At 32.4% G+C, this 121,053-nt stretch overlaps 9 protein-coding genes and 1 long non-coding RNA gene across 18 annotated transcripts; 1 reads left to right on the plus strand and 9 right to left on the minus strand.

Annotated features, from left to right (window-relative positions):
- Window positions 1-1,139: 1,139 nt before the first annotated feature.
- On the minus strand, window positions 1,140-4,558 carry LOC133692059 (probable xyloglucan glycosyltransferase 12). The gene is made up of 5 exons (XM_062112734.1): window positions 3,420-4,558; window positions 3,006-3,314; window positions 2,548-2,838; window positions 2,304-2,417; window positions 1,140-2,196 (listed from the first exon to the last, which is right to left on the minus strand). Exons 1-5 carry the CDS (start codon window positions 4,182-4,184, stop codon window positions 1,570-1,572), a joined length of 2,106 nt encoding a protein of 701 aa, XP_061968718.1. The 5' UTR covers window positions 4,185-4,558; the 3' UTR covers window positions 1,140-1,569.
- Window positions 4,559-15,537: 10,979 nt separating this feature from the next.
- Window positions 15,538-19,413, minus strand: LOC133691289 (amino acid transporter AVT6A-like). 2 transcript variants are annotated; one of them, XM_062111723.1, is made up of 6 exons: window positions 19,030-19,413; window positions 18,832-18,912; window positions 18,419-18,571; window positions 17,562-17,765; window positions 16,645-17,110; window positions 15,538-15,897 (listed from the first exon to the last, which is right to left on the minus strand). In XM_062111723.1, exons 1-6 carry the CDS (start codon window positions 19,235-19,237, stop codon window positions 15,759-15,761), a joined length of 1,251 nt encoding a protein of 416 aa, XP_061967707.1. In that variant the 5' UTR covers window positions 19,238-19,413; the 3' UTR covers window positions 15,538-15,758. The 2 variants fall into 2 exon arrangements, with proteins under 2 accessions (XP_061967707.1, XP_061967706.1); XM_062111722.1 differs by having other exon boundaries at window positions 18,832-19,412.
- Window positions 19,414-22,415: 3,002 nt separating this feature from the next.
- Window positions 22,416-25,467, minus strand: LOC133691238 (uncharacterized). 4 transcript variants are annotated; one of them, XM_062111659.1, is made up of 5 exons: window positions 25,094-25,465; window positions 24,824-25,019; window positions 24,656-24,742; window positions 22,826-23,011; window positions 22,416-22,715 (listed from the first exon to the last, which is right to left on the minus strand). In XM_062111659.1, the coding sequence occupies exons 1-4, from the start codon at window positions 25,309-25,311 to the stop codon at window positions 22,856-22,858; spliced, it is 657 nt and encodes a 218-aa protein (XP_061967643.1). In that variant the 5' UTR covers window positions 25,312-25,465; the 3' UTR covers window positions 22,416-22,715; window positions 22,826-22,855. The 4 variants fall into 4 exon arrangements, with proteins under 4 accessions (XP_061967643.1, XP_061967646.1, XP_061967645.1 ...); XM_062111661.1 differs by lacking the exon at window positions 22,416-22,715 and adding an exon at window positions 24,494-24,561 and having other exon boundaries at window positions 22,872-23,011; window positions 25,094-25,467; XM_062111662.1 differs by lacking the exon at window positions 22,416-22,715 and having other exon boundaries at window positions 22,869-23,073; window positions 25,094-25,466.
- A 14,634-nt stretch (window positions 25,468-40,101) lies between these two features.
- Window positions 40,102-44,338, plus strand: LOC133690526 (squalene monooxygenase SE1-like). Its single transcript, XM_062110753.1, has 8 exons — window positions 40,102-40,471; window positions 41,712-41,823; window positions 41,963-42,137; window positions 42,462-42,630; window positions 42,781-42,999; window positions 43,107-43,382; window positions 43,591-43,869; window positions 44,002-44,338. Exons 1-8 carry the CDS (start codon window positions 40,226-40,228, stop codon window positions 44,104-44,106), a joined length of 1,581 nt encoding a protein of 526 aa, XP_061966737.1. The 5' UTR covers window positions 40,102-40,225; the 3' UTR covers window positions 44,107-44,338.
- Window positions 44,339-51,371: 7,033 nt separating this feature from the next.
- Window positions 51,372-55,214, minus strand: LOC133691029 (uncharacterized). 2 transcript variants are annotated; one of them, XM_062111337.1, is made up of 7 exons: window positions 54,751-55,214; window positions 54,486-54,527; window positions 54,027-54,161; window positions 52,793-53,028; window positions 52,534-52,570; window positions 51,867-51,924; window positions 51,372-51,771 (listed from the first exon to the last, which is right to left on the minus strand). In XM_062111337.1, exons 1-7 carry the CDS (start codon window positions 54,895-54,897, stop codon window positions 51,692-51,694), a joined length of 735 nt encoding a protein of 244 aa, XP_061967321.1. In that variant the 5' UTR covers window positions 54,898-55,214; the 3' UTR covers window positions 51,372-51,691. The 2 variants fall into 2 exon arrangements, with proteins under 2 accessions (XP_061967321.1, XP_061967322.1); XM_062111338.1 differs by lacking the exon at window positions 54,486-54,527 and having other exon boundaries at window positions 54,751-55,212.
- A 6,487-nt stretch (window positions 55,215-61,701) lies between these two features.
- On the minus strand, window positions 61,702-65,348 carry LOC133692543 (transcription factor bHLH74-like). Of its 2 annotated transcripts, none has more exons than XM_062113580.1 (8): window positions 63,716-65,348; window positions 63,371-63,604; window positions 63,225-63,290; window positions 63,071-63,139; window positions 62,538-62,609; window positions 62,308-62,448; window positions 62,143-62,224; window positions 61,702-62,060 (listed from the first exon to the last, which is right to left on the minus strand). In XM_062113580.1, exons 1-8 carry the CDS (start codon window positions 64,223-64,225, stop codon window positions 62,038-62,040), a joined length of 1,197 nt encoding a protein of 398 aa, XP_061969564.1. In that variant the 5' UTR covers window positions 64,226-65,348; the 3' UTR covers window positions 61,702-62,037. The 2 variants fall into 2 exon arrangements, with proteins under 2 accessions (XP_061969564.1, XP_061969563.1); XM_062113579.1 differs by having other exon boundaries at window positions 61,702-62,063.
- A 14,034-nt stretch (window positions 65,349-79,382) lies between these two features.
- On the minus strand, window positions 79,383-83,705 carry LOC133691215 (AP2-like ethylene-responsive transcription factor ANT). Its single transcript, XM_062111621.1, has 9 exons — window positions 82,570-83,705; window positions 81,801-82,470; window positions 81,477-81,559; window positions 81,310-81,318; window positions 81,126-81,214; window positions 80,974-81,047; window positions 80,849-80,899; window positions 80,664-80,740; window positions 79,383-80,253 (listed from the first exon to the last, which is right to left on the minus strand). The coding sequence occupies exons 1-9, from the start codon at window positions 82,889-82,891 to the stop codon at window positions 79,637-79,639; spliced, it is 1,992 nt and encodes a 663-aa protein (XP_061967605.1). The 5' UTR covers window positions 82,892-83,705; the 3' UTR covers window positions 79,383-79,636.
- Window positions 83,706-93,993: 10,288 nt separating this feature from the next.
- Window positions 93,994-97,540, minus strand: LOC133691999 (uncharacterized). Its single transcript, XR_009841778.1, has 2 exons — window positions 94,513-97,540; window positions 93,994-94,377 (listed from the first exon to the last, which is right to left on the minus strand). It is a non-coding gene; the product is annotated as an uncharacterized LOC133691999 (long non-coding RNA).
- Window positions 97,541-98,262: 722 nt separating this feature from the next.
- LOC133692923 (uncharacterized) lies at window positions 98,263-104,108 on the minus strand. 3 transcript variants are annotated; one of them, XR_009842026.1, is made up of 6 exons: window positions 103,735-104,106; window positions 103,529-103,656; window positions 103,302-103,414; window positions 100,043-100,228; window positions 99,138-99,293; window positions 98,263-98,508 (listed from the first exon to the last, which is right to left on the minus strand). XR_009842026.1 is itself a non-coding variant. In XM_062114099.1 (5 exons), the coding sequence occupies exons 1-5, from the start codon at window positions 104,064-104,066 to the stop codon at window positions 99,264-99,266; spliced, it is 789 nt and encodes a 262-aa protein (XP_061970083.1). In that variant the 5' UTR covers window positions 104,067-104,106; the 3' UTR covers window positions 99,060-99,263. The 3 variants fall into 3 exon arrangements, 1 of the variants encoding a protein (XP_061970083.1); XR_009842027.1 differs by lacking the exon at window positions 98,263-98,508 and adding an exon at window positions 99,755-99,915 and having other exon boundaries at window positions 99,060-99,293; window positions 103,735-104,108; XM_062114099.1 differs by lacking the exon at window positions 98,263-98,508 and having other exon boundaries at window positions 99,060-99,293.
- A 6,491-nt stretch (window positions 104,109-110,599) lies between these two features.
- On the minus strand, window positions 110,600-112,443 carry LOC133691458 (RNA-binding protein 1-like). The gene is made up of 2 exons (XM_062111972.1): window positions 112,025-112,443; window positions 110,600-111,754 (listed from the first exon to the last, which is right to left on the minus strand). The coding sequence occupies exons 1-2, from the start codon at window positions 112,244-112,246 to the stop codon at window positions 110,975-110,977; spliced, it is 1,002 nt and encodes a 333-aa protein (XP_061967956.1). The 5' UTR covers window positions 112,247-112,443; the 3' UTR covers window positions 110,600-110,974.
- Between the last annotated feature and the right edge of the window lie 8,610 nt (window positions 112,444-121,053).

Here is a 121,053-nt window from a genome sequence, read left to right on the forward strand (position 1 = left end):
GCAGTTCGGGTGAGAGATGGGTGAGCTGGATTTATTACACAAAGTGTACTTAAGGGTGACATATGTAAGAGCCTCTAGCACACTTGCATGCCGTATTGAAGAAAAAACCCCACAGAAAACAGATGCCACATGCCCGTCAAATTCAAAGATGTGCCGCCCCTTCTTGTTGAATGCCGCTCGTCTGCGTGGACCCCAACTCAATAGTCAATGTTCATCTTTTTTGGCCTGGACTATGAACTGTAAAAAAAATTGAAGATTTTTGTTTCAAATTTCCTGTGATCTAGCCTTGCCATTTGGACGATCAGCACTCCTCATGGACCTATGGATCTCTCCCACATACCCTCTCTCACACATACCTAAACCTTTTTTGTCCTACTGGGTGTGGAAGTATTCATCCCACAAAAAACAAAGAAGAGAGAGCTGGGCTGGGAAGGCTGAGGAGAACGGAAAGGAAAGTTTTCTGCAGGAAGACTTTTGAATGCGCGTCCAAGGAGAGTAGATTTCAAGGAGTCCATGTCATGGCGTGGTCCAGCTGCTTCCTAATCATAAATACGGTTAAGACACCTTCGAGATGGGCCAGGCGGAGAAACCAGACAAAACAACACTCCCATGTGCAACCCAGATACCAGATCGATTTTGTTTTTGTGCTCGAAAAACAACCTCGTCTAATTATCATCAATTCTAGCTTAACACGCTTTTTGCACTTACTCGGCATCTAAGTGTCTATGATCTTCGAATCTACACTGCCAAGCCATAAATTCGTAGATGATTTCGGAGGAAAGTAGTTGAAGACTAGCTCTAGCCTTTCAATCAAATCATAATAATAATACTCAAGCCAGATATCACAATACCTGGAACAGTTACAAGAGCCATCAGGAAATGTGGCACATTCTTGAAAATGTTTCTAAGCACAGATTCAAGTTATTTTGAAATCCGAATTATTAGTAGATTCTCACTAATTTACATAACCACGAAGTGATTTGTCAAGTGTCCTGAGAAGTGAAATGGCTGCTAGTCTTAGCTGAGCGACTCCAGACCAGACGAGCAAGACTTGCTTTCACTACCGTCAAAGCTGGCCATTAGTAGAAATTAACCACAAACAGATGTAATGGCATGAATATAGTAATACAAAAAAGGGGTGATGAACCTTGAAGCTGTAATTAGAATTCTTCTTTGATGTTTGAACCGACAATTTCTCTTACAAAAGAATTGAACCAAAAACGAAAGAATAAAAAAAACAAAAAACAAAACAAGAGGCAGAAAAGGAGAAAATAAAAAAATAAAAAGAACCTTACATGTAATGAGAAGCATAAACACTATCTACTGTATCTTTCTTGCCCAACCGCAGTCATTCTTCTGTCCATATAACACAATATCTGTACCTCATATTGGGTGCGCAATGTATTGGGGTTCTGAAGGGTTGGGGGCAATCAAGAAAAGAAGCACTCCCAGCCCAGTACAACTTCCCCGTGTAAATTTTATTTTCAGTGATAATCATATACTTGTTGTCCACCCAAGTCGCCTATGTTTATATCGGCAATATAACTCACAAAATCTGTCATGCTTCCTTCACTGAACCTGCTCTCCTATCAAATCTAGACCGACAAGCAGGAATGATATCCCTTGAAATAGCAAGAAGTAGAAATGGATCCCCTGAGCAGACAGAAGGCTCCTTGCTGAAGCTGTTAAAAGAAGGAAAGCTAGAGCCAACTCTTTCATATATATTCTATTATGCTTCCTTTTCTTCTTAGCCTTTTGATCTTGTTGCATAATTTCTTCCTTCAATTCATCAAGATTTGGCTCAGAAGAACCCCTTTGATGCTTCGTTTCTTTCTGAACCAAGGAAACAAGATCACCCTCAGAAGATCGGCCAGACTTCTTAGTAACAACCCATTCATAGGCACTTCCAAGCTGGAAAAGCCCGGAGATCATAGCATTGAACTTGGTCACTGACATGGTGTTTTCAAACAGAAGATAGGGGACAATGAATGGGAAGGATTTGGGAGCTGGGAGAATGTTGAGAAATGACATGGTAGCTGGAATGTAGCACACAACCCATGCTGGGAGCTCAGCCTCTGGTATAAACATCGTCATGGGGAGAATTATGCAGAAGAGTGTGAAAGAATAAAATGGTAGGATCAGCTTTCTGAGCAGAAAGAAAAGAAAAATCATGTTGAATTTCTTCCATATGCTAATCTGCAAAAGACCAATACACATTACATAACGAAAGCAGCAAAATAAAACCAGCACAAAAATAGGGAAAAATTGTAATTACAGCAGAAGGTATTCGAAAAAGTATATACCTTGGATCGAATAATATCAGGTAAGCAGAGTCTAAATAGCTGCATGGGTCCAGAATGCCATCTGTGTTGTTGCTTTCTATATGCTTCATATGATTCAGGCAATTCACACTGACACTGAACATAAAAGGAACAAAAACTATTAAACCTTATACAAACCATTAACTGCCACTAGATTTAGTGAGATGCTCACTGAAATCAATGACAAAACACTCGGTGATATAAACTAAAAACAAAATTGTAATACCTCAACATCATTGAGGAAAATGAACTTCCAGCCATGAAGATGGGCACGAACAGCAATGTCCATGTCCTCGACAGTAGTCCTCTCCAACCAGCCACCGGACTCCTCCAAAGCTTTTATCCTCCACACACCAGCAGTTCCATTGAATCCAAAAAAGTTAATGAAAGTTCCATTCACTTGCTGTTCTACTTCAAAATGAAACGCTAAATTAATGTTCTGCAACCTAGTCAACAAGTTCTCATCCTTGTTCACAAAAGACCATCTTGCCTGAACAAGCCCGATCTCCTCATTATCCTGTAATGCCACAATCAATTTCAGCACTGTCTTTAGATGATAGAAAGTTTAAATTAACTACCTATCCAATTTTGCCACTGAGTTTCATATAAATTTAACTCCCTTACTTGAAATTAGATGACAATAAATTAAAAAGAAGATAACAATAAGGAGTCGAAGTTAAGTACCTTAAAGTGAGGAACTGTTCTTTTGAGGAAGTCAGGGGTTGGCTGAAAGTCGGCATCGAAAATAGCAACATACTCATAGTCTTTGACATAGCTACAATTCATAGCAGACTTAAGATTGCCAGCTTTATACCCATCTCTAATTACACGATGCCTATACAAAATGCGGGCACCCTCTTGCTGCCATTTATGAACTTCCTCTTTGATCAACAATTGCGTAGTTGGATCATCAGAATCATCTAAAATTTGTATTAAAAACTTCGATTTTGGCCAGTCTAAATTACACACAGCAGCTATTGATTGTTGATAAACCTTGGGGGGGAAAAAACCAAATTTAAATTAAAAAAAAAAAAAAACACATACGCACACAAATAACCGACTAAAAGTAAGAGCTAAAATTTTGAAATTTGAAGGTACCTCTTTCTCATTGCACATGGGAATCTGGACAAGAACCATAGGAAAGAAGCCATTTTCACCAGATTCAAGATCAGCAACAGCGTCTTGTTTGGGGATTGGTTTAATATTCTTAAACCGGATCCAGAAACAACCCAAACAAAGGACAAGCCTATCAATACTCTGGATAAGGAAGAGCACAATACACGCATTGGCTAGAAATTGCAATGGAGGAGCGAGATACTCCACACGAAATAAGACCCACCGTGAATACAAGGAATCAAAGATATCTTTAAACCCAAACGGTGTCGCTAATAAGTACTGCAATTGGAGATGTGGAGCTCCAAAATGCCAACCTTTAAAATAAGCAGCAATTTCAAAACCTAATAGCAAAACTGACATCCACAGAAAAATCTTGATGGAAGTATAGAATCTTGTTTTCACAGTCGGGTTCTCATTCTCCCGGTCGATGTCTGTGGTTTCGGTGTCGGTGCGGCCTGAGTGGATGCGGCGCTTGATGGCGGAGCCGAGAGAGACCATTGTGGTGGCAATGGAGGTCAAGCAACCGGCAGCTTTGTGGGCTTTTAAGAGAAGAACCCATGTGAGTTGTTTAGCGTTTTTGTTACGTGATTTGTCTCGGCCGAGTCGACTCGGTGAGTCAGTGATCAAGAAATCTTCCTCTGACGGACCTTCCAGCTCCACCATTGACCAGTTTGGGTTCTCCATTTTGACTACCACCGGTGTTCCTTTATGGCTGTCCTTTGCCCACCAGTCAAACGAGGGTGCCATTGTCGCTTAAAGCCTTTCTCTTTTGAGTTTCTGATCTATAAAACAAAAGGATTCGGACTCGCAACGTAAAGGAACAGATGCGTTAGAAACCCGATCTTTTTCTTTGTTTTGAGGCTAAAAAAAGGCTAAAATTTTGATAACATGGTGTGAGAGAGAATGTGTGAAAAGAGAGACGCGTGGAGGAGAAAGGGGTAAGGAACTAAAGCGAGAAGTCTCTAAATTATGGTGACATGAAGAGACAATTTATACGACAACTATTTGTTAAGATGGAGAAAGGGAAAGAAAAAAAAGAGAGGGTCGTTTTCGAGATAGAGAGAGCGAGAGAAGGAAAGAGACAATGAACTTGGGATATGAGTCCAGAAAAGCTCTCACTCAATTACAGCTTGCAGTGAGATTATATACAAGGAGGAGGATAAATTATAGAGAGAGAGAGAGAGAGAGAGAGAGTGATGTACAGAGGAGGAATTTAGAAAAGAGAAGGTAAACAGCTCACCACGTCTTTTTTCTAGAGTTTTTCTTCTTTAAAAATAATTAAATAATTAATTTTTTATTTTTTATTTTTTATTTTTTATTTTTTATGAAATGGAAGTAGGTGAGGGCACACTGTAGACAGACGCAGATGAATTGTAATGCAACATAAATAGACACACACAGCATCTGTCATGTCAGTACAAGGAGATGGTTTTATTTTTAAAAATAAAATAAAAAAAAATTTTATCTTTTATATAAATTTAACTTATTCATTAATTAAACACCTCGAGTGTTATTTTTGATATGGAAGGAAACCAGCCTTGAGATATCCACACCTTTAATTGGGTATTAAATGGGATTGTTTTTTTTTTTGAGATTTTTTTAATAATATTTCAACAACTGGAATGGAATCATGAGTTTCTTAAGAAATAATAATAATAAATAAATAAATAAATATAGCAGATTTACGAGATCAGTCCATGTTCTTTTTCTTTCTCTAAGTACACTCGAAACAATCCATAGATTAGCATTACTTTTATCAACACATATTCCTTTCTTTTGCTTTTCTTGAAAAAATCCAAGACATAATTTGGAAAAAAAAAATGGTAATTTAACTTTTTTTCATTTCAACCATCAAAATATTACACGGAGACAAGAGACAAAAGCTATCACAAGGCTGACGTGAAAGTAGGAGTCCATATGTGTTCTTAACTTCGCCTTTAATTTAATATACTTTGACCGAGTAAGGTCGAGAAGTTCAAAAGCAAGGGAATGTGTGACGAACTATCTAACAAGCAAGCGCGTGCGGATGAGGCCAGAGGTCATAAAGTGAGACATTGGTGTTCCTCCTCCTTTCTTTTTTTTATTATTGTTTTTTTTTTGGATTTCCGTATTTAATTTATCATCTAATTCTGTTAGGTTTTATGTGATATCGTAATTATACTGGATTAAAAGGGAAGGTTGTTTCCTGGGGATTCGTGGCCGTCCCATTCGAGCACTGGAGGCGTTCTATCAAAGCCCAGTTGCCGGTGGCGTTCTTTTACTTTCTTTTTTATTAGGATTTAAAGTATACATCATTCACGCGCCTCTCACTGCTGAGCTTGCACTTGCACAATTTTATTGCCTGCCAGAGTTCATATCTGTAACTTCATCCCAAAAATAATTCTCTCTGCCAACTCACCGTATCGGATTGCTTACATGGAGGCTTTTGTAAATATAGTCCATGCAAAGAAATATTTATAAAATACTTTATTCGTATATTAACTATTATATTACTTTAAAAATTATTTTTTTAAGTTTAAAAAATATTTTTTCTACAACGCTAACATTGAAAAAAAAAACTCGAAAGAAGCATCAAGTTTTCAGTTGATTTTATTGAATGCAGGTAGATCAAGCCACGCGCCATAGATGCAGCTGCGTATGTAAAGCGCATGGGTTTTAGGCGAGGACAATTAAGGTAACAATTAAATGTCTAAATTATCCTAATGCCACCGACAATTTCAGTCAGAAACAGGTCATTTGAATATGGATAATAGTGGAATATACTACGCGGGCAGATACGGTAACAGTAATGATGGGTTCCACGGTGTTACCGTGGGAAACCTGCTAAATCAAGGGTCCCATTTAAGTGGTATTGCAACGTGGACTGTTTTCTATTTTTAATATCGGTAATTATTAAAAAATATTAGTTTGATATTTTTTTAAATAAATATATTTTAAAAAAATATATAAAAACACAAGTTATCACCATCCCAGAATATGCATAATAAAGACTTCACTTTTATATATATATATGTAGAATTAAGACTTTCACTTTGAAAACCAATCCACACGCTGCTTGCTCCCAGCTAGGCAGTTGCCTTTCCGCAATTGATCTGCGGCTGTGATCTGTTCTTCCAATGATGTAACGCTAAGATACTGTCATCATTAATCCAATTCACGTGAGAACTCGTTTCAAATTCAAAAAATTCACGAAAAGAGACACACGCAAGAGTGGGCCATAAGGACACGGATAGTGGGGTAAATTTGCTAATTTGAGAGCCGTAGATCTTTCGAACAAGTTTGTTGAGGAAGGGGTTTCTTGTAAATATACATGCGCACGAGTTGGAGAAGGTGATGGGAGATGATGACACGTGGAGTGGCGGTGGTGCATGGTCATTGGTCAGAGGCAGACACCATAATAATAGTATAATAATGGTCTTAATCTGAAACAGCCTGGCCACCACAGCCGGCAAGACCCTGTCGAGCCCTCAGGTTTACTAGCGCAATTTACGCTCTTCTCCTGCGTCATCTCCTACCCCGAATCACGTTTTCCTTTAATTTTCTTCTGTTTTGTTTTTATTTTTCTTTTGAAGTGAATTTGTCGCCCTCATCCACTGACCTCGTACCGAGTTGACATGCGTTTACTTCTTAAAAACACAAAAAGGAAAAAAAAAATAGTTATCGCTAGTAAATCACTAAATTGTAACTTAATCAGTTATTTTATTGTTCTAAGAAAAAAAACAATAAAAATAAAGAAGAGAAAGATAAAAAAATGAAATTAAGATAAAATTATGTTTAGTAGAAAAAAAAACTATTTATATATTTTGTTTGATTATAGTGGATAAGATAAAATAATTTTATTATTATTATTATTTATTTTACCCGTATTGTTATAAAAATTACATGTTTAAAAAAAAATAATTCAATATTTTACTTTTTTACCTTTTTATTTCAAAAGTTGAAGATAATAATTTTTATAATAATTTGAGTTATAAAATCAAGATTGATTTGACGGTCTGGTTCATGGGCATGAATTTGTCTGAGTTTAAGAATAAATAAAGAAAGGATTCATTCGAAATGACTCGTTTAAAAAGCCAGGTCAACTCGGGATAAAACATGGGACAAAAACTCATTGACTTTTTAGAATAAAAAACATAAAGATTTTGGGTTAGCCGAGTTGACCCTTCCGACTCCTGACATCAATATGTTAAAACTATAATAATAACAATTTATATTTATATGTTAACCTGAGTCAACCTTTGATGACCCTTCCGACTTGTAACCTAGGCCTTGTCCCGGCTAATCCCAAGTCAAGTTTTAAAATCACGATAATAACAATTTTTATTTTTACATTGACCTAAATTAACTCAAGTTAACCCTCTTAATCAGTGAATTAAGCCTTGTCCCTGTTTGACCCCTGAATCAAATTTTAAAATTATAATAATAACCATTTTTATTTAATATTGATCAGGGTTAACTCATGTTGATCCTCCTAAATACATGACCTACTCCTTCATTTGGTCGACCCTCGAGTCGGCTTTTAAACTATAATAATAATCATTTTTGCTCCTATATTAACCTTGGTCAATGGTCAACCTCACTCGTGACCCGAGCTTTGTACCAAATCAACTTCCGAATTGAGTTTTAAAATTACAATAATAACCATTTTTACTTTTATGTTGAACTGGATCAACCCGACTTATGACCCGGGCTTTGCCCCGAATCATCTCTCGAGTTAGGTTTTGAAACTATGATAATAATTATTTTTATTTTTACATGTCTTAGTTGGACAATTTTGAAATTGAAAATTTTTTACAATGATATTTTATGAATGAAAGATAATAAATATTATCTCTAGAGATATGTCCTTTATGTACCTTCTATTTTAAAAGTACAGAAATTCACTTCAAAAATATCTCAAAGATAGATTTATTTTTATTTCTATGTCTCTATCTCTTTCTGTCTCTTCAACCAAATATATTTTTATTTTTACTGTATTTGTTCGTTTTGTCCCGGGACAGTAACCAAATGCCACCTTTGAGATTATATCAATTTTTTTAATATAAAAAATACTATTAAAGGTGCGAGATATTTTTTTAACACTGTTGTTAAACTTAACCAAGCGATTCAATCTTAAAACTTTTATATTCGACTACTTCTCTATCTTGAGTTTTCAATTAAACTGTGTGGAAGTTTCTAATGTGAATTGATTGACTTCACATGTTCAAAGATAATCTAGATAACTGGTAAAAACATGGATTGCCTTTAAAAAAAAACATCAAGATTATAATTTAAAAAAAATATTGAGAAGATATCAAATTGGATCGACCCTGATCACCTCGCAACCTCGTTCATAAACTTCATTGGGCTTAATAAAAAATAATTATAAACTATTTTTATTTTATTATGTGATAAAAAAAATGCTCACACAATCAAGCATTAACCTTAAAATAAATATTTATTTGAAATTATAATAACTTTATAAAAAATAATAATAATAAATCATGAAATATGTGACACACACATGGATGATAAAAAGGTTTGAGATGATCATACCATTGTGTATAAGTATATAACAAGGCATAATCTCAATCTCAAGGTTAATAAATTTTTTTTATCCCATGTTGTATGCTAAATCCTTACCAAAATTTTGACATAATTTTAAATATATTTTGAACATATTAAGTGTTAACATCAAATTAATCACGCATCTATGATATATTTTATGATGACCAATTACTATTTATGATTTCATTGATAATTTTTTTATGATAAAATCAGTGTTCAAATATTGACAAAATGCAATATTTTGGTTGTGGTTGACTCGTCCTCGATCCTGTCCAAATGTAAAGAAACTAACTTGGATTTGGCCCGGTTTGTCTCAGTTAACCCGGCGAATCAACTCACCACCCGGTCAAAACTTAATTTAATATTTTTTTTAAAAAAATTAAAATAATATTATTTTAATTTTTTTTATTAATCAAGGTGAAATTAAATTAATCAATCCATTCCGTTCCTCCAACTGTACACCGAGTGAAGTCTAGATCAAGTTGAATATCTATGCATCTCGGCGCTTCAAGCAATGTGGCTTGGTCAGTGGAACGGTCTAGCAATTGTACTGTGGAGGTTCATGGATGACAGCTCTCCAAATGATTGCTCTCGACTATCAATTATAATAAAGAAATAATACTATTATTTTTCACTAAAATACATGGTATTATTATAGCAACTTAGCAGTTTCTTGTGCCGTTGTGTATGATAAAGCAGGAAAAATGACAAAAAAGACATGTGGACCCCGTAACATGTATTTTATATAACCACCGAAGGTTAGGTGTGAATGAAAAAAAAATCTTAGTGCTTGAACAACTGGACGGGTTAATTGAAATTTAAAAATAAAAATTTGAGTAATGGATTAACTCAACTTGATAATTTTTTTTAGTTTAATGTGGGTGTCCGGGTCAGCTTACGCACACCTCGACTAATCTCACGGGTCATGAAGTTAACGACCATATAAGTCTCCAGTGGCCATTATATAAGCAACCACAAGACTTGAATCTGAAATCACAAAGGAAACAAACTTTTTAATTTCAAGTTCTTATCCCTAGACCACCACCTAGAAGATTACATGACAATTTTGTTAGACGCTAAGGATGGGAGTGGGACAGCAATGACAAATAAAAGAAGTGATGGTGTGATTTTATGTGCGTATGCGGTCACCACTGTGACTATTACCGACACCACAATTTTCGAATCATATGTGTAAGCTATGGATAGATCCCATCAGGCATCATTTTTTTCACTAAAGGGATGGTTGATTTTTTTTATATTAAACATAACTCTTAAAAATCTGAGTTTTTCACCGTGAAAGGTTTTATTTTTCATTGGGAGATTCTGGCGATATAAAAAAAAAATCACTGTTATCAATTTTTTAATACACTTAAAAAATCTGCATATATAATATTTTTTTCAAAAATTAAAATACCGATCTTACCCACCCCAGTACTGCTGCAGAGCACGAGTTGCTTGCATAATTAGTTATTAAACTATGTGGTGCTGTTTCCTTCAATCATGAGAATGGAAAACAAACAATTTATTGAATTAAATGAGGTTTGATTATGAGTTAACAAAAGCTTTTGAAAAGAAGAAGACCCACTTACAAAAATAAAGGAGCAAAGGAAGAGATAGAAAAGTTCATGTACAATGATGCAACGAGAAGACGTGTTCTGATTTTCCAAAAGAATTCAACATCCCTTTGATTGTTCCTTGTTCTCTCTTTATGACCCAATGATACACAAAAAACGTGCAAACCCTAAGCCAGCGGTATGCATAATGCCATGCATGTCCCCTCCCTCCCCTCCCCATTGCGCTGCTCAATTTCTCTTCCTTATGACTTTGGAGAGTGTCCACATTCATTCCTGGTGAAGGTATAGGCTGCTTAATAATTTGTACTAAAAAAATGATCAATACGTCTCCATATTCTGTTGTACGTACGTTCAATCGACGATATTGCCACACTAAAAAGACTTCTGCATTGAAATATAAATTATTTTAGCGAGCGAGGATTCATGAAAGCGTTGCTTGTTGTTGTTGTTGTTGGTGGTGGTGGTTTGCGACTGTTTCTCCAAGTTCACAGCTCAAGAGTCGTATGGTCCAAATGTCAATGTTGAGCTCCCCCCTATGCACGCCTTGATTTGTTGTCATTTAGGCTTGTTATGACAAGCTCACCAGCTTGATTGTCGCAGTTCAAAACGTAGGACATAAACTAACATCACAATATGATATTTACAAGTAATTTATCTGTTCTAATGTTTTATTTAATTACAAATAACATCGTAGGATAGAATGTTCACATTTGGTTTTCAGTTCAATTTTACACTATGCATCCGCGTCGTGTTCGTATGATAATAAAAGGAATCAATATCAGAGCTCATGGAATTGTACAGTGATATAATCCAGCCATTCATGATGGTCATACCACCATCGACAAAAAGTCATTATCTTCACGAATTTATTGGAACCAAAATTCCACCAAAATATTTTTGGAATTAAATAATATTTGAATTTGAAGTTCATTTTGAAACTTTCAAATTACATTTTTTCCCGTTGATTTGTTTATAATTATGGGTCTAGAATTTATATAGCATTTGATATTATATTAGTGATTTTTTAAAAGTATTTTTAAATAGAAAATACATGGAAACAATATATTTTTTATTTTTTAAAATTTATTTTTTTTATAAATATAAATATAAATATAATATATTTTAAAATCAATATTTTATAAAACACAGTTTTTATAAATAAACAAATAGAAAAAATTATGAATTCTGATACCCGATAAATCCAATATTAGAGAATGAAATTAAAGAAAAAATTTGAAATAAATAAAAATAAAAAAAGTCCTTAAAAACTTAACAATTTATTTTGCATCTTATTTTTCATGCGTGACCAAACGTTGAATAATATTTTTTAATTTAATTTTTATGATATTATCAAATATCAGAAAATAATTCACTTTTTAGAAAATCATTTCTTATAAAAATAAATTTTTTTAAAAAAGTATTATTTCCATCCGATCTGTTTCATTGAAATAAGCTACTAGATACACAATAATTAAATGTCTGCTTGTGTCTTTGGTGCCTTTTCTAGCAGATCTATTTTTCTAATCAAAAGAATTAGGAGAAACCTTAACTCACAGATATTAAACTAAAGAAAGCGAACAAATTTGACAAAAAAAGAAATAATAATAATAATAATCAAGAAGTTAAAGGAGATTTATTTACAGTTCAAGTATTTCAAACTTGATTTAAACCAAAATGCTAGAAATTCTTTTATTTGATATAATTTATAAGAAATAGTAAAAAATGACTCGTTTTAAATTGGATGAAAACAAATTCGACAACTAAAACTATAACAGATAAATTTGAAAAGATGGGGATATTATTTTTTTGTCTATTTCTCACGAGTGGAACTTTGGAATATACAGGACAAAAACATATAAACATAATAAAACTTTATGTTAAAACTATCCTCATAAACTTTACAAAATTCCAAGTCATGTCCCTCGCTTATTGATCTTAACCATTGATTTCACATGGTTTATTTTTTACCATTAGATTTGTCCAATAAAAAAAAACAAGAAATGGAGAAAAATGAGAAATTGTACAGTGATATAATCCAGCCATTCATGATGGTCATACCACCATCGACAAAAAGTCATTATCTTCACGAATTTATTGGAACCAAAATTCCACCAAAATATTTTTGGAATTAAATAATATTTGAATTTGAAGTTCATTTTGAAACTTTCAAATTACATTTTTTCCCGTTGATTTGTTTATAATTATGGGTCTAGAATTTATATAGCATTTGATATTATATTAGTGATTTTTTAAAAGTATTTTTAAATAGCAAATACATGGAAACAATATATTTTTTATTTTTTAAAATTTATTTTTTTATAAATATATATATATATATATATTAAAATCAATATTTTATAAAACACAGTTTTTATAAATAAAAAAAACACGTCGAAATGCTTAAAAGTGTTTTTGAGTAAAAAAAATATATAAAAAAAACTGGAGATCATATGTCACTGTCGAGATTCGTCAGCGTGAGTAGTCGGAATTCAACTTCCACAATGTTGGAAGACGTGTCATCTAAAAACAAATATGAAGCATCGTCTGAATTTCTTTCTCCAAACTTCTAGACCTGGATGTAAGCCCAAACATGCTTGGGCTTCTTATTTTATGTTTACTGCCCTCATACGTCATAAATTTTATATTTGTATGTGAATAAAAGTTATTATGATTAAATGGAAGAAATATTACATTTAAAAACACTGAAAGGGAATAATGGTAAAAAAAAATGCGTAAATCACGTTCCAAAACATAACATGCATGATGTCAAGTACAAAGGATGGGTTCCTTTATTTATTTACAAAAGTGAAAAACACGTGCGGGATTTTCTTTCACTTGAGGGTCGATGATTTGCTGGAGACGCTCTGCTCAGCTCGGACCATGGGCAAATGGATCATCTTTTGCCCGCTTAAACTGCAAGCAACATGTCAAGAGTTGACCATCTGGACTGGTCAACCTGGTCCAGAGTGAACAATCTCGAACCTTTCTAGCAGGTAAGTGCAGAGTATCAAACCCAAAAGCCTATATGTTCCCACCGTCCAAATTCTCATTTTGAATTTGAATCAAGCCTGACCGAGCAATTTTTGCTTACAAGCTCCTAGTAAAAATTAACAACTAAAAAATAATAAATTTGTGGCGCATCTCTACTTTGATTCCTGTCTATTAATTTTATTCTCGGTCAACAAATTTAATTTCATTACCCTTGAATTTGGCCTAAAAAAATACAATCACATAAAAAAAAACATGAAGAACTAAATTAAAAAAAAAACAATTATGAAAATTATATACACAATAAAATGTGAGAGGATCCATGATGTCAACTGCTATAATGAAAAACTCAAGCATTTAAGTTTTTTACTTAATTAGCCATGGAGCACGCGTTGCATTTATTTCTTTTTCATTGAAAAAGAGAACATTCAAGTCATGAAAAAACAATTTGGCGGCCAATGGGTTAGCACCGAAATCTCCATACTCTTTTCCTTTTTTATTTTCAATTAAATCAAATAAAATATTATGAAGAATCTTATACTTATAATTAATTAATTAAATTAAAAAATAAAATATTTTTTTTAAATCTAAATCTAACAAAAAACGATAAATAAAAAAACTCAAAACAACCCATATCATTTTTAAAATTAATGAAAAATCCTATAGGAAGCAAAAAAAAATAATAACGGAGCCCAGTCTTCAATTAAATAAATATTTAAAGATGAAACTAAAAAAACATTAGCTAACAAAATATCATGAAGTAAGTATTTCATGTTTATATTTAATGAATTAATATAATTTAATAAAAAAAAATATATCTTTTAAAAAAGCTAAATTTAACAAAGAGTAAAAAATAACAAAACTCGGGATAACCTGAGTTATTTTTAAAATCAAGCAAAAAATCCTATAGGAAGCCAATAAAAAAAATTAATCTCCAATTAAATTGATTTTAAATGATGAAACTAAAGAAATATGAGCTAACAAAATATCCTGAAGTGAGCATACCATCCTTATAATTAATTAATTATTTTAATTAAGAAACATAATATCTGTTTAAAAAGTTAAATTTAACAAAGAATGACAAATAAAAAGATCTAAGACAATCCGAGTCATTTTCAAAATTAGTGAAAAAATTTGTAGGAAGCAAATAAAAAAAATTAACGGATCACAATCTTCAATTAAATAAATGATCGTGGACGAAACTAGAAAAAAAAAGCTTAAAAAATAAAATAAAATAAAAAAAACAAACTCGAGCAAACCTCTTAAACCTAGATTAATCTTCAAACCTCACAACTCGTGAAATCCTAGAATCGGGGCTTAATCTAAAAGCTCAATTTCCAAATAATTTAATATTGCAATATGAAATTGAAAAAAAAAATCAATTTTAAAAAATTACAAAAGTGAAAAAAATAACAATAAAAAAAATAGTGATCAAATTTGATAGGAAAAAAACTTATGGAGGATGAAATTGCAAAAAAAAAAATCAATTTTAAATATTATTTCAAATAAAACAAATAGTATTTTAAAAATAGAAACATAATTTAAAGGATGAAAAAATTAAAGGGAGATAAAATTGAAAAAGAATTCTAAATCTATAAATTATTCCAAATAAGAAAAAAAAATTGAATAACTATTTTAAAATCTTGAAGGATCGGATGCAGAAGTTAAGGAAAAGAGAAGAAATAAAGAGAAAAAGAAAAAGTTATCGGCACCTCTAAAGCCCAGATTTGATCGAGCTTCTTGCCATACTCCTTTGTCTTTTCTTGCAAATATTGAATCTGCTCATCCACCTTCCTACCATGCTCCTCTAAAACCTTGATTTTACTGTTATCTACCATTGTTTTTTGATTCTTTGAACAAAAGGAATTCTCCTTTCCCTAGGACGAGCGGCTATGAAACCATTTGTTAAAGATTTTCCTTGACAAACAAGACTTTAGATGAAAAATAAGGGAGAAGTAGAAGAAATTAGAGAGAAGGGAGAGATAATGCAATTCTGCATAAAAAAATTAATTTCTTATTGCTTGACCACAAGTTCTTGGTTAACTGGTTTATATACAAGATCTTGGTTAGCTCGTAACAGAAGAATCAGATATTGCACATTTCATCAAAAGCATCACGGCCAGAAAATATAACCACACGGTTTAAGGTTGACAACTTTAATCTACATGAGTGGCGCGCATTCACCTGGATTCAGTTGAACTGCTGGTCATCATCAGCTTTTAATTCCACTGTCACTTGTGAAAATGCTGTAAATATCACTACAGATGGCTGCTGTACTTGATGAGACAGCCAATAATATCAGTACCCACGATGCTCGTCTGTCATTCTTTGTGGCAATTCCATGCATGTCCCTGAAGACAAACAGGGAGTAGGCAATACTTAATGCCTAAGAACTAAGAATGCAGTTTACTTTGTGAATGTGTGCAGTGTGCAGTGTGAGTGTGTCAAGTTCAGCCCTCTATGAAAATATTTGAACCGAGGACAAGTTGCCGTAAGGTTTCATATCAAAATAAACCAAATTTATGAATTGAATTATTCAATTTGTAGACTGTATTTTTAATGCCAAAAAATCATAATTGTCTTAGGTGGATGTATTGAAATGTACAAGCTATGACAGATTAAAGTTCTTAACGAAAAACTACATTGCGCGTGCTTTACCAATCGTATACTATACTATTTCATTATGATATCTGCTACTTCAGTGTAAAATATCAAAATCCAAATATCAATAAACTATTGATAGCATTTCATCCGATACAGTCCTGCTATAGACAGCAACTCTCGAAACTCCAACATCAAACAGATGGCACTCAACATTGACAACCCCAGTAAATTTAAGCTAGATCATTACTAGCATTACAATGATTATTATTCCAGGATAGAAACTGACTACTTTGGATTTAAGCTAGGTCCAGTGCTGAACCACCCCCTCTACCTACCAGATGGCCTAAAATTCAGGTTACAACTATGTATGAGAGAGAAAAATAAACTTTGTTAATCAAACCAACAGACATGTTCGCTTCAGGTTCTCGGAAATTTAATTAATAATCCTAATATTGATAGAGCGTTGTGATGCATAATTAATAGCAGATGCTTACCTAAGAGCAATGGCAGCTGGGAAAATAAAACCAACAGCAATGGCAGCTGTCGCACCAGTGAACTGGAAGGCATCCCAGATGTTAGGCACAAAATTGGCTCCCAGAAAGATAAATCCCATGAGAGCTAAAGTTATTAAGAAGAATCTCCGATTGTCATATGCAATGGGGGTGGCAAACGGGAACAGAAGCTCATCCAGGTTGAGGCGAAGGGAGAAGAACACAATAGGGAAGACAAGCATCAGGTGGACACCATAGCTGACCCTGACCACATCATCAAGCAGTGAGCTATATGGAACACCAAGATCACCATCAAAATTGGCAAGGACATCATCCAGTGTTTTATCACCAAAAAGAAGAACTCCAAAGAAACTGGTAGCAATATAGACCGACGAGCATAATGTCAGGGATGTCCGAACTATTGACTTCATGTGGGTGTGGTCTTTTAGTTCATTCTCTATGGGGTGAACTGCAAAACACATTGTGCAAGCAAACATCTAAAAGGTTACAAATATAATGAGAGCTATCCATAATATGGATTTCATATGGTAGATAGCTATATGACATGCACCTAAATAACACATCGATGTCCATCCATCAAGGCATTCAGGTAGCTTAAACCATAGCAAACAATTAACTTTGGAACTTGGATATGCTGATTCACTAGATAAGGTAATCACTAAGCAAAACTGAAGCACTCAAGGCAACTCAGGGAACCTGATACACCAGAAGAAATTCCAAATCACAAGAAACCACACAATGATATTGGTTGCATGAGTGTTATTTCAAAATGAAAATAAAAAATTAATAAGAGCGTCAAGTTTAGTTGAAGCTGAAAAACAAGATGCAATTCAAACATCTGATAACTGATCAGAATGCTGTTCCAACTAACATCAAATATATCGAGATTCATAACTCACCATTGTGGTGGCAGATATAAGCTGTGACTATAATAGGTACCGTAGTGAAAAGTTTCCAAAATGATGTCTGATCAACTACTTCAGGCATCAAACGTGGCATTCCAATGGTTCCTTCAATTAGTTTAACAACTGTCACTCCTGCAGTGATGGCAACAAATACAACGGCCAAACCCACTGACAACGCTGATGTGTATCTTAATGAATCTAGTATCACCACACCAAGAAGAAAAGGGAACAAAAATTAGTCTTCATTTCCCATAGTTGTTAAGCTGATATAATTACAAAAAATAAAAGGTGATGCCCCATGCGCATCAAAGCATATCACCAATCCTATATAAGATGTACTAGCATGATTAGCATGGGCATTCTTAGAATATAAAGAAAAGTAGAAAATTGTTCTTTAGAAGCAAGAAGGTAGCTTTGTTACTCAATATCAAGACTCCTAATGCTTTACAGTTGAATGGAACATGCTGAGGAAAACAATTGCTCCGACAGCAATGTATACATACCATATTTCTATATTATTTTCTTCAGCTAATAAAACAAACAGGCCAACTATCCTGTAATGCTTTAGTGGCAAAAACAGAAATCTGCTGTGCCAAAGAATTGGCAAGATAACCTTGAATTTACTAAAATAACACGGTTGACTCTTTTTTAGTTATTAAATAAAAAATAATAATCAAGTCAAATTGCTGAACTCGGTCCATTGCAACGACAGCCTTCTACAGCAATAACTAAGAACTACAATCAACTGTCTCAGTATCCACTAAACCTGTAAAGTCCTCTGGGGCTCAAGCATATTTACATAATTCAAGGTTCCATAGCCAATGTCGTATTATTACAGTGAGTATGCTTACCAACACGCTTGAATGAGATGAGAGGAGCAAAAACAAAGACCGTGGTGAACAGCAACAAGGAGCAACGTGTAGTCCACCAATGTTCATCAAACCATTCTTCCATAACACCAGAATGCCGCACCCCATCTGACCACGTCCCGGATAGCACATCTCCTGCAGCACAAGAAAAAAACAAATCCCAAAACAACAATGCCATGTTGATCACCAACTATGCCAGTATCAAACAATAGAGATACAAATTCAAATGCGTATTACTGCGTCTAATCTCTTATTAAGAAAATCAAACATTTTGTCTAAAACCCCGGGCTAGAAAAATATGAATAACACTTAAATTTTTTTTCTGATTTTATCATTGATTACAGTATCAAATTCTCTCAATTAAAACACTAAATTTGCAAGGAGAAAGTTCATACCAATAATAATCATGTACACAATAAGCATGCCCAGATTATTAATAACAATGCAGATCTGAAGGAGAGTCCGCCAAAAACCACCTAACGAATCGGCAACAACGCCAGAGTACGTGGCGGTTTTAGAAGCTCGGCCGAATCTCAATATCATATCAATTGAAGTTTCTGTTAACGCAGCTCCCATTAGAATCATAATAATACCTGGAATTAGCCCCAATTGCTTGACCGTGGACGGCAAAGCCATGATTCCGGCACCGACAATCGTTGTTGACAGGTTAAAAACGGCGCCGGAGAAGGATGCTCCATTGAAGCCGACCTCGAGAAGCTCGTAATCGTCGTGTTTTTGTGGGAGGTGTGATGTGCGTGGACTCCTCCGGTATTTTATGTCGTTTGAGGACATAACCGTCATTTAGGCAGAATTTTTTGCCGTCGTTGTATTGTATCTTGAGGCCTGAGGGAGAGATGGAATGAAGAAGAGGGATTCTTTTTATGCAATGCAGGGGCGTTTCTTTGTTAACGCGGGAAACGACGTGGACGCAATGGTTATTACAAGGTCAAGGCCATAGTATTGCCAAGTGGGAAGCGTTGGATTTTCGTCCAGTAGAGAGGGTTGACCTTTTTCGAGTAACGGAGTGGCTGAAAGTTCGAGAAAAGCACACATTTTTTAAAAACATATATTAAAATATTTTTTTATATATATTTTTTTAATATAAAATATCAAAATTATTAAAAAACATCATCTTAATAATTTTTTTAAAAAATAACACTTTTAAAAAAAATAACCTCACTCCACCAACACTAAGGCATAGTTTATTTGTACGGTGTAAAAATATTTTTAAAAAAAATAATTTTTTTTAATTTTTTTTTTTAAATTTTTAAATTATTTTAATATGCCGATATTAAAATTTTTAAAAAATATATTATTTAGGCTCAACCCTGGACAGGCAGTGGAAACTGCCAAGCTAGAGTACAGTAGGGGCAAAGAGAATTTCCGGTACACAAAGAAAGTTCATAGCAGTACATAACCTAAGATTATATCTATCCACTTGCTTGGAGGTTGGCTTCCTGCCTCTCAATTCCTTAATTATAATTCATTTTCTAACCTTATTAGTCAATGAATTCGTGGGACTCTAAGATTCGTCAGAAAAAGACATGTTAACTACTTTTTTCTGCTTAACAGGATTACTAATTACTTGTTGGATTTATTCGGGACATTTACCAATAAGTGATTTATACGAATCATTAATATTTCTTTCATGGATTTTCTCTATTATTCATATGGTACCATATTTTAAAAAACATAAAAATTATTTAAGCACAATAACCGTACCAAGTACTTTCTTTACCCAAGGCTTTGCTACTTGGGGTCTTTTAACCGACATGCATCAATCTAAAATTTTAGTGCCTGCTCTCCAATCCCAGTGGTTAATAATGCACGTAAGTATGATGGTATCGGGCTATGCAGCTCTTTTATGTGGATCATTACTGTCAGCAGCACTTCTAGTAATTACATTTCAAAAAGTCATAAGAATTGTTGGTAAAAACAATAATTTATTAAATGATTCATTTCCCGTTAATGAGATCCAATACATGATGGAAAAAAAAAAGTATTTTTAGGATCTCTTGAAAGTGCTTTTCCTTTCCTTTTAACTAAGACAACTTCCCCTAACTCCCAACTCCTAGCTGCCTGGCTCCTTAGCTGCCACTGTTGCTGACTGACTTTGGCTTCCTTCTTGAACTAGCGAATATGCCGATAAAAGCAAAGCTGATCTGGGATCTTTATAACAAATAAGCATCTCTTCCTTTTAATAAGACTCGAAGATGCAAGTCTAGATTCACTCTCTTTTCTTAAAGCATTGCTTCCGTCGGTGAATGCTTTCTTGCCAACATGCCCTCCTTTTAGACATAGATCTATCATTACCGACTAAGGAAGGGCAAACGTGGAAGATTTCCAATCATTTTGACAATGTCGTACCTTCCTTCTCGTTTGATCCCTGGTACTTTCTATTTACTATTCCTCTCAATATTTTCTTCATTAATTACTCCAGATTCTTTCATTTCCATGTAAAAATCGTTTCCTTCACGAGTACGTTCACCTACTCCGCCAAATACGGATACACCCCCATAAGCTTTCGCAATGTTGTTGATTAATTCCATAATTAGTACTGTTTTACCTACTCCAACCCCCCAAATAGTCCGATTTTTCCTCCACGACGATAAGGGGCTAAAAGATCTACGACTTTAATTCCTATTTCAAAAATAGATAATTTTGTATCTAACTATATAAAGGCAGGCGCAGATCTATGAATAGGGGATGTTGTCCGAGTGTCTACAGGACCTAAATCATCAACAGGTTCTCCAAGCACGTTGAGCGCGCCCCTGATAATTGCGTCGTTGTGCCTGGGCTATGAGGGCTCTCAGCTACATGAATAGTTTAATATGCTCATCAGCGCCTAACCCTGAGAACGGGACCTATCACAAGAATATTTTTTTTAGCGGGGCGATAACTCTGAAAAGAGAGATTACCTATCTTTATATTTTCAAATAAAAAACACTTATAAAAACAATATCACTCGAGTAAAAAAAATATTTTTTAATTAGAAGCATTGCTTTTTAAAATAAAAATATATCATGATCTTAAAAGTAAGTTTTTATTTTAAAAAATAAAATAATACCTTGATATTTTTTATGTGATCAAAAGAGAAAAATTAACGTGATAAAATCATTAATTTTAGGCTCACAGGCTTAGCCTAATAGAAAGAAGGCTGGGTATGCGGGTTTGAGTTTTTTTCTTTATTTTTTTAAAAGTAGACTACACGTTGTCTGACTTATTATTTTTTTTTTAAAAAAATAAATGAACAATGCATTATCTATATTGACAAACATGGACCAGGTTGTGAATTGGGTCAACCAGGGAGTTACACCATCCTTGCCAGGTTTAATGAAAACATGGACCACATGATGTGCCCAAACCCAAAAGGATGTGATATGCGTTTAGGTCTCGGATGCTCGGAGAAGTGCATGACCCATTAAAGGATCGGGCTTAGGTGTCTCGTAGACTTTGTCTCGCATTCTGGGTCATGAGCTAGGTGATCAGCCCCTCTCTATCCAATTCAGATTTTAGAATCATCAACATCATGCGACTAAGGACAGCCAAAATGAATGAAAGCATGCCATCGCATTCGCACAAACTTCACCGAACATTTCGAAATACGGCAGGTAAGCACTGGTTTATGCTTAAGCGTATAAGAATATTTGGGTCTGCATACAGCTAGTCCAAAACTGGCCTTCAATGTATCATAAATGTAACTAGTCTAAATCTGACTTGAAACATAGCATAGCTTGAAGATGTCTAATATGACTTGTGAAGGGGACGAGGTCCCTGATTTACTATATAATAAACAACACCGCTCCACTTCTCGAATGTGAATCTGTTGAAGTTAGCTGCAAAACTTCTAGGCTTGATGGAATCATCCCTCTCCATCGCGGGGGAGGTCCCAGGTGAGAGAGAAAAAATGTGGTTGGGAGTAAGGTCAGAACTACTGTCTTTAAGAAAAGAGAAGAGGAGTAAGTAGCTGCTGCAAAGCTAGCAAACAGATTAGGGACCCTTTTTTGATGGCATTGGAGAAATAATAATACACAACACAAGGTCCCATAAGATTAGCGAGTGCTTCAACTTTCCCTCATAAATGAAAGAGCTAACTGCCTCGCCTAAGATCGAATCTCCCAACCTAATATTACATGCATTGACCATATTAAGTGTACCAGTGAAGTGATTTGAGGACAAAATGCTGTCCTGTAAGTTCTGACCTTGCAACTCTTTAACCAACACAGAGAGTTGAAAATTAGTGATGTGAGATTAGCAGGCACTGATCGATCATTAGCACCTGCAGCGTGAAAGCCAAATAAACAGGTAAATAAAAATTGAAGAGGATTTGCTGTTCATGAGTAGGTAAGTATGCATAAAGAATGTTTTATAAATTAGCAAAGAGCTTACAAGCATTGGTGCAAGTGGCACGTCCCTAGATCAACGTTTTCTCTTTCTCTTGATGTCTCTGGCCGTGTTAGCCTTCTTGGAGTCTGGATCTGATTGCAAAGCTAGCAACTTGGCCCCTACAGCAGAGCTCCACAGGGCCCTTTCTATGTCTGATGGTGTAAAAATGTCCCTCACTGAACTTAATTCCTTAAATATTTTCAACAGATAAAACACCAGCAAGTCAAGGAGAACTTGTATTACTTCAATTCCTTCAACAAACAACATTTGCACATGCAGAAAGAAGGATAATGAATCTTCGGCCTTTAAGCTAACATACAGGATATCATGTTAAATTGAAATCACATGATGGTTCAGTATACCAAATTCGTAAAGTGAAGAGGAAGTTTCAGAATATTAAATTTTCTAGAATGTGTTTTAAAACATTCCCATTTCCACTACTTGAGCAATCCTGCCATAAACTAATTTATCTAATTTCTCTAATGTGTAAGGTGTGGCCAAAGCTTTTGCTGAACTTTTTAACCACTGTTCAGTTAACCATCATCAAAGAAAACTCTAATTAAATAATTATAGCTACAATATCCCAAGTTTTGATCACATGATTAGACATGTAAATTACTTTGCATAACATTGCTGCCCACCAACCCCTTTACCAGCTCCCACATAAAGCTTCCTAAATTACACACTTTTTTTTTTTGTGAATTTGAGCCCCCCTTTTAACTGGTCCGAAGCAACCAGCAAATTTAGTATGATGAGAGGACATTGCGTGCTTCTTACAGAAACAAGGCAATGATACAAAACTAGCAAGACTTGAAACTCCATTTACATCACTACATATTTCCCATCTTTTAAATTTCATATTCGCTGTCTTTGATAACTCATCAATCTCCTACATTTTACAAGAATCTCTTCCATTCTGAGCACCCAATTATAAATACGAAAACGAAAACGATACTAATCAAAGACCAAGATTGACATGATCGAGAGAACAAAAACTTTTATTCACTAATTCCTCTCAAACAATTTTATGGTTCACTTCTGATGCTTCAGAATAGAGCCATAATGTCCTTTATTGCTCAAAAACAATAAACAATATGCTTTGGAGTGATGCAGAACTTGAATTTGATTTATTAATAGTGTTCCTAGTTTATAAGCTCATAATTGTACACGCAAAAGCAACAGAGTTGTCTCTACTACTAAGTTGATGTTTAGGTCCATGTTGCCTTAACTAGGGATTCCATCCAGAAAAAAGCCACAAACAGATAAATACAAATACACAGAAGCGCCAGAAATATCATCAACTACTTGTTATTGGAACAAAACATACTGTAGGAAAGCATCTGTGAAGCATAAATTAGTAGATTGGAACAAAACATACATGTACAATAAATCTGCTTTCAGATGACAGCAGACAATATTGTAAGATCCAGAATCATGAGACATCAGCCTAAATCCAATTATTCAACAATATTGGTCCCCCCCCTCCTCCTTCCAATTAAACCACCATTATGTGACAGCTGCGAAAGCCCCATTTTCCAGGGACCATCGTATAATTTCCCAAGAAAAAATAGCCGAGAAAGCACAGTCCATCTTAAATTAAGAACATGTTTACAAGCCAATACAATCAGTCACAATACTATGCAAAGCAATAACCAACCCAAAACAAGATACGAATGTCAATGTCCTAACTCCTGAGTCAGATTGAAACTTCCATCCATACAGATGACAAGAAGCAGTGACTGAAAAACAATTAAAATATCCAGAATCAAGACAATGAGAAGTGAAAAGAACACCACTCTTTAATCGTACTAACAAAAAAAAAATGAAACTGACCTTGGATTTTGTCTGCAATTTATCAACAAACAATAGATACTGCTTCAGTGTGTAATCTTTAGAGTTACCAAGAACTGCCTCCATGGCCTATCACCATCATCACAACAAACCAAATAATGAACACCCAAACATAAAAAAAAAATCAAAACAATTTCCCATGAAAATTACCTCATCAGACATGAAAGGTGCTACATCAGGCGCATAAGCAGCCAAAACGGCAGAGGCGGTTGCCGGACCAACACCTTTTAAAACCGTAAGCGCAGACACAGCTTTGGATACATCAGGAAGCGATTCGAATGCCTTTTGAGAAGCCGATTTCACGTGCGATTCGTCCAAGGACGCCACAAAATCCAGCAAACGCGGTCTGAAATGAACATTAAATAAGCCAAGTAATAACTACTCGTGCTATAAAGAAGTTAAGTAAATAAATCTTAGCACCTCCATTTGCCACGGGAGAGTTTCCATTGCATGAGCTTGGAGAGCTCGGGAGTGGTGATGTGTGGGTCAGGGTTTCGTTGGTGAATGAGAGAAGGGAGTTCGATTCTGTAAAAATCGTCAAGAGAAACGAGATTTGGTTTGTTGAGAGATTGAATTCGGGCTGGGTATGCAGAGAGGGAGTTTTTCCATAAGCTAACGTCGGAGCTCCCAAAATCCATCGTTTCCGTTACAGTGGTTAACCGGAGGCGCTTTTTTAAAAAAAAGAAGAAGAAGAAGTAAAAATTATGCCTCCTGTGTATATGGACTCTATAGCAAACTGATTCATGGGCCTTTAACTCTAGGGGCGGCCTTGTTTTCCTTCCACCACTTCAAATAATACGCCCTTTTGGTGAGGTCACGACTCACGATCATGAGAAAATCTATAGTGATAATAAGTTTGCTGTCACTGAGATTAAAAAAAAGATTTAATAATAAAAAAGAAAGAATGTTTAGGCTGTGAATTTTTTTTATTGTCATTTAATCTATAGTGATAATAAATTCAAAATAATTTTTTTAAAAAATATATTAAAATGATGATTTATTAGATTAATTCAAATTTTATGATTTAATATATCAAACCCGTGACTTGAATTATGAATTCTACTAGATTTAATAATTTTTTATTTAATTTTTGAGCTGAAAGAAACCACTACTGTACTCGTAAATAATCTCTAAATTAGATTAGTATGAAGGTGCGTGACATATATTTTGATTTTTTGAATCGTTTTGATATGTTGATATTAAAAATAAATTTTTAAAAATAAAAAATAATTTTTTTAAAAAATATATTTTAAAATACCATTCTTCATGAGGTCGTGATGAACCTCTACGGGAAAATTTGTTCCCTCGAAAACCCGAAATGGACTCGAGTTGTGGAAGGGTGGGAACTCACGGATTGCAGAAGGATACAAAACAAAGAAAATCTTTTAAAACAATGCAAAACCTTTGGATGTTTAAGTTAAATAAAGACAGAGGAGAAAAGAAAGTTTTAAAAGACTGTATGATTTTGTAAAGAATAGCTTGAGGAAGAAGAAGAAGATGATGGAGATGTCCTCTTATTTTAGGGCTCGAGGCATTTTGTATAGCCTTGAACTAACCAAATCTCGAATCAGAGAGGTCACGTGAGTGTGTTGCAGGCAGGCGATTAGTTTAGGACTAGTGGATCGTTTAGTTACTGTAAAAGCTGATTCCGGTAGAGAGAGCTTTGTGTGCTGTATAAAATAACCTCTGAACCAGTCTGAGATCGCCACCTCTTATTCGCTAAAAAGCAACCATTCGTTCAGAGTCGAATATGAATAAGATCGCAGAGACCAAAAATCTGAATGGACAGAGAGCCTATGTTTTATTTATTCTCTTGAACTTAATAGGAAATTCAAGAAAGTGGTTTGACCGGAGGATTTACCCCTCGGTGACGAGGAACACGGGTTCCTTCACTAGGGTCTGGATGACCTCCGAGCGGGGTGTATTTTGTCCCCAGCCGGATGAGAGATGCCAAGTCATTGCGTGTTCATACTGTCAAGTTTTTTTCTTGTCCAATTTTAGTAAAACCAAGTCAGTTTATGTTTGTATTTAATTTTGTCTTAATCACACCAGTAAATACCTGATCTAAATAAATCGAAAAACATTAGATGCTCAGATGGCCGAGTGAAATTACAGGGATAGATCAACAGAATAAAATTAAAAATTAATCTTTTTTTTTCCATTAGGAAAGTGGGAATGGAGGGTTTTAATTTTAAATCGGTGGTCTCTTTAGGATGGAGTAAAGGTATTCACCACTGAATTCCTCTTGTTTAATATTGATCACTCTTGAGATCCATCATGATTATCACACGTGCATGATCATCCCTGGATTAACTTTGAGAAAAGTGTCGTTGTCTAACAACAAAAAACAGCTTTCTAGTATGATATTGTCTTCGATTTAACTTTGAATGGGTGCCCTCGGTCCTAGAGAATTTTAGGCATCATTATGCCTCTTCCGCTCTACCTTTAAATAATCGATGATTTAATTTTGAAGGGTGTAGCTCAACTGATTTTATTTTAAATTTATTTTTTAAAAATTATTAATTTGAATTTTATAAATTTTAAAGCTATTAAAAATTTAAATTTATTAAAATAAAATTAAAAAACAAATAAAATCATGAACCAATTCGGGTTTTTCACGTAGTTATGCCCAGAACATCCTTGCCAATACCATTGTCATTTCTCTTGATCATAGATTATCCCCAGATCATCCTTGCCAGTTGCTCATATGATTCACGGCCTGGGCTTCAATGGGTGGTCGGTCATTCTAATGGGCAAGGTCCGGTTTTCACAAAGTTAAACCAAGTAAATCATTCCTTTACTATTTTTGTAACACAAACACCTCAATTTCTTTAACAAAAATACCTCAAATCGGCCAAATTTCAAGTTGACACGTTAGTCCGTCGGTGTTTTATAACACTGCTCTCTTTACACATTGATTGATGTTCATGTGATGAAGGCTGTACACATTGAGGGACAGGGGCCCATGGATCCGAGTACATCATTTCTTATTTTCATTTATTTAGGCGATAGAATTTAGGATCCACCTCAAACAAATAAAAATGCATCCTGACAACCTCATTTCCTCACCAGTTTCCTTGTCCATTTATATCATACTTCTCTCTCTGTATAATGCTATTATGATTTATTAAAGGCTGTTTGGAAATTATTTTTTAAAATATTTTTTATTTAAAAATATATAAAAATAATATTTTTTATTTTTGATATCAGCGTATCAAAACCGTCTAAAAATACAAAAAAAATTAACTTGAATTAAAAAATATAATTTTTTAGATGCAAAAACAAATAATTTATTAGGATATCATTCTGAGTCTAATTAGTTCAAACCTACTTACAATATGAAAATGATAAAAGTACCAAAATCGGTACAGACCATGGAAATTCTAGTTCCAAAGAATTTCCCAGAAAAACATATGAAAAATCCGATATTAGTTGACCGATACAAAGATCCCCATCCACTGATTTTTAAAATGAAAAAAAAAATCTTCCTCGATTGTAAACTATATTCCAAACAAGGTCATTTAGTTGATTAGCAAGATTTTTAAAATCACGGACTGGTTTATTTATTTAATAAGCATATAGGCTGGGAACTATGCAATAATCAATTGTTTTCTAAACATATAATATTTACTAAGTTCACGTGCATGTACATGCAATCTTGTCATTGAATAAAATAAAATATGTAAAGTATCAATTAAAGTTAAAACGCTCTCTCTATTTTAAGCTGTGTTGTTGTCTTTGCAGACTGCACATGATAAAATATTACTACTACAACAACAACTAGTTTTGAAGACAAATTTGATATTATATACTTATTTGTCAATCAATAAAATAAAATGTTATATTTGGTTTTGTTTTTTATTTTTTATTTTTTATAAAAAAAAGCAATGATGAAGCAGATAATCTTCCATAATCTACATATATAGTCATTAGCAAGAAAGATTTTATTTATCTCATTTAGTGGTTATTTGGTATTGTGACCGCGGGTTAAGTTCACCTGTAATTAATATTATTATTTAAATAAGTAAAAAACATAATTTTATTTTGATAGAACCTGCCATAAATTATGGTTGTGCTATAGGTTTACCAAAAGCACAAGAAAGCAGTCATTTCCTGCTTCTTGGTAGAGAAATCACATAAACAGTATGCCATATTCTACTGTTCACACTCTTAATATGTAGTCGTACAACACACGATTTAATTAACTAAATTAATAGCACTTGAGCTAATTTGATGGGTAGAGAATAAGTGAGTGGCGAATAGAAAATCGTATGGTGTTTATAAAATAATTATGAGTAGTTATTTATTAAATTTACTTTGAAGAAAAATATAAATAAACGATGAAAGCGAAAATCGAATTTAAAATCTATATGAATATTCTCAATCATATTTAATGTTTTTTCAATCTTATCTCTCTTGTTGGTGTTTATCTCTTATGAGTAATTATTCTTTAAATATGTTACAATGCTATTCTTATTTATTTAAGGATGGTTATTTTCGGTTCGGTTTGATTTTTATCAACAAAAATAATCAAATTAGTTTTTTTTTAAACAAACCGAAACCGGTTCGAACTAACCGGTTTCGGTTTGATTCGGTTGTTTTAGAACAAAACTAAGTTTTTTCTGTTTGGTTCGGTTTTTTCAGTTTGACTCGATTTTTTTTGTTTGGTTTTTTCGATTTCAGGCATACAAAACCAAAACCAAAACCAAACCAAACCAATTGGTTTTTTAAAAATTATAATTAGTTTAATCATTTTTTTTATAGTTTGGTTTTTTTTATTATTTATTTTTTAATTTTTCAATTTAATTAATTTTTTGATTTTTTTGCTTATACTTGTTTCTGGATTCAATGGGATAAAGAGGGAACGGATCTTTTCAGAATCTTAAATTGCTAGTTAGCCTGGTTTGGTAGAAGGGTATAATCACATCAACATTAATAGGCTGATGCTAAAGTAGCTATAAACACGCAGCCTCTCTTGCCGAATTTAAAACTATTCTTAGCTTGACAAAAGATTTTACTATGTGGTTGTTACTACACTGTTATTTATGTCTTACGTGGCACTGACAATATTATTGGAAAAAAAATATTATTCTTTTGAGGTCAATCTGATGCGATATGCACGCCATGATCAGGATTATAATCAACGCTGGCGGGTCCATCGCATTAATTCATCAAACGAGGTGTTTATATCACCTTTTTAAATGTATATACCTCTTCAATGGACATTTATATGGAAAAAAATCTAACTATATATCACCCAGCCAAGTCAGCCTTTGAACCTCTCCTTGATGGAATGATTGCTGGGCAAGAAGCGTCAAAAACACAACAATAATCAAACATTATTTACCCTAATATTACACAATCAAACAAACAATCACAATAAATTAATACCAAAATTTTTATATAAAAAATCTTGATGTAAAAAAATAATAAAACTATAATCTACCAAAAAACCTCTACTAGTAATCACAATAATAGATAAATAAATATTATTCCTTAATTAAAGCTAAAAGTTGTAACATAAATAATCATGAACAACATATTTTTATAATATATCAACAAAAATAAATAGAAAAGTCTTACAAAACTGACAATCATGTTTATGTGAAGAACAAATCAATTTAAACACTTTAATATTCAATTTAATTGTACTGAATGAAGAGTTATGTATCCCGAACCTGTTGTCAAGACTTTAGCTTGATCCAATGGTAAATTAATTGTCTATAAAAACTTGAACTAAGATTATTCAAGCTACCCTCTTTTGTTTTTTCTCTTTTGTATATGTTGGCTCACCCACTTGAAAATAAGCCAAAAGGCTTTAGGTTTTTGTCCCTTCTTTTTGGTAGTTTATATAGGTTATGACCTAAGAAATTAGGGACTAAACCCAACAATTCTTCCCCTCATGCCTCCTTATTTGGGGGCTAGACCAAGCCCGCTTGCTTTGGTTGTCATATTCAATACATTATCATTGACATAAATCTTTTTAACAACAAAAGATTTTATTTTCATAGCATCTATAATCTATTGGTATCTAATCTGAATGTGCTTTGATCGAGAATGAAAAGTAGAATAGTTACTAAGATGGATTGCATTCTGACTGTGGTAGTGCAACACAAAGTTCTCTTGCACTAAACTAAGAGCGTGTTTGGTAGTGTGATATTAGTTGCTTTTCAAATAGCTTTTCGTGTCGAAATACATGCCAATGATGTTTTTTCATTTTTTAAAAATTATTTTTGACATCAGCACATCAAAACGATCCAAAATGTACAAACCACACTCAATTTTAGCAAAAAAAAAATTTTAAATTTGGTCAAACGCAGGTTCAACTGCAGAGCCAAATAAGCTCTAAGTTCATGTAAGAACTTTGTCATTCATAACACCTCATTGCCCCCATTTAGTAAGAGCAATGTATTTATCATTTGTAATTGATAATGCAATATATTTTCGCAACCTTGATTGTCATGAAACTGTTCCCCTTACAAATGTTTTTAAGTATCCCGATGTAGACTTTCTATAATCAACATTGTCATAATTCATCTTTTACCCTTGATTTTTTTTATGTATTTTAAAAAATATAAAATATCAAAAATATATTTTTTTATGTGATTTTGTCCATTTATAGTCATTTCATGATTTAGGTTTATAATGAATATACTTACAAGTTTTACATCCATTATTTATTAAACTATTGATAACAACATTTTTTCTAGATTAAAAAAGATCATCATCCTAATATAACTGACCAAACACATTTGGGAGGTGAAATGGAAAATCGTCATGTAAAGTGAAATTTGGAATTAATAACTTACAAATACTAAAAGATAATAAAACATACTAATAACAAATCGATTATCAGCAAGAAAACATGGTAATTACCCGGCGATTCCAAATTCCAATCCCTTCCCTTGTTATGTAACAGCACATGTAAAAGTGACAGGAATCGGCCACTGCTTGAACGATTCAACAAATTAAAAAGTGCTCTTTTCAATTCTTGGCAAGCTACTTTACGAGTCTGAACCAATTCAGGTTGTGGGATCAAAACTTCATCTCTAGCGGGGGGGAGTTACTGTACCTGTATCTAGTGGAATTAGACAGTCCTTCCACGCTCATGAGCACACCAGTAAATAGCTCGGTGGGTTCGCACCACTTGCGCGGTGACTGATTTGCAGTCAATATTCCACGATGGAAGGCGCCTGAATCATCCTTCTATTGACCAGATAAACAGAAAATAAACATGATCGTTTTTTGTAGAATAAAAAAAGATGGACGTGACTTGACTCCTCTTAAAAAGTTCGAGTTCGTGTATTGCTTGACTTAATCTCAAACACATGACGGGTACTATTGGTTGCTGGCGGAAGGATCAACAAATTAGCAAGGCATTTTTATTTTGTTGTGCAAGGGAATACAAACGCGTGTTTGACTATAGGAGATGAACGCGGCTGACTTTTTCAATAGCAAAAACATTTGTTTTTTTTCCCCATCCATTTAGACTGTGTTTTAAAAAAATCTTGATTTTTTTTGTTTTAAAATATATTTTTTATATTTTAAAATTATTTTGATCTATCGATATTAAAAATAATTTTAAAAAAATAAAAAAATTCATGTATTTACAAGCAAAAAACACTTTAAAAAACAATTTAACATTTGACTAAAAAAACAAGAAAGAACAAGTGTGTGCGGCTCACTCACTAGCGAGTGGTAGGTGTCCATACTTTTTAGATGACGTCTCCTAACATCCAAAAATATCATTATATCATGTCATTGGATGTATCATCTTGTCCTTTTACTTGTGGAGTAGCGCGTGTCAGCATTGGTAGTGTAATTTGTTTCGGTAGACCTTTTTTTTTCCCCCTTCTTTTCTCTTTCCTTCTCAAAAAATTACAGCTTAGCTCTTTTAGTTGTTGGTATTTCAACTTCATTCCTCATTATTTTGATTTTTAGCTTTAGTTTTTGATCATTTTATAAAAGTTTTATTTGTTTTTAATTTCGTCCTTCCATCCTAATTAGATATATATTATTTTTTTTCAATTTAGTCATCATTCTTTTGATTTCTAATTGTTTTTCTTGTCCATCTTGTAAAAGTTTATGGGTTTTTAATTTCATTCTTCAATCCAAAAGGATCATGATTTTGAGAAGTTAACACAAGTTTTTTTTTTTTAAAAAAAAAGGTTTATAATTCTTTTTATTTTTTTATCAAGTTATTTCAATTTCATGATCTAAGTCGCAAATTTGACGGAATATCCCGAGTTGGCTCGGCTCTAATTACCGAGATTACAAGTTTATCATGCTAAATTAGATTAACCAAAATCTTTTTTATGACATTTTTATTCTATTTTGTTCTTTTTTATTTAATGAGTTGTAAATTGAAATATTTTGTTTTTTTCGTTTTAAAAAAATATTTTTTCTCAAACCTTCATAATCACTTTTCTTTGTAAACTTGATCTGTTTGCTGTTTTTTTTATATATAATTAACTAAAATCAATTTATTCAACTGAGTCAAATTTATAAATTGAATCGTGTATGTTTCTTAAAAAAAAATATACTTACGAAACTTGAAAATTATTTTTTAATCAGTCCAGTGCCACGGTGAAGTACGAGCAAAAGCTAGTACGTGACTATTACCTGCTCGTATGTGTTTAGCATGGAATAGTCTCCAAGAAATTTGTAAGTTTTTAATTTGTATTGGTACTTAATAGTAACATTATCTTGAAGCCATGCTGTCATCTCTGGACAGGGTGACTTGAGTTACTGGGACGGGGAACAAAGGTTTGATGCCATTTGTAATTTGTATTGTGCTGGCCTAGTAAAGTATATGAAGTGTCCACCTTTCAAAAGGTCCTTATTCAATTCTGAGAGAGAGAGAGTCAAGTTGGAGAAATGGAGAAGGAAAAAGAAAGTGATCAAAACACCAATTTCCAGCATATTATAATGCCGTTATAAAATTCATTTGATAAAACTTAATCTCCCGAGTCAATTGGACATATTTAGGAGTTTAAAGTAGTCGGAAAAAAATGTAGATCTTGAGTTTCATTGTATAAATAGGTTTTGAAAATTAATTGGATAATTTATTGGTTAAAAGAGTGTTAAAATGGAGTTGAGGTTGAAAAAATTTGAGGCATTTTATGTTAAAATGTCTTAATAAAGCACTTTTAATAGAGAAAATCCAGCTATCATGACTTTTCAGAAATTAACAAGATAAAATGGATGATTCATTGTCCACTTATAATTATAAATAACATGTTATTTATTTGTATTTATTTAAAGTGTGATTACTAAAAACCATCTTAACTTAAAAGCTTAGGTTATTAGATTTATATAATTTTCTAACATATCTCTTCAAATGAAAGTCTTTTGAGCTTAAAACTTATACGGACTCACACCAACTTGCGCTTAATTTCTATAAAATAAAATGAGGGTGGTGAGATTCAAACTCATGACTGCTTGGTCAACAAGGCTCTGATACCATGTTAAAGAATTATCTCAACTTAATATCCTAAGCTATTGAGTGAGGCATCGAGATATAATTTATATTATTTTCTAATGCACCCCCTTAAGTGAAATGTTTTGGGCTTGAAACTTGCACACGCCCATATTCTTTTTTTTTTAATTTTTATTAAATAAAATAATGAGATATTGAGATTCGAACTCGTGATCATTTAATCAACAAGACTTTGATATCATGTTAAAGAATCATCTCAACTTAAAAGTTTAATTAAACTATTAGGCTAAAGCCGTAAGATATTTCTTTACAGACTCATATTATTTTGAATTTAATTTCTATAAAATAGAATGAAGGTGGTAAGGTTTGAACTCATTATTATTTAGTCAACAACACTCTAATATTATATTAAAAATCATTTCAATTTGAAATTTAAATTATTAGACAAACAAAATATGAATTATATACCTCTCCTTTTACTATAGAGTGGGCATGCGTGGCCTTGATGGAAATGGCCAATGATCTAGTTGTTTCCTATTTAAATACTATTACTTAATCTTAAGATTACCAAACTAACCTTGTTTCTTTTTTTTAAGATAGAAAAACTAACCTCGTTCTCGATTCTTTGTTTTTTAATTCAGATATGGCCTCCAATGAAGCAATCCTAGGGGGTCGCGAATAATATTTTTTTTCCTATGTTTTCCTATAATTAATATTTATTTATTGTTATTTCCTCTTTTATTTCGTAAAGATAGAACCCTACTTAATATTATACTTCTATAGTATCATGTGTTACCACATATCATCTTATATTTATTTTTTTCATTTTAAAAAATAGCAAAATCATTTAATCGGCTATGCCTATGCTTATCAGAAACCTAACGAGTAAGGCCACCTTAAATTCAGTGGTAAACCGTCTTCAATTCCTGGGTTTAACGACACCACGTACCTAATGGCTACACCCCATAATTGCAAAGGTTGAACACAAGAATGTCCACGTCGAACCTGATAGAAGGTGTTGGGCGAACAATAAAGGTTTCGCAGTCAAGAAAATTCAGTCGATATTGCACTGCTCCTTTAGTTAAGTTGAGGAATTTAGATTTGACCTGTGAAGTGGCTCGGTTTTTTTATCACCGCCCTGATATGCTTGTGGTTGTCAACTATTGACTTTTACTTTTACTTTTTCTTTGGATAAACGACAATTATGTTATATTTTCAATTATAATATACATGTTTGGTTTAACATTAATTGGTTGATTTCGTAATTCTATTTGCTACTACTTTTATTTTAACATTAACTATTGAATACTATTCACGTTTACCGATATATGTGGCTTTCATTTCCAGGGATTTCAGGCCATTTTTATGTGTTTTTTAAAAGTATTTTTGGTTTAAAAAGTCATTAGATTAATATTTTTTAATGTTTTTTTATGGTTTTGATGTGCTGATATTAAAAATAAAAAAATTTAAAAACAATTATTTTGATACATTTTCAAACAAAAAGTTATTTAAAAAGCAATACACCACAATCTCGAACACTCTCTTCGACTATAAACTTTATTTATACATTCAAAAATCTTAAATCAATTGAAATTGAAAGTAATGACTTTGATAATTTACGAAATGAAAGATTGAAAATTAAACATGTATTACAATTGAAGTTCACAACAAGAAAATTAGAAAACGCCAACAAAATATTTCTTTGACAAGTAAACACTATTATATTGACCATTTACATTGCCAATGAAGTTACCGATGAAAATACATCGCCAACAAAAGTTTTGTTAAGGATATGCTATTTGGCAGCGTTTCTATTGGCGTTACAAATTATCAACGAAGAGACCGATGAAATACTGGCGCCAAAGAAATAACATGCACCGACTAGGTTTTGTCATCCATTCCATTGGTAAATAAATTAACAATGAAATATTATGTCGTCTGTTTCATTGACACAATCTAAATATTGTTGACAAAATTGGCGACAAAATATCGGTCAACAGTCCTAAAACTTCTTAACTATTCTGTAACTTTTTGATGAAATAATGCCTGTATTTCTAATGGAATCACGAACATATTTTTTTTATCCATAAAAAAATTAGTAATTTTATTGAACAACAAAATTTAAAAAAAAATAGTAATTTTTTTAGTTATATAGTTTTTAAATTAAAAAACAACAAAATCACAATAAAACCAAACACTATCAATTTTATTGAACATCAAAATTTTATTAATTTCAACATTAATTTTATAACAATAAATACATCATTAAACATATGAAGTGGGGGTGGAGGGGGGAATCTTGAGCCAAAAAGACTAGAATGAGGAGCAAGATAATGTGAAGCCATATATTCTATCATTTTCTTTTAATCCCGCCTATTTTCTTTGTCTAATATGGCTTTCATTTCTTCTTTTAAGTTGACTACTTGCTCCTCGATTTGTTTTAGACCCCTCAATTTAAATTCTGACATCAATTGGTTTGGGCCGAACTTTTGTGTGCCTAGAGTTAAAGCAATATATCATTTCTCTAGTCAATGTTATAGGCATCCCACAAACCTGATTCCTACGGGGTCTATGAGTTGCTCCAACCTCTAACCATAAATGAGGATCTTGAGGAAGATAAGTGGAAATGTCTTAAATGACAAGTTTACATTTTAAATTAAAAAAAACTTAAATTGTGTGTCCAAAGGCCTTTTGGTCTTTTCATTTTAGTTTTCTCGTTATTACTAGGTTCACCAAGGGTAATTTGATTGTTTTATATCGATTTAATATTATTTGAATGGAAAAAGTGGCTAATGCGTGTGGTGCACAAGTCAACACATGGAAGGCATTTGCGCACTTCAAGCGGCACCTCTTAGTGGAAAAAAAATGCTTTTCCACCGTGTTGTTGGATGTGTCATAATGTTTTTTTTCCTATTGGTGCGGCACATGTTGATAGTGGTGAGACAGTTTATCATCAATGGGGCTTCTTTTTTTTTCTTTTTTCTCTCCTCCCTTGAAAATTACAAGTTGGTCCTATTTGTTATTGATATTTCAACTTCAGTCTTTGTTCTTTTAATTTATGATTGTTGTTTTTGGTCCTTTTATGAATGTTTCATTTGTTTTAAATTTCATCATTCAATTCCAATTTGTCATATGCTATATATGTTTTTCAATTTAACCCTTATTGTTTTGATTTTTGATTTTTTTCCTTTGATCCTTCTGTAAAAATTTTATTGATTTTTAATTTCATCCTTCAATTCAAACTTACAGTATATTATATTTTTCAATTTGATCCTCATTCTTTTGATTTTTTTATCCTTTTGTTCAAGTTTCTTTTCTTTTCAGTTTCACCCTTCGATCAGAAATTTGTAGTTTTTCTATGATTTATTTTTTATTTTGATTTTTATCCTTATTCTTTTAATCGTTATTTTTTTAATCTTTTTTTTTAATTTAGATCATTTGTATGATTGTTTTTTTTATTTCATCCTTTAACACTTGATTTGTTACGAATTGAGTTTCCTGATTTTTTCATATATGGTGCATCCGGTTTAATGACTCGAGTCACAGGTTTGAATAAGGGTTGCAATGGGTACCCATGGGTCAGGTTTCTTGATATTCATACTTCATATCCTATCCATTACCTATCGGGTAATAAATTTAGATATTCAGACACTATCAATTAGGTTTTAGAATATCTATTATCTGACTATTATTTATGATTCAATAAAAGATAAAATAGTTAGTGTGTGTGTGTTTTATGTCAGTATTGAAATATGTATGTATCATATTATATTTTCAAAAAATTTAAATGTTCTACAAATATATCAATATATATATATATTTCAGGTTAGGTTCGAGCGGATTTTGAGTTAAGTTTGACAATATTCATATCTTACTCATCACTCATCGAGTAAGATAAATATCCAAAAAACACCTATTAATTTAGGTCAGGTTGGGTCGGTATCCATCATATTCGAATTAAATTGTCATCCCTAATTATGAAAAGTTAATAAGGGTTAATATTTTTTTTGCTTATTTTCTTTTTTAATTTTATCATTCAACATTAATTTTTTAGGAGAATTTGACTTTGTTGTTTTCTTTGATTTCTATTCTATCGGGTTGTCTCGACTTCATGACCTGAGAGGCTGAGATACAGGTTTGACGGGTTAACTTGGACCGGCTCACTCCTTATTGCCTAAGTCACATGGTAATCATGCTAACTTAGGTTGACTAACATGCTCATTATAGTTTTTGTCTAGAATTCATTATATTATTTTTTTTTGTCAAAATATCACAGTAATTTGATTTTTTATAAAACAAATCATAATCTTTTTGCTAAGAATAATTTAATTACACAGAACCTATCGTGTGGTGTAGATCCACCATCTAGTGAACAACTAGATTATTTACTCAGATTTTGTCATGGGTTGAGTCACTTTTTTAACATAAAAAAATATTTAGGCGTTGCCAATGTTTTTTTTTCTAATAGAAAAAATTAAACTATGTAGGAATTGATCTAACATGACTTGATTATCTTGGCGGGTCAAAAGACAACCTGGATGACATGTAAGAATATAATTTGACTCAAAAAAATATTTAAGATGAGATTTGGTTTAATACACATTGAGATGACAATATATTGGATCAATCCAGTTTAACTTGCCAATCTATATACCAAGTTATGAGATCATGATAACTCAGATGACAACCCGAATAACAGGTGAAAACATAGCTTGATTCAAAAAATATTTAAGATGAGAATTGTTTTAATAAACATTGAGATGATAATATATTGGATCAACCCAGTTTAACCTGCCAATCTGCATGCCAAGTTATGAAATCATGATAACCCTCATAAAAAGAGAATCAAAACTAATTATGAAATTTAATTTTCAATAAACTTAATGGTGAAGGATGAAATTAAAAAAATTTAATAAAAAAAACCCAAGAAAATGATCCAAGTCAACTTAAGTTAATCTGTTAAACCCGTGACTCGAGTTATGAGATCTGAATAACCTAATAAAAAGAATTAAAACAAATTATGAAATCCAATTCTCAATCAACCCAAATTTAAAAGATGAAATTGAAAAAAAATGATTACATAAAAGACACAAAAAACAACTCGAGTCAATCAGGATTGACTCATCAAACTTGTGACTTGAGTTATGAGATAAAGATAATTTCATAGAAAATATACTGAAACAAATTATAAAGCTTAATTATCAATTAACCCAATATTAAATGATGAAATTAACTAAAAAAAGTCAATTAGAAAAATAAAAAAATCGAGTCAGTCGGGTTAATCTATCATATTCGTGATCCAGGTAATATGTATGAGATAGCCTTATGAAAAATAAATTAAAAAATATAAAGTAAAATCTCTGTTAAATATAATATTAAGAAATAAAATTATAATTAAAAAAATATAAATTTAAAAATATTATTCCAATAAAAAAATATAATACGAGGAAGAGTACAATAAAAACCCATCCTTCTTAAGGCTTTTCATTAATGATAATATCTTAAAAATAAAATTTCATTTTCTTTTCTACCTCGCCTAATTAATCAGAAAAGGAAGTCGGCAAAATATTGGACGCAAAAATACACTGTAACTCCTAAATTCACAACAAATTTTGATTTTCTAAACTTCCATCTTTTTACGGCATCCGTTTTGAATAAAATAAATAACAAAATTCTAAGGACATTAAATAAATTTTGAACCATTCAGATCTTTATGACAAATAATAAAAATATTAAATAAATAAAAATTGCAAAACACATTCTAATTCATAGATTCAAAACTACGGTCATCACCCAATTTGTCTTGTATTGAAGAGAGGGAGAGGTTTTTATTTTTTCTATAAAAAAATATGATGATAAAAATAATAAAAGCTAATAAACGGTCAAAGGTACATCTTAACCGATTCACCCATGCGGCGCATGCTAGCAACATTACATGTACACGTTAAAGCTCTGATGCTGGCTGTTGGAGCCTATAAAAAGGTACATCCGTTGTGAAGCACTTGCCTTGCTTGAAAGTTGAAACCATTCAGAAACAACAAACAGTTAGGCATAGCCAGCGAAGCCTTTGTTTTTTTCCTGCCCGAGCGAGAGAAAAGAAACATTGAAAAAAAATGGCGGATCAGTGCATGCTAGGATGGATTTTAGCTACTTTGTTTGTTCTCTTCGCTATCTATTGTTTGGTAATTAAGAAGAAGGAACGGGGTACTAAAAAGGATTTGCTAGAATCGAGAAGTGAGTCCGTTAATTGCACAGCCACCGCCAATGAAGAATGCAGATCCGGTAACGTTTCCGATGCCGACGTTATCATTGTCGGCGCCGGTGTTGCTGGCGCCGCTCTTGCTCATACTCTTGGCAAGGTATTTTCTTTTCCTGCATATTCTCGGCAATTAAACGGAGAGAAACAAACTTTCATTTATTTTCCGTTGGTTAAGCGATTATTCGAAAACCTGAAAACCTTCTTTTTTTTCTAATTTGGCTAATTGTATAAAGAGACGCACCTCAAATCATTAATTTAATTTTCTAATGGAATAGGAAGCCTTTTAGTTGCCGCGCGTGCTTGAAAAACTTTGAGGATTGATTGGAAGAGTTTGTTAATTTTTGGAATTATACGACACCGAATGGCGCGTTCAGGATTTGATGATTCTTATGTGTTTATTTTGAATTTATACAGTCCTTTTGTTCTTGTGATCTTACACACTTCTTTTATTCTATGGAGGCCACCCTTTGATATTTCCATCAAACACATATTAAAGTATTTGCAGACCTATAACAGTAAGGAATCTTTTGTCAAACACGTGCTTTACCAACATGAAGTAGCCGTCCAGGGATTTTTTCTGAAATTTTTTTTGTTAAACGTTCAAGATTTTGATGAACGCAGCCAGCTGTCGTTAATTTTTTTTTTTTTAAAAAAAAAAACTCTTCCATCTCTTTCATGGAGTTGGTTGAGAATTGATAATAAGATGAATTAAAGCGGGGATCAATCTGTAGAGATGACCTGGCTTTTATGATTTATCTTATGGAACACGCATGAATATGTTTTTTTTTTTAAATAATAATTATGCGATAACTGGCACTGAACATGTTCTTATAATGAGAGGATCTGTCATCTTTCAATTAATTAGTTGTCAACTTGTATCTGTTGTAGCTGCTATGCTTTTGTTTCTTTCTAATTATCATTGTCAGCTAGCGGAATAAGAAATCGACTGCACCAATGAAATCCATCTTTCTACTACCCAAAATCGTGATTCCCAAATTGAAAATCTATCTTTCTATATTTTAATCAAAACAGTATTTATTTGTAAGGGTTCACTCTTGTTCATGATCCTAATAGATGGCTACTGGTAATATTCTCCAATCACTAAAGAAATCTTGTCATGCAGTTATTTAAATTTAGGACCTACCGTATTTCGGTTTCGTCTTGGAAAAAATGTTCTCATTCAAGCTTTGCCTCTTGTTTTATTCTGATTAGTTTGCACCGTGATCTAATATAGACTTTCTTCTTGAATCGACATGAGATCATATCTTTTAGAATGAACACATATATATCCTAACTGCGAGTTATTCCAATAGCCAATTCACTGCATGTATTAAACGCAGGATGGACGTCGAGTGCGCGTCATTGAAAGAGACCTGACTGAACCCGATAGGATTGTTGGTGAATTGCTACAGCCAGGGGGTTACCTAAAGTTAATTGAGTTGGGACTTGAAGGTGCGTGTGATGAATTTCACAATTACCTGCAAAGTTTTGTAATTCTACAAGTTTGTATTAATTGATACCATTTGCTGACACTCAATCATGGGAGAGCTTAGTTGCTAAATATATAGCTAAACTTTTTTTCTCAATGCAGATTGTGTAGAGAAAATTGATGCTCAGAAGGTGTTTGGTTATGCTCTTTTCAAGGATGGAATGCACACTCAACTCTCTTATCCCTTGGAAAAGTTTCACTCAGATGTAGCCGGAAGGAGCTTTCACAATGGGCGTTTCATACAGAGGATGCGGGAAAAAGCTGTGTCCCTCCCCAAGTATGTCTTTTCTTCCATTGTAGATCTATGCATGTGCCAATTCCCTTTTGAAAATTTAAATGGTTCTTAAAATTATTCATAAAATTGCTTCTAAGTGTTTGTGCATCATTCTTTTCATTGTACCTGGACCCAATTAATATGGTTGACATCTTCAGGTATGCGGTGAGTGTCCAAGGTCATCTGATTGTCTGCTGTGTGCATGTTTTAATTTTTAGACGCTGATCTTGAGAATATATTTTATACCAGTTTAATATACCAACATAATATCTAGAAGCCTTTCTTTTTGTTTGCTGTCAGTTATATTTTCATTTTCAATTTTACTAGTGTACATTTGGAGCAAGGAACTGTCACTTCTCTGCTCGAAGAGAAAGGGACAATTAGAGGTGTGCAGTACAAAACAAAAGATGGGCAAGAGCTGACGGCATTTGCTCCTCTGACTATTGTTTGTGATGGATGTTTCTCAAACCTGCGCCGCTCCCTTTGCGACCCTAAGGTGAGAACCCTTGATATTGTTGGATGGGAGCACTTGTAGTATCAAGCCTAAGACAACCAATTCAACAGAAATTTTTTCTCGCTACTTGCCTGTATTACAAAATGAAGTACTTCCTAGAAATTAAAATGCACCTCTAATTATCTTGCGCAGGTGGATGTGCCCTCATGTTTTGTTGGTATGATCCTGGAGAATTGCCAACTTCCATGTGCAAATCATGGGCATGTTATATTAGGGGATCCATCTCCAATTTTGATGTATCCTATTAGCAGCACGGAGACTCGCTGTCTGGTTGATATTCCTGGTCAGAAGGTTCCTTCCATTTCAAGTGGTGAAATGGCAAAATATTTGAAGACTCTGGTGGCACCTCAGGTATGTTGTAATCTTCAACGCATTTTCAGCTCCTTGTTTGGCCTTTTTCATCTCTATCTATGTTTAATGATGTCTTCAGCTGACATTCTGACATTTCTGTTTTGCAGCTTCCCCCGGAAGTTTATGATGCCTTTCTAGCTGCAGTTGATAAAGGAAACATTAGGACAATGCCAAACAGAAGCATGCCAGCTGCTCCTTATCCTACTCCCGGTGCCTTGTTGATGGGCGATGCATTCAACATGCGGCATCCTCTAACTGGGGGAGGGATGACTGTTGCATTGTCCGACATTGTTGTGCTAAGGAATCTTCTCAGGCCTTTGCGTGACCTTAATGATTCCCCTACCCTCTGCAAATACCTCGAATCTTTCTACACCTTGCGTAAGGTAAGTTGTATCTCTTGTGTTATGCTTGTCTGTTCTTGCTGTTCACTTGCTCGGTTGCACAGATTTTGGAAAATCTTTGGGGAAGAAAAAGGTTCTCTGCTTCTGAACAATAACAGGATTCAGAGCCAACTCTTAGTAGCGTTTTCTTCATGAAGAAGATGCCTTCATAGTACTGCTGCTAAACTCAGATTATCCCATGTTTTCGCAGCCTGTAGCATCCACAATCAATACACTGGCAGGTGCACTTTACAAGGTCTTTTGTGCTTCACCTGATGAAGCAAGGAAGGAAATGCGTCAGGCATGCTTTGATTATTTAAGTCTTGGAGGTGTATTTTCAGAAGGACCAGTGTCTTTGCTCTCAGGTTTGAACCCCCGTCCGTTGAGCTTGGTTGCCCACTTCTTTGCAGTTGCTATATATGGTGTTGGTCGTTTGTTACTGCCATTCCCTTCACCTAAACGCATCTGGATTGGAGCTAGATTGATTTCAGTGCGTATCTACCCCTCTCTGTACTCTTTCTGCTGCCATTTCAATTTATTATTGCTGTTGTTATCACAATTTCGTGCAATTTTATTTTTTTTCCCTTCCCGAACACTGAAGGATCAAATTACTGTTCTGCAGGGTGCATCGGGAATTATCTTCCCCATCATTAGGTCAGAAGGAGTTAGACAAATGTTCTTCCCTGCAACTGTTCCTGCATATTACAGATCTCCTCCAGTCATGTGAGACTGATTTGACAAGACGCCAGGAGATAGCAAATTTTTCTTATGCCGGTCAAATTGAGCCACTTGTGTCCCAACTCCTCCTTCCCCTTGTTCAAAGTCGACTGGGTGAGGTTGAATGCTTCAACGAATCACTGTGCATTATTATACTTTTTTTTTTTGTTCCTAGGATCTTTATACATCTTCAACTCTTGATATCAATATATAATATCCACTTTCAAGCCGTCAGGTTTTAATCCCTGCAACTCACGTCATTATTTATGTTCCTATATCTATTTTCAATACCCCTCTCCTGGACAAAATCAACTCTGCAACTTCATCCTCCGCGCGTCCCCTCTAATCATCAATACGATAATCCTATTAGAAGAATAAGACGTTTGAATTGGGAAATGGGTGCCACGTTAGGAAAGTATTATATTGGAAAGAAAAAGGAAAGGGAAAAGGGAAGGGAAAGAAAAGAAAAGAAAATAATCGGTTCCAAGATCTGGTCTTCGAAGCTAGCTTTTGTAGACTTCGTTGGCTGCTGAATCTCAAAATATCACCAAAGGCCTTATTCCTAATAAACTCCAAGGTCCGTGGTGAGTAACAATATTATTAATTCATACATTTGAAAGCCATTTGGATCTTCATCTTAATTTACAGCCTTTAGGACAAAAGGCAAGGCAAGCATGATGCTCTGTTTTTATTCAGGACATTTCATCGACCTGCACTGCTGGTAAGGCTCACTGTAAAAAACGAAGACATGGAAAGACGGGGAGAAAATAAAAGAGCACGCAGGAAGCCCCCCTGACGGCTTTGTCCCGCTCTTGACACGAATCTGCGACTCGTAAAATGACAAAACACACTTTGATCCCTTAGTTATAAAATTGTATGGTTGAATTCTTATTTGATCAAATTGGAAAAACAAGTAGCTAAAAAAACAAAAACAACAACAATAAAGTCGTGTTAGGCAGTAATGCATATAGTATCCCTTGTATATCATCTAGATTTAAACTTATAAGCCGAGTTTTGGTTACTATATCGGGACAAAAAGATGGTAACAATAATGAAAAAGAAGACAATACAAGAAAATAAAAATAAAATTGTGTTTAGTAGTAATGTACAAGAAAAAACGATTGCCTCTATATCCTTTTTGTTTATGATGAACATGATATAACAAAATAAAAAAATATATTTTACTCTTAATATATATTGTTATCAAACTTTAATGCATATTAAGTATTAAAATTAATAATATTATAATAATCCTATTTACAAAACCAAGATTGACATGGCGGGTTGATCCGGGACCTGAAATGGTTTGAATTTAAAAAAAATGAGAAAAAAATGACTCAACCCGGCCCGGTAAAAACTCCAAGTCAACCCAGGATAAAACACTGGTTAAAAACCCATTGACTTTTTTAAAAAGAATTCTGGTCAAAACAAGGTTGTTTTGATTGTTTTAAAAAATGGGTGAACCAGGTTGACCATCCCGATCCATGACTTAAACCTTGTCTTAGGTCGACTTTCAAGTCGGGTTTTAAAACTATGATAAAAATTATTTTTATCCATATATTGATCTGGATTAACTTGTGTTGATCATCCCAACCTGTGACCTGGGCCTTATCTCAGTCGACCTCTGATGAATAAAAAAAATAGGGAAACAGAAAGTTGGTTTTCCTCTAAAAAATTAAAGGATAGACAAAAATACAAACATTTTACCTTGGCTTTTCTTTTCATTTTATATATTTTTCTTGTATTTATCTCTAAGATTCAATATGGTAATTAAGTACATATGATTCGCATTCTTATAAATGTATAATACAAATAAAAACTCATCTATTTAAAATTTGATTGAAAAAGAAATAATGATAAATTTCAATATCTCCTTGAGGTATTATAAAATTATAAAAACTCTCTAAAAGACTAATTACTATGTAAATAATAGTTAAAATAAGTGATTTAAAAATAAGAAAAGATATTAATTATAAATTAAATTCAAAAAACAAAACAAATTAAAATTAAAAAAAAATAGATGTTATTGAGCTTGGAAAGCCAAAGCCACAAGCTTGGCCTAAAAGAAAAAAAAGACTAGCCTCGTGTTCCTAGTTTTCTTTTATTTTTAGAAAAAATGTCTTTAACCAATTTATTTTAAAAAAGAGTTTATTTGAAATAATAATAAACTTACAAATATCAAATTAAAACAAATTACATAGCCCAATTCAAAACAAATAAAATGTTAAAATATAAAATTAAAAAAATAAGCAAGAAAAATAAATTGAAATGGAAAAACAAATAATAATAATAATTCAAATGAAAATGATAATTGAGCATCTATCTTTTAGAGGTAAAAAAACTCATTTGACCTATTTTTTCATCAAAAAACACCTAAGGAACATCATAAAGACTTTAAAAAACTTGTTCTTGGTATAAAATCACCATTTAATCAGTTAAAAAAGAAAAGGATCAACTTGATTCATAAACAAATTCCGAAGCCTAATCTGATTTTTAGGCAAGATAAATGCAAAAAAAAACCCTAAATGAAACTCCTTTTATTAAATAAACTCCTTGCATCAAGAAAAATGAGTCTCGTCATCAAAAAGTATCATTTTTTAAACTTTCTCTCTCTCATCATAATACAACTACTCTCTTAAGTTTAGAGATCAAAACATGAAGAAAATAAAATTTTGAATGAGATTGTAATAAACTTATAAAAGTGAAATTAAAATCAAAATAAAATTGAAAAAAAAACTCCAGGGTCCAAGAATGCTAAAACCATGTCTTAGCTACGATAACAAAAAAAAACAACATGGGATTTTAATCAATTCTCCAACTTGATCATTGGTTTTTTAATTATGCATAATTTTAATATCGGGCACTTCTCTAAACACCACAAAAAACTGTGAAAAGTTAATCGGGACAAATTACCAACACAAACATTAAAAAAAGAAACAAAATTGGAAGGATCTAATAAAAAAAAACTTAAGTGACAAAAGAAACAAAGGATGAAAAGAAACTCATGATACAATTATAATCCACTGAGTGGACAGGAAACTCTTAAAAGTTTCAGTCTTCTTTGTAATTGTAATTTTTAATCGCGATATAGTGTAAAGAAGATGTTCTGTCAGTCGTTGAGAATTCTTCCAATATTGGAATTTGGAGTATTTTCCAGATATTTAACTTATTTAGTAAAACGGCAACAAACACCATTTTAGTTGTTTGCTAAAAAATGCCTCATTGACTTCCTCATGCCTTCCGCAGAGCAGAGCAGAGCAGGCCTCTAAGAAAGACGTACCTTATGCCAATGCCAAAGAAGCAAGATGGCATTTCATTCCAGAGAGCCAGCCCTGTCATGAAACGAAGCGAGGCGAATCTGTTGAACTGGGCATTTCTATGAAAAATAAAGCTGATGAATTAATTTGCATTATTTACCATTATATAATTTGTTTTGTACTCCTACCATGTATATTCATATTAAAACTTTTCATTTTTTTATTCTCAATTTTCATATATAGGGCTCCTCACCAGCTAAACAACTCCAAAAAAGAATCTATAGTTGGAGTTTGATTTTTTCTTCTGTTTTTTTTTTTATTATTATTGATCGAATCTATGGTCTCTCTAGACAATAAAAAATGAATGTGTTTTCAAAGTTTCAAAAAAGAACAGTTTTCCTGATTTAAAGATGCTCAGCACTGAAAATTGCTGAGACGTCAGCTTAAAGCTCAGCGGTAACACACAAGTAATTACAAAACCATAATAATTTAGATTATAATTTCATGAATACTATCAAGGAAAGGTGTTAAAGAATTCATGAGCCCTAATAAAGGCTTTAGGGCTAGTCGGCTAGAGTTAGAATATCATATTCATATGACAAGGAAATTGTGAATATCTTTCTATACGGTGATGGGTTGTTTACGACAAGAAAGTAATCCCCTAGTACATAACATTGTCGTCCGAGCCATTTAATATTAAGCATTGTCGTCGGGGCCATCTAATAAAATTACTAAATCACCATTTAACTAGTGTAAAAGGGTTTTGGTAATTTAATAAACATGCGTGATCATTGAATGCATCAGCGGGCGGCTGTCTCTGAAATGAATGTTTGAAATTGTGATAGTAGTAAAATTTAAAATATTTTTTATTTAGTAATATATTAAAATAATTTTTTTTATTTTTTAAAATTATTTTTGATATCAGCATATCAAAATGATTTAAAAATATATATATATAAAATTTATTTTAAATAAAAAAAATTCAAAAATTTTGGAAACGGGGTTTGCACTGCGTTCCCAAACACTCTACAATAACCCGTGTTGTTTTTGAATTTTTGTTTTGACGTTGATATTTTTTTTAATTTTCTCTTATCTTTTTAATTTACGCGTTAAGCCATTCAATTTCCCAAAAAAGTCATTCAATTTATTTTTCTTTATATTTGATATTTATTTTTTTTATTTGAAGTAATTTATAAAATTATTATTTTTTAATTTCATTATTCTTTAATTTTTTCAACTATTATATTTGTTCTCTATTCTTTTAAATGCTAGTTTTTTTATCATTTTCTTGATTTATATTATTTTTTAATTTTATCCCTTATTGTTTTTATTTAATTTTATTTTTATACCATATTTGATTCTTATTATTTTGATTGCTATTTTTTTGTTTTATTTTCTTTATTTATTTTATTTTTCACTTTCATCTTTCATGTTTTATTTCATTTAATTTTTATACCAGATTTAGTCCTTTTTGTTTTAATGTTATTTTTTTTATTTGAGATGATCGACAATTTTTCTTCATGGTATTTTTGGGTTTACCTTCTATATGGAGACTCAATCTCATAATTCGGATCACATGTTTTGATGATTAGTCTGATTTGACTCTTTTTTTGAATTATTTTTTAAAATTATTTTTTTTAATTTCATCCTTCAATAGTTATTGAGCCTTCAACTTCGTGAATTTTTTTTATTTATATGAAATTATCTTAATCTCATGATGTGAGTTAATCGAATTAACTCAGGTTGACTTGGGGTATTTTCATGATTTTTCTTAATTGTTTTTTTTTCAATTTATTCTTTCATCATTTAGTTTGTCTGAGAGTTGACCTCCATTGTTTTATTCAACTTCTTTTATAGGTTGTTATCTTGATCTTACAACTGAACTGTGAGTTTGACATGTTGACTAGAGAGGTGTTTTTATCCTTTTTAAATATTTTTTTAAAATTCCATTTTATTTACTGGTAATTGAGTTTTAAGTTTTTTTTTTGTTTTTTTTAATGAGGTTATCATGTTCTCATTCAATTTTTACTTTGTTATCAAATAAGATTATTGAAACCTTTTAAGAATATCTAAAGGGTCTCTTTTTATAGTATTGGCAAGTGTTAACTATTTTTTTATTAGTCAATGTCAAATGGGTTTCAAATTTTTCTTACTCTTTTAAAAATATTAACATCATCTAAGCATTTTTTTTTTCACCTTACAAAATTTTTTCTAATAATCATATTTTTTTTCAAATTCAAGTTCTAAAAATGACTTTACTTAGATTTTGGATAGTGACATGTAGATTGTGGATGTAATTTTCTAGAATGACATATTCATATCCTCAAAATTATATATTGCAACATTCTGAAAAGTTTTTTATTAATGATTTACTAACATCTCCTCTTTTAATGTCAATTCAATATTATATTTTGCAACATTCCAAATTATGTAGAAAAAAGCTTGCAAAAATGAACTAACCATTGTAAATTGTTTATGAAATCTCAACCAAATTCTAATCAATGTTTTAAGACACTGAGACACAAGTATTAACTATAGATCTAAAATGCATAGGGAATTTACTTTATAAAATGCATTGTAAATCCCTTCATGTTAAAATGTGGACAGAATGTTCATAGTTCCTTTTTTTTGTTTATTTTTTTTTAATTTGATCCTTATTGGACTAGATTATAGATCAATTTATTGTAGAAGAGTGAGATTGAAAGATAGGGGATCAAATTGAAAAATACAAAGGGGATGGGTGGCTTTAACAAAATTTGGGGAAAATATTTATTATAGTCCCTATACTTTTCAAATTATAAATATCAAGTCCCTTCAATTTTTAAAATTGAAGGCCAAAATCAATTTTGGTGTCAAATTTTATTTTTATTTTATTTTTTGGTCCTTAATTTGAGAGATGTGAGACAAAGTGGCTGGAATTTGACTCCAAAGAAAATGTTTATGCTGGCACCGATTCTAAACATAAAAACAATTGATATTGGTGTCAAATTGTTCCATTTAATAAGAGGATTCTCATTACGTGTTTTTTTACCTTGGAATTGCTTAGAACAATATATCTGAGCTTGGTAAGATTTTTGTTTTCAAGTTGATTTTGGATCTTGTGATGATTGTTTTTTGTTTTTTAAGGGCATAAATGAGGTTATCAAGTTATCTAAGATGTTTTTATAGGTATTCTGGGTCAAAATAAATTGAAAAATTTCGAGTTAAAGAAACTTATGCCTTGATTTTTCAGCCATTATGGTGGTTGAAAACCAAGTAATATCAGACGACGTGTTCTCTGCCTCAGCAAACGACATGTTGTCTAACTTATTTTTTTTTTCAAGAAAAATTAAAACGAATGGTATATCATCATCCCCATAAAAAAATTAAGGGTAAAAGCATGCGGGCTACTCTTACAAGCCCAGGCATAAGCCTTTACTAGATAGGCTAAGCTCATTGGTATAGCTTGCTAGGCTTAGTAGTGTTTGAGCATTTTTTTTATGTTTTTTTTAATTAATGTTTTTTTATGTGTATTTTTTCAAAATAATTTTTAAACTTATATTTATATTAATACAACTTATCTCTTTTATTTTTTTTATCTAACCTATTTTAAATAAAAAAAAAATTAGTTATTTTGTACGCGTTTAATTTTTTGAGAGATCATTTTAATTTATCTATAATCTTATTTTTTATGATATAAATGAGATTTATTTTAAAAAATTAAAAATATTTATTTATAAATAATATTTTTAATATGTGAAATCTTACATAATGTTTTTTTATCTAACTATTTTTATTACCATTTAATTAAATAAAAATTCTATTTTTGTGAACAAAAATAGTTAAACACAGCCATATAACAAGGAAAAATATCTTAGTCTATATCAAACTTTTAATTTTTTAATTTTAATTTTTATTTACCATTAATAACTTTATATTTATTTATTACCAAATATAATTCTCAATTTATTTTATTAAATATATACACAAGTTTTTTGAATTCCACTTGATGTTTTTATATAAAAAAAACATATTGATATAACCAGGAAAAGAAATCCAACCCGTGACATAGCTTGTTTGATATGTAAACCGGGTACAATAGTCAAAATCAATTAATATTTTACACAATTCGAATTAGGCATAGAAGGCTCTGTACACGAGTTACCTTGCCTTATTTATATATCTAGCTCCTGAAAGAATATATACTCACTTCTCTCCACACAACATCCTATCGATATAATAACAAATTCTCCCCAAAATTAAGTTCCTATTGGATTCATTTTTCCCGGAGGAACCACTGTCAATAAAGTATTCATCTGTAGGAACATTTTGCAATCCCCTCGACCAGTGTCAGGAAGTTCAATATTTAGTGTTCTTTCTTTCTAGCTTAATGGCCTCGTAGGATATCATCACCTCTTTGAACTTTGCCTCGGCAGCCTCTGCAATAAATCACGAGAAGCAACTTTAAGTTTCACTTCAAAGCTGTGGCATCACAGTACAAGATCACAGTTAGCGATGGAAAACAAAATCCAACCTTTATTATCTTGGTTCTGATCTGGGTGAAACTCCTTTGCCTTGGTCCTGAATGCCGTCTGCATATATATAAAAGAAAAAAGTCCATTTAGAATCGCATGAATAAAAAAAGAGAACAATAATCCCCAGTTATAAGATGAAGCTCTTGATTTGAAAAAAGAGCAGGCAATGAAACCAAGTGGAATTGAGTATTACAGATGCAATCAGCAATAATCAGCCCCTAAGCTTTCAAGTAAGAAGAGAATGTGTAGATAAGACATGAAAGTAGATAAACTAAATAGAGAATCCGGTGCTTAAGTCAGATTAAAGATTTGAACACATGAAGACTGGATGATAACACCATGTACAGAAAGCAGATAAGATATAAATAGCACAATAGTCAACCCCTAACATTTTCCAAGCTTTCAAGTAAGAAGAGAATGTGTAGAAAAAACATGAATGTAAACATACTAAATAGAGAATCTGGACTTAAGTCAGATTACAGATTTGAACACATGAGGCGTGGATAATACTCTAAATAGAGGATGTAGATAAGATGTGAATGGCACAATAGCTTCTTTTTTTGTTCAGTGGGGGTTTCATGGGACTCGAAATACAAATATCAATTGTCAACTCTGATCACTGGCTAATAATGATTTCAAAGAGATGATATTTATCATGAGTGATACCTTAATCTCAGCTTCAGTATATGGTATTGTTCTGGACCTGTCACAAAAAGTCCAGTGAAAATATGTTAATCCCAACTGTTAATGGTACAGTCCAGATAACTGAGAAAATCTCATGATTAAATAAATTGAGAAGCTTAATTATACTGTATCACATTCCAAAAGCCTCTTAATCATCTAAAAAAGCTATATATCTCAAGAATCAAGACAGCTACACAAGTTGACTGTCTCACAAATAGGTACTAATAGCTCTTGGCATTACCTGTCAAGTCCCAAAACTGAGTAATGATGTGATAATGAATAGCTTCCACTGTCTCTTGAAGTTCTCCTGAAGTTAGTTCTCTGTTCTCTGAAAGACGTATTAGTTTTCCAATACCAATCATCACGCTGAAAATTTTGATGATATGCACCTGGGCCATTTTCCCTCCACTTCTCATGGTCCCTTGTGTACTTGTTCCTTTCACGGTTAAACACACTTTGCATTCGTCTTATACGCTCCTGAAAAACAAAAGGACAACATCAATACATCATAATTGCATGCAAATACAATCAAGAAAGGAAACTGCTGGAGAGATCAAAATCCGAACAGGATAAATGAATTTGACAGCTTCAGAGAAAGACAAAACTAGGCTTATCACTGTGATATGGTGCATACAAAGAAAAGCAACCTACATGATTTATAAACAGAATTGAAGAGGACCCAACAGAAGGAGAGAGTTATACGACAGAATTTCTTAGGTCTGGAGAATTCTTCGAGGTTCTGTTGTTACAGAAATACAAAATGGTTAAGATAACTAAGCTAATACAAAGAAGGACCCCTATTATGTTTCTACTATCTGACCCCAATCTTGAGGCATAAAAATAAAGTTTTGCAGAAATATAGATTAAGTGGATAGGGCAAAGCAGGGAAAGACACATTTCTGTTCACAATGTAACTTAGATAGAGACAGAGAATTTTAACCAGAAGTAGCCTAACTTGCTAAGAATTTGTAGTTTGTTTTGATGGCTAAGAATCAGCTTATTTAAGCTATTATGCATCCAGACTAGCATTATAGATCTGAATTCAAAAACATATTTCTGAATTCAAACTGCATAAGGAGCAGTACTCCAATTGATCTGTCTTGAAAACCTTGCTTCCTCATGCAATTAAATGACAAGATATGAAGAAAATAAAATAGAGTAGTAACATAAAGTTCATGGCAATGTACCAGAACCAGCTTGACAGATAATTGCTATCTACTCTAAGCCCACCTATTACTCTTAGAGCTAGCAACAATCTAGTTTCACAACACAAAGCAGTCAAATACTTGCAGGATAATATCTGAAGGCATATATGAAGAAACCATATAACAAAAAATTGATAAAGTATGTTCCGCAGGGTTCCATAATCTAATAATGTTACTAATATGGCATCCAAATGTTCCGCGGGGTCCCATAATCTAATAATGTTACTAATATGGCATCCAAAAGGAATGATTCACAAGACCAAAACTCACCACTCTCTCCATTTCCTCTTCATATGCTTCTTGCATTCGACGATTGTAATTCTTGCACGCTTCCTCCTGAAAATATGTCCGAAATGACCTGGCAGATCCAGTTGCTCCTTTCCATGCTGATTGTGACCTGGTTAGCTAATCAGGCACATTTACAGACATGATCAGCTCAGCCATTGGCAAGCATAAACAAGAAAAACATAAAAAGAAAATTCTTATCTTCTAATTATAATTATAAAATTTTACATTCTTTTAGCAGACTAAACACTCAGAACCAGTCACTTCTTATTGTAGACAATATTTTCCTGGAGACTGGGTTTCTAAACAATAAACTTTAGCTAAATTTTCAATGATATATAAAAAAATAGAGATTACTCTTGGGCATTCAATTTGACCAAAATGAGAGCTGAATTTAAGTTAACGATGCAGGAAGGCCGTGCATTTATACTTGCAATAGTCTACCTGAGCATACAACTCATCAATAGTCCACCGCAGCCGTCTGGCCTGCCATGCCAAATCAATCAACTTTCTCAGAATCTAATGAAACAATTTTACGTGTTATCCATTCCTCAATTACTAAGGCAGAATCCAACGTTTTAATTACTAATTACACCAATACATATTGAATGCATTTGCGTATCTACCACAAAATAAATAAATTATCTCCAAGAAATTAAACATAAACATAAACAATAATAGAAGAACAAGATTAAGAAAGAGCACTAACAGCGTAGGTGGTGGCAGTGGCGCCAATTAGACCGAACATGACAACTCCCCAGAGACTCATGTCTTCGGATTTTTCTTGGTACGGTGGCGGTCTGTTTGGAGACGGCCACGGATTATCCTTACTCCGATTAATTTCCTCGCCTCCCATTTTATTGTATTGTATTTAAATACAAAAACTAATAAATCCCTCACTGATTTCTATCGATTGGGTTCTACGAAACCCTAGGAGCATATTTTTAGGGTTTCGACTGTCTACTTTCTTGCACCGCCTCTCTCTTCTCTTTCTTTGATAAAAATGTGATTTTTCTTTTTTTGTCTGAATGGAAAGGGAAGAAGGATTGAAATGGATTTCTCGAGTAATACGGAGCTTCTGGTTTATTGAAATTGGGAGCGAGAGAGATGCGTGAGGTGGCAATTGGAGAAGGGTTATCTAAACTGTATTTCGCTCATGCCTTAGGCTTGCATGTACGTGACGAGGTGGGACATTGCACATTTACATTTCAAAGTTTAATAATGAAAAAATTATAATAATTTCATAATTCATGTTATACAAGTATTAAATATAATAATATATCTTACACTTCTTTGTATTCCTGTGTGGTTTAAAAGAATTTTCAAAATAAAAAATAAATTTATACCAATTGATGATAGAGATAACTCACGTTGTTGTGCTGCAGGATGATCTAATTGTTTTCCAACATAATAAAAAAAATATCGTGGCAATACAAATGTTCTTAAAAAACCAAAAATAAATTTAAGATTAAATTAATTGACTCAATTAATTTTAAGAAACTCAACTAATTAAATAACATGAAGAAAAAAATACAACAAGGTAAATAAAGTGAAAGAAAACTGACAACAAAAAAAATAAAGAAAACCCAACCCGAGACTATCTAGATTAGCATGTTAAATATGATATTTGATGAGGACACCAGGGTAACCTTATTGAAAATAAATTGAATAAAATCATTAAGCTTAATCACCAAATAACTTAATGCTGAAAGTTGAAATTAAAAAAAAAATTAAAGAAAATACAAGGAAAAAAATATTACTAGTCAAACCAGGTAAACCCGCTAACCCCGTGATCATGGATATAACATTAAGATAACCTCATAAAAAAAAGCAAAAAAAAACATGAAGACTAGTATTTAATCAATAAAACATTAAATGATGAAATTAAAATAAAAAAAATCAGTTTTAAGAAAAAAAATCAAACATTGAAGGATCTTATCTAATAACAAAGAAAAAATTAAATGAGAATGTGATAATCTCATAAAAATTAAAATGAAAAAAATAAGCTCAATTTTCAGCAAATAAAATAATGAAGGACTAAATTGAAGAAATTTTTTTGATACAAATAGGTCAAAAAAGCACGACCCGAGTCCACTTGGGTCATCATGCAAGATATCTGACTTAGTTGTGATGCCAGGGTAATCTCATAAAAAAAAAACAAAACTATGAAGATTAATTACCAAATAACCTAATGTTGAAAGGCGATATAACCCGAATTATTTTAAAAACCAAAGCAAAATACAATAGAAAGCAAATAAATAATAATAATAAAGCTCAATCCTCAATTAAATAAATGTTGAATGATGACTCTAAAAAAAACACTTAAAAAAGGATTAAAAAAACAATGCAAACTTAGCCAAGTCTTTTAAACCTAGGTCAATATTTTAAATTCATAACATGTGAAATCCTAAACCTGGGATCAACTAAGAAGTTCAGTTTCCATCTAATTTAATGTTGAAGAATGAAATCAGAAAAAAAAAATCAATTTTAAAAATTTTTCAGTTTTTTAAAAAATAACTATTAAAAGAATGAGGATTAAATATGATATTAAAACAAAAACAAAAAAGGATGCAATTGCAAAAAAATAAAATCAATTTTAAAAATTATCTTAAATAAAACAAATAGCAATCAAAATAATAAGGACCAAATCTGATATATAAAAAAACTAAAGGAGGATGAAATTAAAAACATGTTTCAATTTGATAAATTATTTCATATAAAATAAATAGTAATAAAAAAATAAGGACCAAATCTGAAGGTGAAAACAATTGAAAGGTTGCCTTGAAATTCTGAAGTATTAACATGAGAATCGATGAAGCGAGAGAAAAGAAAGGGAAAAAAAAAACTATCAATGTCAAATCAGATACTCGTTGGATACATGCGCCTCCATATCATGGAGGGGCCACCAGAAGCTTTCGAATATCATTGTGAAATGCGGTGTTTGGTCATTGAAAGACGTCGCACGCGCTACCTGAAAGGTATGGACACGCGTCCACGCGTTGATGTATGCAATGCTCGTGTCGGCCACTTTTGTTTTTCAATAATATTTATATTTACTAAGTTACTAAATTTCCCCTAGCTAAAACTAATAATAATAATAAAAAAACCATAAGAAAAAGACAAAAATGCTCTTGAACGGCAACTTTAGTTTTTTTTTAAAAAAAAGATAAATTTGTCATTTTGTTGTTTTAAAAAAATAAAAAACAAGAAAACCCTCTATGGAAGTTTTTAAGGGTAATTAAATCATTTCATTGTATTGTGAAAAAATAAAAGACTAGGAAGCGCTTAGATGCCGGTCTAATTTTTTTTTATTTGTAAGGGTAATTAAGTCTTTTAACTATTCTAAATAAGGAGAGAAGATTGATCCAGCCTCGATCAATTTGATAATGCAATGAACCCTGCCAAAAAAAAATCCCTTTTAATTGCACTTCCTTGGCTTTTTTTATAGAGGGTAAAAACATCATTACACTACACAACAAAATAAGTCTTGATCCACAATGAAACACCAATGAATTTTAGTTTTTTTTTTATGTGAAATAACATGACAATCACAGTTAATATATAAATAAGTAAATACTAAAAATTTACTAATTTATACGAGGAAATATTTAACAATTAACTTTTTTTTTTATGTGAGGAAACTTATGTCATGAAATTCATAATAATATATTTATGAGGTAACTTAATAATCTGATAGTCAAGTTTAGTACATGTGGGTTTTGTAAATGAAAAAAAAACACATAATTGATTTGATCAAAATACAATTATGAAAAAAAAATAACTCATTTATTTCTTATTTATAAAACACAAATCATACTCTTTTAGCAACTCAATTACTCAAAAGATGACCTAATAACTCAAGCATCCGATCCATTAGGTTTAACAAATATTTTATTCACTATCTAATTTGTGAATTTAATATTTGATAAATGAATCTAAAGTAAAGATAAAGTTTATGAAACAAAAACACGTTATAAATGAAATTATAAGGTTGTTATAATCATGGAATTTCTATTGCATCAAAGTATTGTTTCTAAATATTCTTGGTCAATGTTGTCTTAATAACGGACATTTATTAAAGGTGTTGAGACTAGTACATATTATATTATTTTATTTATTAAAGAAAGCAGTTGATCTTTTAAGCTAAGATATGAGGGATACTTAGAAATAATATGTAAGTGCGTATCAGATGAGATATACATTAAACTGCCTCGCATGAAAATTCTACATGGAGTTTTCACTTGTGTTTATAGAAAGACTAACATGATGGTTGTGTAAATGATCCTCAGACTTGAGATTACCATGTTATCTTATATAAAGAGTGTTATGTTTTGATCATGTTATACGTTATCTTGGTAAAGGTAATAAATAGACAGATATTGGATATAACGTAAACTACATAAAGATATTTAAATGATCAAGAGAGGATTCATCACCCTGAATGAATTAAAAAAAATTCTAAATGTTCTCAAATAGTATTGATTGTTAAATCATTGTACAAGGTAGAATGAGATTTGAAAAGAGTTTCAAATTTTATTCAAATGATCAATCACTATAATGTTGTGAACAAATATGATTTGGCATGGAAGACATACTCCGTGCTAAAATGTTTAAATTAAAGCATTATTGATCAAATGGATAATAATTACATTGAGAAACCGGTCACTAAAAGGTTAAGTCAAACCACTTATGACTTTTTTAATATTTGGGGGATCATGACATATTGTTCGACGGTGCACTTAATCTTCAAATATAAATTAATCAATTATTGTATTGATAGTAAATTAAATTATTTAATTTATTTAATTCTATTTATTTAGAATTATAATTTATATTTTGGTCAACAAATTAGAAACTTAATATGTCACACATATTAAAAATCATTAGTCAGGAAGTAAACTGGGATAATTAATCAAATGTGATTTGATTGAAAATAATTTTAGAAATTAAGCACTAAAATGTATTTAATTAAGGGATTATAATTCTAGTCCTATAATAATCAAGTAGGGACTTGATTGATTAAATTTCTAAAATTATCCTTATATAATATATAGATATTATTTAAGGGGTAAATTGATATTTTTTATTTATTTATAGGGTTTTTAGGATTCCCAATAAATATAAAGTTAGGCCTATTATTTAGGTAGAGAATATTTATGTCAGATAGTTTTTACAAAAAAAACTACATAAACAAACATTAGAGCTAACACTCTAGGCTTAGCAAATCCCTCTCTCCTAAATAGAAATTTAGAAGATTTCTCACTAGTGATTCATGTGGATTATCGTTATATCCAAAAAATTAGACAACTTGTGATTTGCGATAACCCAACCTTAAAGCATATATTCAAAGGTGAAAAAAAGTTCAGATCTTCAAGTAATCTTCGCATAAACCCCTAAACAACTCTAGATATGTCTAACGGGATCCTTAGAATTCCCAAAGAATTTTTAAATTTATTGTTTCCGTTGCATGTATGAATTTTGGGAACCCAATATATACAACGAGGATAAAGAAGAGCATCTTAGTCACTTACAAGAAGTGTTTCAAACTTTAAGGAATCAAAAGTTATATGATAATTTGAAGAAGTGCGAATTTTTCATTATCAATCTTGTTTTCTTGGGTTTTGTTATTTTCAGTGAAGGAGTGAAGATGAATCCTATGAAGATTGAAGCAGTTCTAAGCTAGTCACTCAAACTCTGTATAATATTCAGAGTTTTCATGGTCTATCTTTTTCTTGTTGTTATAATAAAAAAAAATAGCATTATTACTACTTTAATCACTGAATACTTGAAAGGAGATAATTTCAAGTAGATTGATGAGGTAGAGAAGCGTTTTGGACTTATGAAGCAAAAGGTGACTAATATGCATATTATTTATCTACATGATTTCTAAAAAGTTTTTAAAGTTAAATGTGATGCATCTAATGTTGACATTGATGTTATTTTTAGCTAAAAAAGCAAACTTATTAATTTTTATAGTGAGAAGCTCAATAATTTAGAAAAAAAATATTCAATTTATGATAAGAAGTTAAATGTCATCATTCATGCTTTGGACCATTAGTGTCTGTATTTGTGTCTAAAACCATTTGTGCTACTTTCTAATCATGAGGATTTGAAGTTTCTTAATATTCAACAAAAACTTAGCCGAAGATGCTTATTAGGTTGGATTTCTATAAACTTTTAGTTTCTCTATGAAACATAAATATAAAATTCATAATATTTTTGCTAATGCTTTGAGTCTAAGACATTTGTTATTGACAAATATGCAACTGAAAGTGCTAGGTTTTAAAATATTAAAAGATGTTTACAAGCATGATAGTGGCTTTGGAAAGATAAAAGTTGAATGTGAAAGTAGTGTTTCCAAACATTTTGTTGTGTTGAAGGGTTATCTTTTCAAAAGAAACTACTTGTGTTTTTAAGAAGTTAAAAATGTGTGCTAGTTAATGAATGTCTAGTTTTATGTCAAAGTCATTTATTTGGATTTTAATTGAGTTATTTTAGTGTTTTCTCTATACCTGGAAGGTTGTTCCCAGTATATAATAATGATTCAAACTATATATTGGGTCTTTTGGTAAAAATCTGAATTGAAAGTCTTTAACTTGATCTTTTGATAAAAATCTGATTTTTATCTGTATTTTTAAAATGATAAGTTATTCGCATATGTATCTCTTCGATTTTATATCTTAGAGTGGTGTGTGAAAATATTTATTTATGTAAGTAACTTATTACTTTACCATATCCATTTCATCCTAGTATTAATTTCAAAACAAGTTTAGGCTAATTATAAATTTAAAAAATTTAGTTCGAGTTTCATGTGTTATGCTAACGGTAGAAACAAGCCAAATTTAAGTTTTATGAAAATATTGATTTTTATCAGATGACTAAGATGTTTGTTTTTGCATTTCGAAGGCACTTTAAAAAAATTAATTTTTTATTTATTTTAAAATAATTTTTTTGGTGTTTTTAGATCATTTTGATATACTGATATCAAAAATAATTTTTTAAAAATAAAAAAAATATTTTAATATATTTTTAAATAAAAAATATTTTAAAAAATAACTATTACCATATTTTCAAACATTCCTTAGACTTAGACGCACTCGACTTTGCTCATGTGGTACAACACTCCCACTCCTAGTAAGGTGAGGGTATTAAAGGGTTTTTAGAACATATCACTCACGTGCTCAAAGTACGAAAAGTGTACATCTACATTTTGTTCAGAGTACTAAAGTTTTTAAACCTGATCTGGTCCAAGACCCAGATTTCGAGTTTTAACCGGATCAATTTTGATTATTTTTAAAAATTAAAATGATGCCGTTTTAGTTTTTTTAAAAAAATCAACGGGTTGCAATAAGATTTTTGACCGGGTCACCAGGTCACCCCGGGTTTTGACTTTCCCTATTTTTTTTAAACCCGGTCTAGTTTCAACCACGAGTCAACCCTCCAGGCCGGGTCGGGTTTCAAAACCATGAACAATTGTTTTCAACCTATCAGGGAAAAAGGAGCTACCCTCCTCGACTACCGTCCATCCCAAGTATCTTAACGCCCAACGAGTTATCCTCCTAATAATTAACAGATCAAGTGCTTGAATGATACCCAATTATTTTATCACAAATAGATCCTGTCTTTTCGAACATTATCGTGATACCAACCGAAACAGATATCAGGCAAATGTATTTTTTTAGCTTCATAAACCTCACAACAGAAAGCCTCGTACATCCTCAAATTCCCAATGAAACAGGCAAAAATCAAAATCACCAACAGAAGTCTCCCTTCTTACCCGGACAATATACATATATCTGTGATTCTAGCACGTAATCTTCTTCCAAAAAATGTGAAGAACGCAGAGTTAGGAGCTTAAACCTATACAAAAAAAGAAACAAGAACTTTCTTCCCTATTTTTGTTTGTTTCAAAACGAGTTCCAGTATGAAAGTCAAACTTGAACCACTTCAATTCTTTGTTAGAAGGAATCAACGCCTTGTTATCTCTCTTCAGCATTCAGAGCTCCGGTTTCAAACGTGCTGCTGAAAGCATGAGTGTTTCCAGGTCAAGAAAATAGAAACAGAAGTTTGAGTTGAGATTATAAGAAGTACTGCTGATTACCATTCGGTCCTAAATTGTCAATAGCTGAACTGGAATCAAATCCCATTTGGAAATAGCTCTGGAGCTCATTATCTAATACAGCCTACGCATGCGGAAACAATTCCAAGAATAAGTTTTTGATGAGCAATTGATTCTGCAGAGCATTTGCAAAGATGCATCACTTACATGAGGTGCTGGAGAAAATTGTGGATTGGAATTTGGAATGACTTGTATGCCGGGTTGAAAAATTCTATGCGAATACGGGTGTGAGCTTATCCCGGGACTGAATCCTAGAATAGCTGCATTGCCACCACGTGAATGAAGGATCTGATGGAAGGGAAACCTATCAGGCTTTATTCAAAGAAACATATACGAAAATTGTCTATAAATTCTTTCACCACATAAACCTTGCTTACATCTTTAGATAGAATCCTCTCAACATCAATTTGCAGTTCCGGATTTACAGTGGCAAGTTTCATTGACAAAAACTGCAATAGCAGGCAAGTATTAGTAACTTGTAGTCATTCGGAAGCACAAATGGCTTCAGTGATGTTGAATTCATCACTCAGAACTCTCAGTGCTTATAATTTGCAAATGTCATTCTCGTAGAAAAGAAGCTAAACTTGATTCTCATCCGTTTTATGATAGGAATTACAAACTTAATGCTTGACTTATAAATCACTATCCTTTATGGGTATTATCATCCCATGGACATCAGTTAGACTCCAGAAATAGCAACACTTTTTGCAGACGCTAATGATGATATACTATGAATTTATTCTGCTTCCAATAGTTCACCAGGGTGCTTTGTTGTATGTGTGTTTTTTTCCCCTAAAAGTTAGAGCTACAATTCAAACTAGCAAATTTATCAAGCGGCTTAGTGAACATTAAGAGTACAGGTTCAGATGACAATTTCACAGTCCATAATCTCGATCTTAGAATGGCATACCTCAACTTGCTGTTGCAATGATTGCACATAGTTGATAATCTCATCAAGCATTACTGCCTTTCCAGTAATCTAAAACAATGATCAACACCAAACTAATCAGCATCTGTTTTTTTTCACTCAATAAATAGTTTCCATTAAGAAGCTATTTAAGTACCTTATTGCATCCTGGGACAAGTTCTTGTAGCATTCTCATCCGCTCGCTGATCTTTTCTCTTCTCACCTGCAAAAAGGCCTCCATGTTCAATATGAATATGAGTCAGATCATTTTCCCATTGTCAACACATAATAGTGAGAAGGTACCCTCTCTGCAAGGCTGTGACTATTGGTAGCCTGACCCCTTCTGGCTCTCACATGAAAGTAATTCTCTTTAGGAACTTCTCCACTTTGAGTATCGTCTTTAGCTTGTTTAGCTGCCTGTTTGCCCCGCAAATTAGGACCGGGGTTTTGTTCAGTTTTTTGTGTCTTTTCAGCCAGTTCTTTTGCAATATCACAACTCTCTCCAGAAAGATCCTTTCGTAACTCTCCATCAGTATTCTAGATTTAAAGATAAAAGATTCATGAATTCACAAATACGAAACACAAAATTACATTGCTGCAGAATCTTTTGACTTCCTAAAGTATAAGATTAGACCTAATTCAAATTACCTTGTTTGGATCCAAAGGAGAATTAGACTCGGGTACTCGTTTTCTTCTCTTTCCATTTGGTGAAGCTCCTATACTTGTCTCTTCTGATAATTGCTGATCTTCCTGATGTTGAGCATTGTTTGCCTCCTTGTTGTAATTTGGAGGGCACCCAGTATGAGTAATCTGACCACACTCGGTCAGGCCAAGAGAGCCAACCATTTCTGAGAAATTCCCACTTCCAAAGCCAGGAAACTTTGGCACCAGCTCAACAAAGCCTGAACCAGATGGGTAATGAACAAGGTTACTAATACCTGGGTTTTCCATTACAATTGGGAAAGGAGAATTGGAAAACCCACTTTGAGAAACTATTGATGAACCACCAAAATTCCCAGGCTGGCTTAGTGAAACTACTGGATCCCAAGCAGAAACATAGAAGGGGTTTGTGTTCATTCCTGAAGATGGACAATTCATAACACTCTCACCTCTATTTTGATATCCTAAATCATCATTACTATCACCGCTACCATCCATGTTCTGGGATTCAAAAGCTAAACCCCCAAATTCTAAGGAATAGCCTATGTATACGATTGAGGAGAGAACCCAAAGCAACAGTCAGCAAAGACAAGTGCTAAATATAGATATGAAACAGAAGGAACTATAACCTTAAAAGTGAGAAGTGAGTTTGACCAAAATTAGCTGGTGATATCTTGCACGACTCAACAAGGAACAAGTAACCTTGGCAGCTTTATAAAACTGTGATGGTGCTATAAAGTAAAAGAAACCCATCGCAGCAGCATCCCGTAGACACAAAGTGAAAAAGAGAAATCCAATGTATCAGGCATAAAATCTAACCAGCATCAGCTACTTCAATATTTGGAAAACCCTACGATCAAGTCTACTCTAATTTGCGAGAGAAAAATGAAAAATGGTTCCTACAGACAGCAAAGTGAACCTTTCAGAGCATAAAGTAGACACAGACAAACAATGGCATTAGCCAACAAACAGCTCATCAAAAGGAAAGCAGATTCCCTTTTTTCACTTTTGTTGGACTAGCAAAAATTTCTCACCTTCTGCACTCATTTAAGCACCACCATATTGATCTTATCACCCTTGAATCTCTTCAATTAAGACCAAAATCCAAGAGGATCACCACAAGACTTGTAGCAATGAACGTGGAATTAGAGAAATGGTGTCCGGAGAAATTCCTAAAACGGAAATGACAAGAAGTTCCAAATTTTTAATTAAAGACGAAACAACCCCAAGAACCAAGAAAAGGTACGTTTTCAGGCACCCTTTTGCAATATTCTCAGATGGGTGTCCAAAAAAGCATCAAATTCTACTTGAATTATGCAAGAACTGAAAAGAACCGAGTTTCATTCACAGTCCCCTCAATGGATGGTTTGATAGTACCCCCGAAGAGCATCAAATGCTTTCTCAAACAGACAAGAAAAAAACAAATTTCATCAGATCGGCACTTCTACAATCAGTTAAAGAAGCATCAAATTCCAACCTTTTCAACAGACCACGGACAATGTAGAGACCTATGAAGCTAGAGAGACAGGGAGAGTGGAATACAAAAGTAGAGATAGAGAGAGAGTGTCTCTTGGGTTACCTGCTCGAGTTAACAGGTGACATGTATGATTTTAAAAGACAGACTAACTACTACCCAACTGCTTTTGTTGCTAAATTATTATAGAACCTAATCACTTTACTCCTTGTAATTTCTTTTATTATTATTATTATTATTATCATCTTTAAAAATTATTAAAACCCTGCACAGTGCTTTTCCTTTTTTTTTTTTTTCTTTTAGAAACAAAAAAGAAATAGTAAATATATATTGTCTGAGAAAAGATTGGAAGAGGTTCTTCTCTTCAAGCCCAAGCTTTGCTTGCTTGTTAGATTGCTTCCTTCTTCGACATATACTTTATGTTTTTTTACCGACACATTTGCCAACTATTCTACCAGGCTCTCTTTGCTGTTACACACTCATCTTTCTCAGTGCCAACAAAGAGGTTCATTTCTTTTGAGAGTTCTCATTATGCTCTTGAGGTCCATCATTCTCAATGAATGAGCATCACTGCTCTCCATCAACTTGTCTCCAAACCCCCCTCCTTCCCGAGCCCCATTCCATCAAATAAATAAGCTCCAGGAATTTTCGAGCTTGAAATTAATTTTTTATTATAGTGATGTTAAAAATAAATTTTAAAAAATAAAAATAATATTTGCTTTCAAATTATGAAATATTTTTAAAAAAACAAAATTAGTAGCTGGTCACGGGCCACAAAAATACCTTAATGTTAAAAGGTAGATTAAAAAAAAAAGAAAAAAAGAAAAAAGGTCTCCTTCATGCAAAAGAGGTCCCTTCTATTTGATGGTTGGTTTTTATGCGATTACTGGACAAGTGACGACTGTGTGGCTGTGATTACAGAACTCAAAGAGAGTACTCTAAGTGTCAACACAGGGTATGGTGTCTACATTTTTTATTTTTTATTTTATTTAGCTTATGTTAGATTATTAATTAACACCTGCAGCAATCTTTTTCTTTTTTACTTTGGAGGCTCTGGCCAATGGAGAACACATGGAATAATGGAATCTAATCATCAATTTTACCCTCTTGTCCTGGTACAGTTTCCAGCTGTAGGTTTTAGTGTGCAAAAAACCCTCTCAACCACCCTAACCTGTTCAAAACCAAATTATCTGGTCACCTTCGAGTCTGCAGTGACCTTGCTGGAATTTTTAAATTTAATCCGAAATTAACGGCCAGTTTTGTTCCAAAAGCATAATCCTGTGTGAGACACCTCATTGCAAAGAATGAATTATTGTACAGTAGGCAGCAGCTGTTTCAAACCACGGCCAAAGCAGCATTTTATAAAAATTTAATTGTTTTAAAAAAACTATTCTCTTTAATTTTTTATGTTGTTTAAATATACTAGTGTTAAAAATAATTTTTAAAATATAAAAAAATATTATTTTATATATTTATAAATAAAAAATATTTTAAAAATAATAAGTACAAGTTTATTTATAAGTATAGAGACGGTTGTTTTTCTAAATGTTTTTTTAGTTTAAAATGCATTAAAATAATATTTTTTTATTTTTAAAAATTATTCTTAATATTAATACATCAAAATAATTGAAAAGAAAAAAATAATTTGGAGTAAAGAAAAAAATAAAAATATATAATTTTTTAAAAAATATTTTTAAAACATAAAAATAAACGGGTCTAAAATAGCGGTGGATGGTGTGGGATTGGGGTTGATTTGATTTGATTTTGCAATTTGCATGATGCCAAGCGGTTCCCTCGTGCATAGTCAAAATGAGTGTATAGATATGATGATTGAGATGGGGCACCCAGGTAATCAATGTGGGCACTCACACCAAATCCATCTTCAGTTTACGACTGAGAGAGGTGGGGGCAAGCCAGGCCCTCAGGAAGCTAAGGCATCTGTTTTTTTCTTTCTTCCTTCCTTCTTGCCCCCTCCTTGTATATGCTCTGGCTGAGAATGCGTTGTGATGCATTATTGTACTCCAACAAAAAGAAAAGAAGAGAAGAGAGGAGAAAAAAAACACCCAATCCAGCTAGAAAGCACGGGATGGAGATTGAAAGCCAGTGATAATTGGGACTCGCCGTACAGATTAGAGAAAATCTTTCCTATTTTTTTCTTTTTTGGAATGATTAAAGGAAGATTTATGGTTACAAAGTGCATAATTAATCATGCATGCAGATGTTGACTTAATGAGAGCATGCAACGCATGCAGCGACTTCCATTTTCATGGAAAGAGCGCAGGGGCAAGGACTGTGCAGGTTTCGAGTGATTGTTGGTAATGGTCATAGACCAGAGAGTAATCATGCAATGTCGTTTTCAAATATGAGACGAAGAAATTGCAAATAAAATACATTTGCTGCAACTTCTAAATTAAAGAAGTCTATGCACAGTTCGTTTGTGGTTTCTAAGAAATCATTTTCCTTTTATTATAAACTTAATACAGTTTTTAGAAGATGCAAAAAATAAAAAAATATTAAATTATTGGTTAATTATATCAAATTTATTCCTCAGTCTAATTCATTTTAGAACAAAATCATAAGTTTAGTCACTTTAATTATCCCCTTAAGAGCTACATGGAGTGCTCTATTTCAAGTTTGGAGAGCTACAGGTTTTGATCCAGTATTTGTCAATTGTGGTGAGAAGAAAGCAACCTCAAATTCATTTTGATTATGTTTTAAAATTCAATATGTTCGGCAACGAGATCATTTCATAAAAAGTATAATTAAAAGAGTTTGCAATTTACTATGATCAACAACTATAAAAACATGAATAATTCAATTTTGAAAAGAATTATGAGAAACTGATATAAGGATTAGCGGATTTTTTTCTACCACTTTAATTTCATCTTTAACTGCGTATTAACATAATTAAAAATATTTAGAAATTTTGTTGTTTCAAATTCAATTATAGATTTTAGTAGGCAAATGATAAATTACTTGCACAATTAAAAGACACTTCTCATATATTTTTTCTTTCAATTCCCGTCTTCTTTTTTTTTCAATTTATATCCTTTCAGTTTTTAAAAGTTCATTAACCATTTGAAAAAAATACCCTCATCAGTAAGCCGGACACTCATGTTTGATCTTCTCTCAAATAGTCCTCTTTAGCCCCAGTCTCCATACCGAAAACCAACCCATCAGCTATGTCAATCCACAAATAATTTTCCCATTCCAATCATTTATCAAAATTATCCACCAATTCAATCCAAATAACACATAATTATAATAAAATCCATTCAACAACTCTCTCAATAGCATAAATATATAATAACCCAACTAACCCTTCATCTTATCACGCAAAAAAAAAATTTAAAACCCAAAATATTAAAAAGAAACCCTAAAAAATAAAACAGAGAAAACAAAATTACCTTTAAAAAATGAATTAGAAATAATACTGATGAACGGAGATTTTTTTGTTATAGATTTTTATAAATAGAAAAGATCTTAAAAGACCCATACTACTCAAGATAGTGTGGGTCTGAAAAATATGTCAAAACCAAATAACTTGTTTTACTATTTTAGCAATTAGTCAATTCCAAGGTATTGTGGGTCTGACAAATGTGTAAGGCCCAAATAATTTGGGTTTCGTAGTTAGCTAAGCTCAATGTAGCATGAGTCTGACATGTTTGTCAGATCTAAAGTACATGGATTCAACACTCAGCCAAACCCAAAATAACATGGTTCTAGCAAATATGTCAGGCCTACAGTACCTGCATTCGACCGTCAGTCAAGTCCAATGTAACGTGGGTTTAGCAAACATGATAGACCCAAAGGACTTGAATTCGACAGTCAGCCAAGCTTGAGACTATATAGGTTTGAAAAACATGTCAAACTCATAACATTTGGATCAACTATTATCAAGTTCGAAGTCTATATGTCTAATCATAGACAATCCCCTAAATTAAAAGTATTGAATGCATGATAAATTGACATCCATCTTCATCTAAAACAATAATATGACTCATTTGTATCCAACGTGATTATTTTTGCTATACTTATAAGTGTATAAAAGATCTCTTAAGGGACATATCATATTTATTATCTCATTAATGATATGTAAGGGATATTTATCCCCCTAATAATATCACCGAAAGTATAGAACTTTTTAGTCCTTTTTTTTTATAAAAAGACAAAACTCATGGGCTATAAATACACTATAAATCCTTTAAAATAAAAACATAAAAAAAGTTTGAGTACTACTCGGGTACTTTGCAAAGGAGAGTTCCAAGTAGTTTAATAGTGTGTGCCTGAACTAGAATTTTAGATATAGTAGCAATGGTGGTGATTGTTATTTATCGATTACAATACTATTAAAAAAACTAACTATTACTTATAGTTGAATTTAAAATATGGGATATGGTTTACTTTTAAAATATGTTTTGATCTATTTTAAATACTATACAAGTAAAAAGACCTGGGCTTGTTTATGGAGCTTTTCATACCCATATTTATATAGGCTTTTATAGAAAAACCAAGTGTGCGAGCCTGACTCATCAACGCTTGCACGCTTGGCCTTTTTTGTTTGTATTTTTTTATTTTTTTTATTATTTTTTTAATTTTATTTTTTAATATTTGGTTGGTTTTGTAGATTTATCGTAGTCTAAACAAATCATGGTATTTTGGTTAGTGCTCGATTTTGCAAGTGTTTATTTTTGCTATTATATAATTAAGTACAAAAAATGTTTTTAAACTCAATATATTTTATATTCCAGGTCATGTGTTTGGCGGGTTAAGTCGTGAAGTTTGAATATATCTAATGTCTAGTTGCGTCAATATTAAAATAAAAAAATCATTGTAAAAAAATAAAGTCAAAACACATTTTTACTTGTCGTCCAGATTTTCTTTGGACCTGCCAAGTCAACTAAGGCATATCACTGCAACCCCCACATGGTTTAATTTTGAATTCAAGTTAGGTAATGAGTTGAGTTATGAGATTTTAAGGTTGACTCAATTGGCTAAGTTTAATACCAAAGTTAGATAATATCTTGTGGGCTAAACATTTTTTTCCATTCATAAAAGAATTAAATATAATGTATAGGGAAGCACATGCTAATAAACTAGTTTGAGTGATATATAATTTATTTGACCTGGTTCAATTATAACTTTTCATGTATGTTTCCATCATGTAAAAAAAAATGTATGATAGTGATGGATAAAGCATTGCAAGGCATGAAGTGAAATGCAGCAGAAAATATTAATTGAAAACGAACTCTTTAATTTAGGGGTTCGAGCACGACTTATATCATTTGCATATTTTGGTGCATTTTTTCCCGATCTTTAGAACCAACTAATTTTAAATGTGAAGCGCGGCCTATGCAATGGACACTGAGAGAAAGAAACATTCTGGACCAGCGATCCAGTCGACTTATATCATTGAACTGCGTGATCTGGCCCATGTATATTTTAACTAGCAGGCCGAGTCTATTTCCCCCCTTCAATGTTGTGGGTGGAGCCGCAGGGCTTGCTGAGAAGAGTTCATCTCCAGCAAGACGCCTCAAAATCTGTCAACAAAGTGAATATATTCCAAATCATCACATAAAAATTAGGGTTTCAATTGTTTTTAGAAACTAGCACAATTTCAAAAAAACTTGGAAAAATAACAAGGCTAAATGAGTTGCACTGTCAGGAACAATGTAACTCAATAGATTATGTTGTTAAGAATAATAAAATCTATAAATGGCTCAATTATTTTCTTAATAAGAAATTTGTGAAGGCAACGCAACTTTCACGGTCGAATTTGTGAAATCTTGCCTTCAAAGACAAATTTGCCCTATTATATATAAATATAATTAAAATAATAATTAACCATGTATCAAGCAATAATAATTAAAATTATCATAATTCTTTTTCTTTTTTGAGGTTACACTGTTAAAATTATCATAACTTTTTTTTAGGTTGTGGTGTTATCAAAATAGTTTTATTGTTTGGACAATTGCAATCTATTTAATTATGTTATCTATTTAATTATGTTATTTTTCTACTATTGTGATATTTAATTGTGTTTCTCAAAATGTTTATTTTCTAAAAAAATAATTTCATTCTTTTTTTTATTTTTTATTTTATTTTGATCATTTTACATTAAATTGACTTAAAATTAAGTTTGACTCTTATTTCGGTTGGCTTTATATAAGGCTCTGCAATATTAAAAATGAGTTTCAACGTTGAGTTGATACTTAATTTAACAAAATACAATTTAATTTTATTAATTTAAAATTTAAGGACCCAATTTAATACTGAAAATATATTCAAATTTTTTTCTAAGAAATAACATCTTTATCTTGGTTTTCTGACTTGATCGTTTGTTAGAATCAACAAATTTATTGTTATTTATCAGCACATATAGCTCTTGATTTATTTTATTGATCGCATGTATAGGTTTTTTAATTTACAATTAAAAATTTTATCGATGACAAAAAAAAAATTAACGACTTTCATTCTTTTTTTAGTGTTGAAAAAACATTTTCTTCATCTACGTAGGAAATCAAACTATTCTGAATTCTTTTTGAAATTATTGGAGCTTAATTCATAAACTCTTTTAAGTCAAAGTAAAAAATGAAGAATAGTTATTTATTAAGTATGGAATAAGAGTTTTTGCGGTTTTAAACACTATTAATTTTTTTTATATATATAAAATTACATAATGGAGAAAATATTTGGAAAAATAACATAATTTAACAATTCATATGTGTTATATGTGGATCTTATATTGCAGTTTTTATGTCGTTAGCAACCTTTTTATCACTCTCTCCCTACCACGAAATACATCCAAAACACTATAAGAACACCCCTCTCCCTCTCTAACATGAGATTGTCGCCTCTTATTCTTTCTCCACAACGGGTCAATTTATTTCCAACTAAAACCACCAGCACCACCAGTCATCACCACCATCCACATTCTATACATAGAGGTATATGCAACATTTCTTCTTTATCAATTTGATGTATTTTTTTCTAATGTGTGTTAATTTGATTCCATACACGAGTTCTAGGTAATTTTCAGATAACCATGTAAGCATCACGAGTAACTGATTCATATAGACTAGGTGGTAATGTAAGGAGATAAATGTTATTTTCAGGAATTTGTTAATATTAAACTTTAGTTTGATATTACATGTGCTTCATATTATCATAGAGAATCCAAACCAAGTAATGATGAAGATGACTATCACATTAATAGAGTCACGGTTAAAAAAGAAGATGAAGAAGATGAGGATACTGAATTAGTTGAGCTTGTTGATCAATACACAGCTCCTGCTCCTGAATTTAGGCTGTAAGTGAGAATGATTAATACATATGCAATGACTTGGCTAATTATTATAGGCATCCGAGCTTATCATTTAATGAATTGAAGGCTAGAAAAAAAAAAACCAAAGATAATTTTGAATATATTATTGCAATTAAAATAATGACTTAGAAAGAAATAATTGTAGTACAAGGTTTATCATTCAATTAAAACTTGTTCATAAATGCTCTAGGTTTTTTTACTATTTGAGGTGATTATAATATGTTACGAGAATTATGAATAGATATATAATTAATTTAATTTTAATAAAATATTATATTATTTTAATTATTAGTTTAATTTTAATAATCATGATTGAATATATTATAGGCTAGTAAATTGTATTTTAATAAACTTAATGCAGGTACTTTATATATATAAAAAAGATAATAATAATAATAAGTGCGCTAAGTTTGGGAAGAGATTTATGAAAATAACAGCAGTACTTTTAACAGCATGGTGTAGATTCTCGGATCCTCTGGCCTCCAGGGGCTGAGTCCATGCTTCTCTCTCTAAATGAAAAGACAAAACCAAAGACAAACAACGGCGGCTACCACGGAAACAGTAACTAAGACGGCTCACGAATACAACGTGGAAGTAAAGAAAAATAACAGAGAGAGGGAGAGAGAGAGATCACGAGGGCCAAATTAAATAAAAGTCAAAAACTTGGGGCCGAAGATCCTAAATTAGATACGGGACGTTGACAGGACCCTTTTTTTCCCTATTTTCTGTCCCTATAAGCCCTGACCTCACCCTGAAGAACCCTGAGTCCTGACCCTGGCTATTAAATCTAGCTAGCTACTCTACTATAGCTCCTTCCAGCTTGGTTTCGGTGCCTTCTCTTTCACAAGTCAGAAATCCGTCTCTGTGTGTGGCATCACGTTCGACCATCATGGTCCAGTAATTGATGTGCTGCAACAAGAACTCATCGTGTTAGATTTTACTTGTAATAATAAAACAAATAAAATATCCCTATCTGTTTATGCTTCTTGCGTGTTTCAAATGAGCTTTAATTAGCAAATCATTTGCAAGGGACGTATGATTAATTGGAAAAATTAATTAATTGCGTGATCAGGTAGGAGGACTTTAAAGGAGGTGGATGCGTTTATCGAGAGCAGTTTGTTAAATCTTTTGAAATGATGTTTTTTTAAGATTTAAAATTGTTTTTTTAAATAATTTTTTATTAAAAATAATTTTAAAAATAAACACCCCACGCTCCCAATCATCCTCGAGATTTAGGTTCGATGTACGTGTTTGGTAGATTGGGAGACGTACACATTGGTGGAAAAGACAAAATTGCCAAAAGAAAAAACGAGATGCAACTGATTCTAATGAATAAATGATGAAGATGACAAAACGGCAATTAAAGCCAGGGTCCAGTCCACGCATTTCTGACGGACCAGGCCCGCCCTTACAAGAACCAGCTCTGAATGCATTTCTTCCCCCGTAGGCCATGCACCCATGCACTATTACTTTCTTTAAAAACTGAATGCGCGACACGCTGTAAGAACAAAAAAAATTCAACAAAAAACAAAACGGAAGAGAGCTTGTATGATTGTATCTGTCAAGCAATAAACCTTCTGATTTCCATGTGATTAGTGCTTTGATTCGTTCATCTACCCAATGTCTATATCTTGCTTGGTGATAATTGTGAGGGTTTTAAATACGGCACTGAACCGGCATGGACATATCTGTAAGGAATATCAATGACTTCCGTCCACCCAGCGCCCTGGTCATGTGCCTGTATGCTCCGGCCCCTACTAAATTTAAATGGAGTCTTTCTCTAGCCTGTATTCTGTGTGGAATATCAATGACTTCCGTCCACCCAGCGCCCTGGTCATGTGCCTGTATGCTCCGGCCCCTACTAAATTTAAATGGAGTCTTTCTCTAGCCTGTATTCTGTGTGGCTGACCGGGCCAAACTTTTTTTAACGCTAAAAGAGTTTCACGGGTGACAATAATTTGAGATAATTAAGATTAAATTAACTAAAAATACAATTAGGGATATGAGATTGAAAGAATCCGCAAATAAAAAAACAAAAGGAAATTGTAAAATTCAGGCATAATAAACTCATGTCAAAGATTAAAAAAAATCAAAAATTATAAAGTCGAAAAAGAAAACTTGAGTCAACTTGGGGTAACTTGATGAACCAACAACTCGCGATATGAGATCATGATAAAAAAGTAATATCAAAAGGATGAACTAGTAAAAAAAACCATAATATAATAATAAAAAATAAAAAAAACTCTAAGTCAATCTAGGTTAACTTTACCACGACGTTCTAGATTAACCATATAGAAAAAAAAAGTAAAAAAATAACAAAGCTCAAGGCCTAATAATTTATTACAAAATGATGAAATTAAAAAAAAATAAAGGAAAAAAAAATTTAAGTAAATATCATGTCTGTCTGATCAGAGTAAGCAAACGAAGACGAGAATCTCGAAGGAGAGACTGGGCCATGGAGAAAGCCAGGTCAGGTTTAAGCAAGAGCCAAGAGCTTCTACAGGTCTCCCCGGAAGAAACAGACCCCCCTTGTTCAGACAGACATGATCTCGTTTCCCCATCAAGCACTGCTGGACAACAACACAGACGCCTGCATGCATTGGGATCCACTGCCTTCCAGTGAGCTGTTCCTCGTGATAGGAATAAAAACGGGGGTCCGAATTCTACACTCCCTGGAACCATTTAAATAACATGAGCCCATGCTGAAATTTAGCCATGTATACGAGACAGTTTTGCACTGTTCATGGAGAATTTTCCCAGTACAGCTACTGGGTTTGCCTTCAACTTTTTTTTTATTGAAATATCTCAATTAATTTGATGAGCTCTAAATTTAAGAATTATATAAGTTTAAATGGATGATTTTTAAAGAAGAAAACTAAAATCTCTCCCCCTCAACTTTCATACGTAAGATTGAGGCGGTGACAAACTCATTCGGTTGTTTTTTTTTTAAATGGTTAAACTAAACTTAAAGCACGACAAGATATGTACCAATTGTAATTGGTTTTCACGTAATTATGGTTAAACCATACATAAAAGAAAACATTGTTTTGATTTTTTATAAGTAAACATGAAGAGTATAATAATATATATTCAACCAAAGAGCATTAAAATATTTATTAAAAAAACAAGAATATTAAAAGCAAATAGAAAATTGAAGCCATATTCATCTTCAAATTAAAAAACATAATTCACATAGTAACGATTAAATTGCGTTATAACTACGTTAGAAACATACCTTGCACTTGCAATGGCGTACTAAAGAGACAAACAAAAAAAATGTGTCTGATAACTAAAAAGCGTGTTGGTTAAAATAATGTCTTTAATAAGAAAATAAAAAAACTTGCGAGCATTGAATAAAACCTACAGATATTTGTTTTTTTGTTATATTTATATATTAAAAATTAAAATTATAAACATTGCATTTCCTTTAGTTTTAACTATATTAGCGGCCTACGGTGTAACTTGAGTTTTTTTTTTAATTTTAAAAAATTATCGAAAATTGCTAATGTGTTTGTTAATAAAAAATAATAATCATAAACTCAATATATAATACATATTAAACGATATATTCTTGAAATATTGATTCAGCGACATGTTGGTTGATATTTATTTTTTTTAATATTAAGATTGTGATATATTAAATCAACTTAGATTAACCTATCAAATTTATAATCTAGATCATGAGATTGTAATAATTCTATAGAAAATAAATCAAAATCAATTATAAAAATCAATTTCTAATCAATCCAATGTTGAAAGATGAAATTAAAAAAAGACAAACAACTACCTGAGTCAACACGGGTTAACCTGCCAAATCCGCAATTCGGGTCATGAGATCAAGAAAAATTATGAAGCACGATTTTCAACCAATCCAATATTGAAGGATATGATAAAAAAATCAATTAAAAAAAGAGAAAAAAACAACTCAAGCCAACTCAAGCTAACTTGTTAAACTTATAACTTGAATTATGAGACCATAATAACTTCATAAAATAATAAAAAAATAATTATAAAGCTCCATTTGCAAGAGATCTTATGTTGAAGGTTGAAATCAATAAAAAAAAAATCCTAAATTCATGAGACCATGATAACTACAAATGAAGCAAATTGAAAGAAAAAAATTACGAAGTCTAATTATTAAACAACCTAATATAAAAATATAAAAAAGGAAAAGAAAAGGAAGAAGATTGAGTTGTGGGTGGTGAAATTTAAAGAAAACATCAATTGAAAATGATAAAAAAATAACTGATTTAACCCGGGTCAACTTGCCAAACTCATGACCTATGTCAAGAGATCAGGAAGATCACATAGAAATTTTTTTTAAAAAATATAAAGCTTAATTTTCAACCAATATAATGTTGAAGAATAAAATTGAAAAAAAATCAATTAGAAAAAGCAGCACAAAAAAAAACTGGAGTCAACCCCAATTAATGCATTAAACATGCGACTTAGATAATGAGATCGAGATGAATTTATAGAAAACACATCGAAAAAAACTATGAAACTCCAGTTCCAATAGATCTAATATTGAAGGCTGAAATCAAAAGAAGAAAAAAAAACTATACCCATAAGACCGGTATATAATCTAACAAAAAAAATAAAAAAAATTACAAAGCAAAGTTCTCAAAACAACTCAATATTGATTAACAAAAAAAATCTTAAAAAATAGATTGGATTGTTAAGGGGTTAAATTAAAAAAAATATTTTAATAAACATTATTTATAATATAATTTAGTCTAGTGTTTTGTTATTACTGATTCTTTTGTTTTATTATTATTATTTATTTATTTGATAATTATATAAAAAAACTTTCTATCAGTATATTTATTTTAAACCGCAGGTACCTTTATCATTTTTGTACCAAGACAGCTGCATGACAAGGCATGTCTAGGTGGTAAGATTATCAAGAAATTACTGTAGAAGGGTGGAAAGAAAGAAAGTCCATCTGGTTCTTTATACTAGCGAGGATCTAATTGTTGACCTTCATGGCGTTTTCATAATTGAGTTTTTGAAATATAATCAAGCTACTACTACGTCCTACCACCTTGTGTGCACCTAGGATCAGGCCATTACTTTTCCGATGCTGTCTTGCACGAACTTTGTTTTGCCCTAATCCAACCTGTCAACACCAAGCATGCAATCATAGTTCTTGACTAAATATAAAGAGGGTTTGAAATTCAGATCATCGTTCTTGCCTTTTCTCGTTAAAAATGAGAAGTATCTGTTTACTTTGCAATCTTTTTCTTCATGAATTGCAACTTTTTGACCACCAATCGCTCGCTTGTTCATCTTTTCTTTGCGGTGTTGTATGGCAATTTTGGATTGTTTCCCCATACGCATATGCGTCGCCTCTTCTTGTGTCTCGTCAAACTTGCTTTATTCTCCAAACATTTTGGCCTTTTATCTTCAAAAGTATGCACATTTTCGGTGATTAGATTAGTATGTAGGGCATTTAATTCGACAACAATATATATAAGATCTAATATTTATTCACAAGCATTGAATGTCATCATCAAGGAAAAACCCAATTTGATCGAAGAAAGATCTAGTATAATTCGGAGCACAGCTCATTTATTATGGTAATGTTAATCATTGACACAGTAAGCATAGTGGATAAAAAATAAGGTTGTTGTGCCTTGAGATTACAATTTTAGATAAAACAAATTTAAACTAAATGAGCCTTGAGGACTCATGTTGTCTGCTTTAATTATCGTTTGATTTTTTTTGATGTCTTGTGTTCGTCTCGTCGATATCTTTCCAACTGTATTGATGATGTTGTTATCGAAATTTTGGTATGTCTTTAGAGTTTTTTTTTTCCTTATTCTTCTCTCTTTTTATTATAAATTATGTCCGTTTATGTTTAATCTTTGAGAGAATTGAAGTTTCGATATGTCTTCAAGATTTTATTTTTTTTTGTTCTTTTTTTTATTGTAAATTATATCAATTTATTTCTAATCTTGAAAAGAGTGGCGTATGATACTTGTGACTCGTGAGTCACAAATATCATACGCGACTTTCTAAACTGTGTTATTTTTCTAAATATGTTTTATATTATGATATTTTATCTTAATTTTTTTAGAAGTGATAAAAAAAAAACAAAGACTCTAAATATAATTTTATCGTTTTCTTTTCCGATAAGAAGTTGAATAGCGTGGAAAATGGAAACCAGCATGAATCAGTAAAAAGTGATGGCAAGTCAGAATTTCTACTATGATGTCTTTATGGTGGGATTAACATGGCTTATAACTTCCATCTTTTCAGGGGATGTCGCCATATCATTTAATCTTTCACTAGTCAAAGATTGCCATCAGGCTCAGCCTCACACATGCACACGAGGTAGATCTTCCACTACAATATTGCCACTAATTTTCTAGCGTCCACACAAGGACATGGAATCGCTTTTAGGTGCGAATTATCTCTTGGTTCCCATTAATAAATAATAAGAGGGATTGGAAAAGTTAAAGATATTTTTTAACCATGGCTACTTTACGAAGAAAAAAAATAATAAAAGGAGATGAAGTGCCGAGTAATCATGACCATTAAAATCCTAAAATAAGCACAAGATGAAGTCCCCTTTCAATTGGTGAAGTGGGAATGTCTGTTACCTTTGAGGAAAGCTCAGATAATAAAGGATAGAATTGTAATGATGGTGTAGGGCAGATTGGGGAACAGATTGAAGGAATTTAAGAGATTTTGTGGTCAAAGTTAAACCCTTTTTGCATTATTGAGAAACATTGAGCTGGGTTTGTACTTAGCAGCCCTAAAAAGTAGAAAAGTGGATTCAATTATATATAGACTTACTGTATTGCCAACATCATTCCACAGAATTTTATCATCAGAGACCTCTTCCCCCTCCATTTGCAAAATTTTCATTCTAATATGAGCCAAAAGGTCAATTTGACAAAAGTTTCTTACACTTGGGTTACAGACAGATAACTGGCCCCCACCCTTGTCCTTCATTGAATCCCCAATTTCCTCTACTAACACCTTAAAAAGAAAACATAATGAAAACTCCTGCCTTCACCCTTCCTTTTTCCTCCTTCAACAGAGTATTTTCTCCTTTTCCTTGGTTCATGCAAAAACATCACATGTAAACCAAAAACACAAGGCCTCAGGTATCATTCCATGCAGCAAAAACTGGCAAGTGAGACATGGGGATTGCCGCTGGCCGCAATTGGGCAGCTTGGAACCAAGGAGTGACGCTAGTTGTAGGGCTAACGAACTTTGATGCCAGTGGAGGTTTAGCGAAGAACATAGTGGTGGCAGTCTTATCGGGGCTAGGTTCTCTAGAACTGCTCAAACTGGTCACCAACGATGAGGGGTTAGAGAGAAGAGTCCCTAGCTTGGCTGATTCATCTACCACTAGCTGGCTAGAGTTCACTGAATGATCGATACCAATAAGATTTTGCAATGCCACTGAGAAAGAAGAACCTCGATAATTTCCAGAACTCATCGACTTCTGATCAAGTGATTCTCCGCAGGCATTTGACGGTTCCTGCGATGACTGGTATGGAACACCATTGTCGTGTGTTGATGAGTTATAATTAATGGCCTCAATGCTAGATTCCGTATCTCGGTTTCTCCTGGCTAGCTCTCCTGCTAGAAGAGTGTTGCTGGCCATGATCCTATCAACATCATATCTTGTTATGTTAAAGTTAGTCACGGCATTAACCCCACGAAATTTGATCGCAGCAATATCATAAGCTTCAGCAGCTTCCTCTTGGGTACCTGAAATTTGTTTTAATCAAACACTTTTAGCACATTACAATATCCACAGCTTAGTATTAAAGGACTACGGTCACTTCAAAAATTTAGTCTTTAATCAAGCATTTTAGGCAGGAAATACTTTTTATTCCTCTTTAGCATCTTAACTGGCAAGACAGCCTTAAAAAAGTTCAAGTACTATCGGGAATCAGTGATGTATCGCATAGTCCCAAAGTAAAACCATAAATCATCAGCCTTATAAAAGCATCACTAGTCTTTAGTGGAGACATCAGGGCAGAGATGTCATAAATGAGTCCCTTTAAAAAGCTCTTTATGCACAGCAAGAGCCCAACAAAATTTGAACTTAAAATGAGTAGATGAAGAGAAAATGGCAAACAAAGCATGGAAGCATTTAAACGTCTGCAAGAACTTACTGAAAGTCCCAAGATAAAGGTCCTTGTTTCCTGCAACCCTGCCTATCCTTGCTTGCCATCTTCCATGCTGGTGATGTCTACATAAGATGGAAAATTTGGGAACCGGACAAGATTTAGAATATTAATTGGATTGAACTTTCTACAGTAAAATTGGTTGGTAGTAAGAAGTTAGGAATAATAAAAACCTCGTTACTCCTCTGTAGATCGAGGCCCCCCTAGAAAACCCGCTACTTTTTCTGCAAGGCAAAGGAGAAAATATGTGAACACCCTCGTAAACAGAAACCATTTGAAAGGTAAGCCATTGCCTTACCTTCGCAAATGCGCAACATATTCCTGGCGGCTCATATTCTTCATTTCTTCAAGTTCCTCCTGGTAATTTTCTAACTGAAAAAGAAAACCATGACTTTTAGTGGAACATAAAACAATCATAACGACAATGTCTCAGAGAGGATTAAATATTACCGGAAAATTTATATGGGTTGAAGGTCCCCAGTACTTGAGGGCAGCAAGATCATAAGCCCTTGCAGCTTTCTCTTCCATATCATAACCCCCTATATGTCAATCATTGAAATGGAAATAATGTCAAAAGTGAACAGCAAGGGTCTTTCTAACATGACCACCATTAGTGTTTTATGAGAAGGCTTACCCAGATAAACTGAAAATTGCATGATTCCAAGAAGCATGTGCAAGCCAAGTAAGAAATAAATAGCACAGGTCAGGGTAATGAAGACAGAGGGGCCAAGAACCCCGGGGAAAAAAAAAGCGATACTTCCAAATAGAAATTGCAAACATTATTAGCCTTCCATGACAAACCTTGCCTTCCTTTCCTGGTCTGGCCCTCCTTCTTACAGCTATTGTCCCAGAGATGGGCTTCATATCTACCAGTCCATCTGTGCCTAGAAGGGGGTTAATTCAAAACGGTTAATTGGACATGTAAAGGAGCAAAAGTATAAGGAAAGCACAGCCTAAAATAGAATAGTACAAAAAATAATTCAAAGTAGAAGTGATAACTGAACAAGAAATGTACGAGTGAGCGGAAACATCCAAAAGGAGGCATGAGCACAACTGTTCATCAATTCATTACAATAACGAAGAACTATGAAAATGTAGTGGGTTGAAGAAACAGTTCCAGCTAACCTCGTAACACCTCTATACTGTGATGTTCTTTGGCCAAATGTGTCAATAGACTTCCTATGAACAGGTTGTTTTTGACCCACTTTTGCAGGACCTCGCTTCTTCGTTTCTATGGCCGCACATTCAGCGCCAGTAGGAGAGATCTGCCTCGGAGCTGTAATGCAGCTTGACTGCGAACCAGGACTCATAGACAAGCTGAGAGACTGTAAATCCCCACAGCCCAAAGCACTAACAGAACAAGAAGACCCGCCATCATTAACCATACTACTATTAATCTGCTGCTCCAGTGCACTTTGGGAGGAATAGTGTCTAGCAACCCAGTTTTTTAAGCAAGGCAATTCATCGTCTCCCATTTGAGGAATATGTGAATTACAATCTGCAAGCTGAGTACCCTTGGTTTCCCCCTCCAGTGGGGCCTGATATAGACCTTGGAATGCTATTCCAGAATAGTATGGGTGGGGCTGAACTGAAAACTGCTGGTCTTGCTGCCTAAATGGTTCGTGAAGGTCCAGCGAATGTTGTCTATTAGTTGATGGCTCTGAGTTTTGATGGTAGTACAAGCTGTCTAGGCTTAAGGCCATAGCTTCCCTTTCATGGCTACTGTACTGATGGCTTTCTATAGTTGCACCACCTAGGAAGTCCTCCAGTTTCGGTGACGGACTCGACACCATTCCTTGAAAACACACACGCATATGCTTTAAAGCAGTGTTTCAAACCAAGAGGGGAAAAAAAACAAGGAACTAAACAAGAGATAAGGAAGCACAAAGCAAACCTTCAGGTTGTGATCTAGTGAGAGCTTCCATGATACAAAGAGACCCATCAGACTTGAGGGGCATAACAGACAGAGGAGAGTGAAAGCCATCATTTTCTCCAACTCCATAACTGATTCCAGGGCTGTTGAAGTGAGTGGTAGATAGGTAGAAACTTGTTGGAACCGCAGCAGAAACAGAAACAGCAGTAGGAGCATGGTTTTGATGATGGTACTGATGATGATGTTGGGGGTCAGAAGCAACCTCCATTTTCATGTGGGGTGAGAGAGAGAAGCCTAACCAGTTATTATTACTTCCATTGTTGTTATCACCCGTAGATTTCATCTTCTCCTCCTCTCACTCTACCTCTCTCTTCCTTTTCCTACTTCCGGAGGTTCCTTAGAAGTATCTCTCCCTCGCTGCAAGGCAACTCAATCATTGCCATAGAAATAAACTAATCATACCCAAAATCTTGCCTACTTCCATATGAAAGCTTGGTTTTTTCTTTTTCTTTTTTCCTTTTTTTTTTTTTGTTGTTGTTGTTTAGCAGCCAGAACTCATTGCAAGAAAAAAAAAATTCTGACCCAAAACTCTACGCTCTATGCACTCACCCACTAGCACAAAATTCTCCTCTCTTTCTCTCTCTCTAAATGAGAACAAAATTGGTCTCTTTAAACTAAACAAAAGGAATGAATATTAGCAAGCAATGCTGGGTAGCACCCCTGCATTCCATAGGGATCTGTGTATATGAGAAAGACCACGTCTTTAGCTTTTATCTCTCTCAACTCCCTTCCAGCTCTCACTCTCTCTCTCTCTCTTTTTACTAGCCTCTTTTTTTTTTCCCCCTTCAGAAGAGCGCCCCCTTAAACCCTAGGAAATAAAAGAAGCCAGATCCAATATACCACCGAAACCTTTTTCAAGTTTCAACAGCTAACAAAATGAGTATATACTTTCCTCATTAGCCAGAAAAACACCCAGAAGATACTATCATAAAACTTTATTATCTCTCTCTCTCAATGACAGTTAAATCTAGTGGGTGTGTAGTAGTAGCCAATAGGGTGAGGCTGGTCAGTAACCAAATGGGTTTAGCTTTATTTTACTGTGCGAAGGGCCTTAGATAGATTTGATGGGCATGACATCTGCCCCCTGCAGTCACTTCATACAGTACACTGCCACTCTGCAATCCAACTTATATCTGTTGTTTTTCCTTTCAACTTAAATACTGCTCCAATTTGGTTCACAGCTTTCGATTCAAAAACATAAACTTCACCGGTGGGACATAGGCGCAGGCCCCATCGGGTCACCTTCCTGCTGTGACCATGCATTGCTCTCACAGCCCCATCACCCACCGTTCATTTGGATTGAAAGCTTCTTATGCGGGTCATCGATGTGACCATTTTTGACTTTCTGCTTTATTCATCTGGCAGCATGATATTGGTGGTGACTGTTCCCTGTGAATTGCTAACGTGACTTTTTATTTATTTATAAAACATTAGGTGAAATGAGCGACTTCGGCCCGTTCGGTGCTGGTGTGAGTTTCAATAAAATTTTAATTTTTTTATTTATAATTTTTTTTTTGATATTTTAATATCAAAAATAAATTTAAAAAAATAAAAAATATTATTTAAATATATTTATAAATAAAAATATTTTAAAAATAACCGTTATTATATTTTTTTTAGCTTGGTAAAGTTAATTTATAATTTAAAGATAAAAGAGTTAAAGGAAGTTCAATCAGAGAAATTAGCTCCGACCAAAATATATAAAATATTAAAAAAAAAGGAGCTGTTGGTATAAAAGAATAATTTTTTTTCAAAAATTTAAAAGATACATACAGAATGCTTTGGATAAAAAAAAGATGTCGGAATTTATTTTGAAAGGGATTAACGGTTTCATTGACGTCATGTTAAAGTGCAGGCAATATATAATCTCTTGAAATTACGAATGAAGAAAGGGTAAATATTTTCATTGAAAAGGAAAAGAAAATCACTTAAGATGATGTAAAAAAAACAAAACGCGATTGTCACGTGCCACGCTATATAGAGCGCGTGGTGTAAAACTATACCTTTTTCTTTTTGGATTTGAATATAAATGCGAAAAAGAACGGAGACTCCATTTGCTTTTTTAACGACTTTGGGTCATTCGGTGTGGAGTGAGCACCTGCTTCCACGGCAAAAAGTGGGGAAGTGGGTCTGTGATATATTTAAAAGATTCCGGGAATGATGATCAAAGGCCCCTCCGGGAGGATAAAGTCGAAATTCTTATTTTATTTTCCGATGCTGCGTTCGTAATCAAACCGTATCCTTTCCGTTGTTTTCTTTTTCAAGTGTAAGCTTGGAATATAATACTATTTTTTTCTCATATAATAAAAATAAATTGGATGTACATGTGAGTTATAAGAAGGGATATTCGAGTATTAATATTATATTTTTAAGACCCGGCCTGGTGGCCGGCCTGGTTCAAGATTTGAGTTTCAGGTTTTGACCGGATTAGTATTTTTTTAAATCAAAATAATATCGTTTTAGTAAAAAATAAAAATAAAAACAAAGTTAGCGGATTTGCAACCGGATCTTACCGGGTTGCCAGGTCAAATCAGGTTTTTCCTTTCCTGTTTTTTCTTCAAACCAACCAAATTCTGATATCGGATCGATCGGATTCTGAATTAACCTATCAAACTAGACCGGATTTTAAAATTATAATTAAGACATGTTATTTTTCTAGAAAAGAGAATGTTTTCTATGCATTAAATATCATCTGAATAAATGTATTTACAGTTGATTTTATTGTAAAATGTAAGAACAAATTAGAGCCAATTAAATAAAAAAAAAAAAACCAAGCATGATGAGGCCTGAAAGATTTTAGCCCATGTGCCCAGTACAAAACTATGAAAACCAAGTGCGTGTGCCTCGAATTTTCTTTGTTTTCAACATGTCTATTTCTCCTGTATATTTTTCTTTCAAAAATAGCGTGCATCATTGGTCTGCAACATTTTTCAAGTGCATGTTTTATATTTGTCATCCTATCATTCCCCTTCAATTTTGTTTTAAAAATTCATTTTACATCAATGGTTTTTTTGTCTTTTTAGAAGCTTCATTGATTTTCAAGTGTTGTTTTTTTTCAATAGCATCAATTTCATCATTCATGGCCTTTTACCACTTTATTTCTTTAACAACATCTTTAAAAACTATAGGATCATAATATGAGAATGGAGCAAAACGAGTAAGTGGATCATCAAATTGATTAGTTTTAGTTATTTTCTAGTCACTTATCCATGTAGGCCTTTTTCTAACACGATGTGGTCATTGACTGTTCGATATTTTTTTATTATCTACTGATTATGGTGCTTCATTCATAAGTTTTCCTTTATTTCATCATTCTCACCATCTTAATCTACTAAAGTATTTTGTTTAACACCATCATTACTCAAAATCCAAAATTCAACTTCATAAAAAATAACATCACCAATAATAATAGTTTTCTTGGTGCCGAGATTATATAGTTTGTAAGCTTTTAAATAACCACTAATACCATGATTGATGATTTTTTCTCCATTGTCATCAAACTTTCTTCTTTTTTGATCTAGACTATAAGCATAGATAATGCACCCTAAAATTCTAAGATGATCTACCATTAGTTTTCATCCATTACAGGCTTTCTCCGATATCTTATCTTAAATGGCAAGTCTGAGACTTCTTTTAAAAATATAAACGTTTCAATTTACCGCTTCAGGCCAATAAGATTTTTTATAAGCCACTCCTTATCAAAAGACTTCGTACCATATCCATGATAATTTATTCTTCCTTTAACAAATAACATTTTGTTGAGCGTATGAGCTGCGAGTTGCCTGTTTATTACATGAATCTTATGGAAAATTACAAATTAATATAAGTTATACTCTCCACTATGATTTTTCTGCAGAACTTTTATTGGTCAATGAGCTCTATTCTCAAGAAATGCTTTATACTTGTTTTAGCCTTCAAAAGTTTTAGATTTTTCTTGCAAAAAATAAACACAAATTTTCCAACTATAATCATCAATAAAGGTGATTATATATCTTTTACCTTTATCAAAAAATGGAGTTATTAGTCCATAAATATCAAAATGAACAATCTCTAATGGCTTATTTGCTCTTCATGATTCCCCTTGTGGAAGTTGATTTAGGTGTTGTTTGCTTACAACAAAATCTTCACAAACTTGAGAATGAGTTGTAATTCAAGAAAGACCTATCCCCATATTCTTTTGATGTATAATTTTCAGAAGGGCTAAAAAGTTTGGCTTGAAACAACAAGATTGGTAACCAAGGTCCATCCTGCGGTAGTTAAGGGAGCGATATAGAGTCTTGGCTATGTGCACGGGTATCACAATAGCGCGAGCAACCCCTAGAGGAACTTGATGAGTATGGAGGCAGAATACTCATTTGGAGGTCATTCTACCCAGGCTCTTATAGGTAGTGCAATGGGCTATGGGTGTTGGGAGCGGCCAGTGGAAATGGTGATGGGATCAAGTGTGTTGTCATAGTTACCAAGACTTGTTGGGGTGGTAAAGTCTTATTTTGACCTTGGGTTACTGATACGGTTTGGGTGAGGAGTTGCATCTAACTTGTAAGTTATTGAAAGTTTGGCTGAGTAGAAATGTTTGTGATAACAATTAAGTAGATTTATCTTATGTCCTAACCCAGGAGTTGGTTGTGTGCCATAGAATAACATGGAAATGTCAAAAGTAAGTTTTAGAAATTGATAGCTTTTTTATCAGTTTCCACATAAGACGCCAATTAATGAGTAAAAAAATCCAAGATGTTTATGAATAAGATCGATGTGTTGGATAATTGGTTGATCTCTTAATTCAAGCAATTTGATCCATTCTTCATAGTCAAGGTATTTGGTGATTTGATATGGAAAGCTTGGAGGGTTAGTAAGTGATAACAGGTGATGCATGGTAAGCTATTTGACCGGTAGTTGTGGTAGTAGCAGGTGGTGTCTGGTATGCCAGGTGACTGGTAGTTGTGGTAGTAGCAGGTGGTGTCTGGTATGCCAGGTGACTGGTAGTTGTGGTAGTAGCAGGTGGTGTCTGGTATGCCAGGTGACTGGTAACTAATACCTGCGAAAAGTCTCATTTGATGGATGTGGGGACTTTTTGATTATAAAGTTAATAATTTTATAGAGAGAGAAAGTGCAATGATATTTTAGAAATATAGACTCTAAAATATATTTATGTTAAAAATATTGAGAAGAGATTGTGAATCATTGACTTGAAGGATTCATGGTGTATTTATAATCCAACCCAAAGTTCAACTACGAGCTTTTTAACTGCAACAACTTAAATATACGCTATTGGAGCTGGAATTACCGCAGCTGCTGGTACTAGACTTGCCTTCCAATGGATCCTCGTTAAGGGATTTAGATTGTACTCATTTCAGTTACCAAACTCGAAGAGCCCGATATTGTTATTTATTGTCACTACCTCCCCGTGTCAAGATTGGGTAATTTGCGTGTTTGCTGCCTTCCTTGGATGTGGTAGCTGTTTCTCAGGCTCCCTCTCTAGAATCAAACCTTAATTCTCCTTGGATGAATATTATCCTTTTGTGGGAAGGAGATGTCGAAGTGTAATTTTATCTTTATGATATTTTGAATTATACTATACTCAAAATAATACTTATTGGATAAATATAAAATACTAAGTGACCCGCATGGTGTCCGAGAAAAATTCTCTTACGAGTGTTAGGTTGGGGCAAGCATGGGCTAGGGCTACTTGATCGAGCCCATGTTCCTAGTGCATGGGCTTGGGCCACCACGCCTCATCCCATATGTTTTTAGTGTTTTTTTGGGCTTTTTCATCTTTTAGAGGATTTTTTTAGATTTATTTTGGGGGATTTTTTGAGGGGGACCTTTTTGGATTCATTTCGATTGAATCCATCACTATTCATCTACAATAAATGAACAATGTTTTTCCAGATCTTTTAACTTATTTCTTAATTTTTTTTTTGGGAGAGTGAGAGGTGAGAAAAACCCTTCCACCAAATACTGAGTGATAATTTTCGTTTTATTCTGGTAAGTGAAGACAAGAATATGCTATTGATACTTAAGAATAAAAATAAAATAAATATAAGTAGCTATTTGTATTATGTTATTTGATTTCCTATATGCTACATTGCCCTATTCCCGATGACCCGATCAAAATTGATGTTTTCCTTAATTTCCTCGGCCTTTTCCCCTTAAAAATAGCTGTGAAATAGTTTTATATATATATATATATATATATATATATTGGATTCCTGGTGTTTTGTCATTTCAGGAGGTTCTTTTCGAGGTGGGGTGTGTTTGCATGGAGATTTGCATGCAAGCTGTTCAGGGAGACAGATATTCAAATGTGAATGATTCGGTTGGACAATGAAAGGAGAGGACGGGAAGAGGAGGGAAAGGGAAGTACTCGGGAGTTGAGTGCGTGCACAGAGGCTGGAGGGGTTCTTTTGATTATATAGCAATGATGAGGGAATCCATCAGCACTGGCTAGTGTGTGTCTGTGTGTGGAGAGAGATCAAGTCCTCAGGCCTTTTTTCTTAATCAGTGAATGACTGCATGCAATATGTTTTAGTTAAAAATATATTAAAATATTCTTTTTAAAAAAAAACTATTTTTAATAACAACCTATTCAAATAATCTAAAATATAAAAAATTATAATTATAATTTTAAATAAAAAATTAAATATTGACTTAAATTTACTCTCATTCTCTCCAAAATTTCGCATGAAAGACGATGCGCTTTATGTTGTGGTTAATATATATAAAAAAAACGTTATTGAAGTCTTTATCTAACATTTTATGATTTTAGATTGAGATTTTTTTATTTATTATTGTAGCTTTATTAAATATGATAATGATTTTTAAATTCAAATAATTTTCATTTGAATAATGTATTGGAATTAATATAAAAATAAATTATTATTTTTAACTAAAAGGGTTTTCTTACTTTATTTTTTATTCACTAGATAAATTAATTCCCAGCCTCACTGATGTCGTCTGGCCTAGTTTTTTTTTTCTTTTTTTCATATAGCCACCTGCCGGTACGTCTGGAGACTTCTTGCCATAAATTTTCAAACTATTAACATCAAGAATTAAGAAATTAATACGACGCAAGGAATTCTTTATCATGTTGCTTAGCCTCAGCAGTTCCTTCTCATTGTTATCAACATTGCATATAGTAAGATTGTGATAAATGTTCCCCCTCAACTGTTCCCTTTCATATATTAGGCAATATTACCTCCTAGTCTTGATGTTTGCACGTCACCGGCCAGATTATTTTTTTGTGTAAAAAATAATATTTAAATATTCAAATGAATATATAAAAACATAAAAAAGTTAGTCATGGTAAACTTATAATTACATTAATTAGAGTTGAGTTAACCCAAAATATCATGTCAAACTTGCAGTCTAGATCATGTGATTGTAATAACTTGATAAAAAAAAAGAGAATTATAAAGCTATGTTTTAAAAAAATCATGTTAACTTTTCAAACTCATAATCCGATTTAGTAGACCCGAACCACCTAATTTGAAAAAAGCATAAAGTTCAATTCTCAATCAATCATATATTGAATGATGAAATTAAAAAAAATCAATTGCATAAAATAATTTTTTAAAAAATAAAAATTAAAAGAATCACGATCAAAATTAAATTAAAAAATAAATTTTATATTGAATTGATGGGTGAAATTGAAAAGAGTAGTAACTTTTACAAAAGGGCTAAGAAAAAAAAAGAAATCAAAACAAAGAGAACCAAATTGAACAACATAATACCATCAATTTGAATTGAAGGATAAAATTGAAAACCACTAAAGTTTTTACAAAAAAGCCTGGGAAAAAAATTAGAAATCCAAATAATAAGGACTACATTGGAGAATATAATATTTGGTTTAAATGATAAAATTTAAAACAAATAAAACTTTTACAAAAGGGCTAAAAACAAAAATTAAAAATAAAAAGAATAGGAACTAAAGTTTAAATACCAATAACCAAGAGGGTCAATTTATAATTTTTATAGGAGAAAAGAGAGAAGAAGGGGGAAAAAAGACCCAATGAAGCCAAATCAAACCATTATCGGTGACACAAGTCGCACTAACAGAAAAAAAACACGACGATGCTTTCAACAACATGAAGGAAAGACTTTTTTGAATGCTGGGAGGCGCCGCATGGCACGCCTCCTACGCGCCCCCAGGTGTACCACACGCACATGTCCTTTTTTGTTTATTTACTTAGCCATATATGAAATTTTCTTTTAGCTGACTTTGTATTTAAAAAAACCATTGTGAAAAGCTAAAAATGCCCCTTGTCTTAAAGTTTAATTTTTTTTTTTATTTTAAAGGTATTTTCATCATTTTACTATGCATTTTACTTGTTTGTTATTTTATATTTGTTTAGATATCAAATTGCCCCTTAACTTAAATTATATTAACAAAAAAATCATTGTGAAAATAGAAAAACCCCTTGACATCTAGATTTTTTGTTTCCAAGAATATTTTGGTTATTTTAATGTGTAATTAAAATGAAAAAAATACATATTTCTTTGTCATGAATTTAGAAATATCAAAATGATCATATGAAAAGATTGTAATATTCTTGAAAGCTAGTTGTAAGTTTCATGAGTGAAGTAGCAAAGTAGTCATTATTCAATTCCAGCCAAAAATGCCAACGAATTTAGAGCTCTAGTAGTTTTTATAGGCAAATTAGGTTTTGTTAATAAGATTGCGACGGCAAGAGGGAACTAGGCAGAGTCTCAAAAGTTGTTTCTCTAATTTTAAATAATAATAATAATAATAATAATAATTACACCATATATACAAGTCAAGGATTGTTTTGTAGGAAATACACGTATTTTTGCATCTTAAGAAATCATACACAATTTTCTCTCGTGATTGGGAGTGCATGATTGTTCATACACTCGGTGAAAGCTATCAGTATATAGACTATAGAGTGCGTTTGTTTACACGATAGCTTTTGCTTTTAAAACAAATCGTCTAAACCAGGCGTTTGGTAACATGTAAACAGCAGTTTATTATTTGATAGGTCTCATAATTTTTTACATCAAACCGGCGTTTTGCACAAGCATCTGAGAGCTGCTTCTCTCCGCCTGCTTCTCATGTAATTCACATGGGCACTATTCATGACAGATGAGTTATAATTCACCCGCGAGAAGCATTCACCTGGCACTGTTCACGTGAACAGTGCCATGTGAATTTTTTTCACTATTCATGCAAGTAAAATTTATTGGACCGTGTCCGACCTGGTAAAAAAAAATTAATTTTTTTAAAATTATGTTTTACTCAAAAAAATAATGTTTAATATTATATAATAACACTACATAAATTAGAAGAACATCGCATGATGACGTAACACTTGTGGAATTTGATCGCAATTCCAATTCTGTTTCTGATGATATTTTACTTGATTTTGTTGCACGCTCAAAAAACCATGAAAACTATAGTCCTTATCAGATGAATTTTATACGTGATGAAATTGTAGATAATTTAATGGAATAATAAAAAGTATTTGATATAAAATATTATTTATTTAATAATGTAATAATAGTAGTTAAATCTACAATATTTAAATTAAAAACTATATATATATATATATATAGCCTCAATTTGAAAAGCATTTTTTTAACCAAACACATTAAACTACTTTTTACTCAACCTCAGTTTTAACCAAACATATATTTTTCCAAATCAACCTCAACTAAAAATATTTTTTATAAAACAATGTGTTTGGCAGTGTGGTAGTGGTTGCTTTTCAAATAGCTTTTCGTGCCGAAATACATGCCAATGATGTTTTTTTATTTTTTAAAAATCATTTTTGACATCAACACATCAAAACGATCCAAAAAGTACAAGCCGCACTCAATTTTAGCAAAAAAAAAATTGAAATTTGGTCAAACGCAGGTTCAACCGCAGAGCCAAACAAGCTTTTTTTTCAAACCACAACCACAACAGCAACCACAATACCAAACACACTTTATTTGTTAAGTTGAGATCTCAAAGTCAAAAACACGAACATAACTACCATTAATCTCCTTCTCCAGATTTGCTTGATTTGTTGCTAGGGGGTTGTATCAGTGTGGCTTCTCTTAGAGAGTTAATTTTGATGCAAAAAAAAAAAAAAAACACGTCCTTTTCATTTTATTAACAAATTAATTATAATTTCTTTCACTTAGAATCCTATAATTCTACCCTGCGTCCTTTATGTGAACAAGATGGTTTTTGTTGTGTACTTTTCAGTTATTTTCTTTTCAATTTTATATATATATATATATATATATATATAGTGAGAATAATTAATTAAAAATAGACTAAATCATCAATATAATTCTTATGTTTTCATTATAGGCTTATTTATACATCACATAGAACCTTGAATAATATAAAATTAGCATGATTTATATAGTATCTTATTAATTGGTACTTTATCTTAACTGTCAACTGTCTAAAAAACTTAAAATAGATAGTCAAATTATTTCGTTTATGAAGAGCAAATTGGTCCTTGCACAGTCCGACGAGTGGAGAGCTAAATGAAACCCTGATATGTACAATCAAGACGAGTACGTAGTTCAGCGGAATACTCTTGAGTCTTGACAATTGCCATGTTGTATTAGATTGCAATGCATCAGTACCGCCCCACTACTTTTATCTCTAGGCGCTACAAATCTCACTCTACTGATCGCCCCCCCCACACACAAACATATATAAAAGGACATAATTGGATTCTGGTGGAAGTTTGTCCATCCAGTTCCAAACTCACCCTTTTCAGAGAAGGAAACAGAAATAAAGGAATCTAGATATCAGATGATATGTATAATGGTCTCTGTGTCCCTGTAAACCGCCCCTTTCTAATTCCCACGGTTATAAAACCAATTAATTAGCCATCCATTGTAAGAGGCTAGTGCGTTGTAATCCCGATGGAAGAGAGAAAAACCAGATGGGAAACATAGAATTGGAGAAAACAAATCTTGACCACCTGTGGGCATAAATCTTAGTCAGAAATGGGGACCTACCTTCCAAGTTACAGAGAGAGGAAGAGGAAGAGGTTAAAGGACAAATACTCCTTTAGAAAAAAGACAAAAAAACAGTGGAATACAGTTGCAAGACAAGCCTGTGCTGAGTTTCATTTTAATTTAATGAGCTTCAGGACATGCAATTCCAGCTGTTGAGCTGGCATATACTGTATTAAAACCCAAGAGACAATAGAATGTTTCTCCAGTATTTTTATGTGCGGTAAGAGCGAGTGGGCAAGTGTTGGTGGAGCAGTGACGGGATTTTGCTCAAAACTTTTACCAGTCTTTTTTTAAGGAGAATTCAACAGAAGTGTTATCTTCTGAAGAGAAAGGACAGCATCCTTTTTACTGGGGGGGTGTCAAGCGAGCTCGCATAATCACATCACAATGTAACCAACCTGCAGCTACCAGTAATCTCGGTAATAGAATATTGGGTATCTGACGTGCAAGGAAATAGAAACAATAAATATTTCAATATTATACAATGCTCGGCTGCAGCAGACATGCATAAACCTTGTGGAGGTGAAGTGACTGGTTGGGTTTAATTTTTCAACCTCTTTAATCTAATCCCGAGGCCCAGTCCTTTTTCTGAGGGAGAGAATTTAATTTCATGAGTAATGAGATTCACGTGAGACCACAAAATCCAAAACAAAATCCTATAAAAGATCACAACAGGAGGCCAATGGCCAATAAGCGTGGCCAGCAGAAAGAAAGTGCGCTATGAGATCACTGGAAAGGCTAGGTAGCTTGGGAAGGACAATAACAATAGCTGTATCTCTCTGCGCCAAGCTGTTGATAAAATGCTTTATTTACTCTATGCTTATGAAAAAGAAAGAGACCTTGAATTGAAATTGCCCAATAAAAAATTAAAAGTAAATGAAAGAAAGAAAAGAAGCAGCAGCGAAGGGAAAGAATGAGAGAGACCTTAACACTGACTCTCATTTAAGGCTCCTTTACATGCAACCCTCGAGCATTTAACTCTTCCAACCATGCATTTTCTGTTTGTCACTATTCTCACCTCTCTCTCTCTGCTAGAGATGACATGTCAAGATCCAAGCCCATTTGTCAAGTCTCAATCACCTGAGATTCTCTTCCACACTACCCTTCTCCTGTTTCCTCAGGGGAAGGTTTCTTGTTCTTACAGTCAAGGAACAGCTAGCTAGGTTTTGATCAGCCGAGCAACCACTAGCTTCTTCTTCAGTGAAAAATAGACCCGGACCGTAGGACTTGGCATTCAAGTCTTTAAGCAAATTAGTAAAAGAAGCCCTGTCTTAGGACATCCCACCCATCCTAAATGTCTTCAGAGTGCCAAAGAGTTCTATGCACGAAATCAATCAAGAAGGTGCGTGGGTTCCCATTGAAACACCAATTTCGCACCATTATTTTTCCCTTATTGCCAACAACTTGATACAAAGGTCAGCGTCGAATGCTTGTGGCTACACGTCAATGAAAACATTTTTATCCATATATTTGCCTCTTTGATCGTTGAGTGGACAATACAACGAAGGATATTTCTTTTTATAGTATTAGAGCATGATGTTAATATAGCATCTCGAATAGTAGAAATATAGTTTTTTTTACTATATATGCTCCAATGAAAAAGGAGAAAGAAATGCTTTACTTTTACCTTTACTTTTGGTTTTTTTTTGGGATATATAGGAACAACATTTTTGCAAAAGAAAAGACATTTTATTTATCCTTTTAACTCTGGTAATTGAGAAGGAAAAAAAGAGCTAAAAGGATAGTCTTTTGGTTTTGGCTTCTCTTTTGCCTCTTGCGCATTTGGAGATATTTTTAAAGCTTAGTGTCTATTTAAGAGTGTGGTTGTAATTGCTTTTTAAAATGTTTTTTACTTAAAAAATATACCAATAATATTTTTTTATTTTTTAAAAATTATTTTTAAAATCAATACATCAAAACAATTTAAAAACATTAAAAATATATTAATTTAAAATAAAAAATTTAAATTTTTTCAAACACTTTTTTAAATACAGTGACAAACTCCCGTACCACAGCCTAGAAATGTGACCAGAAAGAGATCTCATCCCTCACTTTAAGCCCTTTCACATGCAGGATATCTGTGTACTTCTATTCCCCCACTGTGCAACAAGAAGACATGACCGGTTTGCCATTCTAGACCTCATTTGGGAGTTGCAGTGGAACCAGTTTTTTATTAAATTTTATTTTTTTATTTTTAATTAATTTTTTAATGTTTTTGAATTGTTTTAGTATGCTAGTATTAAAAATAAATTTTAAAAAATAAAAATAATTATTTTAATACATTTAAAAAAATACATTAAAAAATAACTTTTACCACAACCATATTAAAATTTAAAATAACAAAGTCATCTTTAAATTATGGGCTCAGGAGTTGTGCCTTATCTGCTTCGTACTGATCCAACTCAGACGCAGGCAGGAAAAGGAGCCCAATTTTGATTCTTATCCTGTTCATAACCAGAGCTTGAAATTTGTATAAAATGCTTGGTCCTGAACCAGGAACGACTACAAAATAAGTTTTTTATTTCTTTCTTTCTTGAGTGTTTTTTTGTTTTAAGATTAACATGGATATTCGGGTCAGCTTGCGTGCATCTCGACTAATCCCACAGGCCCTGAAATTAACAATCAATCTCCAGTAGCCATCATATTAACAACCACAAGGCTCGAACCTAAGATCACATGAAAAACAAATCCTTTAGTCCTAATTTCTTACCACTAAGCTAGGTTCTAGATGGTTTCTTGAGTGTTTTTCAAACTTGGCACAAGTGTTGGAAAGTTTTGAAGAAATAGCATTTGTTAAAAAGATGAGGAAAAAGTAGAAAAACCGCATGTAAAAACTATAGTATTTAAAACAAAAACTAGCTATACTATTTATAAAACAATGATTTTGCAGTTTTCACTTGTACATGGAAACTGTAGTTTTTCCTACCGTGCCTTTTTTCAAAAAAGCTTATTTTGCTAATTTGTCCCTTTTTTATTATTTAAATTGTGCTAATTTTCGAAAAGAAAAACCCTAACTTCTGTTGCTGTAAAATAAGTTTTTTTTTAAGATTCCTTTACTCATAAGAATATAACTTTAAAATTTAATAATTTGTGTTATTCTCAAAATATGATAATTTGTAAGAAAAATTTGGAAGTTGTTATGGTATAATTGCGATTGTTTTTAAAATATTTTTTATTCAGAAATATATTAAAATAATATATTTTTTTATTAAAAAAAATATTTCTATTATTAACATATCAAAATAATCTAAAAAAAATTAAATAAAAAATAAACAAAAATTTAAATTTTTTAAAAGATATATTTAAACGTAAAAACAAACAAAAAAATTTCTTGTTCGGTAATGCTTCTGTTTTTTTAATATTATTTTAAAATATTTCAAAAAAAAAAAACTTTTACAAAACACTCACTGTCACGTTGTCACACAGCACCACAAAACGATCAGAGATGGTACTTTTGCTTTGTGAAACGTCCAATCAGACAGTACCGCATCTAATTACAGAAAAATCCTCAACCGATTTGCCTGTTTGGAAACCTGGGGATCCATGATCTAATGTCTTAATAAAACTACGAAATTTTTCATAGCTAATGACAGACCCCTAAACACAGACGTGGGATGTTTTAACTTTATCGCGTATTGGGATAAAGATGTCTTGAACTAGATGTACCTGAAACGACAAGCGATGGACAGATTCTAGTCTCTGGCTAATCAGAATTTCATATGGTTGTTTTGACTGGAGAATGGAAAATGTTCAGGCGCGTGCCCTGCAATCATTACTAATAACTTATTTATTTTTACATGTTAATATTAAAAATAAATTTTAAAAAATAAAAAAAATATTATTTTAATATATTTTCAAAACAACGAGTAACAAACTTTAAAACCTTATTTGTTTAATAAAAATAATATTTTTAAAATAACTTTTCAAACTTTTCTATATTTGTTTGTCATTAGAAAAGTTGATCAATAGAAAATACTTTCTAGTCAAAAACAAATTTAACTTAGTTTTCAGAAAAGTATTTTTCTTTTATTTTAAGCGAAAAACACTTTTCAGAAATTATCAAAAATTTAAAAATATCATATTATTTATTGAGTATATCAAATTTAATCCTTAAACTTTTGATTGCTATTCATATTTTGTTTCGAATATTTTTTTTCAATTTCATTTCTTAAAATTTGATTTTTATATTAACTTTGATCCTCATTTTTATAATTATAATTGTTATTTGCTTTTTCCTTATCATTTTTTAATTGAAATTTTTTATCTATCAAATTTAGTCTCCATTCTTTTAATTATTACTTATTTTATTTGAAATTATTTATGAAATGATAATTATTATTATTTTAATTTCTTCATCTTTCAATTTTTTATTTGTTAAATTTAATCTGTATTATTTTTTTTATTATTTATTTTACTTGAGATAATTTATGAAATATTTTTTTTTCAATTTCATTCCCATTCAACTTCTTAATTTATAAAATTTATTTTTTATTATTTTAATAAACTTGAAAAAAATAAAACATTAATAAGTTATTTTCCAACTCATTTTCTGTTATATAACCAAATACTAGAAAGTGTTTTCCAATTTATTTTTCATTACATTACTAAACATCTAAAAATAATTTATTTTTCCAGAATTCACTTTCTAAAATTTACTTTAAAAAAAAAAAAAACTTTCCAACAAATAAACAAGCCTATAAATGTACAGAAGAGTCGGAAACATTTTAGAGGAACCAGAAACGAACCTGAAGTGAAAGGAGGGATAGAGAAAGACACAAAGTTACAAATTTTCGGGCACTCTTAGGCTTATATCTTGAGCGGCGTGGTGTTGCAAACTTTCGACACAGAGAAAAAGGACACGCAAAAATCTTCTGATCATAGGTGAACAAAGAGCGAAATTCTTAACCACCATCTTGAAACCTGTCTCGGGTCAGAAATACCTCCAAGTTCAGTCAATTGCTTAACATTCATCCCGTCCCAATTCAGAGTGACCAAAAATCAGTCCAAAGGCCACCAATATTGTGTAAAATTGTGGAATTAATAGTTCAAATATCAATTCCAAAATGTTAATTGCGCATCATCTATAGTCCATACACAGTACCTAATCAGGATCAACATATTTAACAGAAATATGAAATGGTACAAGGTATTTATTGATACAGACCTATGATCAAGAAATAATTGCGCATCATCTACAGTCAATACTCTAGATTTCCACAAGGCCATCAAACATAGACACTATGAATGGCAACTTCGGTACATGCCTTGACAGCACTACTTTCCCACTTCATCAATTGATTATGAGAATAACTTCAAATTAATCCAAAATAATTTGTTTTTTGTTTTTCAAAGAAAAAAAATTGCTGCAGCAGATTTTGGTATTAATGAATCTAGAAAATTACAGCATTATTCCATTCTATATACCCTAGACTAAGAACTGAGGAAACAAGCATATTCAGATTTCACAAAGATTTAAGAACGCTACGGTATTGAAATTCAAGTCATAACAATCATAAATTCACATCTAGCCAGGATTTTGTTTTCCATACCTGTTACAATGGTAGCTGGTAAGTAAAATGACAACGAATTCAAAAACTGAATAGCGATGATGTCTTGTGACTTGTGAGAGAATAACCCCTCCATCAAATCACCTCACATCTGAAATGGCCATGTTGTCACCACCTTCGTACCAATGATGTGAGCAACTGCAAAGATTCACGTGCAATTCTCCATTAGGAATAAGTATCTCAATATATTAGCACATTGGGAGGAATCCAATTTCAATCTGTAAAGAAGAGAAAAATGCTGATACATTTTGGCGAATCATTATGATTCAACATATAGGATGAGATATACACCTATTTTTAATTGGAAATTCCTTCTGATTATTTGAAAAAAAAAGGGTATAAATTGAAAAGTTCACGTTCCTTTTCCTTCCAAGAGTAGTCTGTCATGAGAATGGCAGAAGAATGAGAAGGAAAAGGGGAAGGCCTCCCAGATAAGTTGTGGTTACAGTGGCTGTTACATGGTGAAAACTCCATGTTGACCCCCACACCTCCTAACCAACTGACAATACATATGCCTGTATCCAAATGTCGATCTCCTTTAAAAAAAGTGAATCAACCCCAATTCAACAATGCTCCATTTCTATCTACACATTGCTCACCTCAGAAGCCAAAGTTCAGGGAACCAGTATTTAGGTATGGAATGCTTCAGAGGCATTGTGGTTCCAGAAAAAGAGCAGTACAATAAAGAGACCCTCCAAAGCAGTAGTTATGGCGTTCAAGGAACAACCACTTCTCATGTGCTCATCTAAGTTAGGAATCCCTAGTTCCATTAAGCATAATAAGATAAAATAAGATTCTTTACAAACAACTCTCCTGGGTTGCAGCACAAAAAGCTACGGCTTCAAGAATTCAGAGATTAAAAATTTATATAAAAACAAAAGGAATACCTCAAATAGTTCAAATGGGCTGCCATGCCGGTATACATCGTTCTTCTTACTCTCATCATTGGAGAGAACTCTGGATAATAGCATCCTCCATCCAATAAGTAAAACACCTGTGCTTCCCATTGTTACTAAGATAAAGGTAGATGGTGGAACGTGGCCTGATGATGCTGCTCTTATAATCAATCCTAGCTGCCAATCAAGCAAATGATAGAAAACAGTTCAGTCAGCCATTCTTTTCCGTGCCTGCTTGACAAATACCAATATAGATGCAGTAATACCTTTTGTTATTTAATAATTTTCAGCCATGAAAGTCACTCAAATAGCAAGCTATGTGAAGATCATTGAAATGAATATTATTGAAAAGGAAAGAACCTGTTCAGATAAGAAAAAGCCCTAGACAACTTCAACTGAAACATGAAAATGTGGTTTATTTGGTGGCGCAATCACGAGCAACAATGAATACAGATAAAAATAATTTCTTCAACTCGGTAGCTGGCACACGATTGTAAGAGAAAAATGAACTCTTAAGGCTTTTGATTTTTATCTTGAAACAAGCAAAAGCAACATGTATATAAGCTAATAGAAATCTGTGCAGCACAATCAAGGATGATCAAATTGGCCGTCTAAAAAAGAACATTAATAAAAATGTAAACCCTTTAAAACTGTTATATAATGAATTATATAGGAAGACATCTACCGAGCAGTTTGAGATCACTGGGCTCTCACTACTTACATGAGGCATAGAACAGATTAGAAATGCAATTCAGCCTGCTAAGTGAGACGTACAATTGTACCACAAAAGGGTTGCTGCAGACATATTCCACTGATATATTCATTTTAACATCAATTCAACTAAACCTCAGTTACCAATTGTTGATTTCTCTTTATTAGATGTACAACTGAGACATGGAACCATGGCATGTTTGATGGTGCAATCTTGTTCCACAGTCAACACAGACAATAAACGCAACCTCTTATAAGACGCAAGTAGAATTCCTAATTTCTTCAACCTAGCAGCCAGCATGGTATTGTAAGAAAACATTGAAAGCCAAGGTTTTTAATTTTTATCCTAAAACAAGCAGGAGCAAAATGTGTATCTGAGTACAGAACTCCATGCAACACAATAAAGAAGTACAGGTTAGCCATCTAAGAAAGAACCTTAAAAAAAATCAAAACCCTTTATATATCAAATGCTCTAGCAAAACCTCTACTGAGCATTTTGAGATCACTGGGCTCTCAGTACTTGCATGAGGCATTAAACAGATCAGAAATGCAATTGTGCCCTGTCAAGAAGAATGGTTTTACAATATAGAGCCTGATATAGAATAAAATTGCACCGAATGCATGATTTTCACATCAACTCAACTAAACATCAGTCAAACTAATTGGGATGGATGTTTTCATATATGCAATTATTGACGTTGCTTCATTAAATCTACAATAGGCAACTTAGAGAATATCAGTTGCCTCTTACTCATTATCAAGGTAAGACATGGGATACTCTAGGACATTCCCTGCTTCATAATAGTCCCACATATAGAGCATAGCCTCTAAGTCAATTAGCAATAGACCAGTAAGTCTCACAATTTAGAGAAGGGTAGCTGCTCAATAAAGAGGCTCCAAAGTTGAAATTCTAGATCAGAAAACACTATTGGACACACCCCATTGTAGCCATTGATGGAATCTAATTTGTAATCAACACATTCGATCCTGCACCTGCTAAAGTCTAGTGTGCAAACTCCTATGATCATCTTGACAACATGTGCAAAACAATGAACAAGTAACTCCATTCCATAGCCATGAGAAGGGACAACCTTATTTGAAGAGAATCATCAAGCAAAAACACATGATACAATTGAGGTGTCAATTGAGCCCATTACAAGGTCAAGGGCCAAGAAGATTAAAAAGGCACTCAATGTGCTTATTCGGGATATTTAGGTCAAGTGATGATCAACCTATAATTAATGTAAATCCACACAAGAAAAGCAGTCGGGGAAGTGACAAGGACAAGGAGGGGCAGTTTGGGCTTGGTTTCCTCATGGTTTGCAGATTCCTTTAGGAGTTGAACAAATTTAAGTTGGTTTTTAGCTTTATTTTTTTTAATACACAGTTTTACGCTGACAAACATAATTATCTATCCGACCGTTGGATCAGACTGAAGTTTTGTTAGAAGATTCCATAAGCATTATTTTATATAGGGTTAAAATTTTGTAACAATTAGACATCAAGAAATCCTTGTGATAAGGTTTAGAAGTTATTGTGTGAGAATTGCATTATTTTTTTAATTGGTTTAAAATTCTTTTTTCTATTTGGATTAGTAATCTTTTATTATTTATTCAGCCTTGTTTAGGATGTTTTTACCTAGTATAAATAGGGTTATTTAGATTGTACTTAGGTTTTTTATAGACTTTGATTTCATAATAATATATTGTGTGAGATTGCTCATACTTTAGGTTCTTCATTGAATTTTTCTTGGACTTATTAAAGATCAACTGTCTTTATAGCACTCTTCCTATACTTTTAGTTCGTGATTCATTATAGTCATAGGGTTAGGGTTAGGGTCTTTTTAATCCAATAATTTCGATGCCTTGGTTCAAATAATCATCGTGTCAGGTTTTTTATTGTAATTTGATTTTAGCTTTCTTAAGTTGTTTTTCTTGCGTGTGGGTTCAAAAGTTCTTACTCTCCGGGTTCGCATTATTATCTCTTTTTCTTTCTTGTCCATTAATGTACAAAATATGATGATGCCTAATACATCAGAGCTGTTAAGGGTTAAGTTCAGACACCCCTCCGCTGAAATTTATATGAATATGTGAAGTCACGAATAATTAGAATGACACTGGACAAATGGGAAGTCAAAGTTACTGCCAAAAATTAAAAGTGTGGGTAAACTTTGAGATGACACGACATGCCCAGGTTATGAGTTTTTACCGTTAGATGCATTTATGATTAGTCCACAGGCAAAATATAAGTTACTAAATAAGAAAGCAAAACGCACTATGTGAAAAAAATGAATTAAATTTCATGATCAGAAGAGGCCAATATGCATAATGTGATGTGTGCATGAAATAATACGATGGCATATAGCTACGCCATAAAATCAAGCATTTTGAAAAGTAGACAAATTGAGTGAGTTTCATTCATGTCCAAACAAGGAGTTCAGGCATATTGTTATCTCAAATTAGCATCTGCACTCGCGAAATCCTCCTAATAACAATAGGAAATAAATAGACAGCACCTCCTAGCAGATAATGGAACTTACAGGAATCCCCGTAGCCCATGATTTGGCAGCAGCAATAGCAGCTTTAGACAGACCATTCATTCCACGACCATCCTCACCATAACCCCCAAGGAAGTAAGCACCCAAAAACCACCCTGCTCATTATTAACCCACGTTAACTCCCTTTGAGCAATTGAATTTCAACTTTAAACTGAAAAGAAAAACATGCAAATAGATTATCTAAAAAAAAAAAACAGAGACATGCGTACCAGCAATAAAAGGATCAGCAGTGCGTAGTGTCTCGAAGTCAAAAACAGAGAAACCATGGCCAAACCTGCCAATTGCAGAGAACAAGAGCAAAGCCAACACGTCCCCACCAGCCAGCAAAGCCACACGACTGCCACGTAGCATTAAAAAGATCAAATGAAAAAGAAAAGGCCCGTAAAATCTGTATATAAAAGAAGATGAAAATTACCCCCATTTTTCAAGACGCCCGGAAGAAGTGGGTTTCTCGAACTGAATGACACCTTCTAAAGGAACATCCTCTTGGCCCACAAAAACAGTGTCGTTAGGCGTTGGAGGAGAGGGAGGTGGATTGTTGGAAGAGAGGGATTGTTTGGTTGCAGAAGTGGAATCTAAACCTCCTTCGGGTTTGGCAAGAGTAAGGGGGAAGGTTGATTGTTTTCTGGAAATGAATTTGGGTTTGGTAGAGTTCAAGAATAATGGTGGATTTTGGGGGACGAATTTGAGTGGAGTTCGTCTTTTGGCCGATAAAGCCCCTCTTGGAGCTTGGCTTAGCAGCAACATTTTTTTTTTTTTTTCGGTTAACTGTCCCTCCTTGCGTTATTAAAGGATAAGAAAAGAATCTATCTAATTTCGGTATTTCTCACCATACGTTGCTCGCGTGGAGGGAGATGAAAGAATTAAATTAAATTATTAAAAGAAGAAGTTATTGTAGCCATAGTTATTAAACCCGGCCCGGCCCGGCGGGTCGATCCGGGACCCGATCGACCCGGTGGCTGGACCGATCTGGGTTTAATAAAAGATCGGCTGTGGCAACAGCCCGGCCAAACCCGAGCGACCCGGCGGGTCGACCCGGGACCCGGGTGACCCGGGCTAACCCGGATGAGACCCTTTTTTTTTTTCAAATGTGTGATTTGAAACCTATTGGTATATATACTCTATGTTCCCAAGAAAAAAGTCATGTTTTTTCAATGTGGGATAAAAAAACCTTTTGGTTTAAATACTTCAACTTAAAAGGATAACATAATATCTTTTCAATGCGGGATTTGAAGCCCTTTCATTTCATATATATACTCCATGTTCCCATGAAAAAATTTATGTTTTTTCGATGTGAGATTTGAAACCCATTAGTATATATACTCTATGTTCCCAAGAAAAAAATCATGTTTTTTCAATGTCCTCAAGGGGTGTAGCGTGATGGCAAAGGGCTTGAAATCTGCATAGTAGGTCTCGAGTTCGAGTCAGGGCGTGCACCTCTTGTAAGAGCTCGGGACAGCCGGGGTTTTACTCGCTCACCTGAACCCACAAAGTACGCTTTCCGGGAAGTGAGGTTTCCTCGAATAAAAAAAAATAAAAAACCTTTTGGTTTAAATATTTCAACTTAAAAGGATAACATAATATCTTTTCAATGTGGGATTTGAAGTCCTTTCATATATATACTCTATGTTCCCATGAAAAAAGTTATGTTTTTTCAATGTGGGATTTGAAACCTATTAGTATATATACTCTATGTTTCCAAAGAAAAAGTTATGTTTTTTCAATGTGGGATAAAAAACATTTTTAATTTAAATACTTTAACTTAAAAGCCTAACATAATATCTTTTTAATGTGGAATAAAAAACTTTTTAAAATATTCTTTTAAACTTCATAATATATATAATCTATATTTACATGGATTCTTTCATATGAAATATTAAAATTTTAATTTTTTTTAAATTTTTTCGGGTTAATCCGGGTTGACCCGAGTTGACCCGGGTTGACCCATGAAACCCGAGACTCGGTCCCTTGGCCGGGTCAACTCCCGGGCCGGGTTTAATAACTATGATTGTAGCCCTAAACCCAGAATACTATTATTAGCACTTAAAAAAAAACTAAATCTTCTTAATAACTTAACTTAACTTACCGTGAAACAAAACATATATTATTATTCATTATAATAATATAATTACATATTTGTCATGGAAAAAAATATTAAATTAACCATTTTTTTACCAAAACATAATTGTTTTTAATATATTATACAAGGTTAGATTATTTTTTTCACAGTAAAATTACTATTCCAGCTTTAGGATAAAAAATATAACGTCTTTCATTCAATGGTGTTTTAGCCATTTTATTTATTTCAAAATAGTTTAATTACATCACAAAAACAATATAATTCCTCTTAAAGATTTTTTTGGTTATTTTACATTAGTTTTTTGGTAAACTTTAGATGTTGAGAGGGGTATTATAACAATTTGCATATATTAAATATTATTTTTTAAAACAATTATTGGCGCGTGCAATGCGCTAACAAGTGGACAACCTCTACGTCGTTTAGATAGCATTTAAAAGATCTCAGCTCCCTCGGCCCAATAAAATAACACATGTTCCAAGCATTAACGACCATTTATTTTATTTTATTTTTCTCTCTCCACCTCTATTTTCATACTAGCCTATTAAAAGTCCAAAAACAACCTTCTAATTTATTGATTTTTCATATTTAGCTCCTTTTCTTTTTATTATGAATTTTGTATCTTGAATAATTTATAAAATTGGTATGTCTTTTCAATTTCATCCTTCTTAATTTTTTTATCCTTCAAATTTGGTTCTCTATTCTTTTTATTGCTATTTTTTTGTTTCAAATCGTTTTTATTGTCAATTTATTTGCTTTAACAAGTTTTTTAAATTAATTCATAATAAACTTCTTGATTGGACCCAGATCCAAAGTTTCACAAGTTGCGAGTTTTTAATATTTAACTAGGTTTAGGATATTTGCTCAAGTTTGCTTGGTTATTTTTTTCTTTGTCTAAGCTATTATTTTCTTATTTTGTCCTTCATTATTTATTCAATTAAAGACTAAGTTATTTTTTTAGCATGAATCGTGGGCCACAAATCTAGTTCATAACTAAAAATTATAGGGAAATTATTGTACCCCAAAACTCAAAACACTATTTATTAAAATAGTATTCTAACAAAATTGCTTCTCCACCATAAAAACTTTGAACTAGTTATTAAGGACAATACATTTTTTTCACCATTATAAAATTGTTATTTTCAAATTGTACAAGGGTATAGTAGTTTTTTACTTCTTTTTGTGTTAAAATCACTTAGCTACCCCTAAAAAAACAAAACTGACATTAAATGGCTTTAAAGTCTTTTTATGTTTTAGCACAATATAATTATTTAATTACATTTAAATAAATATTTTACTAAACTACTTTCTAGGAGCTTTTACATCTCTTCATCATGATTTTGTTGTTAATATTAAGTTGATTCAGGGGTATTTTTGTATCAGAAAAAATATGTATATAAAAAACTTGTGGTGCGTGCAATATAGATGCTAGTGAGTAGACGGAACATGCGGGGCCTCCGGTGGCCAAACACCACCTTTTGCACGTGCATTTGAATCATCTTGACTTCCCTTCCGTAATGAGTTGACATAAATGGCTAACATTGTTATGGTCCGGCGCCAACAACCTTTTCCTTTATTTTTCTTATTCTCTCTCTTCTCTTCCATTTTTATGTCTTCCACTTCAAAACTTTAAAGCAACCATTTGATTTGTTATTCTTTTAAATTTAGTTTCTATTGATTACTGTTTGTTTTATCTTGAATACTTTATAAAATTAGAATTCTTTTCAGTTTCATCCCCTTCGATTCTTCATTTTTCAAATTTGTTCCATGTTCTTTTTATTGTTATTTTTTCCCGAGATAGTTTTTTTAAATTGATTTTTTTTTACAATTTCATCATCATTAAGTTTTTTTTCCTATCAAATTTGATTGATATTTTTTTTGCTTTGGAATTTGTTTTAATTGACTTTTTTTCCTGACTTTATCCTTCAATATTAATTTGATTGAGAATTGAGCTTTTTTATTAAGTCCGGTTCCACAATTTCACATGTTGCAAGTTTTAAAGATTAATCTAGGTCTAAAAGTACTCCCGAGTTTGCTTCTTTTTTCCATTTTTAAAAATCATGTTTTTTAAGTTTTGCCATTCAATATCTATTCAAACGGAGAGTGGGCTATGTTGTTCCATTTATTTACTTTCTATAGATTTTTTTCACAAATTTTGAAAATAGCCACGATTATCTCATTTCTTTTTATTTGTCGTTCTTTGTTGAATTTACTTTGACAAATTTTTAAAATTTATATATTTTTTTTAATTTCATCTTTTAACATTAGATTGACTATAGATTAATTTTTTTTCAGTTTCATCCTTCAAGGTTGAAGTTTTCTGATATTGGGTTTTGTGATTTCCTTCAGTTTCCTTTCTATTTGTTTATCCCAGTAACATCACTTAAATTGCAAGTTTAAAGGGTTAGCTTAAGTTGACTTAATTTTTTTTAGGATCATTTTTTTATTTAATATTTGTTAAGTTTTGTCCCGCAGTGTTAGGTTGTTTTGGAATTGAACTTCGTAATTTTTTATGATTTGCATTCTATTGAGTTTTCTCATTCGCACAATCTGGGTCATATAGTTTGATTGACTTTCATGGTTTGCTGTTTTTTTTTTTAATTGATCTTTTTTCAATTTTATCTATTTATATTTGATTTGTTTGGAATTGAAGTTCAACTTTTTTTCCCTTCTAAGTGGCTTATTCCAGTCTCATTATTTAACTTGTATATTTGACATGCTCAGTTAGGTTGTCTCGGGTAGGTTTGCTTTCCTTTTAATTTTTTAATTTTTTAATTTTTTTTCTTTTTTTTTCATTTGATTTGTTAGAATCCTAACTTCATCAATATTTTTTTTGTTTTGGTAATCGTGTTTCTTTACAGCTTCCAATGATTTTGTTTTTGTTTATATTAATCCATTAACTATCGTTATCTTTTCATTTATAATTTTATTTTACTATATTTTTTTTTTGTTCAGTTAGATCTATACCTCGAATCATGTATTTCCTTAAAATATACTTGCATTGCCCGAGTGTTCTTTTTTAACCAATAAAAAAATGTTAAAGTTTAGTTAATGAGTTCATAATATTGATTGGAAGAGTGTTTAAGTTTAATTAATGAGTTAATGATATTGATTGAGAAACCTAATAATTCTCCGAACTGGCAGTGATTTTTGTTTTCATGGACGCAACTTCAAAACAAATATCATTTGAAATCTAATTATAAATTTACACATGAAAGTGACAAGATCAATCAATTATATAATTTGTCCATGCTACTTTTAAAGAAGTAGGAATCACATTTTTTGGGGCATTGATGCAACTTCGAGCACAAATTTTCGTTATCTAAAACCTAATTACAAATTTAAATGGAAAATAATAAAATCAAGCAATGATTTATTTGATTTCTTCATGCTATCTTAAAAGGACAAAAAATCAAATTTACGAGGTGTGTCAAGGAATTATGATCAATCTTGAGAAATAATCGTCGAAAATTAATATAAACTAAAAGATGGCGAGTTATTAATCGCCAAATCCTTGTTATTTGGAACATTTTTGTTCTAGATGTTAATCTATCGCTAGTGCTGAATTATATATATACATACATACATACATACATACATACATACATATATATATATATATATATATATATATATATAATAAGTTTTATCGCTTCACTATTATTGTTATTAAAATTTTAAAAATTATGCATCCTAATTATTAATCATCAAAACCTCTATCACTATCATTTTATTTTTTTGATAAATAATCATCTTCCAGTCACCAAATGCTATTGAAAACCGAGGAGCCTCTGGTTTTGGCCTTTAACCCAATTTTTACATCATTTTCATCACCAAAACCTCATAACCATCCTATAAATATTTTAAAATCAATTGTAACCATGTATTACTCCACTTAAAAAATCAAATCAAATTAAAAAATTCAACTATATTTTCATATATAAATTCCTTTTCTTTCAATCATTTAGAGTTTTAAGACTATCATCAATAAATAAATGAGGTGTTTAAAAATGTAGTTACATTTGTTTTTCACTTAAAATTGCATTAGAATAATATTTTTTATTTAAAAATATATTAAAATAATATATATATATATATATTAAAATTTATTTTTGACACTAATATATCAAAACAATAAAAAAACATAAAAATTTAGTTTTAAACAAAACAAAATTAAATTTTAACAAATTTCTATTTAAACTGCACTCCAACCAAGAATATATATAAAAAAATCAAGATCGGCAAGCAAATCCATACACCTATTACCCCTATAATTATAAATATGATTTAAAAAACACTTCAATCCAGTAAAGTATTCGCAGTGTCATATTTTCTATTACTCTTTTATGACGTGGATAACAGCCAGACATTTAAGAAAACGTTGTATACACTTCATAATTACGCTTCATTAGCCGAGCAAGCCTCTGCATGACAAGCAAAAACTCCTTGGTCAAGCAACGTTGTTGTCCTTGAGGACACCACTAGCAGTAGCACCACCAAAATAAGTTTTCAATGCACGATCAGGGTTGAGTTTGCCCCAGTTTCCATTGATGGAAAAACTGATGTCTCTTTACACTCTACTAATCATTGCTAGTGTGATCTTCTTCAGCTTAGAACCAGCCATATCAATACCTCCAACCCGACTTGAAAAATCAGACTCAAATGTAGTCTTATTCCTCCAGGTCCACAAACTCCATCTCCAAATCCTATATTTCAGGTACTAATACTATATATTGGATTTTAAAATAAAAACAACACAATTGTGAAAATATGGTTAATGTTAAAACTATCAATATATAATAAATACTTTATTACAAATTTTAGTTAAGAAATTGTTTTGCAAAAAATTAAAAGATAAAGAGTATTGGGCCTACACGTCCTGCATGCTGAGGCCTAGCAATCTAACCCTGCACGAGTTGCTTGGCTATCCATAGAGGAAGAAAGTGGATGACGCGTCTGATCTCTGTTTTTCCGACCATATAGAGGCTTGGTAAACGTATCAACAAATTCCCACGGGTACACCGTCTTCTCTCTCGCCATCAACAGAGACAGGGACCAAAGCACAAAAAGAATGAACAATAGGGAACCGTCCACAAATGTACGATAGTAATAATTACATTGCAAACAACAAAAGACATACCCAAAAACAGAAAGTATAAATAAATAGTTCACATAAAAAGCATAAGCTAGGAGGAACGTGAAATGCAAAAACAGAGGTTGAATTTAAATGCATTTATGTTATAGGAGGACAGAATCATTTATTTACAAATGACTGAAAGTAGAGAGACAGGGCAAGCAAAGATGTTTGTGACGCAAAGTTCACTCAAAAGAAATGGACATCTAAAAGGTGTGGTGGTTAAACTTGTTCTAATCAATCAGTGAATAATTGCTAAACCATCGATGTTCAGGGAATATGTGCAACAGGTCAGGTAGAATTATCTACAGGTAAGGCTTTCAACTGTCCATCAAGATTTAAGACCTACTCTATTCTGTTAGCTTAGAGCACAGACACCACTACCTTCCAAACTCAAAGTATCAACTTCCATGCTTTTCCTCTTCACTCTTAGTTGTTGTTGCATCAGATGGAACGTGTCCATTGCTGCCACGAACCAGATTCTTCACCATTCACACCAGCCTCAACAATCCGATTATGCCCGCCAATTTCCATAACCCTGATGCTACTCATGTTATGCGCATAAACGGGATAAAGACAGGCATTGCTGTAAGGAAACAGTCCAGCTCCAAGCACAGGGGCCATTGGTGCAACCTCCAAACCAGGTCTTCCATATCCTACCATAGGGTATACACTCCCATAAAAACTCATTCCATAAAAATGACCATGAACATCATTATACACCGGGAAAGAAGTGTAACATGGGTCATATCCCTGACCATAGAAAGGGTGATTTGCAAGTTGAGGACCATTACCAATGAACCCATTTGAACCACTCCTAACAATATGACCATTAATTCTATCTTTCGGCACAGCCTTCTTAACCTCCACTCTCTTACCATTCAACTCGTGAGAACCGATCAGCAAAACCTTGTCAACGGATTCCTCAGAATCAAAGGTGACAAATCCGAAGCCCCTTGGCCTGTTGGTTAAACTATCTTGCATCACAACTACATCTACTGTCCTACCAAACTGTTCAAAGTAATTTTTGAACTGTTCTTCAGTTAGACTAGATGCTAAACCTCCCACAAAGATCTTCTTGGTCCTATTGTTTTTAGCGCTGGTACTATTATCACTGTTCATACCCAATCCGTTGCTAGCTTCCTGATTACCATGGGGGTGGTGTTGCCGTTGCTGCTGGTGCTGGTGTTTTTCAATTTTAGGTAGTGCTTTCTTCACTTCTACCTGGAAAGAAAAAAAAATCATCAACGAAATAAACAACCAAGAAACACAAACAATAAATGCCTTTTTGAGTGTTTTTAATGGAGAATAACATCCAGGATTCAAACCAAACTTTCATGCACGAAATAAATCACATAAATAAACAAAAAAGACCACAAATCATATTCTGTTTCCACTTTTATTGAAAAAAGAAGGTGTAAATTACTAATATAACATTAAACACGCAACTAACACTCGTAATTAATCAAGAGCAAAAAAGAGCAAAAAACTGACCGTTCTCCCAAGAATAACATGACTATCTTGAAGAGCCCTGGCAGCAGAAGAAGGATCAGAGAAAACAACAAAACCAAATCCTCTTGGAAATTTAGTGATTTTGTCCTTGGCAATAAGAGAATGCGAAACGACACCGTACTTGCTGAAGTAATTTCTTAGAGTTTCTTCGCTTGTCTCACGAGATATACCTCCCACAAAAAGCTTCGCCTCGTCAATATTCATCTTCAATTACAGTGATCAAACCGGGAATTTCAAAAAGCCCTAAATTTGAAACCCAAATTGGGAACATAAACCCTAGAAATTTTGGATTCTAGGGTTTCTGAAACTCGCACCTGTTTCGACTCTCGAGTTGTTTTTTCTTTTTCTTTTCTTTTTAATTTTCACTGGATAGGATGAGCTTTGTGTGGGCTTGGAAGTAATCCACATTAAAAATGAGTACATATTGAACAAGGAATTTGCTTTGCACCAGTAGTCTCAACTACTTCAAACTCTGTAACAGACCAGGCCCAATGCCACATCATAACTAGTTGGATCCATGCTGTTAACTGTTAAGCTTGCCAGATCAGCTGCTACGAATCTAGATATCCATTACTTATATAAACGCTATTTGTTTACGGTCCAGATCGAGCATAGTAGTTTAAAACACAATTTCACCTCATGGTTTATGATGGTGTTTCATCAACGGCTTGAAAAAATTAATATTAATAAGAACTCTAAAACGCATGGGATATTCCATGTAGCAGCAGGTTTTTTTTTTTTTTCTGACTTTTTTTTTTTTTTTTCGTTTTTGTTTTCCCTTTTTTTTTTCACCTACGGGTTTTTGTTTTTTTTTTGTTTTTTTCTTTGTGTTTTTTTTCTTTTAATGAATTTTTTTTTGTTTAATTTAGTTTATTAATGTGAAATTTTTATTTATTTAGTTATCATATTTTTATTACACGGATCTCGGGTTTGACGAGTTAACCTGAATTTTTTTTTGTTTTTTTCCTTTTTAATCAATTTTTTTCGTTTGACCCATCGATTTTTTTTTCTATTTAGTTATCAAACTTTCATGACACGAATCCTAGGTTTGACGGGTTAACCTGATTTGACGGGTTAACTCAGTTGATTCAGATTTTTTTTCTTTTTCGTCATTGGTAAAATACTTATGTCTTTTGTTTGTTTTTGTTTTTTTTTAATTAATTTTTTTCGTTTAATTTAGGTTGTTAATGTTCACTTTTTTTCTATTTCTTTTAATGAATTTTTTTTTGCTTGATTTAGTTTGTTAATGTGAAAAAAATAATTTGTTTAGTTATCATACTTTCATGACACCGATCTCGGGTTTGACAGGTTAACTTGGTTTAATGAGTTAACCTAATTTTTATTTTGTTTTTTTCTTTTTTAATTAATTTTTTTTTCTATGTAATTATCAAACTTTCATGACGTGAATCCCAGGTTTTACAGGTTAACTCAGTTGATTTAGATTTTTTTTCCTTTTTCCTCGTTAGTAACAAACTTATGTCTTTTGTTTGTTTTTGTTTTTTATTATTTTTAGTTAATGTTTTTTCGTTTAGTTTAGGTTGTTAATGTTTAATTTTTTTTCTATTTAGTTATCAGACTTTCATGACACGGATCCCGGGTTTGACAGGTAAGCTGGTTTGACAGGTTAGCCCGGTGAATTCTGGGTTAACCCGTCAAATTTTTTTTTCTATTTAGTTATTAAACTTTCACAACACGAATCCAAGGTTTGACGAGTTAACCCAGTTAATTCAGATTTTTTTTCTTTTTCTTTATTAGTTTTTTTTCTTTCTATTGGTTTTTTTCTTTTTAATTAATTTATTTAATTATCATACTTTTATGACATGACCTTGTAGTCAGATCCACATCCAAGGTTATTGGGTTTGGTATTAGAGCGAGACCTACTGGGTCATGCAAGTTTAATATTATTAATATTATTATAAATATTACTTTTGGATCAGGCGTTATAACCAGACATAAGATTCTTGGATATAGCTTTACAGAAAAACCTAACACTTTTAGATTTTAGTTTGTTTTTTTTGTATTTTTTATACAAAAAAAATTAACCCGCGGCATCGCGCGGGTTATGTGACTAGTACTGTTTATGCAAACTCGTAAATACTATCAATGTGATAGTGTATTTGTCATTCTCAAAAAAAAAAAACTTTAAACTGATTGTTAGAGGTATGACGGTTATTATGAGGTTCTTTGGGAAGACGTTGGTTTTTTTTTTTCATTTTAAAAATATCACGAAAAGACTAAAATATTATTGGATAAAATATTATTGGACGTAAAAAAATTAAGAATGGAGTTTAAGGGCATTGTTGTCTTTTCATATAATTTTTTTATATATAATAATTAGATTGGGTAAAGGGTAACTTGGTCTTTAAATGAATATAAAATATATTAAAAAAGTAGACGTGCACACCAGCATGCGGAAGGAACCTGTACTCCTAGAGTGGTATTTGTGGCACTTCCTAGTTACAAAAAATCATCTTCCTTCATGTTATTGGAAGCGACGAGCCGTCATCTTCCTATTGAGGCAACATGTGGTAGCGCTGGGTTGATAGAGCTATGCAATCTCAAAATATTTTATTTGAAACATTTTAGAACAATGTTTTGATGTAACAGAAATCTCATAATTATAATAATTTTATTTATAATGTATTTTTGTTTCAGGAACTTTATATTTATTCTAGATTCAATAATCAAATATTGGATTTATTAATAAAATTTTTAATGAATATTAAAGATAAATAAGTTTTTATTAATAAATCAAATATATTTACATGAATAAAATCAATATAAAGTATAACTAATTAATTAGTTAGATGAGACATACACTAGCAACTTTCTTATTTAAAGCTCTGTTCTTGAACCGCAAACATTAGCATACTTGCAAACAACACCTTTATTATCTGCTTTTCTTTTACCAGGTTTCGAATCGAGATTCTGTTTTTATAATTTAAAAAACAACCACAACATTCACTGTATTTCTTGAAAGCTTAGCCTTTGGAAATGGAGAAAAGTAGGCTATTTTCTCTACTGCTCAGAGATAGCCCACGCTTTCTTTTTCATCTTACAAAAATGATTTTGCTAGTCGGTGATAACAGTACAGCTGCATCTCTTGCACGCTGGTGTTTATATGGAACGATGGAATTGCACATTTAATCGTCCGCGAGGAAGTTTCACCATTAATGGCAGCTTTATATAAACGGCTAGACAATATTTTTTTCTGGACCTTTTAATTATCGAGACAAATAACTTTTTTTATTAGCAAAATTGTTGCTCATAGTGGCATTTTCACAGATAAATGTAACTAGAAATCCCCATCACATCTACATTCAAAGTTAATAGTTTATTGCACTTTAGATTGTGGCTCAACGGTGAAAAGAACTTGTTTTTTTTGTGGTATCAGGGTTCAAGTCTTATTGTACATGTATGTTATTTTTGTGGTGCCTTACATATTTATTGGGCTTACAAAATATTCAATGAGCCCAAGAATTAGTTATAATACGCGTAAACTAATTTTGAAACATCGAGCTAAACAAAAAAAAGTTAATATTTACGATATTTTTGTTAGCAGAGCTTATAAACAGTCTCTGTTTAGTCTTGTACCCCTTTACCTAGTAATGAGATGAGGTGTTTATAGGTGTCGGCTTACCTTGTAGAATGTGAAGAAAAGATAGTATTGTATTGGTGAAGAAGCTAACGCACGCAACTGGTTATGGTGCCACAAGCCTGCGATGTCATTGATGATGAAATTGATGCTTGCAACGCCAGGAAATTTATGTGATGCTTGCAGTCCAACAATTGGTGCATGAAAATATGGTGCTTGCCTTGGGTGTAGGATCGTGTCCTTGGCTTCTCTGGAAAGAATAACCCGACGTGTCGTGCAAGGAAATGTCACTGGCAAATTATGGTGGCATATTATAAAGTTCATGGCCCTAGGTGCTGGCTTTGTACAGCTGGCTTCCCTAACCGTTGAGGCTTCCCTCAAACAGGTAAGATTTATTTTTAATTTTTTGCTCTTTAATTTAAAGTTTTAAACGGCGTGTTGCGATCCATTTTGATCACGCATGGTAGTCTTTTTTTTATATCTTTAAATTTCGATGAAATGTCATCTGACCTCGAGAACCCTTTCATTCTTTCCCTCTTGCTCTCATTTCATGGGAACTGTGCCATGTCTTGCAAAAACATGCATGGGATGATTTATCTCGAGGAGTGCATTTTTTGCATGCTGGAAGAAAAATTATGCATTTCCTGGCCCTTTTCCTGGCTGTTTGGGCCTGGCCCAAAGGATTATTTTTGTTAAAAAAAAATCTGCCCCATCATCAATCAAATAAAGTCACGTGTGGATCTAACGCCAACCCATTGCCATTGGATTGGAAATTTTAGATTATTTTTGATAGTGTAATTGTGATTGTTTTTTAAATAATATTTTATATTAAAATATATGTTAATGATTTTTTTTATTTTTTAAAAATTATTTTTAATATCAGTATATCAAAACAATTCAAAATATATAAAACATAGTAAAAAAAAACAAATTGAATTAATCGGCAACATTAATTACTGGATACTTGCACCTGAAATGTATAACAAACCAGCTTTCCAGCGAAACTAGATGATTTCAAGACTCCCTTTGAATAGAATATTATTATGCAGTTGACAACATAAACATGGTTTTCCTAAAACTATTTAGATATATTAATATAAAAGAATTAAAAAAATATTATTTTAACATATTTACAAATAAAAATATTTTAAAAATTAATTACTATCACAATTTTAAACCTTAGACGTAAAGAGTAACCACCTAAACCGAGTGTCCGAGTAAATTTTGAAATTTATTTTAGCATACGCTTGATAAATGACGCACATTAACTACAGTTGTGGTGTCACCGGAAAAAGAAAACGACCAGAAGCGTACTCTAACAAGGCAAACAAGGGAATAAAAGACTCTTGGCTGCTGTCTTGTGTTATCTTTAACTCTACGATGAAAGTATTTGTATATATTTTTTTTAACTTTACCTATAAAAGATCACTCAATACTCAGTATTTGTAGGAATATATTTTTTATAAAAAAACATTTTTTTTTATAAAAACTTTTCGACCTGAAGTTTTAGAGATTTATTAATAAAAAGGCGCAAACTCGAAATCAAGTTAGAAGGGGAGAGAGTATTGTAAGAAGATGAGGTTCTCCACGTGTTAGCTCCTCTGCTTTCAAAGTATCAACTATCAAACGTTAGTGGGCCCTCACGGAGAAAAGTCCCGTCGAAATGGCACCGCGAGGGATGACGGAAGCTGGGACGGTGGAGAATTGAAAAGAAAGAGAAGAGGGTGATGCGGGGCAGCCTAAGGCTGTCGGCAAACGGGAAGCGAACTGCTCTATCTACATCTCGCCATCTTTAAGCCCAACAACGAACATCATCTCTCTCAACTTGTCATTCCTTCACAATCCATGCTTGTTTTTCTGTGGTCCTGTGTCTCGGTCACACGTTCTGTTGACACGTCAACATCAAAGCCCCCCTCTCCCCACAGAGCACAGACAAATTTGGTGATTCCGAGATGATATGATGAGGGAGATATTTTTGCTTGGTTGCTTGCTTGATTTGCCTTTTTGAACCTTGCCTTGCCTTGTTTGTTTGTTTTTGCCTTGGTTTCGCGCCTCTTTTTGTCCACACAGGCAGGTTGGGCTGTTATCCAATCAAGTTTAAATTAAATTATCATTCTTTTATATACACAGATTCATTATTTTATTTATTAAAACAATACAATGATATCTTTATCTTCCACAAAAAAAATTCTACAAGTTTGGGCCATGATCCAAGCTCTCTATAACCAAACAAATTAAAACTATTGAGTTTAGGTGTAAATTAAATTTATCAGGTCTAGGCCTAGATTAAATTGATTGGGTTTGGATCCGTACTAAATTATAAAAAAAAACCTAATCTTAATACATTTCATAGTTCTTGCTTTAATATCCTTGGGTATTTTAAGTAATCTTCATATCAATATTGCTAAAATACTCTTTAAATAAATGATATTTGAGAGAAATTGCTAAGACCAATATATAAATAAATAGCAAAACCACTAAGTTATAAAAAAACACACAAACAAATAAGATAATAAAACATAAAAACATAAGGGGAGAAAAAACAAAGACCAAGAACCAAGCATAAATACTTGAAAGTTCTCTGAAAAATATTCAAGTCTTGTCAACATATGCAGATTTTTATGTTAAATTCTTTGGGCTTGTGTGAATATTTTTCCATCCAAAACAAGATTTAAATGTGATCATTGATAAGAGGATTCATGCATGTGAAGAGCATTCGAGAGAGTTTTCACATTTTTTTGTAGTTAAATTTATTATTGTAATCTTGACACTACTTTTAATGTATTTTTAATATGCAAAATTTTATGTATAAAAATTTCTAGCACTCCTGATGAGATATTTTATTCATCTCATCTCTCGAGTCAACATATCTATCATCCAAAATGAAAAATATAGCGAATAGAAGCAATTCTCCAATCAATTCTCAAAGTGTTGAAATGGATACCTTACCAACCACTTGTTTAAAGACTCGGTCTAGAAAGTTTGAGATGGTCTTTCCAGCAAGAAAATGTTTTTTTTTTTTAAAAAAAAAAAGCAACTTCCTTAAAATATGAGTTTGAAAACTCTCATTTTTTATACATCTACAAGAAGGAACTAATATTCCACCTCATGAGTCAGACTCAAGCATGCGATCAAAGTCCAAATCTCATTATACGACTTTTTCCAGGTGAAGTTAAGGAGAGTACCAATCCTCATTTAACCTTGACTCTTAAATGCTAGTCATGGTCACTGAGGCATCACTTTCTGATGATCGTGTCCATCAAATGTCTTTTAAAATATAAGAGCTAAAAAAATTCATTAAAAAAAAGGGTGCACAAATCACCATATTGGTGGACCAACTGCAAAAACAAAATTCATTTACTGGAAGCACCTAAAGGATCAAAGATCCATCTAGGAATAATGCCTCCTAAGATCTTTTAGAAAGCCAAGATGCTCTCTGAAAGAAATATAAGCAAGAGAAACATGATCAAACAATATTATAAAATGCCATAAAAAATACTGTTATATCATTAGTGGGCTTACTTACTCTTTAACAACTACAATATAGTATTACAGTTATTGTTTGCACTGAATACAAAGGTGTTCCTGTCTTTTCTTATGTATGATAACATATCAATGAAACGAGGATGCCACCAAACTATTAATTTCTAAAGCTACAACAATTTAGAGGTAAAAGTAATCAAACCAATATATTACTTATTTTACCAAGATTTGTAACAATATAGGAATTATAGAGATTTAATTGTAAAGACAATTCATCCGGTTCGTAAAAAGAGTTGTCTCTAACTAGTATATTGAGACTATTGTTGAAAAAGAAGATACAATAATTTCTCCTACTTAAGCAGTTATTGTTATTAATTAATTAATAATAATAATAATTAATGGGACATGCGAGTACATATAAAAAGATGAAACAAACAAAAAATATTTTTATTAAACCCAATCCAGAATGCAGGTCAATTTGAGAAAGTTCTTTTAAAAATATTTGAGATTTTAATATAATTTTTTTTATCTCATATTAGAAAGATACCATGTTATTATTTTAAGTTAAAATATCTAAACAAAAAAATATTTTTTATACTATATTTAATAAAAATACAACTTTTTTTTTGTGATGTATAATATATATGCCAATAAACTTTTAATTTTATATTAAAAAAATAAAATATATTTTTAATATTTATATAGCAAGCCTTGTTATAAATTAATTACTAATAATAAAAAAGATAGCAAGCTCGTGCATACAAGAATGATCCATGCAAAAAAAACCCTTTTAATTGCCTCTAATGCGCGGGGCAATGCCTCTGTTTCCTGGAGCATTTGTCTTCATTGATAATTTTGTTTCTCTCCACCGACTAAAACCACTATAATTTTGTTTGTCTCTCCACTAACTAAAAAAACTATTTTTTTATGGGAACCACATTGCTTATCATCACCAGCTAGAACCACGTTGCTTCTCTGCGGTCGATGCCAAAAAACATTACTATATATTTGATTTTCTAGTTCATCAAATAAAAAGTAGACAATTACAGTATTTGAGATCTCCTCCTTCTCTTGATCTACTGTTGGTTTTGGTGGATTTCTTTTGATTTGAAAAATAGAGAGGACGATCTCTGCCTCATGAAAAAGAAGTGAATAAGAAGAAGAAAAAAGGCCGGATTTTTTAGGTTTTGCCGAGTGAAGGTCAGATTGTTTTTCTCAGGGCAGCTGCAAGCACAAGTTTTGCCGTATTTAATTTCTTTTTATTAAAAATTATTTTTTTTTATGTTTTGGATTGATGTATTAATTTTAAAAATAAAAAAATTATTTTAATATAAAAATTACTTTAAAAAATAACCGAAAGAATATTTCCAAACCCTTTAAACACTGTAAATGCCTCAAGTCACCAAAGTCCTTAATAAACCTGCTGGCCAGTCCTGGCGTCTGTCACGTGGCAATGCATATTTGTGCATGCAGCCCACCACTCCTCCGGGTTTCAAATCAACGGATGAGAGAGGGAGAGTGAATTAGATTCAATGTGTATTGCATTTGCAACAGCTTGCGGACTCGCAAGGCAAAGCAAGCTGAACTTCTTTTAAGGAAACCATTGAAGATAGGTTACTTCTTTCCACTCCAAAAAAAGTACTCTCAAGCGAACCAGTTTTTTTTTTTTAACTTTGATACTGTAATAATTGTATTTTTTTTATTTAGAAATATATTAAAATATTTTATTTTAAAATAATTTTTTCATAATAACACATTAAAATAATTTAAAAATATATAAAAAAATTAATTTTTTTTTCAAGTTTTTGCAAAAATGCAAAACAAAGGGCTAGGAGGCAAAGTGGATGCTTGTAGATCTGAAATGACATAAATACCCTTAAACTTGTTTTTTTGATAAATTATATTGCTTTTGTTTTCTTTGTAATATTACTAA

Source organism: Populus nigra, chromosome 4 (assembly GCF_951802175.1).
Source record: "Populus nigra chromosome 4, ddPopNigr1.1, whole genome shotgun sequence".
In the NCBI taxonomy this organism is placed as follows: Eukaryota; Viridiplantae; Streptophyta; class Magnoliopsida; order Malpighiales; family Salicaceae; genus Populus; species Populus nigra.

Coding starts and splice junctions, on each gene's coding strand:
- LOC133692059 (XM_062112734.1), bottom strand. CDS start 4,184: ATGGCACCCTCGTTTGACTGGTGGGCAAAGGACAGCCATAAAGGAACA. Junction 3,315..3,419: donor CCATGTGCAATGAGAAAGAG/GTACCTTCAAAT, acceptor TTCCCCCCCAAG/GTTTATCAACAATCAATAGC. Junction 2,418..2,547: donor TTTTCCTCAATGATGTTGAG/GTATTACAATTT, acceptor TTTTATGTTCAG/TGTCAGTGTGAATTGCCTGA.
- LOC133691289 (XM_062111722.1), bottom strand. CDS start 19,237: ATGACGGTTATGTCCTCAAACGACATAAAATACCGGAGGAGTCCACGC. Junction 17,111..17,561: donor TTATATCTGCCACCACAATG/GTGAGTTATGAA, acceptor TGTGTTTTGCAG/TTCACCCCATAGAGAATGAA. Junction 15,898..16,644: donor CCAGCTGCCATTGCTCTTAG/GTAAGCATCTGC, acceptor GTTTGTCTTCAG/GGACATGCATGGAATTGCCA.
- LOC133691238 (XM_062111659.1), bottom strand. CDS start 25,311: ATGGATTTTGGGAGCTCCGACGTTAGCTTATGGAAAAACTCCCTCTCT. Junction 25,020..25,093: donor CTCTCCCGTGGCAAATGGAG/GTGCTAAGATTT, acceptor TGTTCATTTCAG/ACCGCGTTTGCTGGATTTTG. Junction 23,012..24,655: donor AATTGCAGACAAAATCCAAG/GTCAGTTTCATT, acceptor AAAATATTTAAG/GAATTAAGTTCAGTGAGGGA.
- LOC133690526 (XM_062110753.1), top strand. CDS start 40,226: ATGGCGGATCAGTGCATGCTAGGATGGATTTTAGCTACTTTGTTTGTT. Junction 41,824..41,962: donor AATTGAGTTGGGACTTGAAG/GTGCGTGTGATG, acceptor TTCTCAATGCAG/ATTGTGTAGAGAAAATTGAT. Junction 42,138..42,461: donor AAAGCTGTGTCCCTCCCCAA/GTATGTCTTTTC, acceptor CAATTTTACTAG/TGTACATTTGGAGCAAGGAA.
- LOC133691029 (XM_062111337.1), bottom strand. CDS start 54,897: ATGGGAGGCGAGGAAATTAATCGGAGTAAGGATAATCCGTGGCCGTCT. Junction 53,029..54,026: donor AAGAGGAAATGGAGAGAGTG/GTGAGTTTTGGT, acceptor TTTGTTTTTCAG/GAGCGTATAAGACGAATGCA. Junction 51,772..51,866: donor TCAGAACCAAGATAATAAAG/GTTGGATTTTGT, acceptor GATTTATTGCAG/AGGCTGCCGAGGCAAAGTTC.
- LOC133692543 (XM_062113579.1), bottom strand. CDS start 64,225: ATGGATGGTAGCGGTGATAGTAATGATGATTTAGGATATCAAAATAGA. Junction 63,291..63,370: donor GTCACAGCCTTGCAGAGAGG/GTACCTTCTCAC, acceptor GCCTTTTTGCAG/GTGAGAAGAGAAAAGATCAG. Junction 62,449..62,537: donor AGAGGATTCTATCTAAAGAT/GTAAGCAAGGTT, acceptor CCCTTCCATCAG/ATCCTTCATTCACGTGGTGG.
- LOC133691215 (XM_062111621.1), bottom strand. CDS start 82,891: ATGAAATCTACGGGTGATAACAACAATGGAAGTAATAATAACTGGTTA. Junction 82,471..82,569: donor CACTAGATCACAACCTGAAG/GTTTGCTTTGTG, acceptor TGTGTTTTCAAG/GAATGGTGTCGAGTCCGTCA. Junction 80,900..80,973: donor TATGTTGCGCATTTGCGAAG/GTAAGGCAATGG, acceptor TTTGCCTTGCAG/AAAAAGTAGCGGGTTTTCTA.
- LOC133692923 (XM_062114099.1), bottom strand. CDS start 104,066: ATGTTGCTGCTAAGCCAAGCTCCAAGAGGGGCTTTATCGGCCAAAAGA. Junction 103,415..103,528: donor TGCTGATCCTTTTATTGCTG/GTACGCATGTCT, acceptor AATAATGAGCAG/GGTGGTTTTTGGGTGCTTAC. Junction 99,294..100,042: donor GCCCATTTGAACTATTTGAG/GTATTCCTTTTG, acceptor GAATCTTTGCAG/TTGCTCACATCATTGGTACG.
- LOC133691458 (XM_062111972.1), bottom strand. CDS start 112,246: ATGAATATTGACGAGGCGAAGCTTTTTGTGGGAGGTATATCTCGTGAG. Junction 111,755..112,024: donor ATGTTATTCTTGGGAGAACG/GTCAGTTTTTTG, acceptor TTTTCTTTCCAG/GTAGAAGTGAAGAAAGCACT.